At 44.8% G+C, this 142523-nt stretch overlaps 8 protein-coding genes and 1 non-coding gene across 13 annotated transcripts; 6 read left to right on the forward strand and 3 right to left on the reverse strand.

Annotated features, from left to right (window-relative positions):
* Nucleotides 1–6030: 6030 nt before the first annotated feature.
* Nucleotides 6031–16026, forward strand: metrnla (meteorin like, glial cell differentiation regulator a). Its single transcript, XM_012839680.3, has 4 exons — nucleotides 6031–6388; nucleotides 9520–9890; nucleotides 13528–13587; nucleotides 13910–16026. The coding sequence occupies exons 1-4, from the start codon at nucleotides 6291–6293 to the stop codon at nucleotides 14221–14223; spliced, it is 843 nt and encodes a 280-aa protein (XP_012695134.2). The 5' UTR covers nucleotides 6031–6290; the 3' UTR covers nucleotides 14224–16026.
* Nucleotides 16027–29983: 13957 nt separating this feature from the next.
* On the reverse strand, nucleotides 29984–32758 carry atp5pd (ATP synthase peripheral stalk subunit d). Its single transcript, XM_012839704.2, has 6 exons — nucleotides 32656–32758; nucleotides 31767–31898; nucleotides 31482–31578; nucleotides 31284–31355; nucleotides 30888–30950; nucleotides 29984–30230 (listed from the first exon to the last, which is right to left on the reverse strand). Exons 2-6 carry the CDS (start codon nucleotides 31886–31888, stop codon nucleotides 30099–30101), a joined length of 486 nt encoding a protein of 161 aa, XP_012695158.1. The 5' UTR covers nucleotides 31889–31898; nucleotides 32656–32758; the 3' UTR covers nucleotides 29984–30098.
* A 4105-nt stretch (nucleotides 32759–36863) lies between these two features.
* LOC105910955 (BTB/POZ domain-containing protein KCTD2-like) lies at nucleotides 36864–40664 on the forward strand. Its single transcript, XM_012839719.3, has 6 exons — nucleotides 36864–37177; nucleotides 37369–37477; nucleotides 37777–37868; nucleotides 38437–38532; nucleotides 38699–38824; nucleotides 39078–40664. The coding sequence occupies exons 1-6, from the start codon at nucleotides 36947–36949 to the stop codon at nucleotides 39105–39107; spliced, it is 684 nt and encodes a 227-aa protein (XP_012695173.2). The 5' UTR covers nucleotides 36864–36946; the 3' UTR covers nucleotides 39108–40664.
* Nucleotides 40665–45219: 4555 nt separating this feature from the next.
* On the forward strand, nucleotides 45220–51136 carry slc16a5b (solute carrier family 16 member 5b). Its single transcript, XM_012839734.3, has 5 exons — nucleotides 45220–45556; nucleotides 45998–46463; nucleotides 47813–47956; nucleotides 48067–48939; nucleotides 50021–51136. The coding sequence occupies exons 2-5, from the start codon at nucleotides 46007–46009 to the stop codon at nucleotides 50287–50289; spliced, it is 1743 nt and encodes a 580-aa protein (XP_012695188.2). The 5' UTR covers nucleotides 45220–45556; nucleotides 45998–46006; the 3' UTR covers nucleotides 50290–51136.
* A 76-nt stretch (nucleotides 51137–51212) lies between these two features.
* LOC105910918 (medium-chain acyl-CoA ligase ACSF2, mitochondrial) lies at nucleotides 51213–58293 on the forward strand. The gene is made up of 16 exons (XM_031576413.2): nucleotides 51213–51880; nucleotides 52518–52713; nucleotides 53305–53433; nucleotides 53819–53872; nucleotides 53986–54104; nucleotides 54535–54697; nucleotides 54815–54910; nucleotides 55343–55494; nucleotides 55730–55821; nucleotides 55921–55997; nucleotides 56117–56224; nucleotides 56528–56679; nucleotides 57014–57155; nucleotides 57351–57461; nucleotides 57569–57637; nucleotides 57767–58293. Exons 1-16 carry the CDS (start codon nucleotides 51777–51779, stop codon nucleotides 57815–57817), a joined length of 1815 nt encoding a protein of 604 aa, XP_031432273.1. The 5' UTR covers nucleotides 51213–51776; the 3' UTR covers nucleotides 57818–58293.
* Nucleotides 58294–60231: 1938 nt separating this feature from the next.
* Nucleotides 60232–71284, reverse strand: ndel1b (nudE neurodevelopment protein 1-like 1b). Its single transcript, XM_012839735.3, has 9 exons — nucleotides 71124–71284; nucleotides 66674–66770; nucleotides 63720–63873; nucleotides 62506–62654; nucleotides 61927–62063; nucleotides 61434–61607; nucleotides 60913–61007; nucleotides 60637–60779; nucleotides 60232–60429 (listed from the first exon to the last, which is right to left on the reverse strand). Exons 2-9 carry the CDS (start codon nucleotides 66757–66759, stop codon nucleotides 60339–60341), a joined length of 1029 nt encoding a protein of 342 aa, XP_012695189.1. The 5' UTR covers nucleotides 66760–66770; nucleotides 71124–71284; the 3' UTR covers nucleotides 60232–60338.
* Nucleotides 71285–72525: 1241 nt separating this feature from the next.
* Nucleotides 72526–76090, forward strand: LOC105910968 (ER lumen protein-retaining receptor 2-like). The gene is made up of 5 exons (XM_012839736.3): nucleotides 72526–72795; nucleotides 73745–73845; nucleotides 74029–74187; nucleotides 74293–74545; nucleotides 74800–76090. Exons 1-5 carry the CDS (start codon nucleotides 72705–72707, stop codon nucleotides 74832–74834), a joined length of 639 nt encoding a protein of 212 aa, XP_012695190.1. The 5' UTR covers nucleotides 72526–72704; the 3' UTR covers nucleotides 74835–76090.
* A 2784-nt stretch (nucleotides 76091–78874) lies between these two features.
* LOC105910957 lies at nucleotides 78875–80009 on the reverse strand. The gene is made up of 3 exons (XR_004164647.2): nucleotides 79876–80009; nucleotides 79307–79399; nucleotides 78875–79017 (listed from the first exon to the last, which is right to left on the reverse strand). It is a non-coding gene; the product is annotated as an uncharacterized LOC105910957 (transcript).
* A 485-nt stretch (nucleotides 80010–80494) lies between these two features.
* On the forward strand, nucleotides 80495–113173 carry spag9a (sperm associated antigen 9a). 5 transcript variants are annotated; one of them, XM_031576431.2, is made up of 31 exons: nucleotides 80495–81032; nucleotides 84109–84229; nucleotides 86562–86632; nucleotides 86906–86994; nucleotides 88171–88321; nucleotides 90100–90183; nucleotides 92077–92197; nucleotides 92892–92985; nucleotides 93378–93499; nucleotides 94083–94094; nucleotides 94782–94839; nucleotides 95199–95351; nucleotides 95474–95525; nucleotides 96152–96297; nucleotides 97034–97090; nucleotides 99015–99191; nucleotides 100145–100274; nucleotides 100604–100690; nucleotides 101177–101326; nucleotides 102338–102500; nucleotides 102965–103186; nucleotides 103589–103784; nucleotides 104712–104834; nucleotides 105341–105421; nucleotides 105770–105837; nucleotides 106068–106216; nucleotides 106575–106746; nucleotides 107678–107791; nucleotides 111548–111724; nucleotides 112067–112210; nucleotides 112399–113173. In XM_031576431.2, exons 1-31 carry the CDS (start codon nucleotides 80733–80735, stop codon nucleotides 112515–112517), a joined length of 3903 nt encoding a protein of 1300 aa, XP_031432291.1. In that variant the 5' UTR covers nucleotides 80495–80732; the 3' UTR covers nucleotides 112518–113173. The 5 variants fall into 5 exon arrangements, with proteins under 5 accessions (XP_031432291.1, XP_031432296.1, XP_031432304.1 ...); XM_031576436.2 differs by having other exon boundaries at nucleotides 90103–90183; XM_031576444.2 differs by lacking the exon at nucleotides 94083–94094 and having other exon boundaries at nucleotides 80496–81032.
* The last annotated feature ends 29350 nt before the right edge of the window (nucleotides 113174–142523 follow it).

Genomic DNA, 142523 nt, shown 5'->3' on the forward strand with positions numbered 1-142523 from the left:
TGTGTGTGTGTGTATTGACAAAATGCCTGTGGCTATGGGAGTGTGTGGAGTATGACTTGCATGTGTCTGCGTGTGGCTTCAGGTGGCGTGCTTGTGTGTGCGTGTGTGTGTGTGTGTGTGTGTGTGTGTGTGTGTGTGTGTGTGTGTGTGTGTGTGTGCGTGTGTGTGCATGCGTGTGTGTGGCGTAAGGGAGCCGCCTCTGAGGAACTGGTCAGGCAGCTTTGGTGCACCGCGGAGCACGAGACGCTAAGCTCAGCTAAGCTAAGCTTGGGCTGGGTCAGAGCGAGTACAAAGGACAGTACATGGCGCATAAACCTCCAAACTGCTCCCCCCCCCCCCCCCCCGTCTGCGTGGTCCATCCACAGTCTCCTCAGGTTCCACACTGCAGTCAGCAGACCCCGCTCCTCCTGTCAGAGAGCAGAGTGTTTATGAGCCTCCAGCTCAAATATCTCAGCGCTATCAGCTCCTCCTGCACGGGCCATGACCCCTCAGGCTGGGGTGGAGTGTGAGTTACCGGCTGTGTGCGCGTACTGTTTCCCCTCTGAACCCACAACACATGTAGACAGTGGTTTTGGGGTCCTCCCATCTACTGCCCTGTTGTTAAAGGGTCGATTTTCTCCAGAGGCGCTGTGTTTCAGGCTTGTGTTATCTAGTCTTGTCAGTGGAATGAAAATAGCGATAGTTCTTTGGTACAGGCTCTGAGAACTCATCAAGTCATTAACACCCATTTGTCAAAGGAAATGGGAAAAAGACCAACCAACTTGGGGTAAGATAAAAAAAGGAAAAAGAAAGAAAGAAAGAAAGGAAGAGAGAAAGAAAGAAAGGAAGGATGAAAGAAAGAAAGGAAGCAGAAGGAGTCAGCAACACTGACAAAGACAACACTGAGGTTGTAGTCAACTGGGTCTGTCGCTGTATCTCTCCTCACTCACAAGCCAATAATATGACAGCTGTCCCAGAGTTGTTTTGTTCTCTCTCCGTGACACCTGGAAAACTCAAAATGGCCACCTTTTCACCCGAAGAGGTTCTGGCTGTCTGTCACGGCCTGAGGATGATTCTGGTGAGGCAGAGAAACTGAACAGGTTTCTTGTTTGTCACTCCTTGTCTCTCTGACAGCATGCTTGGTTGCAGGTCTCGGCACGTCCGTGTTGTTTTCTTCTGGGGGACAACTGACAGAATTAAGTATTTTGCAAGACCTTGGCAAAGAACACTAGCAATCTCTGTGGACTGTTTTTTTTCTCTCCCCAGTTTTCATCAGGAGAAAAAAGACACCCTATCAAAATGCCAAGAAATAACATGACACTAAAAAGTGGCCCGTTTTTTTTATCTAGCTCTCGCCAGCACGCTCCTTTATAAAAATGTAGAAAAGCCAGTAAAGCTCTCAGGAATGTCTCTCTTAATGGCTGCGGAGTGGCCCGTTCAAAAACTCCCTTTTCTGAGCAGCTATTTTAGTAAATGGCATTTCCTTCAGACGTGTGTGCCTGTCTTTCCAAACGATGGCGAGAGTTTGTTGAAATATCTATAGGAGTTTGTTGGATTGAAAGAACACAATATGCCCTTCCGGATTTTCCTAACGACACATGATCTCCAAAGGTCAAGCAAATACAAAACAGTTACATCTGATTCTGCTGTTGAAACCTCTCCACAACTGCACCACTGGGAGACAACAGAGGAAGTTGGGTCAGGAATGAAAACAAGCACACATCAATCACACAGTGACAGGTGCTGACTGATTGGTAGCACACATTGCTTTCCATCGCTATGGTTGCATAAGAAAATTCCGGCACACGACTAACAATCATGCCAGACAGACTACCTCATTGGGTTCAACAGGCATATTTGAAATGGCCATGGACAAGCCTTGCTATGAACATACTTTGACCAGAGTTTGCCAGTGAAAGGGCCTTAAAATATTTTCAATTAGACCATACAGAGGAACTTCTAGATTTTTGACCAAAAGAGTCAGAACAAAAGAAGCACCTTCTTTCTGTTCAAGTTGATAAACTACCGTGTTTTTGGTAGAAAAAAACCTGCAAATCACCTCAGCTACAGCTGTCTTCCTGTCATCACTCTTTTGTAACAGAGGAGTGAATAAAACAGGTGCTCTACCACCTGTAGGACCTCTGCCGCCCTCAGAAATGTCCAGTTCTGGTTTTTCGTGACAGGAACAGAACACAACAACTTTTGAAGGGAGATTAGTTGTTTGAACCGTAAACATGTTAAGGCATCGGCTTAACAGAAATATATTAGGCTTTGACCTCTGTGCAGGGTCTGAATCCCAGATACCCACTGACTTTAAAAAAAATAGTATGTGGTCATGTTTTGACATTTTGAAGGTTTCCAAAATCAAAATAGCCTTTTAATAAAATCTTGTATAATTTCACATACATATCAGGGGTTCTGGAACATTCCTCTATGTTTATCCATTGGTAACGGTGGCCACCTCTCCTGCCAACACCAGACCCTGGAGTTTCTGGTAAAGGAATCTCATTTCAAGGAGATGGAGGTCTGTTCAATAACAATCTCTGCCATGGATGTTTGCCCGACACCTCCAGCGTTATGTGACCTCCATTCTGAGAGGAGTTTGTGATGAAAAATAAGAGCAGGGGGCTTTGGATCACGTAGGCTCTATGTTTTGTTTTTGTTTTTTTCTTTATTGTGATCTAAGTAGCTTGTTGACTGTTTCTCGGAGCGAGCCATGTGGAAATGTAAACTCACAAGATCCGGGGGAGGGGGACAATGAACCAACTGTTCTTAGGCCCCCACTGCCTCTTTCTCTCTCTCTCTCTCTCTCTCTCTCTCTCTCTCTTTCTCTCCCCCTCTTTGCTTATGGGTAAAAAGTGCTCTTGGAGTCTCTTAAAACAAAACTGGTTTAGCCTGTGGGGTTGAGTGTGTGCTTGTTTGTGTTGGTGGGTGCAGGAGTGAGTTCACTGGGCAGTTTGTTTGTTTGTTTGTGTGCAAAATGTTTACTTTTACTTATCCAGCACTGAAATCATAGTTCTGAAATCAGCTTTTTTCCCCCTCATATTTGGATATTGGGTCACATTTGGATTTCTGGTGGCAATGGAAAATAAAACTGGTACCTGATCCAGTTGAGAAATCTGTAATACAGGCCAGCTGTGTAGAAAGGGGCCAATCCCTGAGGGCCATGGAGTTAAACCAGAAATCATATCAGATGAGGGTGATGCGCCATTGAGACTGACAGATGACTTAAAGTGGGGAGCTGAATGGGAGACCAAAAAAATTGTGGAACACAATTGTACTGCTGGAGCAGGGAAATCAACAACCCCCACACTGATGTTTGTCCTTCACGGACACACACACCCACACACACACTCAAACACACACACACACAAACACAAACACACACACACACACAAACACACACACACACCTACACACACACACAAACACAAACACACACACACACACACACACACACACACACACACACACACACACACACAAAGCACATATATAATTCTCACAATGAGGAAACTAAACTTCATGTCTCCTTTTCCAAGAACTATGATTCACCAAATTTACCGAACAGAGCAGCATGGCCTACATGGCACGAGGGTGTTGTTTGGTTGCTGCAATCTCCTCATGGTCACTGATTTGCAGAGTAAGTGGAAACACAGAACGTCCTCTGGGGTGCCATCCTGGGCCAGGAGACCTGGATCTCTGACTCTCGCCCACATGCTGGGCCCTTCATGCCTGCCAGGTATCATCACGGCACCCTGTGACTGATCTCCTTTAAGGCCACTCTCGCACCCTGCAACAGTGTGACTGAAGTAAAGTTTGCTCACCGTCAAAAGCAAACTGTGAAATCTCATCCACCAAGACGGTGGGACACAAGATAGAGGGAAAGGAGCACTGGCAGTTCACAAGACACTCATCAAAATATAATCTGAAGAAGAAAATTATTTTACACATTATGTATGCTGCGTGTCTCTGTGAACTGTTGGTTTTGTTAATTGCTTGTACACTCGAGTTTTCAAGCTTTGAGTTTTCTATGATAGCAAGTGATATAACAAATCTTTGACCAATAGGTATACCACTAATTGATAGAGAAATTAATCAATTATATAACAATTTGTAATGGAATTTGTAGGTCTTTGCCTTTACTATGAGTGTTCAGTGCAAGGCACTCTGAAAAGACACTGGACATTCCTCAGTAGTCATTTCATTTGTGCTCATATGCTTTGTGGTTGCTGTTCTGAAAACTCTGTTCTGCTGAAATCAATTTCACTGTCCCCCCTTTTATGACATGTTGAGTCCACCACTTGCTGGGGTGAGTGCCCCCTCAGAAAAGAAATTTAAATAAAAGAATGCTCTGACCTAAATTCCTCCTCGGAGATTTGGAGATCTAGATCACCAGGATTTATTGAGGTTGAGGGGAATCCGGCACGGACACACTGGTGCTGTGGAGAGAGGCGGACAGCTTGAAGGCATTAAGGGCTAATACACCATGGCCATATGAATGACACTCTGCTGAAGCCTTTTGCACTAAAACACACACACACACACACACGCATGCATACGCTCACTTTCTCTCTGACTCTGTCTCTCTCTCTCTCTCTCGCACACACACACAATGCAAGTAGATACAGATTTCATAATGGCCTCAGGACGGTTTGGGCTGCCATGAGTTCTGGGGTAGAGGTGGTGTGGTTGCCAAATTCTTTGTTCATGACCTACATTGGAAACTGACAACCATTTATAAAAGAAAACACACCAGGTAAGAAATTAAAAGAAAAAAAGAGAAGAGTGGTCATTTTGAATGGAGGAAGTCACATAACCAAAAAAAAAAATCCTTTCCCAGGCTTGATACTGAAGTCCTAACTGATCAGTAATTTTGTGTTTTTACTTGGTTGTATTACATAAATCCAACCACAGACTGTTTTTTTCTATATTCTTGGCCACAGAGTTTTGCCACATCTGCCCTTTTCTGTTGCAAAACACAGTGCATACAGTGCAACTGAATCCCAAGGAAAACAGGAAGTGTTACATCTTGTCATAACTCACAAAGGCGAGTTGATATATTGTGGTATGACACATGCCCATCCAGCCATTGCATTAAGGTTACGTTACGAAAATCTTGAGGCTGGTTGTGGGCTGTATGACTAATTTTCAGTGGAAACTGGCCCGAAAACATGGTCAACTATAAATATATGTACTTCTTGGCACTATCTATCATGTGGATGGCCCAAATAATAAAAAATATTAATATGGCAGCATTGATCATATACATTTGTATATTACTAACAAGCATCCACTTTTACATGACCAGCAAACATCTCTTGCCTATTTTTTGGTTTGCCATGACTGCTTACACTGGTGATTACATCAACAGCAAGCACATAAAAAAAAGAAGAAAGAGAGTCTTCAAAGTTTTGAGACACAAACACACACATATGCATGCACTCACGCACACACTCATACACATACACACATGCTCTCAGACCTCCAACAGGTGTAAGTGTGCAGGTGTCAGTGATTTACAGAGATCTTGTTCTAACATGCATCTAGAGTTGTGGAATTACAAGAGAAACAGGCCAGCTATATGCCAACCCGGATCAAAACAAGATGTCTCTCTCTCTCCCTCACTCTATCAATCTATCTACCTGGCAAAACTGTCATCGGTAACTGCCTCAAACAGAACAGATCTTTATCAAACAGATTTATTTCCACCTAGAAATAGCAGATTATATAAAAAGAAAACTAGGCTAGTATCACATAAAAATAAGGCCTACTATTACAAAACGTTTTTTTTTTCAGTAACTGCAGCTTCAGTAAGTGTAGCTTAAGCCACTTGATCAGGTCCTCATATAGGCATACATTTCAAAGTTGTGTCTGTTCAGCTGTCTTGCATCTATACTGGGAAAGTGAAAGCTAGAGTGGTCGAACAGTAGGAGTGACCAATGCAGTGCCCTCTTGCTTAACCTCCAAGCCACTCTCACACTTCGAAATGTGGTTGTGCGCAAGCGTGATCTGTCCGTCAGCTGGGGCTGTGACGTTGGGTGGAATCTGAGCAGTAGAAAAGATAGGCTACTCACTGCGCTCTTGAGGAACGCTAACTCAGAAGTGCCATCGTAGGTGAACGGACACAATGTGAAGTAACCCTAGCACTTATTTTTTTTAAGTTTAGCGGAAAGTTAATACAGTTTAGGTCTTCGTTACTTACTGTTTGTATACAGAAACACAATGTAGGTGAAGTTGCGGAAACGGATTATTTTTTACCTGAGTTCCAAGCGACCAACTATCGACTAAGGAAAGACGGTGGGACAAACATGCTCTCACCGTTCTTGGCGTTCTTACTGTCTGTTCTGATTCTATGTCGGATAGCAGTCTCTCAATATTCCAGTGACCAGTGTAGTTGGAGAGGAAGGTGAGTTTAAGTCTTCATTTATTGAGACGGCTGTTCTTTACTCTACAAACTGTCAGATTTGTGTGCTTAACTTTATCGCAACAGAAGGGAACCCATTCACGGTGTGTTGGGCTAGTCTACAATTTTTTCACAGTTGCCTATTTTTAGTGATGTACGCATAGAAGGCAAGACCAATGTCCACAGTAGTCTGTAATTAAACATGGTAGTGATCGCTCAATATCTTTTCTGCCTTTGGCAGAGAAAGTAATATTGCTCCATGATTTATTGAAACTCCACTGACATCGCTGTGTCCGGTTGGGCGCAAAGTGACAAAATGCATTCTTTCTGTCAAGAGTGGCGTCTTCGAACGATTCAGTTGAACAAACATGCCAGTTATGTAGCCTTCCGTTAAGAATGAAAAGCTGTAGTTGTGAATGTTTTGATTGGAAAATTACGTCGATTAAAACAAAAAAGTTCAATTGCATTATTATTCTTTTGATTTGATGGCTAGAAATGTGTAACATTCGTAGGTTACGTGGACGTGATTAATGAGTATTAGCCTGGTTCTTTTTAAGCTAGATTCATTTAATTCCGTCCGGCTCGCTTGACGACAAAATGCAATTCAATTCTCCACTCAACTTAAAATATATGTGTTCCTCTGACATTTTGGAATATAATGTCTTGTTTGTGGTACGTTAAATTCTTCCTCGTCAATGCAACTGAAAGGTAACCGCATGTCCATTAGCAATGAAACGCAAGGTAAAGGAATTGACCTTGGCCAGTTAAACGTTCTGTGCAATTTGGGTCTGTTGTGAAACTATCGGAAGTAGCTAGGTTTCTGCCTAACTGTAGAAGCGGTTCCCCGCAGAGTATCGAATTTATCCAAGCTCTATCATAAATCCGGACTGGCACTGATTAGAGTAGCGAACCAAGTAAACTTTGGCAAGAGATAAACTGTCATAGTCTCTTTTGTTTTCAGACGTCCTTGCATTCATGCTCACGACCGTAAATATTCTTGGTTTCTAAATCCAGACTACATTTCATATAGTTATTTCCTCAGTTTAAGTCACGTAGAAACATTGTTTGGCCTTTTCACCCGATTTTCATGTTTACCATCCTTTCTTTTCCTCTTACTGTAAACTCATGACAGCCAAACCCATATGAAATCAATATTAAAGAAAATATGATGCTAAAATATGTATAACCAGCATAGTGGACTTTGTTATCCCAATAGGAAAGGACCGAGTCACTCAAATGCCTAAATTAAAAACGTCTGAATTCCCCCTCACATACACCTGTTGTACTTCTGAAGTAGACCATATCTTACAAAAAAAGTTCTTAAAATGGCATTACATTTCAATAGAGGTATCAAAGATGGCCTGCTACCGTGAAAAACTGTGATGAGCTTTCACCCCATGCTGGGCCATGGAGAGCATGACATGCTGAAAGGCTGAATGAATGATCTGTTGTTAATTAGCAGCCAGACCCCCCTATTACTGCATGTAGAAAACTATGCATTAAAAAAGAAACGTAATTAGAGACGCGCTGGCGAGAGGCCTGCCGTGCGGCTCGGCTGCACATGTTCCGCCTCAGAAGGCCAGCGCAAGATTTAAGACTCCACCGTCTTCCCGCCGTCTGGAGCCGTTTCAGTTTGAAGTCAGGGCGTCCCTTTCTGTGGAGCAACTCTAACCACCAGGGTTGTGGGTGGCAATGGGAGGCAGATGGCTGATTTTGTGCCTCACCCCCCTGCCTAAAAACAAACAAACAAAAAAAAGCCTCAGACGATGGTCTGGAGTTGGGTAGAGGACGAGCTGAGGGTCTATTGTGCGGGCCATGGCCAGAGACAGAAGTGCTGCCCGGCCTGAGCCTATCCACTCCAACTACTTTTCTTTCTTTCGTTCTGAGGGGCTGAAAAGACCTGCTTGGGAGGTGCACTGCGTGACCTGCATTTGCACTTGCGTGCCGTCAGCTCCCAGCTACTGTTTCTGCCCGCGTGTGAGCTGAGCTGAACTGAACTGAGCTGAGCCCAGCCGAACCCAGGCCCGCTCTGTACCGTCCCCGGGCTCGCCGACTTCTGTTTCAAATATCTTCTCGGAGGGTTGTGCGCCAAGCTTGAAGCTGTGTTTTGCCAATGTGACGAAAGGAGAACACTACACCACAAAGAGAGAGAAAAAGAGATGGAGATGGAGCGAGGGAGGGAGTGAGGCAGGGGCAGGGATAGACGAAGAGAGAAATAGAGAGTTGAGATTCGTTGAGCTGGGCCTGCACGTGACCGGTCATGCAGGCGGTCCTGCGCGTGGGCCTCAACACCTTGTGTGAAACGATATTAACTGCATTCTTTCTTCTCCATTCTGCCCTCAGAGAAAGCCTTTTCCTTGGCATGAGGTTCAGCTTGGAGTCAGTTCAGGCGCAAACTGCTCTTAACAATTACTTTAAAGCTCAAAGCCTCCTTTGAAGCTGGGTCTTTTCTCTCTAGGCCAAGTAAAGTGAAACTGACATTTTTTTCCAGCCGCTGTATTTGGGAGTATTTTGGCATTTTGGATGATCAAGGCCCTTACAGATCTGCTGTGCACTTTCTTGAAAGAAAGTAGTCCGTGACATTGGGTAGTGATATGTGGCAACCTGTTCTAAAATTTGGAACTTAGGAAGAAGCAACTCCCATTTGCCTGAAGACTGTGGTTTATGACTTGAAAGCCACTCTTTGATAGCCCATATTAATTCTGCTGGTAGTGCAGCCAAGTTTCATCAAGAAGGGAATAGGTATCACACAACATGACATGTCTCCTCTTGCATTTTACATTCTTAATAATTAGGATAGTCGCTATAAAAGGCAAGGACAGTAAACCTGGTCTTGTTTGTTTTTAAGTTTAAAACTCAGGACCTTGTTTCATTTGAATGTAATCTTTTAAATATTAACTTGAATTCTTAGTCTGGATTTAGATGTGCCTGTAAGATTAGCCTAACTTTTGCCTGACTCTTTGTAAGCAGGGGATGGGGGTCGGTTGAAGAGTACGTGCACCCACTATTATTAATTCGGCCCGTCATTGTCAAGTGAATAGAGCAATGAAGGCCTCCTTTGTGCTTGAGGATTGATTGACAGGTCCTAACCACCCCCCCCCCCCCCTTCCCCTAATGTGTCCTCCCCCCCCCAGTGGTCTCACCCATGAGGGTCACACCGAGGACGTGGAGCAGGTGTACCTGCGCTGCTCACAGGGCTCCCTGGAGTGGCTCTACCCGACGGGGGCCATCATCGTCAACCTGCGGCCCAACACCGTGTCCCCGGCCGCCGCCCGCCTCTCCATCTGCATCAAGCCCTCGCCGGAGTCCGGCGGCACCAACATCTACCTGGACAAGGTGGGCAAGCTTCGGCTGCTGCTGCGCGAGGAGGACCAGGCGCTGGCTAAAGTGCAGTGCTTCGGCATCCAGGAGGGCGCCGTGTTCATTGAGGCCGTGCTGCACCAGGACATCAGTCGCAGGATCACCGCCTTCCAGTACGAACTCATCGCCGACCTGCCTCTCTCTGGTACGTGTGTGTGTGTGTGTGTGTGTGTGTGTGTGTGTGTGTGTGTGTGTGTGTGTGTGTGTGTGTGTGTGTGTGTGTGTGTGTGTGTGTGTGTGTGTGTGTGTGTGTGTGTGTGTGTGTGTGTGTGGTGCCTGTTAAGAATAATGAGGTTGTGTGTTGCACTTGGCTGTTCTGATTGGTTGTTCCAACAATGCCCCTGTAGACTGTTATTCAAAGGGTAAGGCCACTAATTAGACCGATTCTTTTTAGTTTTTTTAATTTTGTTTAGATAATGACATGCTGTGCAAATCTGTGCTTTGTATTTGTATGAGGCACTGAAGGTTCTCCTACTTTGTTCAAACTGGGGCCCCTAGTTCTCACCAAGGTTCAGTGTCCTTATTTTCACTCCAAACTTCTCTGCTGTTTCTCTGAATGTGGTTTGTTTTGAGATGGAATCAAAAAGGTCAGTCAGTCCCCCCCCTTCCCTGGTGCCATGTGAGCTCGGCTCACGCTGCAGCGCCCCAGGAGAGCCTGGATACCGAGCACCTCTTTCCCAGTGGCCAGCTCTGCGTGGCGGGCCCAGTCAAACACGTTGCCTCACTTGCAAAACATCATTTGTCTGTTTTCATGCTGTGCACCTGCCAAAATCTCATGGCCGCAAGCAGTGCAGATATGGGCGAGTTTTCTTTCTTTCTTTCTTTCTTTATTTCTGCCTTCCTTGCTTTTTTAATTTCCCAAGAAAATGAAGTAACCCATGACTGCTTTTTTGTTTTGTTTTGTGAGGGCCCACGTATCCCTATCTGGCCTGTGTAAGCTGGCTCACAGTGCAAGCTTTGGGCTTCTCAACAGGAGAAGGGCTGTGTGGTGGAGGAGGAGGAGGAGGAGGAGGGGGTGGTGGGAGGGCACAGGGAGTTTGGGAGATCACGTCAGCTGTTTGTGATTCCTGTGGATGTGGGGCTCTGTGGTTTGTAGACCTGTAGTTCAATCTTGTGGGTCACCTCACGCCAGTCGCTGGAGAGCCTCCTCACTCAGGTCTGTGTCTCATTTACTGGCAGGCTTACACAGACATAGAGGTGAGGGCTGGGATCAGTGCGATGACCTGTGTCCTCCCCACCCACCCTCTCTCTCTCTCTCTCTCTCTCTCTCGCTGAGATTGAGTTGCCCTCCCATCTCCAAGGAATGTGTCAGAGGCCAGATGTGGGAAGGATATACTATCTTCCTCTTTTTCTATACCCCCCCCCTCCCTTTTCTTCTCTGTTCTCTCTGCTACTCCCTTCTGCCCCCACCCACTCTCTCAACTATCTCTCATCTCTGCCTCTTTCTTCCTCTTGCTCTCATCTTCCCTCTTTCCTCTCTCATTTTTCTTTTCATTTCTTTCTCCCTTTCCTTCCCTTTCTCTCTCTCTCTCTCTCTCTCTCCCTCCCTCCCTCTCTGATTCCATGCCATAGCCATTATGTTAAGTTTGGACTCCATTAGGGGGGAATGCACTGGGTCCAGATGTTTGGGATGGGACAGCTCCCCACTCCTCCGCTCCGCGCCCCGCTCCACCTCTCTCCCCGCGCATCTCTGAAGTGGTCGGGGCCGCGGCCTGCGCCGCATTAATGTGGGCCAGCGAGGGCTGCTGAATCAGATGGCAGCCCATTCCTGTGGTCCCCCCCCTTTCATGTCCCACTGACATGTGAGCTGAGCTCAGCTATGAAACGAAAGAACGAAAGAGAAAAAAAAAACCATCTTTGGAGTCTTTCATACCCTAGGTTTGATGTTCTTCCCCTGGAGGGGATATGTGCCAAGGCCTTCAGAAAGAGCCTGGGGCACATCTTTGAGACGTTTGGAGACGGACGGTCGGCGTGGAAACGGCGTGTCGGTCCAGCTGTTGTTGAGCCCCGTGTCTTTGTGACCCTTGACCCTGGTGGGGTTGCGCTGGTTGCGTATGTGGCAACAGCAGCTGACCTAAGCCCTGCTCTCCTCACCCCCCCCCCCCCCCCCACACACACACACACACACACACACACCCCGACACAGCTCTTGGGAAATTAAACAACCAAGGCCCCAGCCAAGTTTGTGTTAGGGGTTGCGGTGTGTTTGTTTTTCGATTATTATTTTTACTCTTTTGCAATCTTGCCGGTTTTCTCATGAAACTCCTTTTGAGGATGAATATGACCAGGCCTAGCAGAGTGGCACCGGAGAACAAATGTTGCGACCACTCCAAAAACTCTCATAATCTTGCAGAAAGCCTTCCACCGACTACTTTTAATAAAAAAAAAGGCCTGTCATCGTCGGTTGGTCGGTCAGTCGGGGGGGATTTTTGTTTCCCTAGCCGGGTCGAGGACGCTGACCACCTGAACCAACACAGCAGAGGGTGAAGGCAAGGATCACGGAGGGCGGGGGTGAGGTTGGATCAGCCCATTTGTCGGGGATTACTGCCCTCTCCTCTCCCCTCTCAGTCTTCTGCTGATTCTGCAACACCCAGCCCAACCAACCCTAACCCCACCCCACCCCTCCCCTCCACACCTGCCCCGCAGGGCATTTCTGCGACTGAAGAAAACTGCACCATTGCTAATAAACCCCTTCCTGTGAGCCACCTGAGTCAACCCATCACTGGGCAGATGAAGGGTCTCATTTAGAGTCCACCCCCTCCCCTCACTAACACTAGAAGATCAAGGGGGGGGGGGGGGGGGGCGCACCATCCCCCCAGCACACACACATACACACACTTTTTTAACATGGGGGTCGAGGGCAGAGGTTCGTTTTGGGTTGAAAAAGCTTTGCTGATGAGATCTTAGCAAGCTTCTGCTGCCCACAGATGTGATGCCATGGTGTGAATTTGATATAATCTCATCTATACGTATTTCCTTATAGTTCCTCTTTCTCTCTCTCCTGTTGCTCAGATAGCACTCGCTCAGCTTAGGCATGCAGGATCAGAGAGTGGCTTGTGCTACCGGTCCCATTGGGCCTCTCTGTGCAGTGTGGTAGTCAGAGCACGGGTGTCTTGTGTTTCTCTCCCCTCTCAGCTGGTTCTCATTTGTTTTGGAGGACTGTGTGTGTGTGTGTGTGTGTGTGTGTGTGTGTGTGTGTGTGTGTGTGTGTGTGTGTGTGTGTGTGTGTGTGTGTGTGTGTGTGTGTGTGTGTGTGTGTGTGTGTGTGTGTGTGTGTGTGAGGGGTTCCTGCTCTGAAAGGTGTCCCCCGGGGCTGGCCAGCGGCCCTCAGCGTGTGTGTTTAATGATCGGCCGTGTGCTGCAGGCCTCCACCGCTGTGTTTAACTGGGAGCCAGCGGGCCGTGACGGCGGGGCCTGCCTCTGCCGCGTAAATAAATAACCACATGCCAGAGAAATTAATTACCACCGCTCTGGTTGCTGTGTGTGTGTGTGTGCACGAGTGTGATTTATGGTGTGTGTATGAGTGGTTTTGTATGTGTGTGTGTGTGTGTGTGTGTGTGTTTGAAGCACACGTGGCTGCCCTCTGTGTGTGTTTTAAGAGTGAATTTTTTTCAAAGGGGTCACAAGCTCACATTGACTTTCATTGTTTGTCTTCTAACGAGAGGAGTCAGTTGCCTCAGACGGTTGGGAGGGCAGCCTGCTGCTGCTGATGACTTTAGCAGTGTGTTTTCCAGCAGTGAAATCACCCATCTAATTGTCCCCTGTGCTCTCTCTCTCCACAGCCCCCTGCCAGCCGTGCAGCGACGCAGAGATGCTCCTGGCCGTCTGCACCAGTGACTTTGGTAAGGCCAACACCCCCTAGATGCAGTCATTACACACACCCACACACACACACACACCTGATGGTTCATTGATAGGTCTGGGTGATGGGAGAAATTCAGCTGTTGATCAACTTGGCTCTTCTCTTCACTTTCTTCTTCTTCTTCTTCTTCTTCTTCTTCTTCTTCTTCTTCTTTTTTTCCTCTCTTCTCATCTGTTGAGTTCTCTCTTGTCCCTTCAAATTTAAAGTTGCCTCATTCGCATGACTGTATTCATACAGTGTTGCCACAGCTACAGTACAAACGAACCACAATTAACCCCCCCCCCCCCCCTCTCTCTCCTTAGTGGCCCAGGGTAGCATCGTGAGCGTGGAGCAGCAGGAGGAGCAGTCTTCGGTCACCGTGTCTTTGAGCCACCTGCACCGGCAGAAGACACGGGTGTTTGTGTCGGGGGGCGGGCGGGCCAAGCGCTGGACGGGCCGGGTGAAGATGCCCCTGCAGTGCGGCGTGAAGCCTGGCAAGGGCGACTTCCTCTTCACGGGCACCGTGCGCTTCGGCGAGGCGTGGCTTGGGTGTGCACCTCGCTACAAGGACTTTTTGAAGGCGTACAGGGAGGCGCAGAGACTGGGGACCAACCCGTGCCACGTGGACACGAACTGAGATGCAGCACAACCCCCCCCCCCCCCCACACACATACACACACACACACACACACACACACACACACAGACACACACACACACACACAGACACACTCACACGTTTCAGAGCTCAACGCTGGGGGGCCCTCATGGAAACGGAGGGCTGTTGCGAGAGCCCCAGACGGCCCAGAAGGCCACTTCAGTGCACTGTGGACAGAGCAGAGCGTTTACGAGAGACACTCACGTGCCCCAGTAGCCTCTCAGCTGCTAGCTCATGGCTTAGCACGGCAGAGGCCACAGCCTTTAAATATGAGAGACGTCGGACTTCTTACAAAGCCATCCGGCGTGGAAATGTCTTTTAAAAAGCAGAAACAGTAATTCTCTCATTGACGGCACCGCCACTGCTACATGTGAGATGCGAATGCAGCAGACTCTGTAAAAAGTGTAAAAAAAACTAAAATGTGAAAGAGCATTGTGAAATGGAAACTTCCAAATGCTTTGTAAAAAGCTTCTTTGTACAGTTTTGTTGCTGTTTGTTTCTTATGACAGAAATGTATGGAGTTGATGCCTCATGCTTTTTTTTTTTTTGGTTTTTATTTTTTTAAAGAAAGGAAAAAGTTGTAAAGTGCAATTTCAGTCTGTATTATGTCCTCAGGCTGTTAAATTGTAACGATTAACTTCTGAGATTTAAAAAAAAAAAAAAAAAGGAAGAAAAAAAACTTTCCGTTGAACTTTGTGTGCCTGGTATGTTACTATCACTTCAGCAATTACCACAAACATGAGTCAGCATGACTTGTGAAAATACTTTAATTTTTTGCAATATCCTTTCAAAGCCACACATTTCCTGTAGATTTTTTGTCATACTCCGTGCCTTGTCTCTAGGTCATGGGGTAGGGACAAGTGCCTGAAAAGTGATGGCTCTTCTGCACTTTTGAGATGACATGCTCCTGAAGGGTAAAGATTAATTGACAGCTAATTGTGGGGGGAAGCTTGCATAGTGCTTATGAACCTGCAAAATAAGTCACAGCCTCAGTGATTGGCAGGCGAAGGTTAGCAAAGACCCGGCAGCTGGTTTCAATGTTCTCATGTTGAAGTTTGCCTTCCGCTGAATGTTCACTCGGACATTTGTTTCTCTAGGCTGTCACTGCAAATTAGATGAAATTGCTCTCAAAACAGCAGCATTTCCATCCTTTCTGAGTGAGCCATGCTGGAGTCATTTAGCTTCTAATAATAACAGCATCACTTTGAAATATCATTATCCAACCACCATGGCAGACAAATCTTGATTAGATTGTAGGACAAGATAAACTGACAGTAGGTCTGTTTTTTTTTTATTTAGAACAACAAAAAGGCTTTAATCCATGTAACATTAATTGAAATAAAAAAAATAGGTTATCACTGTTTTTGGCAAATATAAATGAGCATCCCTAAGTTTACCCATGGCCTTGGGAAAAAGACCACGGTCATGGGCAGTCCGCTTTGTTCATGATGCCACTTGATCATGAAATATATGATTCCCTCTATTCGGGGGATTATCTCTTGTTGGAAGCCGAGCTGAGCGGATTCCTCTGCGCCGGTTCCTATGGTGCGCGGGGAAGCGATCTGTCAAGGTCACGCTCAAAGGGCTCTTTGTTTCAGCGCGTGCCTGGTAGGAGTGCGGGGCAGCGTGCTGAGGGAGAACGAACGAGAGAGATAGAAGAGACCCAGGAGCACACTCAATGGGGCTCTGTGATGCAGCTCAAAATGGACGACCGTGCACTTCACCTCTGTGTGATTTTATGACTAGGGAACTTCTTGTCTAAATAAACACGTTACAACAAAACACAAAAAGCCCTGATTAAGTTTAGCTCTATGGGCGTTTGTGCCCAGTGCAGCCCTGTCGTCTTCAGGCCTTCGGGTTTAGAAAACTCCCTAGTATTTCCCCTTCTCGCACACTTTTCACTGAGACGGAAACGTCCCCATAAAAGTCTTCCAAAAAGTCGGCGCAAAGACGGACAATTACTTTTCCAGACCGACCTGCGAGCTCAATTTGAGAGTTTGAATTCCATTTGAAAGCCAGTAGCCCCGGAATCGCTCACTGGGAAATGCAAACAGAGTTCCTATGGCAACACTGCGGTGCAGCATAACCCTCTCTCTCTCTCTCGGGGCTGCTCGGCGGAGGAAAAAAACGGAGAGGGGGGAGAACGGGAACGTGGGGACGGAGCCCAGCGCTCCATCTCCAGCAACCCGGGCCCCAAAACCACTGTCTGAATAAGCCCTCCAGAACAGCCAAGGTCCTCTTGTCTGGAGGAGGTGAAGAAAGAAACAGCTGCTGGGACGCATCCGAAGGTCTCCCAGCTGGTGGAGAAAAGCGCGTTCTAGTGCATTTTTATGTCCTGCTGTTTCACCACTTGAATTAATTTGAGAAGCTCTCTAATCCATTTTTATTTTCTTCTCTGGGTTAAATGTATTCCAAATAAAGACAGCATGACTGAAACTTTTTAAGTGGAGATCACAACATATTTTTGGAAAGAGTTCTGCCATTGGCACAGTAGGAAACGGGCGTGGGCTGACATTCCCAGTTTCATCATGACCCGCATAATGAGGTGTAGTGTTCTTGAACACACACGACCGACATGGTATCAGATGGAAACCCAAACATCATTTGCTAATTCATCAGTCCGCCCCGGCCCAAAAGAGTGGACTGGGGAAGAAAACAGGCCTGAGGCAGCAAACTGCTCAGCCACAGAGCAAAGAGAGAAGAGGTGGAGAGAGGACAGGGGAAGAATAGATAAGAAGAAAGGATAGAAGAGGAGAGCGGCGAGTATTGGAGGGGAAGAGGACAGTAAAGGAAAAGAGAGGAGAGAAAAGACAGAAGAATTATAGAGGAAAAGAGAGGTGAGGAGAGGGGAAGGGGGGAGGCGAGAGAGAGGCCGACGTGTCTGAGAGGACGAATTGGGTAGGGGTGGACGTGCGGCTTCTCCCTCTCCCTGTGCCTGTGACATTCTCTCCTGTGGGGAAGTGCAGGAATGAGAGGAATGTGTTGACTTCACACCCTTCCCCACCCCCTGCAGTCCCCTGGCCTTGATTGGGCTGAATCAATGGACTCTCTGTGGTCTCCACACGTGGCCTTCCCCTCCGCACAAACACACCGCCCCCAGCCACCGAGCGAACACACACACACACACACACACACACACACACACACACACACACACACACACACACACACATACACCCCTCTCATGCCCCTGCCGCCACCAGACACAGCCCCAGCACAATCAGCACCCCCCCCCTCTCCATCTTTCTTTCTTCCATCCATCTCTTTGTTGGCTTTTTTTCTCTGTCCTCCCTCTCATTGCCTCTTTCTCTGTCTTTTGCTTTCTCAGTCAAGATCATTTCTGCCTCTCTCTCTCTCTCTCTCTCTCTCTCTATCTCTCTCACTCTCGGATTGTCTCACACCACGATGAGTCTACTGTTGTACTCAAAACTAATTTGGACAACTTATATTGCATTTCCTGTTTTGTTTATGTTCATCATTATTTCCAAATTTTATACCTTGAGGACGAAGACAACCACTATGATGCTAAAGTCATATGTTACTTTTTTGTTATATGAAAAGTTATATAGTTACATAACTAAAGTTACATGGCAAGGGCAAATGTAGAAAAGCAGAAATCAGAAATTAACGGATACAAATTCAAATGACCTAAAAGACAAGAAAAAGGAAAAAGATCTGTTCCGAAAAAAAGCATGAAAATTAATTATTTTAAGCATTCCGGAAAACAAATCATGGAAATAATGGGAAAATAATACATCAGAGAACTTCCCGTTATGTGCTCCTGAAGAGCCAAAGATCTGGATAATTGTGTCATAGCAAATGCTGACCTTTCCAAACCAATGGAAATGGAGGGTGCAGAAGCCAATTCGTTTACATTTTTTTAGGTTGGCCTAAGGCTGAGTCCACAAAAGGCCGCTTCTCTTTAGAAAAAAGACTTGGAATGATTGAATAAAGTTGCTGGTTCCAGATCTGTTGTGTTGGTGTTCATGAAGGAATTTAATGTAATTTATTCTTGTGGCCTCCTGTTTCGAGCAGGACGAACCATGCCTCTTTCTCAGTGAGTACCTGCAGAATACTGCCCTAAAATGCTGTTGGCACAAGTGGCACAATGAAATGTCTTAAATCTAGGGGACTTTGAATTAGATAATAGACTAAAGGTAAGAAGTTTGTTGAATGCGTTTGTATTATTTAAAGAGAAAGATGTTGTGAATTGTTCTGTGAACTATTCATGTTTTACTCATACCAGACAACCCAATGGCAGCTCTTCTCATGGCTTTTAGAGAAAAATCACTACATCATTTAAAAACCCTATACATGTGCCCACAGGAATCAATGGGAAATGTGAACTTCATAACAATATTTGAATGTAAGTGTATTTGTCTTGACTATCTTACCCTTGCCCTTTTATCTGATATGCACTTCTAGAAAAAATGATAATTGATTAAGTTCATTTAGATTTCAAATGCTGAATCCACATAATTTAATTAAATCTGACATTGTTACATGGTAACCCACTTGTGATTTAACTGTTTATGAAATATGGTGGATCGTTGTGTCACATAGAGTTAAATGAATGTCAGTTTGGTCACAAAAAGTTATATGACATTTTCTAATAAGTTAGGTTTGTGTTTTTTTGTATTCTTGGGGGAGAAAAACTTTTCTGTCCATTCCTCACATTTGTATAGATTGGCATTTCATATCTACAGGTTTTAAACATGTATGGTCTTTTCAAATCTTACATTCAAAAATAAAAGAAACATGGTTCAGAGCAATAATAGAATATGTAATTACAATACATTTGAATTATATTACAGTTGAAAGCACTGAATGTCAGTAGTCACTCAGTGCAGATGTTAACCAGAGCGTTCTCTGTGTCTGCATGTCCCATGGGTCCTCTAGTTCACTCACCCTCCACCAGAGACTGGCTGAGGACACCATGGGTCCTCTAGTTCACTCACCCTCCACCAGAGACTGGCTGAGGACACCATGGGTCTTCTGGTTCACTCACCCTCCACCAGAGACTGGCTGAGGACACCATGGGTCCTCTAGTTCACTCACCCTCCACCAGAGACTGGCTGAGGACACCATGGGTCTTCTGGTTCACTCACCCTCCACCAGAGACTGGCTGAGGACACCATGGGTCCTCTAGTTCACTCACCCTCCACCAGAGACTGGCTGAGGACACCATGGGTCTAGTTCACTCACCCTCCACCAGAGACTGGCTGAGGACACCAGGGGCATTTTCACTGTTGATGGAGAAGACAGGTGGAGTCAAATCTGTCAATTCAGGGGAAACTTCTACAGACTCTTTCTCAGTGGAAAAAAGGAGCATTTGACTTGATCTCAGTTTATTGGAGAGATGGAAGCTGAATAATGTCAATTCCATACTGGGTTAGTCCTCGAATAAGAGTCTGTTACAAATCAAAGGGCCATTAGCTTCAGCTGGCTATTTAAAACTGAGTTAAGCGCTTTTTCTCTCTGCCAAGAGTGTGCTTTTTGGCCAAAAGTTTCACCACAAAATCCTTGTGTCAATCAGTTTGTGCCGATCGGTACTGTATTCACTCCAAACCTGCACCACATTCAGGAGAGGTTCTCTTTCCGTCTTTTCGGTCTTCCATGTTTGTTATTGCTGCCCATTTGATGTATCTCTCTGTGTGAATTTGTGTAGACTACTGATAGTTCTGAATTCACCAAGCACAAATCAATCAGTGTTCATTTGTGATGCTTTCTTTATAAAAAAAAGCAGTGAAATTTACTAAATTACCTAATTCACCACCAGTTTGTATTCAAATGTTCTGGTTCTACTGATCTAACTTTATGGTGTCCATAATATAATGTTCCTACATAATACATTTTATTAATACATTCCAACAACCTTTTATTTTTTTCCATCTTTTTAGCAGGCCAGTTCTTTTCCCTTGTAATTCAGTACGATCCACAAATGCTTGGGTTCTCTAGGCAGCCAGCGTTAAGCAGAAACTCATCGTCCTCATGGTGCCTGCCACCTTATGCCCCCCCCAAAGCCCCCAAACCCCCAACCCAGTTCTGACAAGAGGAGGATGTCAAACAAAACACACTGCCAATAGCACTTTTATTTACTCACCACCCCTCCCCCAGGCTTTCATTCACAAGAATTGGCAATGCCATTTCAGCCGTGCCATAGAAACAGTGGACTGTGTCACCAGGGCGACTACTTTCTCATGATGTCATGCATTCATTAGTTCGGGACAATGAAATGTGCTCTGTGTTGCCCTGGCTTCGTATAGCCCTCTCTAAGATAATGTCCATCACGCGCATACACACACACACACACTCACACACACACACACACAGACACAGGTCTCAACCTGACAGTACAGAGACAGCCCGTCTGGCTCTGTATGTTGAGAAAGACTCTCTGTCTCTCCTTGACTTTTACTTATGCCCTCTGTCTCCTTTAAACAACTCTGGGGCTTTATGTGTGAGCGCAACAAATACTAAAACCCCACAGTCTCAACACTGGTGTGCCAAATGACCTTGTCTCTCTCGCAGAGGCCTCACCCACATGTACATACCGCAAACCCTGATACCCACAGAACTCTCAACAGCAAGCTGTGGACACACTGTTGATCATTGATTCTCATTGTATGGACACTGAGTTTTATCTTGTTTGTTGGAGAGTGAAAAAAACACCATGTGGGAGGTGTGGGTTTGTTTTGAGTGAAACTTTAATCCTCGTCCAAGTGTGGAAAACACACAGATTGGCTGGATACACATTCTGCGATCAATACATGGCAGCCTGGCTCCCTGAAATCAAAACAGTTTGACTTCCTGTTTCCTGACAGATAGGGGAAATGCAAATATGTGCAAACGTGAGTGGAGCCATAACCTCCCTCATCACCCTTCATCATGGGAGACCCTCACTATGCTCTGGGCCTTTCCGCACCCTTTTGTGCCAACGCCAGGGTCAGGGCACGTCCTCTCCAGAATCTGCTGATGCCCATGGTCCCCCCCAGCGGACCCTCTCTGACCGGAGGGCATCCCCTTGACAACCAAGCCGTTCTCCCCCAACCTTTCACCCCCCCCCTTCTCCGCCTGGCCTTCTGGATCGCGTATAAATGTATCCACTAGCATCGGGGCAGACAGGGTCAGCCCATCACCATTTGAAGGAAACGCACATCGGGGGCCATTGTGAGGGCCCGACAATGCCCATCAGCCATGGCAGGAAGCAAAGGGCTGACAGATTGTGTGATTCACAGCGTGATTGATGACTTACTTAGGGGCCACAATGGATGGCTGATGGATAGGTAGGAAGCGAGGAGAGCAGGGCACTTTCGCCTTTTCACACTGGAGCGGATGTGGTTTGTTTGTTTGTGAGAGACGCAGTGAGAGTGACGGATCGATTAAGGGGTGGGGTGAGACAAGGACGAGACGCTGAAGACGTGGAATACAGACAAGACGAGAAACACCCCCCGAGATCGGAGTCCTGTCTCCTTTTAAAAGCTTGAAATAAATGCACTTGTGTTGTGTCTGCAAATATTTCTGTGAAATTGATCCTTTGGTGAATGTTGGTCGAAAGGAAAAGCAATGAGTGTATGGGCAAGCATGAAACGTCTGTGCCTGTTGGCATAAACAAAACAAAGCGCAGACAAGCAACCAGGACAACAATGACTTTTGGCCACTGCATGTTGCACAAGCAGTTCAAAGCATTTTTTACATTGCAGCTTTGGTGAATATTGGTACAAAAGAAAAGCAATGTGTGAACGCATATGCCAGAAATGGTTTACTTTTAAATGTGTGTGTTGGCATGAATACACCATGCCACTGTGCATGGAAAGCAAACAAAAAAATGCTGAACAAGCCACCCTGAACAAGCCACGCAGATCATTTGAAATTTAAAACAGAATCACGCTCTGCACAAATGCCAGTTGAGCTATCTACACAGTGGCTCTTAATACCAAATACTGAGACGCATTCATTCAAACCCTGAGCTGAATCAGCATGTGTCATGTCTTCAGTGAAGACCCTGTTCTGTTCTGTCATACTGCAGCCCCACCATAATGAACAGCATTGTGGGATGGCCGTGGAGTAAACAGCATTGTAAACACCATTACCTAAATGACCTTTCCTGAGGGCTGTGAATGTGAAAACAATGCCACCCTCTTTCTCAGGAAGCAGATCTCTCGCTGAGTCACCTCTCTCCGTCCAAGAGCACAAATCATGTTGTTGGCAGCCATGCACACTTGGCCAATTACACACGCATTACTGCTGGCTTCATCACCTGATCAGTAGATCAGCTGACCCAGGCTCCATTTTAGGAGTAAAAAGCTCAAAAACAAAAGACTTTGTGTGCCTGGCGCTTGCCATGAGAAGAGAGAGAAGAAAGGTGAAGCTATGCTACGGCCAGCCTGGGAGAGCAGCAGAGGAGGAGGTCACCTCAGTCTCTTTCTGCAAGAACTCCACCAGCTACGCATGGAGGATAATTACAGCATGACTCAATGGTAAATTTAGCAAAAAGGAAAGAGGCATTTTATCCTGCATGAAATTTGCAATATCACCGAAAACGTTACCTTGCCTGTTTGTCTTGGCACGCCTGTGCCTCGTAATAATTTCAATGTACGACTCCTCTCACCAGCAATCAAACTCCCTGAGCAAGCATGGCTGACAAAACATCAAAGAGCCTGAGGTTGACTCTCATTTTTGATGTTTTAAATATCCAGCATAACTTCAGATGACATTGGCTACTCACTTAGAGAGCTTTTAATCCCCGTCCTAAAAAAACCCTAAAAAAAACAACAAAGTAAGCATCTCCAGAACAAAGCAGAGGCCATGCTCCAGCGGTACCCCAAACCAAAATAACAGTGGTCACACACAGTATTAATGTAGGGGGGGGGGGGGGGGGACTGATACACAGAGGGTTAGACATGCCTCTTTAACATCTACAGTAAAAACATCAGCAAGAAACTCAACCCAGTTTCCTGAAGGTCTAATTCAGGATGGTAGGGGAATTTCAGGCTCCTCACACTGGGCCTCCTATTTAGCCCACACCTCTCTTTGAGATATGCAGACTACGACATCCAGTTTGAATTCGGCTTAAATCTATGCAACTAGAGGATCTTATTTCAGCTACTTAACTAATAGGCAGTTGATTAAAACTATGGGGGAGCTCCAGGGCAGAGTAAATGTGGTCAAATCATTATGGTCCTAGGGGCTAGGGAACACACTTCGGGAACACAAGTGTGTGTGACAGCTGAATCGTCAGCTGGGGGGGGGGGGTAGAATGGCTGAGCACAGGGAAAGTGAGGACAACACACACGCACACACTCTTTCCATCTCTCTCTCACACACACACACACACACACACACACATTCACTGTCTCCAGGGCATGTCCACACTCGTGCCGAAGCGGAGAACAGTTGTACAGTGGTCTGTTAACAGTGACCTATGACCCCTGAGTTCCTCCTGGTCTGCACAGCCCCTGGCTACACCCATCAGGTCACCGGTGGGTCAGTGCACCAGAGCAGGGAGGGAGGGAGGGGTTCTAATTAAGCTGGAAAAGCAAACACTGGGCCTAACTAACTTCTCCAAGTGAGACATACTACATCTGGCTTTCAGTGTATTCACAGCAGTCCGCTCATCGATCTTTATGAGATGTACTGGGGGGGAAAACAACCGAATGGAATCTTCCATTTGGTCTCAAAGGAAATAAGTTGACTGTTTTGAGTCTTGTGAAATCTGGTGTTCATGCCCATGCTCGTGCCAGCCGTGAGGGGGCAAACAACATGCTTAATTACATTAAAATAATTGCGATACTCTTTTGCATGACATTTTACAGGATGTATTAAATTTGAATTCGAATGCGTGTGAGGCCAACATGGTTTCGGTAAAAGTGAATCAGACCAAGTGAGACATGGGGACAGCACTCCTCAAGAGAGTTTGTAAAAGGAAGCCCTTTGTATTTTTCTTGACAAATCATCGTATGATTTTTATTTATCAAATAATTTTTTATGGAATTAAAAAAAATGATCTTGTTTAGAAGTCAACTGCTGAGCAGCTGCTTTCCCCTCAGCATTAGTTGACCTGAACATAACAGTAGCACTGAAAAAGACTGTGCGTGACAGAGATCGTATCTACCCACTTGATTTTGTTTGGGGAGATAGATAGCAGTAGACGTGGCTCTTGTGAATGGTTCTCACCGCTGAGGACATGCCCTTCAAGAAGCAAGCCGTGATCAGTTTTGATAACAGTTGAGCTCTGTGGCAACTCTGCCTATGTGGAAACTCTGTGGCTCTGTAACTCTGCCTATGTTCCACTGACAGACCAAATTCAAAGCAGCTTTGTGCAGCACATGTGGTTTCTTCTGTCCACTTCTGTTACTTAGAGCCAGTCCTATGACAAAACCTCTACAGTTTCTTTCTTTTTTTTTTAAACAAACTAGAGGGCTACATATCCGGCAAACACATGCTAAACAACTCCAAATATTCCACAGGTCCATAGAGTGAGGAAGGAGATTTTAATTTATGGCACACAATGGTGTGCATGTCAGATTGCTATTTATGGCAGCCAATGTTATTCGTGGCACCGTCCACCTTTATGGGAAGTAAATCTATCCCTAAACATCAAGCCCACCAACACAGAAAAACACACACAGCATCTTGAACTCTGTACTCCATTTGCTGATTTCCGTGTTGTAAATATTTATGGCCTGTGAGATATTGTGCAGAGTAGTAATGCTGAACAACGTAAGAACGTCATAAAAAATATTTTCTTCAGGTTTACAATCACAGAAAATTGTTCAGGGGGTTTAGTCCAGGTTAGCACGCGCGTGATATGGGAGGCTGAGAGCGTGAAAGAGGATCACAGAGAAAACAGTTAGAGGACATAACCATTTGGGCATTTGGACTCTTGTGCAACTGGGCATAGGCATGGCACCTAAAATAACCACACACATGTGCCTTCTGGTTGGCGTGTGTGTGTGTGTGTGTGTGCGTGTGTGTGTGTGTGCGTGTGTGTGTGTGTGTGTGTATGTGAGGGGTGGGGTGTTACTCAGATGTCAAATGTGCTGACAATGAGATTCCCTCTCACACAGCTATGTTAGTAATGTGAAGCTGTTGAACAACCCAAGGCCTCACTCCCCTGTTTCCTAAACCCTGCAGAAGGAGCAGTTTGACTTTGAGTGGTGGTGTTGGTGGGGTGGTGGTACAGCAGTGTTGGGGTACTGTCATTTAAGCGAGGATCCACCCACTTAAAGATGATTGAAAAGGCTCAGAATTATTTTTTTTATAATAATTCTTATTATTATTTGAGGTGAGTTTAGTCTCAGAATAAAGCAACCATTACTGAAAAATATGTAATGACCACCCCAAGAAATCTGAATTTAAGGAACTGTAAATGAGGTTTGATCCGGCACATATTTAACTAATTTCAAGTTGGCCTAAGTGTTTAGGAAAATTATAATCAGTCATCAATGATTTCCTGTTTCACTGGGGTAAATAAAATGAGGTGACACAGGGCCCAAATCCCTTAGTCATTCATCACCATGGGGAAGATAAAAGAGCATTCTATTGCAATAAGGCAAAAGTAGGCTGACTAGCACAAATCAGGAAATGTATACAAGAAAATAGCTGTTTGACTTAATATGTCCATATCAACAGTTATGGCAATCATTAAGAAGTTTAGCAAATTGAAAACTATCGTTAACCAGCGTGGAAAGAGGATGCAAGACTATTTTGTCAGCAGCCTCAGTGAGAAGTAAAAGAAATCTTCGAACACCACAGTTTCAAAACTAACTAACTGTTTGGAAGCTATGCCTATCTTTTCATCATAAGCAATAGCACTTGGAGTTAGCCGCATGCCACTGGTACTTTAACTAGGACAGGGTGCTGTGAATGTGAGTAATGAAGATGGCTACAGAGAGCACATAATACCAAGTATTAAATATGGTCGAGGATCTGTGATGCTGGGGGGATGTTTCCTTGGCAGTTTTGGGGGGCTGTTTCTCCTCCAAAGGCCTAGGCAGTTTTGTATTCTAGGAAGTACCAGGTGATTTCAAAATCTGGCTCTCTGCCAAGAAGCTAAAACTTGGACAACGATTGTGGATTGACCTCAAGAAGAGATGGCACAAGAGAAAATCCAGGACTTTGCAAGATCTGGATAGATTTTGCATTGAGGAATTGTCGAAAATCCCTTCTTCTTTTTTCTCAAGTCTTATAAAACAGTACAAAAGAAGACTCAGTGCTGTTCCACTGGCAAAAGTGGGTTGCACCAAAATACTAAATAGGGGGGTGCCAATAATTAGACCCATTTTTCGGAATAACTTTTATTTTGTTATCACCTGTGACTTTATCCTTGTGGTAAAGAGCTCTTGTGGAATTTAGATATTTTATTTATTCGCTGAGTAAAGACAACATTTGATACAAATTAAGGGGAATATTTATCAGGTGGAATTTTCACTCATGTTATATAAGGGTGCCAATAGTTCTGGAGGGAACTGTACAGGTTTGTTTAAGGTAAACTATACCAGCTTAATCATACAACGGTACAGTGTAGAATCGATACATGCAGGTTAAAGTGGAATAATAGTAAGATGTTCCAGTAGGCCATAGGCCTACTTCTGCTCCGGATTGAAGCTTCTTTTTAAGGTGCATTTTGCCCCCTAGTGGAGATAGGGACTTAAGACATCACTGAGGACTGAGAAGCCAGAAGACTTTGGAAGAGTTCCACAGCGGACTGCTAATCAAACAAACACGGTACAGTACATACATCACAAATAAGTGATTGTAATGAAAAAAAAAAAAAAATGAAAAATTAGACCCAATGAAAACATCTTCTTGCTGTCATGAATTGACTAATTATTGGCAATTTGTTTTTATAGCGGGTCATAAAGTTGGCTCCACATACATGGGATATTTTTCAGTGTTAACGTTCCCCTTTCTATCAGTGGGTTAAACCAGAGGTCTTCAACCGGGGGTCCGCGACCCCCAGGGGGTCCGCGCAGGTACTGCAGGGGGTCCGCCAAATGATTTCATCTGAAGCATTTTTTCCCTCTTCCAAAAATGTACAACGTCCTAAAGACTACATAAACATAAACAGAACGTAAAAATTGCTTTCTATTACTTAAAAATAATACACAGGCTACCCATGAGTCTTCAGGCGATCATTTGATCATAATGGCAACATGTGCACTTTTAGCTACATTTAGCTATCTGGTGCCAAAAGACGCTACCAGCCATATATAATTGATCGTTTGTAATTTCTCGGAACAAAAGCTCCTCGTCAGACACCACTGATGGTGGTTAAGATGATCTACCTTCAGAGGATGCCAACATGAACAGCCAAAAGCGCAAACGGGAGTAGACAGGTAAATATTCAGAGAATTATCTGAAGTTTGCCTACACCTACAAAGATACCGATGGTGAAGAATTAGCAGTGTGCGTGGTTTGCTCTCAAACGAAACTATGAAACCATCAAAGCTGCAACGACACTCAAAGACAACCCATGCTCACTTGAAAGAAAAAAACATTTAATATTTCCCGTTTAAAATCTTTTGAGGGCCAGCAGACCTTGATGAGACAATCAGCCAAAGTGTGCGAGCTAGCTTTAAAAGCTTCTTATCAAGTTGCATTACGTGTCGCTCAGACCAAACAGCCATACATAATTGCGGAACGTTTAATATTGCCAACAGCTAGTGATATGTGCAAAACAATTTTGGGAAGGATGAGTACGTAAAAAAACTGAAAAGCATCCCAATGCCCGCCCTATTGAATTGAATTGGCAACTGATGTGAGGGCACTATAAATCGCAAAACTCCCGAAGGCAGATTATTTTGCAATACAATTTAATCCACCGATGTGTCAAACGAAGCTCAGCTTTTAGCTTTTTTGTGATTTGTCGACCAAAATGAGATGCAGGAGGAATTTCGATTCTTTAAGCAGCTGCCTGGAGGTAAAAAAAAGTTCAGAGATTTTCAAAGTGATCGACAATTTTTTCCATGAACATGATATACCCTGGCCAAAATGTGTCGCGATGTGCACAGACGGTGCAAGAGCCATGTATGACGCACTGCATGCTTCATAGGGAGAATGTCGTTGCCAAAGACATGAATGATGAATTCTCAAACGTCAGATCTCTCACTAGGTATGAGATATTTCATCCATACTTAAGCTTCTCAAGCTACTCAATTCTTTGTCCCTCCCTAATTGAATATAGAGTGACGACTAACTGTAAGGGAGAACAAATGTCAAAAATAAACAGAATAAATTGAAACTAGTTGTGTGTCACAGATGATTTGTAATTCTGTTCAAACATGTGTAGGGGAGTGTTTGTGTGTGACTGACAGTTCCAAATAAATTATATGAATATCAGGCCCAAATTTGGGGCGGCGGGGGTGGGGGTCCCTGCTCAGCGTCTCTCTCAGCCAAGGGGTCCTTGGGCTGAAAAAGGTTGAAGACCCCTGGGTTAAACTATATGCAGCATGCTGAGCGTGGGAAATTTCAAAAATCAGACGGATGGCTTGTTACAACACGGCTGGGTGAATCATCATCATCTCAGCTCTTCTGATGCTGATGCTTTTGATAACGATGATTATCAGGTGTCGGTCAACAATTCGGAAATTACAGAATTGTCCCTGCATGCATATCTGATGGTGTCGAAAGGCTCTTGCACCAGGCAGTAGACATGGGAACGTGCTTTAATAACCTTAACAGCAGAGACACATACCTTTCCATTAAGTAAAAAAAAAAAACATTCGGTTTTGTGTCTTGGTTCAGTATTTACATTTTCCATGCGATTTCGCAAAATTACCTTACGAGTGGGCTTTCACCAACAGCAAAACAACTTGACAAATGTTTAGCATACTGTTACAATACATCTAACTTTCACTTCAAAACCTGAAGAGTTTCCATTACTGCACAGATCAACTTTGTATTTATGAGGCAAGATAAACTAAAAGCATGAAACCACATAGATATGGGAGGCAGAGTAAGAACTATCTTTGAAGAGATTTGAGCCCCCATCATTGATGTTTCTAAATCATCAGTGAGAGAGACAGAACTAAGTGTTTCTGGGCGTCATGACAACTGGATGTTTGTAAATATGTGTAAATTATTGCCTGGGTAGATAGACACATCCTAAAAGGCTTTCTTTGAGATGTATGTCAAGGGAGAATCTTGCAAGAGTTCTGATGAAAATATGAGGCAAATAGCAGAGAACAGGATGGATCAGTATTACGCCTAGAACCTTCTGGTAAACATAATGGGGCAATTGCTCTGCTTTGTAGTTTAAGTAGTACGGGTTTAATTGATTAACTGCATTTTAGAGTAGATCAAGGTTTTAAACTCGCATGTTGCGAAAGAAGTCAAGTTGCATCTTAAGACCCACGGTATCATAACCACCTGTGGTTTACCTAAAGCTCAGGTTCATATTGATTTCTGTTCTCATCACGAAGTCTCAGAACTGCCACTAGAGGTTTCTGTGCGTCTTGTTTCACCATATGAATATGCATTAAATTGTGAATATGGATTTTCTGGTCGTTTGATTTCATGCAACATTCAAAACACAAGGCACACTCGCTTAGGCTGCTACAATGGAGGTAAATGGCGACAGTGCACGTTAAATACATTTTATTTGTTTAGGAAAAAAAAAAATGTATTGTATTAATGGCCGATAAAGGCCTTTTAACAATAGCATGTTGATATCTGCGCGGATCCAATTTTGTTTATTAATAATTCTGGGGGGAAAAAACAAGACCAAATGCATGTGTGATTTCCAAATGTTTTACTCATTGTGACACGTCACAAATTCCTGAAACAGAACAGGTGTATACACAGACAGGACTATACAATCTCATCAGAGGGGTGTGGATAGTTCTAACAAGTTACAGTTCAGCAATTGGCTTGTGTGGCCAGTATGGATACTTCTCCTTGTCCAACTTAGTCTCGGGGAAGGTATGGTTGAGGTCATCTATGGTCATCTGGTCAAATGGAATCATGTTGTTGAATTTCTCCAGCTGCGGTGGAAGAAGAGAGTGTGACTGGGGCCCATGTTGGTAATACAGAAGTCATGTCATGGCAGAGTACCAGAGCACAATATCCCCTATAAGACCTACTCATATGAATTAGATTAGATACAGTTCTGACTCCAGCACGAGGGGAAGATTGTGTCTTCATTTTACTTATCATTCAAATGTAACTGACCTTTGCAGGAGGCCGAAGCGAAAACACTGCTAACCCCTCACCTAATACTATTCATAATCTATCTGTTTAAAAGCTCAGCATCCTTGCAGCAGCTCTGCTTTAAATGAGGGGGAAGACACTTCCAAACCATGTCAGAATGCATGTTATTTCTTTCCAAATCCCCACTCTGGCCATCTTAACCTTGACCTGAACTTGAGACAGTTCAAAGATTCTCCTCTTCTGCCTCACTATAATATGCCAACCACGCTTGACCATTGAAGAATAACTCTTTCAGTGGAAATACTCCTGTAACTCAAACAGTTGTAAAACTCTTAATAGCCCTAATGATTGTACAGGTCTTTAAGAGCAGCATGTTCCTGACAGAGGGCACTAGTGGGTGTCAAATGTCACCTATTCAACGCACACTCACACACACACACACACCACAAAGCTTAAGACCATTGTCCAATAATCTAAAAGAAAATACTTACCTCGGTTTGATAATGAGCTATACGAGCTTTAGATGCCTGGACATATTCGAGTGCTTGTTTGTTCTGCAGAGGGGGAAGAGAGAAACATGAAAAACACAAAAATCTGGCTTGCTGACCTTCAAGCAAAACTACCAACAAATTACAAGATTTTTTTTCTGCTACAGTAACCAATTTTCATGGATCCACCATAAGGGCTATTACATAATCAACATATGACACACTGTTGTAAAGGAATTTGAATACATTTATAGCTGAATGCAACCATGCTCCCTATTTGCAACATTTGATTCATGTCTTGCTGAAACCCATAAAACAGCAACAAATGCTTCAGTCACCGTACACAAATGGAACATTATGCTGCACATGGATGGAACCATTAGCAAGCGCAATACTTACAGACTCTTGCTCCTGTGCATCAATCTTCGCTGTCACGGTGTCAGCTGCCTCAGGGATAGTCAGAGCAGAAAACTGAAGGAGTGGAAAGAAGAGAGGGAGAAACAATGTTAACCAAATGCTGCATACACTATGGAAGGACAAATTCAGTAACAAGAATCTGACCATTTGTTCTACGAGTGTTTTCCATAAAAGGCTCACCTTCTTCTCAAAGTCATCCACCATGCCAGCTTTAGCCACTGCAGACTTGTAGTAGGCCCAGTCAATAACAACAGGCTTCTCTGGCAGGGAGGTCAGTCTTCATAATAAAAAAATATTGTGTGAAGAAAGCGCATCAACAAACCATTGACACTCAATTGATGACCTTTGTCAATCCCAAGGACCATATGTATGTAGACAAAACTGAAATTTCCAGTCATCAAAACATAATTTTAAATTACCAATAGATAATATTTATCAGTTCCTAGTAATGTCTCATAGACTTACTTTGCACCGATGGCGTCACTGCGTGTTTTGAGTGCGTTGAACATGGCCCTCTGGTTGGGTGGCACCCTTTCGGCAAAGGCCAGCCAGTCAATGGCCTTCAATGCAGCGCGTCGACCTGCCATATTCTTTAACCTTACAAGATCAAATTAAAAGGTATTAAAACACACCTCTACACTTCGTTAGCATTATACTACAATAGTTGTCTTTCTATGACAACACTTGTCTGGGTTATAAAACTTTCTGTACACAGTATGGCTAACTCATTCAGACGCGCAGTGTTTCAAATGACAAACTGGATAACTTACGTGCAGCTACATATAGCCGAAAGTATTACGTTATTACGTCGTGAAATAGTAAATATGCACCATTTTCCATATCTCAGTAACAAGGTCACCTGCACTGGCAACGTATGCTCTATACTGAAGCTTCATTACGTCAATAGTCGTCCAGCCAGCTAACATTGCTTGACTGTTGTTAGGACGAGCACAAAATAGCTCGCTGGCTAGATAGCAAGCTCTGTGAGTTTTGGATTAATTTAAAAGGAAGGATTCATTGTTTTTTAGGAGAACACATCGATTTATCTTTAAACGACATTGTATCAATGTCTTTGTGAATACTATGTACAGACAAGCCAAAATAGTGACCTAAAAGATCGTCTTGACACCTGGTAACGTTACTAATCTGAGGCTAACTATCCTAGTAGTTAGCAAATGATAGCGTTAGCTAACGTTATTCAAAGCAAGGTCAGAAGCTGGCACTGGCCAAAATCAAACCTCTCATAAAGCCACTAGCAATAAAGAATCAACAAACTTTGATGCAAGAGTGCATCACAACTCCTGGTGAATATCATTGAATAACTATAACATTAAAAGCAGCGTTTAGGACTTACTTTTGCACAGATCCAGCCGCAGCAATGACAGAAGCGTGATGGCTGACAGGAAACGGAAGTGATATCAGGACCGAACTCGGGTCCTGATTGGCCGCCTTGCCTTGGAGTTTGATTTGATAGCTTCATCTAGCGCAACATTCAATCTGAAAACGGTGAGCACCGTTTACTATGGTACTATGAGACGGTGTGCAATGGGATTTGAGGTACTTTTTCTCTCGTTTAGTGGGTGTGTCAGAGGTGTTACCCAATCAGCAGCTACATGTATAAAACCCACCGTATCAAAAAGGCATCACATAATGTTAACCAACGAGTGAATAGAAATATTTACTGGTTGATTTAAAGGTATTTTTTTTTGCCAGACAGGTAACAAGTGATATGACTTCGGATATCATATTATGTCAAAGTGAAATGCATTTTCATTGGTCCAAAGCGTTCATCTCCTTTGAGCCCCTGCTTGGAAATAGTAACATAATGTCAACCAGTGTGTATATAATCAATGTTCCCTGGTTGATTTAAAGGTGTTTCATTGTTATGGGCCTTGGGTTTTTACTTGGACATGGTCAAGTAATTTAAACCCATGCATATAAACAAGGCAACACATACATGGTTACAAAAAAATGGACACAAATCCTTTTTTTTCTTCCAGATTTCATATTCTATTATGCTTTCATATTACTTTCATATGGAATATTCTTCCATGTTCACTTGTGCATTGGGAGAATGAATTCAATATTTTGTTCATCTACAGAATAATAAGCTATAGGAAAGTGAGCATGGATAAACTATATCTCACAAAATGTACAGAAAAAGTTTTCGTTAGTGCGAAACAAAAACCAAAGTGCTGAAGCAAAAGTTAAGCCTTGGTAATCGAAGAACTTTTACGCCTAGGCTACACCAAGCGCGGACATTATGCCCTGCGGACGTAGTGTGGACACTAGCAGAGTTCTAAAACCATTCACTTTACAGTAATGATGAAGTTACAGTTTTTCTCGATTGCTTAAACACAATTTTGACTGCTTTGTTTTGTTTTTCAATACACCTCACACAATTAGCACAACCACACACCCAATGAGCCAAACACCTCAGATCCATTGCAAAATGAAACACTCTTGTAAAAACTATACACTAATTTAACAAAACCATATTTTGTTACCATATGAAACACACACGTTGCATATGACTGAATTCTGTTTGTATCACTTACACACTGCTGTTATAAACCTAAAACACTTTTAGCAATTCTACTTATCAGTGATTAGAGTAGTGTAAGTGAAGTACACAGAGAAAGTGCAAATATACAATAAATTCAACAAACACCACACAAGACCAATGCTGCAGACTGATGAAAATATTATTGAATCCTCTCCATATACCCAAATCAGTCAACATGTCAACATGGAGAATCACAACAAAACATGTCCCAGTTTTCATGCTTCAGTAGTGTGCATAACACTGTAAGCTCAGCAAATATCAGACAAACGTAAAATGATGTTTCCAGTACAAGTTACAATTCCATTAAAAAAAATCTGAAAAAAACTGAAAATACAGTACAAATAAAATTGTTTCATTTTACCCTGATGTCTTTTTAGGATGTGTGCCAGTGTTGACTGAGAGACCTGATGGACATTACTGTATTGAAAAACGGCATGGTCACCGATAATGTTGGCTTGAATTTCTCTGAGCCTGATAGCATTATTTGCCAAAACCATGTTTATGATCTCTCGATCTTGTTCTTGCGTGAATACGGGCCCCCATCCTCCTTTCAAGTTTATTTGATAAATTTGGTCTTCTTCTTCTTTGAGCACGTTATCCTCCTGCTTCAGGTCTTCCTCTTCCTCTACATCCACCTCGACCTCAGCCTCTGGCATGGCCTCCGCCTCTTCCCTTTCCTCCTTCTCTTCCTCTGTGGATTCCCCCTCTCACCCTCACTCTTCTTCTTCTGACTCCTTCCATTTTGGTTGAAGACAGATGAACTCATCTGCTGCATTTCTATAGTGCTTAAACCTGTTTGGTGTGTCTACAATTAAGCAATCATGTGTTTGCGCACTTGATGGCTGTGTTTATTTGACAGGCTCATAAGTGTGGTAATTTGACACAGTGTTTTGGAATTGCAAGGAAGTGACCTCTTGATATACTTCTGTGTCTAAAGCATTCAAGTGTGTTTAGTGTTTTGCAAATCACTTGTGTGTATTGTTTTGCAAAAAGTGTGATGTTGACATGTGTTTATAGTGGTGCAAATCTGAGCCGTTGTTTTGCTCCTTGAGTAAAGGTTTTAATAATTGTGTAATACTTATATATTTTAGTGTTTATCCAATCGTAAAAAACTGTAATTGTTAGATATGAAAGAAGTCCCATAATGCAAGCTCATTCTACTTCTGGACCCTTAAACTTCACTTTTGGTTTTCTGTGTTTACAGCAAGGTGTAGTATGTTATTGTGGACACCAGTGTAATCAGTGCATTAAGTCAATATGCTTGAATAAACAAATGTAATGTTTTATGTCGCTTGGTGTAGCACAAGGGTTACAGGCGCAACAGCGTCATTGCAGAAGACTGCGCTGCATTTAAGGTGGAACGTAAAATTCGAAAAGAAGCTGCGAATAAGGAGCTAACTTTAGCCTCGTCCGCTGGTGCTGGTTAGGGTGCTCATTTATACCGATAGGCCTACCACTCGGCTCAAAGATGTGGATATCTGCCATTTTAATGGAAAACAAACGACATCCTATTCGCTCAAGCTCTCCTTGACGCTAGCTTAGATCTTAAATACAAATGTTCAACGCAGGTGAAGGCATTAAACATCACATCACTGAGATACACCGATCTTCAAATCTGGTGTAAAGTGTCTGAAAGGTTCAGAAAAATGTAAACTTCAGTAGACTTCTGTAGTCCTCCCAAGATGATACGCTACTATGCCGACGGTGTGTTCATTTCAAAATAAAAGCAAGCACTGTCTTGAAATGTCACCACTTGCCTATGATGAAAAATAGATTTTAACCATTAATTAGTCCCATCTGTAATTGACAAAGTAAGTAAGGTGCACCACATCACAAAATGAATTGCTCTAAAAACTGCACAGGCTATGCCAATTATTCAGCATTGAACGGCGTGGGCTTTACAACTGAACGCATTATGAGACATGAAGCCATCCTAATACAGTGGGGAAAATAAGTATTTGAACCCCTGCCGATCTCGCAAGTTTGGCCACTTGCAAAGAAATGTGTGATCTATAATTGTAATAGTAGGTGTATTTTAACAGTGAGAAACAGAATATCAACAAAAAAATCCAGAAAACTGCATTTTATAACATTTATGACTTAATTTGCATTTGATGCAGAAAATAAGTATTATATGTTGACAGCAGATAGGCTAGCCTGTTAAATAGGCTACTCGAGTCTTTGCAAGGCAGCAGAGAGCAGGTTAACTAAGGAGCAGGGATTTCAAAGCATTGTCTGTTGAGGGTTAAGAAAAAACGTCAGAATCTCGTCCATTTGAGAGAGAGACAGCATTCACATAACTTTTATTAGGCCTATATTGTTGTTATAATTGTTTTATTGTATTATTAGTCCTGTTATTGTTGCTGATTTTTTGTGTGTTATTTATAAATTAAACGTAATCATACACGGACACCAAGTTATATGGTGTTCCCAACTGTCTGTGGTTTCGGCTATCCTGAGTAACTCTTGGATAGCCTATCGACGGGGGCCTACTGCAGCCTAATATCACTTGTTATCAGCCTGGCACAATTTTGTGTTAGCACCTTTAAACCGACTACAGAAAATTGGTCAAGAACACATTGGTTGACATTACCTGTTAAATTCTGGGCTGGAGTCCAAGGGGTTGGACAAAACAATGAACATTTGTTCAACCTTAGACATCGAGGCATATTCGGGATAGTTGTAACAGTGAGTATAATGTATGTAACAGCCGTGTTACAGGCTGCATACAATGTATTTTGAATGTAAGCATGGAGAGGTAAATTCAAAATCTTTAAAGTATTTGGTGGCACCTGTAAACTGTCATCAAGGTAGCCACCTGCCCTAGAGGGTAGCCCTATATGAGCTAGTCCAAAACTGGCCTGTTACTAGGTTACTGCGAATTGAAAGCCAAACAAAGTTCTTAGGTGGTCAGCTAAAAGCATACACAGTGAAATGAGTCCGTAAAAGAATACCCCTACAGGTGAAATGGCGTCATTGCAGTCGGCTGCACTAAATTAAAGGTGGAACGGAAAATGCGAATAAGGAGCTAACTTCAGCGTCGTCACCAGCGGTGGTTCCAGTAGCCTTCCTCACTGTGATGATCGCCGCACACGGAGGCGTAAAATGCCACGGAATGTCAGTACGTTCAATAGCAGGATATCCCCGCAAAAACAACCCGACTTTGCCGTCAGAACAACCTGGCACACGTTGGGTACGACTTAACGTCGGGGGCACCTTATTCAGCACCACCCGACAGACACTCTGCAGGGACCCGAAATCGTTTCTATTCAGACTGTGCCAAGATTATCCAGATCTGGAATCGGACAAGGTAGGTTGTCTTGATTTTGAGCGCAAAGATGTGCGTGTCCTGGAGACAGTGTCTGGAATTAAACTGATATAACCTGAATTTACATAGAATTTGAACTGAAAACTTCGTGGGGATATGAGATGGAGAAGACCTGAGGATAAAATGGCATTCCAGGCTACCATATTCCTGATACTGTTTGGTTTTTGTTGAAGGATGAGACAGGGGCCTATCTGATTGACAGGGACCCCACCTATTTTGGCCCTGTCTTGAATTACTTGCGACATGGCAAGCTGATCATTAATAAAGACTTGTCAGAAGAGGGTAAGGAAATACCCACTACAGCACATACAATCCACCTCTCTCCTTCCCTCTCTTTCTCTCTCTGTCCCTCCCTCCCTCCCTCTCCCCCTCATGCATGCATAGAGGCTACACACATGCAAATACCTGATGTTACAAACATCAATCACTAAGATAAAAACACATCTTTCTGGTGTAGCCTATACTGACTTGGCTGTTGTAATGTGTAGTGATTATGTGAAAAGCCTGACAGTTGAACTGAAATGATTGTCCTTCGGTAGCTTATTAAGTCATATGAGTAAGAAAAGACCATCGCTGTGCAGGTGTCTTAGAGGAGGCGGAGTTCTATAACATCGCTGCTCTGGTCCGAATGGTGAAGGAGCGGATCCGAGACAATGAGAACAGAACATCACAAGTGAGTGGATGTGTGTGTGTGTGTGTGTGTGTGTGTGTGTGTGTGTGTGTGTGTGTGTGTGTGTGTGTGTGTGAGTGTGTGTGTGTGTGTGTGTGTGTGTGTGTGTGTGTGTGTGTGTGTGTGTGTGTGTGTGTGTGTGTGTAAGTGTGTGTGTGTGTGTGTGTGTGTGTGTGTGTGTGTGTGTGTGTGTGTGTGTGTGTGTGTGTGTGTACGCGCATGCCCACCACTAGATGGAGGTGCTTTTTTCATGCCTTTTAGTTGAGGTAAAATTTAAGTTGTTTTATCTGGCAAATGTGTTTGTTTGTCAATAGGACTGTTATCGCTAGATAATTAATTGCCCAGTTTGCTGGGCTTACTTTGAACACATTACATGATAGCAGAGCTTAGGGGAAGTACTCATGTACTGTATAGCTTATTTACATAATGGCATGTGCTGTGTAGATGCTTAATAGTCAAATGACCCATATTTAAGATAGTTCAAACCACTAAAATATCTATCTTATCCATGATCCATGTTCTTAGTTTCAAAGCTATGCCCTATGGAATGGCGTGAATGTTGTTTTCGAAGGGTCCGGTGAAGCATGTGTACAGAGTCCTTCAGTGTCAGGAGGAGGAACTCACCCAGATGGTCTCCACCATGTCCGACGGATGGAAGTTTGAGCAGGTATGAAGCATCACAGATCCCCTGGGACTAGATTTCTTCCCTCTTGAATTGTATTTCATATTTTAAGACATTATACACAGCATTAAACAACAATCTTCACAAAATGTTCTGAAGAAGATTGTGATTGTTTATTGTTGTTTGTGTTTCCTTCAAATCATATTCACAGCTCATCAGTATCGGGTCGTCTTATAACTATGGTAATGAGGACCAGGCAGAGTTTCTGTGTGTGGTATCTCGGGAGCTCAACAACTCCATCAATGGCGTTGTTGTTGAACCCACAGAGAAAGCCAAGGTGAGTATGCCAGCAGAAAAGTGCTATCTGCCATATTATCTGTTTTGCCTGATTGTTAATAGCAGTAGAATGTCCAGCGGGAGGTTTACAATTCAGCAAATGACGGTTTTAAACTCTGTCAAACTTCTTATTTTTCATGTTTGGATGATGCTGGTTTTACTTTGATTTAATTGATACAGTTTTAGGATGAATTGATATAATTGATGAGGTTGATTTACGCGTTCATAACACACGGTGCTTTCTGCTCTTGCAGATTCTCCAGGAGCGAGGGTCACGGATGTGAGTTCAGTGACATCCACACCTACCCATTTTACCCAGAAGACCTTGCTTCTCTCCCCAGTCTGTCCCTCGACCTTCTCCAGACACAACCAGAGGGACCTGCTGTTTAAGATCTCCAGGGCACAGTTCTCTCTTGTCATATCAACTGCTCCTGGAATGGAAATCCTTGCTGTTGTATTGAAGTTACTTTGTCATCCACAGGAAATCAACACCCCCCTCCCCCCCTCCAAAATACAGCAAAAAATCCACTGTTTGAAAAGAGAGAACAAAACAAAAAAAATGCTCAGCGATAGGTATACTGTATTTGGTTACACTATATATCAACTCACTCACACAGACACTTAAATCATTCAGTATGAATTTAGTACATACTGTAAGAAATCCTTACACAGAGATTTAACAAATCACAATGACAGTGGCTGCCTGATTGCATATGTCCCACTAGTGACCCCTGTGATGGACACGTTCACACGAGAAGATTCTGATGAAGTGTGGAGTTCCACATCACACGACTCCCACTGAGAAAGAATTTGTGTTTGTTACCCAACCCCCCCCCACCCCACCACCCATTTACACAACATGCACAAGAACTTTACTCCAGATCATGTGTCCTTTACGTCTAACTGTATCTTCATGTGGAAGTGGCACACCACAAGGAAGAACAGTCTGCACAATACTATCACAAGTGTGTCATACACAAACCACTTCTTCCCCTGTGTCATCATGGATTCTGTTTCCCAGGAGCAGCAGTATGGTATTCTTTGTAACTTCATCTTGTGTCATATTTAAAAAAAATCTTTTTGGAGTACTAACCAGGAATTGACTCCCTTGCTGTTAACATGAACTTGGCCGCAGTAGTTATAAAGTCAGACAAAGATGCAGAAGAGGTTGGAAATGATTAGTTGAGTCATGGAACCACAGTCTAGTCCTCCTGGCCTACTCTGTGACTGATATCCAGAAGTAAGGGGAATTTAGTGTTTCATACAAAGCAAGGGAAATGCCACTTACTGCTGACTGACTGCACTGAGTACAGCAGATACACCAGACCACTGCACACACACAAAGATCATTGTACAAACAGTACAATTATAGGAAAGCCCGTCAAATGGGCTCCTGTTCTACCCTATTCTCTGAAGACAGACCATTTATTTGTCTTGGCTTGATTTGGGGGCAGAATCTGTGATTTCACCACCCAGAACTCCTGCATTATTTGTAGTTGATCATAAACCTCTATTTTGTATTATTGGGTGGAGCCATTTGTCAAACGTGTTGTGCTCCAGACAAATACTTAATTTGCTGAATGCAAAAAACAAAGTGTGTTAAAAAAAGTGTGTGTAGTTATTTAATTAGCTTTAGTTCATGTGTGGCAGACTTTTCTCGCTGCTCATTGCTTTGCTCGTTGCCAGTTGCCAATGTTGTCAATGAAATGAAGGCGCAATATCTCATATCTTTGTGAAAGTTAAGATCTTCATTTAACTCAAGAACATAAACAATTTACTTCTACTAATTTGAACTACTGCACTATGATGAAATAAAAGTCTGTGAGAGGTGTGGTACTGAATGGGCTCTGTGCGTTAATCCAGACTGAAGAAATGATGACTCATGGACAAATCAGTCCAGTGAGTTCTCCGTCGACTGGGATTGCCACGACAATCTCTTTCCTGACGAACAATAAATGTCAGCCTGGTGTTTGCCAAAGGTGAAGAAAAGTATTTTAACCAGATTATTTACTGGAAGAGACAGGAAGTAGGCTGTAGCTTGCATCACAATGCCATGTCAAAACTTAGGAAGGGGCACTGACAACTTTGTACCATCACATGGAAAACAATTACAGACCGTATACTTAATGATGTTGAGTTGTTATCTGATGTAGCTTTGAAAATCTTAAAAAATGTTCACTTTTATGCTTGAAACATTTAGAGGCAATTACTTGTCAGGTGGAATATTCCACAACACTTTGAATTCATAGGCTATTGTTAAAGGTATTTTAAAGGTAATTTAAAGGTAGGGTAGGCAATGTAGGAGAAACCAGCAAGAGGGAACTAGATTTTTGAAAGTATACAACCAAAAGATTCCCATCCCCTTCCCTCAGGCTAACCTCCAAAGCCTCCTCAAAAATACATGAACGTGCACTACCTGACTACTGCTGGAGGAGTCCATGAGAGAGAGAGTTCAGTGGGGAGAGGCGCGCAGGTCATCGCTAACCCTATCCAACTACCTCATGTCTCCTTCTCATTCTACACTACAACTACACTACACTACAAAACCACTCAAATAAGCTACATCTCCACATTTGTAAAACATCCTGTTCAGAGCCAATTTATAGACTATAGATAAATACCACAAGACAAACATCCTTTTTCCACAATACATAAGGTTGACATTGACTACACAGTTCAGGAAGATAACTCCCTCATAGATTCCCCCAAAAACCAAACAAACCAGATAATTACCTCTCCGACTGAAATACAGCGACCATGGCATCACTTTTCAGGCCCTTCAACTCCCTCTGTTGTCGTCGCCATTACCTCCTGACCTATGTGCTTCTACGTTTGTGTGACAAAGTTTGTGTGACACAGTTTGTGTCAGAGTTTGTGTCACAGAGTTTGTGTTTGTTAACCATGGAGACCTTTTGGTACACAGCCCTTGAACTATTGTGGCAAGGATTCCCCACCGGAGACCCTAACCAATTTTCATCAAGGCTCTGGTCGCACCCTCGTCATCTAGCAAGCTACAGAAAATGATATCCCTGCAATAAGGTATAGACACTGACCTTTCATATCTACTGTACACGGTGCTTGTCCATGGCGACTGCTGACAGCACAGCAGTCTGCTCTCAGCTTCCCAATAAGTTATCTCTCTATTCTATATGCATTCTGCATACTTTCTTTGGGCTCAGAAAGGTGCTATAGAGATACAATTGATTGTTATTGTTGAAAAGCTGGACCGAATGAAATGATAGGATGAGGTTTTTACAGCCCGGTGACTGCCACAGATTTCCTTTTTATAGTCAGTGCATTTAATGTATTCATTACTGTCGAAGACATAAAGAGAGTATCAGGAAATATAACAAAAATGCTTCTGAAATACATTGCCTACACTAGCTTTAAGCTAAACTTAAAAAAAAATAATGCATTCAACAAAATATGCTTTTAGGACAGGAGGGATGACTAGATGTGGCAAGTCAGCAGTGTTTCTTATTGTTCTAAATGTTCCAAAGGGTTTAACTCGTAATATTGTAATGTACTGGGGCTGGGCAAGTGGAACTTCCGGCAGAGAGACTTGTGTAGATAGAGTTGTATAGCCTCCCAGTATGCATCGGGTGCTGTGTTGTGTTGTGTTGTTGTTTAGCCTATTGTGTCCAGTGAGAGTGTATGTGTCTGATGTGAGCATGTGCAACTGTAATCATTTTGTCTATGTTTATGCTGTTTAATGCCCTGTGCTAGTTTAATGTTATCTGTCCACCGTCAGTGTAAAGTATCATTATCACGTAAGACTTGCTCTCCTGTAGTGCCGTTGTGTCATGAGTTCTTTGCTGTGAGTGAAGAAACAGTCAGTGCGAGTCAAGAAACAGGTTTCACATGGTTTCACCCGCACCCCTGATTAGACAATGGAACAGTCTAAGTCTAAGTATCCTAAACAGAAGAAGGGGTGTCAGCCAATAGCCCCGACCCTACATGAATATGTATCAGGCAGCTACTCTCATATGGGAACTGAGACAATTCTGGTTCACAGGCGATGTTGTCGATTAGTCGATCTAGCTGTGAACAAATGTTAAGATGATCAAAGCTGTCTCGATTTCTTGGTACGTGTTTCACACGAGGGGTGGGAGTATAAAGAATATTATGACGCTCTGACATGACCTGAGATTAAAAGGTTGTGAAAACACTCATTCCATCACACCTCCTGCTATCCCTGGGACACAGTATTCCAGACGGCAGGACACTTAACTAGAGACCCTTACATTCCAACCTGTCTAATTAAAAGATATATAGATACAAATGAATATGGGATTAATTGGATTACTGATTACTATTCATTCTGATCTTTAATCCTGATTAACTGATTAACTCCTTCAATGAGCAGCAGGGGCTTTTAAAGCAACGCAAGGGCAGTGGATGAACAGACATGGTGTTGAGATGATGAAGACTCACGATGTCCTCCCATCTCCACAGAACCTCAGTCAGTGTGTGTGTGAACACGGAGGCTGCGTTTGCTGTGTTTGGGTGTTTGCTCATTAAAACATATTTATGTGTGGGTATGAAACCAGCCTGACCTATGGGGACATAATCGGGGTTTTAAAATAATTTGCGTGTTTATTGTTTGAGAATAAGCGACTTGAGGTTAACTTTTTGCCAGTTAATGATAGGGGCAGTGGAATGTTTTTAGTACGAGAGGGGACACCAGGCACATACAAACAGGACATTTTTTACATTTAGTTATTTAGCAGACGCTTTTATCCAAAGCGACTTACAAGGATGTATACACATTTTACATTTTGAATATGCAATTGAGGACGCATTAAAGGAAGAAGCAGGACTGCTAGTGGAAGTATGCGTAACTGGTAGTGGAAGCGAGGGAATGAGTTTGGCAAGCACACACAAGATCAGAGGAAATAGGTGTTAGAGGCTTTGTAGCTGAATCAATCACAACACTTTTGCTGGATTTTGGTTTTCAGAGGATGCTCACTCAAAGGAGCTTTAAAGAAGTTGTCTGAGGCTGCTGAAAAAGTGAGCTAGTGGTATTGGCTGAAGCGCTCGCAGACTACTCGGGGAATCGTGAGTACTCGTGAATTAACCTTAAAATAAAAAATGTGTGAAATCTTGTTGAGGTGTTGTGGGCCTAACACAGAGAAGGAAGATGCCTCCTCGAAAACCCCCAGTGAAATGCTCATGAAGGCAGCTTTGTTGTTATTGTTGTATCCTGCTGCTCAGGTTGTATGGTGGGCTATAGACAGTCATGGACGGATTAAGAAACCACGGGCCCCTGGGCCTGGGCATGTTAAAGGCACAAGTACACTCAATTAAAGCCATTAGCAAATGAATAAAATACACCTTTTTCAACCACAAATAAGAGATACATAACAGCGACTTCACGCAGAGGCTCTGGCTTAGGGGCCCCTTGAGCTCATGGGCCCCCTGAGCTCATGGGCCCCTGGGCCCAGTAGGCCCGTTCGTTAATCCATCCCTGTGTAGACAGTGGATGTTGTACTGTGAAGGAGGGCCTTTACGGATCCCTAGTGCAATATGTTATTGTATCCTGCTGCTCAGGATCAACCGTTGGGCAATTGCTATATTGGTAAGGTTAGGTTGTTAGGTATGAGCACTTTGCATGTGACAGTGAGAGGATTGGCCACTGTGGGAAGTCCCCAACCAATAGCACAAGGAATGTAACATCTTTTCCTGTATAAAAAAAAAGCATTCAGCTGGAGGTTTATTTACAAATGTGTAAGCATACCAAGAATTAATATCTGTATATCTGAACTTCTATCAATGTTTATCTATATACATATTTATAAAAAATAACCTATATGTAAAGGTGCCCTCAAATTGAGATTAAAACTGTAATATTACTTGACCCTTTCAGTGTGTGATGGAGGAAAACGACGCAGAACGTCAAGCTAGAGTCAAAGCTTCTCCATGTCACTTGCAGATGTCAACTTGAGATAGGATATAGGAGAAAAGCGGTGATTTACGCAACCTTCGAAGAAGTTTGGCTGTTGCCTGACAGGGTATGTACCCCTACATTTACCAGTACCATATACTTTATATAAATGTAAATGCTATTTGAGATATGATACACGTACGTACATTTTCCTGCCAGTTTAATCTTGCCACTTCACAAAGACAGGTGTGAGCGCGACAGTGTAGGATACCGAATCCAGATGGATGTCAGATCTATGAACTGAGAAAAAGCGATCAAAACGGAGAACTGGTCAGCTTGCTGTACAAATATCAAAACTGAAGAAACATAACATCAAATTAATCTTAGGATATGTGTTTTAATTATAAAAAAACACTCAGCAAAAGAGCACGCCAGCCTTCTGGATTAGCCAATAATAATGACAATAATAAGGAGATTATCGCGGCTCTCCTGCACCAGGTTGCATATCTGAGTCAGTGCTCGCTTGGATTTATGAGGGCAGACTCCAGTCTGATGCTAGTGAAAGTTGAGAACAAGCGAACTAATGCCGCCCATAAATTACGCAGCCAATTTGATAGGACAGCGGTTTTTAGAAAGTAGCGGCTGACGCAACGTAGTCCGAGTTGGTTTGGCTGTCTCGCCGTTGTAGCCGATAGGTCGAGACAATGAGTAACGGTAGATCATGACACTTTCTGAAGAGGCGATCATCACTTATTTGTCGAAAGAAAGGAAAACACACTGTTTCTTGAGTACGCAGGGATTGTCTGGTGAAGATGAAATAGTAAGGGTTTATCAGACTGAAAGTGACCGGTGAGTAACTTTGAATTACTTATATCACCTGAACCAGCTGCTTTTATTTAACATTAATTGAGTAACTCGTTGTTCTAATCAAATGACAGGGCAGGTAGATAGAAAATACTGTGTCACGAGTACAATTTTGTAAAAAAAAAAAAGTAGAAAAAAGGAAGTTCAAGTTCATGGGGCTGCCCCAGAGTACGATTTGAGCTTAGGGGGAATCTGAGCATTCATGAACTGCACAGTTTGTACTTGCTGAAGGTGTTTCAGTTTCCACAGTCTCTATATCAATGATAAGAGTTTTTTCCTTTTCTGTCAATGTCTTGTTCCATTAATGCTCATCAATCTTTTGTCGGACTATAATTTGTCATACATAAAGCGATACTAAAATGTTGATGTAGTGTATACATAGCTTAATTGAGTTATACTGTAATGGTGCTGTGTCCCCCTCTGTAGCCAAACACAATGACAGAGGGACTAGAGGTGCATCAGAGGGAGTCTCCGAGATCTCTGCCCGCGGACTGCCACACCACCCTGGTGCGACGGAGCAGTCCTGATGCTTGCCAGAACCACTCGACCGGGAGCAGGGCGTCCTCTCTGCGGTCAGAGAGGGACACTGATTCACAGGAAAGGGAAGGGCAGGATGGAGAGCCATCAGGGAAACCCGTCACTCCCTGTGATGGCGAAGAGCCGGAGCAGGAGCAGGAGCAGGAGAAGGAGGAGACGCAGAGCGGGCTAGAGGCGCCAGATGGAGGGTGGGGCTGGGTGGTGGTGGCCTCCACCATCCTGGTGCTGGCGTTGACCCTGGCCTTCCCCTCCTGCATGGGAATCTTTTATACAGACCTGCAGACTGAGTTCAAAACCAGCAACATTGAGACCGCCGGGGTTCCAGCGATCATGACTGCTGTGCTACATGGAGGAGGTAGTGACCCCCCCCCCCCCCCCCCCTCCCCTCAAAAATAAAAAGTCATAATATATTGACAAAAGTCTCAATATCTTCCATTTCCACGGGAAATGAGGTAAGCAATGTCTCCCTCTATGGAGTTGACAGTTGTTCTGAGTAGCTGCAGGGAATCAAAGATAAGATAAAGGCCAGGTGCTCTTGTGTGTGAGGACTTCACATCAATCTTTTATCTGCTGCTTGGTGTTTCAAGTTCCAAACCAAAACAAATCTAAATGCTGCACAGTTTGAGTGTATTCTCTCAATGATGACAAGTTCAGCAACAGAGAAGTTCTCTTGCTGAGTCACCATGCATGCGCTTAACAGGGATAACAAACACTGAAAGATCCAGGGGGCATAACCTTGGACTGGGCCCTGGCACGTTTAGTTGATATTGGTAGGTTGATAATAGGTTGTTATTTTTTTTCCAGGGGGTCTGTAATTTCTACCAATGCCCCTGTTACTATGTCACATATAGGACACCCACCTCAACTGACATTAATACAGTTCAAAAGTGTGGTATATTTGTTTATATTTCTGCACTCTGCAAAACCTGTGGATCCAAAGAATATACACACAGACAGGAGAGGTCACCATAGATGGAACTGCCACATGACGGTCATGTGCAGGGCCTAATCGCCCCAGGCAGAGGGAATAACAGGATTATTATTGTTGCATCAAAGACTTATAAAATCGCTTCTAAAATATGTGTCATTTAAAAGCATTAGCTTGACTCATTTCAACTTTCATTTTGTCCTGGCCCCGGAGCAGTGGATAGTTGTCACAGGAAATTCGGTTAATTCTGTCGTTATTGCCTGTCCAGTGTTCAGGATAACATTATGCACTGCCTGGATAGAGTGAATAACTGGATTATTAATGTTACATCAAAGACTTGTAAAATCGCTTCTAAAATATGTGTAATTTAAAAGCATTAGCTTGACTCACTTCAACTTGCATTTTGTCCTGGCCATGAGCAGTGGAAATTTTTCACAGGAATTTCAATTAATTCTCCATTATTGCCTGTCCAGTGTTCAGGAAAACATTATTCACTGGCTGGCCATCACTTGTGTTTTGGGGGAAATTGTCACTTTGTGTTTGAGGATACAGCTTTGTATTTCAGTCATGGCCATTGTACATTTCCCTACGTGTTCCCTAAGGACAATGGCATTATGATTTGCATTTCTTTGAAATCCGTTCTTCTGTGATTCAAAACAATGTCTCTGTGTGCCTTGTCTGATTGCTGTGGTCTGTGTTGGCCCGTATATCTGCTTGTATGTATTTGCATGTTTATGACTGTGTTCCGTGTTCCGTGTTCCATCCTGCTTTTGTAGGCCCGTTGTGCAGTGTTCTGGTGGAGCTGTATGGTTGCCGGCCAGTGGTCATCCTGGGGGGGATCCTCAGCGGCTTGGGAATGACAGCCAGTTCTTTTGCCCAGTCCATCACAGCACTATACATAACAGCTGGCATTATCACAGGTGGGCTTATGCACAATAACACATCTTTATTTTCTGCTGAGGAAAAAAAGGTTTTCCTCAAAAGTAAATTGGAAATAATTCTTAAAGATGATGTGATTTTTCATCTGTAGGTTTGGGATTCTGTTTTTCCTTCCAGCCGGCCATAACAATGATAGGGTACTACTTTGTACGCCGCCGTGCGTTTGCCAACGCCTTGTCGTCCACGGGCACCGCTCTGGGCCTCAGCGTCCTGCCCCTCCTGGCCAACTTCCTGCGGGGCTGGTATGGCTGGCGCGGCAGCTTCATGATCTTCGGCGCGATCCTGCTGAATTGCTGCGTGTGCGGGGCTGTGCTAAGGCCCTTGCAGCCCAGCGCCAGGAGGGGCAGCCGATGGCAGCGGAGGCAGTCGGACCACGCTGAGCCGGACCGCCCCGATGGCCACCCCCCCCAGAGAGAGCCGGAGGGGCTTAAGAGACGCCTGCGGGACACGTTATCTGGCCTCATGGCCTTCCTGCACAGGCACATGGGCTTTGACCTCTTGCGGAGCAACCCGCGCTACCGGGCGTTCACGCTGAGCGTGGCCTGGATGATGCTGGGCTTTACCGTGCCGCTGGTCTACCTGGTGCCCTACGCCACCTCCCACGGCATGGACCAGGACCGCGCCGCCCTGCTCATGTCAATCCTGGGCCTGGTCAACATCTTGGTGCGGCCTGTGGTGGCGCTGGTCTTCGGGCTGCCGCGCTTCCGCGGAAGCCGCTGCTTCGTGTACATGTTCGCGGCGGCCATCTTGGTAAATGGCCTGAGCAACTGCGTGTGCGCGGCGGCGGCCAGCTTCCCCGTGCTGCTGGCGTTCGTGGTGTTGTTCGGCCTCTCCATGAGCTTTATCGGCTCACTGCTGGTGACCGTGCTCATGGACACCGTGGACATCCGGCGCTTCCACTCAGCGCTGGGTCTCATCTGCTGCATGGAGAGCTTCACCGTGCTGATGGGCCCACCACTCGCAGGTCTGTTAGCAATACTACCATTACTACTGATAATGATAATTACCATTCGGAACAAAAAGGGAACAATGAAAGTCTGGAATATAGTAAATATGTACAAATATAACTCACAGTATAGTAGTACATCTAAGAGTAAGGATGATGTAGTTGGCATGGACGGTGGTATATCTGTGGTGAGAGGAAAACATGCTTGTATACGTTTAGGTGGTTTAATTACGTTACATGGGAGTTGATTACAAGATGAAAGGAATGTCCTCAATAGTGTTCTGAATCGGCATGTGCATACTGCATCATGCTTGAATCAGATCATAGAGACACAAAGTAGAATGAACCGACTGTGACTGTGGGTAGAGCGAGAATATTTACTCTTCATTCTTTATTCTGTGAGGCAGACATTTTGCACCTCTGTGAGAAATTCAGCTTTTGAAGATGGTGGATCAGCCCACCTTGTATGTGACCATAACTCCTAAGCGGCCTCGCTCTGTTTGTATTATGTGAGTGTGTGACGGAGTCACAAGGAAATGGAATGTGCTGGCCATGGTGTGCCCTCGTCATCAGTTCAGGAGGCATGTTTTTGTGTGTGTATGTGTGTGTGTGTGTGTGTGGGGGGGTTATCAGTGTGTGGGGGGGTGGGTGGGTGCTAGTCAAGCAGTCCAGTTATTACGGGATTGGTGGAGGGGGGTTGGGAGGAGCATTCACAGGAAGCGGTTGGATCCAGTTCTTATACCTACGAGCTGACTCCCACCCCGCTGGGTCACGGAGCAACCTCAGCAGCCCCTCTCTGGTTACCAGCACCATGGAAACCCAAATGTCAAACCAGGCAGGAGCCCTTTGCAGTGTCACAGGCAACCCTGCCGCCTGACCTGTGGCTGGCCTGAGCGATTCATTGTGCACATGCCCTTATTAGTAAACAGCTGCTTCAGTATTAGATCGCTGTCATAAATTCATGACATAACTTTCTTTAGGATTATCTAAGGAGTCAATGTCAGCGTTGGTGTGTTAACCCGGCATTATTCAGGATTAGCGACGTTGACTGTGTCTTACAGTAATAAACTTCGCTTTGACCTTTGACCTTTGGCTGCAGGTCTGCTGATGGACAGGACCGGCCAGTACAAGTACGTCTTCTACGCCTGCAGCGTGAACGTGGCATCAGCTGGCCTCTTTCTCATGGGCTCCTTCTACTACCTGGACCGCCAGCGGAAGAAGGAGGACCAGAGCTGCAGCCTGCCTGCTCGTGAACACCCGCTGAGACCCGCCATCGTCCTCTCGGCCTCCGACACGGAGTACAGCCAAGTGCCCTTACGGACAGGACAGGCAGAGGAGCCGGAGTCTGTTAAAGTCTCAGACGTGTGAACAGTGCAGCTGTCCTCAACACTGGCATATATCTTATCTATTAAACAGCCCATTTCCCTCTGCTTTTTTTTTTTTAAATCTAGGACTCAAATGAGTGCAAATAACCAGTCCATGTTCCACTTTGTTTTCCTCTGTTGTCTGTCATCATCCCTTCCTCTATTTTTGAACAGAAAGTGACTCACTTCCTTTCTTAGTTTCACGGACCATTTAGATGTTGTATGCTGCACAAAGTAAATACAGTTTCAACTAGACGGACCTAAAGTGCTGAAACTTTACTAAGCTGTAATAGAATCAATCAAGGAACGGCTCTGTGTTTTTGGTGTTTGTGTTTTTCGCTTTTGGTGAACAACAAATGTAGAATTCATTTAGGCCTATGTTTTAATGAGCTCCTGTTATTGAACTAATAACACCACTTTACTATTTTATTTTCACATACAATCTGTTAAACATGATATTTACAGCGAAAATTTCATATTAATCAAAGAATTTATACTGAAAACAAAAACACTGTCCAGTTACAGTTTTTATGAGGAGAGTACACAGAGAACACAATGGTCTAACATGTTTACACTGATGTTTCTGGGCACAAAGCTTTGTTATTAGGAGAAATTCAATACCTATTCTTTGAAGTTGTCTTTATAGAGGACTTTAAGAACTGGAATGTTACAAGTACTGAGAATTGGGACAGCAAGTATTTTCTAGCTGCTAAAGAAGTGTTAATTCAATAATTGTATCAGATGTTGTACATATTTTATGAAATATATCTGATTTCTTTTCTATGACATTTGAAATAGAAACTAATTGATTATAGACGTTTTGTTATTAATAAAATAAAAATAGAAATGTGTTTAGGTGTAGTCTGTTTGTAGTCTACGGGTGTATATAGGAGATAGATTCAATGATGACACGGCAAAAAGGGTTTTCTTTACACCTGTGGTGTGTTTTCTTGGTTGCCTTGCCTCAGAAACCCTGGCAACACCTTAACGCGTTACATATCTACAGATTTGGTAAATTAATTCAAAGGAATTCAAAAGAACTTATTCTCAGATGGGAATTGCTTAATAAAAAAAAATGCACTCCTTAAACTTTAACTTATTTATTGTTAGATAGGCCTACATGCAGAACCAGTGCCGGCTTATGTAGTGTAATGTCAGAACTGGAGGCAGGGATTCCCTAATGGACAGAGGGAACATAGCTGGTGAAAAAAAGTTTAACATTTAGAATTCGTCTCGCGACCCTTTCAGGAACTCCCGCGACCCAAATTTGGTTCGCGACCAAAGGGTTGAGAACCACGGCCCTAAAGCTTATGTAGTCCCGAGAAGCACATGTGCAAGTCTGTGCAAGTCCAAAGATCTGTAAGTTGTAGGTAAGAGGCTAGGTAATCAGTGACGTTCCTCACGAACTGGTTTTTTCACGTCTGTGTCAAAACTTTTGAAACCGACTATTTGAAACCAATGATTAGATGCATTTAGCACAGCGTGTCAATTATGATTATTACAAAATTACTACAGTCTTCTGTTCCATATTCTAGCCACGTAAACTCTTGCACGGTGCGAAGGATCTTGAAAAACTTTAGCGCATACGGTTGCAGGTAAGAACATCTGGAGACGACGTTCATTGAGTAGCAGATGATGCATAGGTTTTTTTGTTTTTACACCATAGGCTAGTTCTCTTTCTTTTCAAACAAACTGTAGTGTTTTGAAAACTGAGCGCACTTCATTTAACTTAGAATAAAATAAATGTCAAGTTCCAATACTAGAGTTGCACCGATGTTGACTAAATTACCAATATAAATTCCACTAATGCAAACGGTCCTTACGAAGTAGGCGACTCTCTTGTTTCTTGTTTTAATTGTTTAATTGCAGCATGACAACATTGTTGACATTGTGTCAGTTTAATGAATGTGTTTCTCTGTAGGATATTAGATCCATTTTGGCTTGCTTTGATAGGATCAAATGGAACCACTGGCTGATTTCGTGTAGTCTTTTCCATGTAGTGATGATATTAGATAGCTTGGCTTTCTGTTGTAAAAGCATTCATATTTTCTATGGCAGCAAGGAAAAAGTTGTAGTGCAGGATTTATTATCAGATTCTGATTATTCCCCTGGATCACACAAGACTTATATTCCCACCAAGAGTTTAGACGAGCAAAAACATGTCTAAAATTACTTTTCATAATATTACCTCAACATAACCCATCTATCTCTCCCTCTCTTTCCCTCCCTAAGGTCACTCCATGTGGACAGTTCACCTGGTATTCCCTCAGTCACAAGCAGCTATGTCCACGGCACGTCCTCCCTGCCCCTGCTACCCCTCACGGTGGGACAGAGTCTGCAGACCGCTGTGGAGAAATGGCCGGACCGCGAGGCTTTAGTTTTCCTGAAGACCGGCATTCGGAAAACCTTCAGTCAGTTTCAGGAAGATGTGAGTTTAAACTTCTCTTGTCTGTCTCCCGAGGTTCAGCAGCCAATCAATACTCCTCACATACTTAGAATGAGGCTTAATGATTCCCCCCTGAAATTAGACAAAAGAGCACAATCCGACCAGCATGCCTCAGACTTTGCCCCCACAGACTCACCTCTGGTTAATTATTTATCCGAACCCAGTTTCTCCCAAGAGCACAGATGGTGGAAGGGGTGGAAAAAGCCCACAGAAAGTGGGGGGCATCTACCTAGACTTTCCAGTAACTAATATATATTGTGAGCCCTTCACTCAGTAATATCTCAGAACACTCTCTGACCTGTTTTCTCACTATATTAGCACATGTCTTCTGAAGCACCCCCCATTCTATGCATATCTCCTATCTATTCCTGCTATAAGCACACCTTATTAAAGCCTGGGTCATTATCATGTTCTCAATTCACTGCATTTTCTGTAAAACCAAAAAGCTCCACTGTTTGGGTCTGTCAGGTATGAACAGCACAAACAGAATGCCAGGTACACCCCAGGAGCTGCATCTGTAACCCCAGTAGAAGTGCATTATGTGCTGATGCCTGTGTTGTTCCTGTTCTGCAGGTCGATCAGGCAGCTGCAGGACTCCTTTCTCTGGGCCTAAAGAGGGGTGACCGGTTGGGTATTTGGGGGCCCAACACCTATGAGTGGATCCTGTTCCAGTTCGCCACAGCCAAAGCTGGGATCATCATGGTGAGCACCACAGTACAAGGCCGCTAGGACAGAGGATAATATAAGACCTTTATATAAACATCCTATCTTCTTTAAAGCTTTGTGTGTTTGTGTGTGTGTGTCAATTTGTATTACATTTTTGTCAACTACATGTCTTGATTAATGGATACTCATGTATGTACAAAATACTATTAATATGTCTACTCCTGAAGTCAGTAAATATTATTACATGTTGCTACTAACCCCAACCCTAACCCCAATCATATCTTGTAACATGTAGTAAAACAACAACTACATCCATCCACGGACAATTAGGACAGGTGTTGCATAGCAGGTCAAGGAAAAGAAAATGTTTTGATCTGGCTGTCAGTTCAAGGACAAAAGTCTAACTACTTTGCCACTGCAGGTGTCAGTGAACCCGGCTTATCAGGTGAAGGAACTGGAATTTACACTGGGGAAGGTAAGCATGTAGTATGGCATATAAATATATCACCAGGGTATACTTTCTACATTTAAATCTCAAATAGTTTTCTTAACACCAGTAGCACAGTGTAATTGTTGCTTCCTGTGCAGGTGCGGTGCAATGCAGTCCTCTGTCCAACCCAGTTCAAAAACCAGATGTTCTGTGACATGCTGCGTCAGATCTGCCCAGAATTGGACACAGCAAGCCCAGGATTCCTCAAGAGCTCCAGGTGATTCACAGCCACCCATACAGCCACAGTATAGAAATGATGTATAGGCTTCAGCACTGCCATAGAATGAATATGTTAGGGATAGGCCAGGGATAATGAATATGTTAGGAATAGGCCAGGGATAATGAATATGTTAGGAATAGGCCAGGGATAATGAATATGTTAGGAATAGGCCAGGGATAATGAATATGTTAGGAATAGGCCAGGGATAATGAATATGTTTGGGATAGGCCATGGATAATGAATATGTTTGGGATAGGCCAGGGATAATACAATACAGTAAAAAGACATAATTATACAGTCATACAAGCTGTGCATTATGTGCCTCATACTGATCTAGAGTCAGGTTTGATCTGGTCCCAGTCTGTCTGGCTGTAATCTCTAACTTTCTGGAAGAAAAAAAAGACACATCCCCTCCCTGGCCCTCCAGGTTGCCGGATCTGCGTATGGTGATCGTGATGGACAGCCGCCAGCCAGGCATGCTTCACGTGGAGGACGTGATGCAGGCGGGGAGCAGCCAACACCACCAGCAGCTCCAGAGTCTCCAAAGCCAGCTGTCCTTCGACGACCCCATCAACATTCAGTTCACATCTGTACATGCCTCTCCGTGGCTTTAATAGCAGCTACGCCTTAGTTTTACGGAGTCTTTCACTCCCAAGAATCAAACGTGCCAAACCGTGATTTACTTGTGTGCATTGGCTGTGTTACAGGGAACGACAGGCCTCCCAAAAGGAGCCACTCTGAGTCACCATAACATTGTGAACAATGCCTACTTCATAGGACTTCGCATGGGCTATGCCTGGAGGGTATGTTGTGCCCTCACACCCATCAATCCTCAGATAGTCTGACATGTAGCCAAAGCTAGCTTAGGGTAAACAAAACAAACAAAAACTAATGAGTAACGTCTGTCTCAAAGCTCTAGACCTCCATTATAATCTATTAATCAATTGATTTTCTCCAATTTAACACATTTCTCCCCACAGTCCTCTCAGCTGTGTGGGCTCAAAAAAAATGGTATTTGTACACAGTCCTGGCTCTGTAAATGGGAAACAACCAAAGTGACTTGGACCAAGCAATACACTATTCCAGCCAATCAACATGGGGGTTCTTTGATTGGCTGCTAAGTTCATATACCAACAATCTTTTGTCAGGAACAAGGACTTCACCTTTAATGTTGACGACTGGGCTTACTGGCACATCTAACCTGATTTTTTTGGTACCACCCCCACCCCCACCAGCCTCAAGTGCGTGTCTGTGTCCCGGTCCCCATGTACCACTGCTTCGGCTCAGTGTTGGGGGGCATGGTCATGGCACTGCATGGTGCCACCCTGGTCTTCCCCTCGCCAGGGTATGACGGACGGGCAAACCTGGAGGCCATTCAGAACGAAAGGTATATATATTCCTCTACCTCAGATGTTTGTAGTAGTATTAGTTTAGCAGACGCTTGAATGTGAATTTCACAGTTAGGATGATTTTCCCTATCAATCCACCAGGGGGCTCTTTTTGTCACATTCTGCTCTATGTAAGAGTATGAGTCATGAGTATTGATATAGGGAGACAGCAATCTGCAGACACCTTGATGAGTATTGGTAAAATCACTGAACGTGTTGCATTCTTCCATCCAGATGTAATGTTGTCTATGGCACTCCCACCATGTTCATCGACATGCTTGGACAGCCAGACCTTCACAAATACGACCTGTCTTCAGCAGAGGCTGGTGAGAAAATCACTAAAAACCAACACATGTCTTTGGGAAGGTGTTTGATGAGGTTGTTCACGCAATGCTGTCTTAACTCTCACTGCTCTCTAATCAAAGGAATAGTGGCTGGATCTTCATGCCCTCCTGAGATCGCGAGGAAACTAGTAACCGACATGGACGTGAAGGAGATGATGGTAAACTGACACTCTCATCCCCGAAGCACATGTGACCGAACTGTCATGTCTTGGGGTCAGAGGTTAAGAATAACCATGGTAACCAACCTTGGTCACACACCTTCTTTCATTCTTCATAGATTGGCTATGGGACTACAGAGAACAGCCCTGTGACATTTTTAGGCTTTCCACATGACAACGAGGAACGCAAGATGGAGACAGTGGGCTGCATTATGAACCATACTGAGGTATGCTTTAGTCGTGAGCTGTGCTTCAGTTAGAGCTGTCTGAAGCATTCTACACCACAAGTGGAAGATCAGTTCAGTGCCTTTGGTGTATGTGCTTCATATGAAAACTACGAAATGATGCATGAACAAGCTGCCTCACACCCACAACTATGTTAGGATTTACATTACATTTACATTCATTCAAGGAACTTTTAGTCTGCAGTACACCCTAGTATTCTAGACATAAACTCTACGACTAAAAGTGTAGACTTCCTTTCAAATGAAGTTGGCAGCGGTCTGCTTAGTTCCCCCTGCATCCATCAGGCAAAGATAGTGGACCCTGCCACAGGGGAGCTGGCTCCTCTGGGGAGCTCGGGGGAGCTGCTGATTCGGGGATACTGTGTGATGCTGGAGTACTGGGAAGACCCGGACAAAACCCAGGAGAGCATCACCAAGGAAGGCTGGTACAAAACCGGGTAAGAGACAGAGAGAGAGTCTGGAGCTTGGTTTTAGAGACACTCCCCGTACTAATGTCTAAGCTAATGGGTAACAGCCATAGTACGCAGAGAGGTATATTATGAATGGTGCAAGAGTGGTTGTAATGCATAAGGTTTTCAAAAAAAAAAAATTAAATAATTCCAAAATGACCTTATTTTTAGCTCACCTTGTGTGCAGCATTGGAATTGTATCTTTACAAAGTAACAATTAGTAGTTGTAGTTGTGTTATAAAACTATCAGTCACGGAAGATGCCTGTTGTACTTTGCACAGAGCTTGTCATGAATCTGGTGATGTTTGTTGTTCTTTCATAGAGACATTGCCAGCCTGGACAGGTTTGGTTATTGCCGCATCGAAGGCCGCATCAAAGACATGATCATCCGTGGAGGAGAGAACCTCTACCCCGCAGAGATAGAGCAGTTTCTTCACACCCATCCTAAAGTCCTGGAAGCCCAGGTGAGGGTGTAGTACATCAACAGCACCACAAGAGGGCAGCTTTGAATGGGCTGTTGATAAAGGGGGAGTTCTGCTAAACTGACCCACTACTAGAGAGTCCTTAAGTATAATCCAATGCATGAATTCAGTGAAGTTCTCCTCACATTCCTCTAGCTGTACCCGTTGGTTCATTTTGAGGCGTGTGTGGAATTTCAGGTGGTGGGGCTGAAGGATGAGCGTCTCGGGGAGCAGGTGTGCGCCTGTATTCGTCTGAGGGAGGGGCAACAATGCACTGCAGAGGAGATCAAAGCCTACTGCAAAGGCCAGGTACTAGCTCTGACCTATCCAGCTCCACCTCAGGCGTGGTCAGGTAGCCTAATGCTGCCGTTTCATTTCAGCTTCTGCTTGTTTTTTCCCCACCCTTGAATTTGCAGATTGCCCACTTCAAGGTTCCATACTATGTAGAGTTTGTCACAAGCTATCCACTTACAGCATCTGGAAAGGTGAGTAACTTTTATTTGGTGTTAGTATGTTTAATAATATTATACATTTTCTAAGATATAGATAAGAATCTTGGAGTGACAAAGATATTGTGGATTAACATCTAATTCTGATGTCTTGAAATCCCTTAGATCCAGAAGAACAAACTAAGAGAGGCAATGGAGAAGCAGCTGGGATTGTGATTACTCTCTCCCTCTCTCCCTCTCTCTCACACTCTCTCCCTCTCTCACACACACACACACACACACACTCAACACACACATGGGACAGAAAGTCTGTTCCTGCAAGTGGGTCTTGGGGGAGCTAAAGCGTGTTTTTTAGGGCAATGTTCAAAATCCATTATTTAACACATTCTAAACGGGGTTATTCTTGGGCTCTTTCTTACTGGGTAGCATTTAAAGTAACACTATGTAACAATTCTACCTTAAAATAACAGCGTGAAAAAAATTGTGCCGCTACAATTACTTTTAATATGGAGAATGGCCTCTCCGCCATTGCCATCGGGGGTCTGTAGGGAAATTAGTGCGGTCTGTATGATTTCCGCCCGGTCCTTTGTGTCTGCTCATGCGCGACTAGGATCGGTTAGCGATTTCGATTCAGAGCTAGCCATCTTTTTGCTGGATTAGTAAGTAGTTTATTTGCTGTCCTGCTTTGTCTGGTCTTGCACTTGTTTGATGTTTGACTGTGTTAGCAAAGTTGTTGACTCCCTAGTTTGTCATAAACAAGGAAAGCAAATTTCAACAGGTGTCGCCGCTAGGGGGAGCTCCAAGCCAAAAACTCCTTAGTGCTGCTTTAAAATGTGAATTGAAAAAACAAGACTAACTAACTAACCAACCATGATCTGAACATGATAACTGAATAAAACACCTTGAGACAGATGATGTTTTAAATATCTTCACTTTTATTCGAACATATTTGACAACTGATTCTACTTCATGATAGATATGATTTTTTTTAAACTGAGGTACAATGCGTAAAAGATTCACTCATCTTAATAACATGCCATAGAGAATCTGAAATAAATTAACGCAGATGCAGAGTCCAGGGCTGGTATGTACAAACCTGACAACGCTTACAAACCTATATACACAGGCCATAGCCACAGGCCAAGATAGTGCTCAATAACTTAACGGTGAATTTACAAGGAGAGGTCAAGGGAGCAAAAAAAACAATAAATAAAACCCCACCCTGACGTAAGTGCTCCTTAACTCCAAAGGCTGGTGGAGGTGAGACAAAACGTGGATACCTGGAGATGCAGCACCATGATGTATACTCAAAAGAAAGGAAACATAAAAATGAAATACATGAAAAGGGAACAGTGTGGAGGTGAGAGAACCGCTCAGTGAAATGAACATGTTCACTTGGAGGCACATGGAACAAGGAAAGATGAGGTTACTACATGTCAGAGACACGTTTGCTCACTAACTCGCTCATTCAATCACTCGCTCATTCAATCACTCACTCACTCACTCATTCAATCACTCACTCATTCATTCAATCACTCACTCATTCATTCAATCACTCACTCATTCATTGTAACAGCCAAACTTGTTAACTAATAATTGTATTCAGTACCTGACCTCATGTCACAAGATGACTGCAAACCTCATCCCATGCAATGACCTGTACCCCTTCACGAATGACACTCACTCCTGTTCAGATGCGAAGACAGTGATGAAGGTGATGAAGATGATGATGAGGATGAAGATGAACTGATAATGCGGACATTGGTGGGTTGTCTAACCCAGGACTAGTAGCAATGGGTTCTGTTTTCGCTGCAGGTGGTTATTCCAGGCTGTTAAACGTCAGGAGGTCTTTCGGCCATATTTCAGCCAGACCATCTGCTGCCATCTCTTGCGCTCTCTCTGGACAACCTGGCTGAGCCAACAGCTGTCCTGTGTCATTTCAGTCACTTGTGTGGCAGGGAGGAGGGTCCACCCCAATACCACGTGCACTCACTCACACACACACACACACACACACACACACACACACACACACACACACACACACACACACACACACACAGCATACAGTATAATGAACTGAGAAAAAAAAAAAAAAAATCCCTTTTCAATTTTTAAATACATTTGCTAAATACATTTCTTTTAACTGTGCAAAACATTCAAATGCCAAAAAAAAGAATCAAATGAAGCTCTTGCGGTCAGACAAGAAGACCTTTGTCACGTGGAGCTGGTTTGTGCGAGAAGAGCCGGTAGCTGCTGAATGTCCACACGAGCTGTGGTGAAGCGGAGCACACACCTGACATGAACCTGCCAGACAAACACCAACAACACTGCCTCCTTCCAACACACACACACACACACACACACACACACACACACACACACACACACACACACACACACACACACACACACACACACACACACACACACACACACACACACACACACACACACACACACACACACACACACACACACACACACACACACACACTAGTGCAGTATAGGCCAACTTGCATTGTCCTTGCACAGTCTTTTCTCCATTTTCTCTCTTCACTACACACACACTTACTGGCCTTTTTCCAATTTCACATTTTCGCACACTCAAGCGCTCTCGTTCATCTTTCTCTCTATTGTCTTGGCCATCACACTTTTGCACTCTCTTTTAAGTGTCCTCTCCATGCCCTGTTCATCTGCTGGGGGGTGGGCAGGCAGGCAGGCAACAGTGGGTCTCTCACACGCTAAGGGGCAGCATGCCGGGGGGCGACACCGTCCGTGGGGGGGCCATGGCTGTCAGGGAACTGTGGTCCAAACCGTTCATGGTCCTGAACAGCAGTCGCCATGGAGAAAAACAAAAACACACACATTAAAACAACACCACATCGAATCCCCCCCCCCCCCAGAGTGCTAACAAATACTGGATTCATTTATGGCAGGAAAGAATACGACAGGCGAGCAGAGAGGGCCACTGGTCTCTGTAAGGACCACACAGGTGTACACTGCTATCACAGTATGACAGGGGAGGCCCTTACGGTTTGTCGAAGTAGGTGGTGTGCAGTGAATGTGAGAACTTGGTGGCATTGCTGTTGATCAGGTTTCCGTTCCCCGTGTAGTTTTTCCTCGCCGTCTGGTCCTTGGCAAAGTTCCTACAGGCGGCGAGTTTGGACTCCAACGCCTGCAGACAGGAACATTCAGTTTCACTGCATGTTGGGACTAGACAGGGCTTCACAGCAATGGTGAAAATTTAGCAAAAAAAAAGATTTTATATATATATCCCTATATATATATTTTTATCTGCCCAAACTTACCCCAACTTTTCGTAAGAGGTCTCCAACGATGTTAAGAGCGGAGATTCTGGCAGAGGGGGTCAGAGCAGAGTTTCCACAGTTCCCATTCGTCAACACTAATGAGAGAGGGAGACAGGGCCAGGGCAGTGAGACAGGGCCAGGGCAGTGAGACAGGGCCAGGGCAGTGAGACAGGCTCATTCAGGACTTTGGAAGTTAAGAAAGCAAGAGAGAGAGAGTGCGACTGTATGTGTGTGTGTGTGTGTGTGTGTGTGTGTGTGTGTGTGTGTGTGTGTGTGTGTGTGAGAGAGAGAGATGGAGAGAGATAGGTTGGCAGATAGATACAAAGTTAGATAAATAGACACACACAGAGACTGAGACAGAGAGAGAGATTTATTGTGCTTTGGCAATGCTGTAGTGTTTTGGTCAGACTAATAAAACCCATTTGTAATTTGAGTGAGCGAGAGAAAGAAAGAAAGAAAGAAAGAAAGAAAGAAAGAAAGAAAGAGAGAGAGAGAGAGAGAGAAAGAGTTGTTTCTGTTACCTTTCTGAGTGATGAAGGGGTGCTCTATGTTCTTGCCGACTGGAGTGGCCGGCAGGGAGAGCGACGCCTGCACTGCTGTATCCATCTTATCGATGTCCAGCGTCGGCGAGCTGGGCGCAGACATCCGCGTGGGGTCAACCGTCCTCTCCCGAACGGCCAGCTCCTGCCTCAGGTCTGCAGGGAGAGGAGCAGGCAGGGGAGACCCGCAACATTAACATGATGAGCAGGAATATGATGAGCAATGGTTCTTGTCTTTCAACTGATGTCCGTGTAGATCAGCTGGTAGAGCAAGGTAACTGCAGCTAAGATTATGGGGTTGATGCCCAAAGGATTTCCTGATGAAAATGTCTATCTCTACTGTACCCCAAGTGACTTTAGATGAATGAATGTGAATGTGAATGTACATGAGCACAGGGGAGCCCCCTCACCAGACCACAGTCCACATGAAGGACAAAGCAGGAGAGTAAGGGAGACCGAGTTTCCCCGTCAGTACCTCTGGCTTCGTCCTTGAGCCTCTGCACAGACACCAGCAGCGACTCCTTCTCGTCCAGCTCGCTCTCCAGGAAGGCGTTCCTCTCGATGGCCTGGTTCAGACGCTGCTCAAAGTCCTCCAGGGACACGATGGTGGCCCTGAGGCAGAAAACACACGTCAAGACACCCACACACACACACACACACACACACAAAAAGCCCTGAGTACACACAGTCTATGGGTGGGGCTCCGTGCACAGGCAGATCTGTTGGTCCTGAATGCGTCACCACTCAAGGGCGGATCCTAGGGGGGAGCTGGGTACAGGAAGTCTCTACTTGGGAGTTCTTTCTGAGAACCTAAAACAGGGTTTTTTACGTTCCAGATCTGTGGGGCGTTTCCAGGACATGCAGCAGGTTGCAGTACGCTCTTAGTGGAATACTCCCCTAGAGTCTTTCCATACAGATGCACATACTACACCGAATTAAAAGAGGGCTTCCAGCTTTTCCTCAGCACTTGTATGCACCGGATATCCTGCTTTGTGGCATAATCCCTAGAGCCGAGGCCTATGGGCGTGCAGATGCGTGTGGAATGTGTGACTACCTCTTGGCCCTCTCCAGGTCGTCGTTGGCCTGCTCCAGCTCCCTGACGTATTTGTGCAGCTGTTCCTTGATGCCGCGGGTCTGCACCAGGTCGTCCTCCAGCATGGAGGTCTGCTTGTAGCTCTGGGCATATTGCTGCTCCAGTTTGTCCTGGAGAGAGATAGATGAGAGAGAGAGAGAGAGAGAGAGAGAGAGAGAGAGAGAGAGAGAGAGATGAGAGTGTGTGAGAGAGAGAGACCCCTTTATCCTGGTGCATACCCCTCTACTGGGGCAGGAGCTGACAGGGGCATGGAAGGACGAGGAGGAGGAGGAGAAAGATGGCAGCCCATCCCTGCTTCCCCCAGACAAGTTAACCTACTTTCCTTTCACTCGTTTCCTCCCCAGTGCAGAGCACTCCTCTCCTTCCCAACCACTCCTTTATGCTCTGGGGACAACAGACGACAGCGGCCTGTGGCCTACATCCTCCCGTCATAAGAACAAGGTCAAACACAGGTGTATTCCTGAGCCTTTGCACTCACTACACTACACCCATTATTTGGTTTTGGATTAAAAGATCCTGCTCTACCTGCCTGATGCAGTGAGGAAGGACCAGTGTGTCCTCTTCAGATAGTTACAGTATTTGGGAGACAGGAAGCGTGCTCACCCATGACATGTGCTGGCGAGAGTGGGCTCACTAGTTTAGGCTCATTTTATCTGTGTTGATCCTGCCATCCAATTACACACACACACATACACAACACACCACACAAACACACATACACCACACACACACACAACACACAAATGGATATCTGCCCATCATCTACACTTTGCGATTGGATTGGGTCAGGTCACAATTACCAATTATTTAATTTGCTCAACCACAGTGCAACCTCAGGCAATTCATATAATTCATTCATAGAATCTAACAACAGAAGGTGAGGACAACAAAAGCCCCGGCACGGAAGACATGGGGAAGGACACAGAGGCAAGACACGCCTTGTTTTGGGCAACCCTAGTATAGATGACCCTATAAATCAACCCACAATGCAAAGTCTAGTTTGGTACATGTTTTTTTTTTTTTTTTTTCATTGACACTGAGGACAGTATGCTCACTAGTCCTATGGATGTTGTATAACCCTATAACCCTATAATACAACCCTCCCAAACTATCCCAGGCAAAGAGTGTGCGTGTGTCCGTCGCTTCCGACAGACTTCCAGGAGAATTCCTCCTACCTTCAGGGAGTCGACTTCGTTCTTGAGCCTCTGGTTCTCGGCCTGCAGGTCCCGGATGCGGTGCTCGGCCTGACACAGCTGCGCCTCCAGCTCGGCCTCCAGCTCCCGACTACCCTCCTGGAACTCCTGCAGCTCTTCCTGGGCGTCAAGGCAACTGTAGTGGTGGAGGGGAGAGGGGGGGGTTGGGGCGAAGGGGGTGTTAGGGTCAATCATTCACTTCATAGTCCAATGCCTGCATTGCTTTAGCCTTCTGCCAACATAACCCCCCCTCTCCTCTTCTTGAATTTCTATTCACGTGTTATTCAATTCTGTCTGACGAGACAAGACAGACAAGACTGAAGCAGGCATCTGCTCCCGCCGGAGACAATGACTTACGGCCACAGGGCCCAGTTTAGTGATGCAATAAACAGCAGGGCCAGCAGGCACAGCGGCAGGACAGGAATACAACTCAGGTCATTAAAATCACAGGCAGGAATAGAGAGGAGAGGAGATGAGGAGACCCTCTCCCTCGTGTGCCACAACACACGCACACGCACACAGAAAGGAGACCATCTCCCTCACGTGCTCTATACCCAAGCTCACATCATAAAACCACACAGTGACTAAGCTACAGTGAGAGAACAAAAAAAGAGACCGTCTCCCCCAGGCAGTCTATATCCACCCTGGCACCTGCCAACACTTATGTCACATTTTGAGTTGATGCAGAGTGCTAGTCAGCATGTCAGGCCACAAGGGAGCGTCTGGGCTGCGTCTAAAAAGAGCCGAGGTCGAGCTGAGGTGCCCGGGCCCATGTGTGGGTGCAGATGGGTCTGAGGGTCCTGTTCCGTGTGACCTGTCCGAGGTCGGGGGTCAGGGGTTAGTGGGGGAGTGGATGGGGGGGGGGGGGGGGGGGGGGGGGGGGGGGGAAGAGCTCATTTTCAGGGGCTGTGTTTGCCAGTGGTTGGCCTGGCAGGCTGACTGTGCTCCCTTGAGCTGGCAGTGTGCACTAGCCTCAAATAAAACGGCACAGTCACACTTAACTCCGCACACTGCAGCGACACCCAGGCTGCCTCGTCAGCACACACTTAAATAACACCCCGCCAGGAAAACACTCAGCAAGTCACGCCAACTGGCACAAAGCTTCTAGACCTTCTTCTGTTCACATGTCAAGACTTAGAGGACTGTCCTTAATGCTTCTCCAGCAGATGTAGTCCTTGCTAGTGTGACCATTTCTGTGTGCTTCCGAAGAGAGAGGCACACTATGTCAATATCAAAATGCTTAGCCTGGCAATAAAAGGTAGCAAAAGCAAAAAAGGTAACTGCTCAGGGAGAAAATGTTCCCTTCTCACATTTGTGGCGTCTGAAAGAGGTTACAAAAGTTGCAGGCTTCGCGCTATTTTCCTTTCCTGCCTCAACAGGAAATTCTTGGGATTTTGAAACACTTCCTGTGGTCCACCGGAGCCTGTTCTGGCGGAGTCTCGGAGCACGCTGTCTGACTCCACTCAAGCATTCATTGTGGTCATGTCTGTGTGGACGTGTGTGTGTGTGTGTGTGTGTGTCAGAGAAAGAAAACAAGAGAGAGAGAGAGAGAGAGAGAGAGAGAGAGAGAGAGAGAGAAAGAGAAAGAGTGTGTGTGTGTGTGTGTGTGTGTAAATATAGTTTGATGGAACAACTGGGCCGTCAGACAGGCAGAGCCACTCTCGCATTAGCATTCCCCCTGCAGCAGCACCAGCAGCAGCAGCACCTGTGCGGAGGCCCTCCATTCCACTCCACAGCTGTTTCACACACACAGGAGAAGCCTCTACTCTGAAGCACACAGTTCGCTCTCCTCATATGGTCACAGGGAAGAGAAAAACATCTCCTTGCAGATGACAGGCCCCATATACTTCACAACAACCATGATCATGTGCGGTGTAATACACACACAGGAGTTTTTCTTTCGTTTACTAAAATAGATGCAGTAAAACAAAGACTACATCTCAGATGACACAAAGTCCAGTGCAATCAAAATCCATATTCCTCTGTTCAGAAAAAAAGAATGGAGTAGAAACTCTAACTACTTGGGTTGGACACTGGCATTGTGTCCACATTATTATGTAACCCCGATGGTCTGAGCCTGTTGGCAGTACACTTCAGAGGCCACAGCTCTGGGTTAAGCTCTTTACAGTAAGTCTGCGCACATATTCACTGTGTACAGTACTTCATTCACTCTCAAGCAGGTCTCTTTGTTCCCGAGGAGGTCTTAAAAACTTGAGCTTTCACAAGTCACATTCGCCTCCCGTAACCTCAGTCAGCTGTGACACCCGAGACCGCACAATAGTGAAACTTCCTGACTTAGCCGGGCTGCTGACTAAAGGTGACGGCCGGGTTTTGACAGGTGACGTGAAAGTGAGTGTGTGGCGACTCAGGATCCAGAAAAATGCAGGGGAAAAAAAATGACAGGCTGGCATCATGTGACATGCCCGTGACGCCATAGCCTCGTTTGTGTTTCATGTCAAGTTTTGTGAGCAGACAAAGGAGGTTGTCCTTTATGTAACCGGCAGTATGAGCATGCCTGGGTTCACGCTTGGATGGGCAGGTATGGAAACACAAGCTGTCTGTCTGTCTGTCTGTCTGTCTGTCTGTCTGTCTGTCTGTCTGTCTGTCTGTCTGTCTGTCTGTCTGTCTGTCTGTCTGTCTGTCTGTCTGTCTGTCTGTCTGTCTGTCTGTCTGTCTGTCTGTCTGTCTGTCTGTCTGTCTGATTAGAACCCTTGAAGAAAGTAGCATGGGAACCCCTGGTGAAAGTCTCCTCAGGGTTTTGCCACAGAAGAAAAAAAACAACTCGCTTGTAACAAATTATAACCTTAACAATCCTATTACCATTACTTAGACACTAATTAGTCCACAGTGAAGTGAAAGGACTTGAGTGAGTTCCAAGCTAAACACATGGTCTAGGCACTTTGAGTTGACTTTGCTGACTGAGAAAAGAGACCTACCTTTTCTTGTACTTTATGGACAGATTTTTCCAGTATTCAATTTCTTCATCTTTTGAGGAGAACTTGGGCATCATCTCTGTGTCCATGGTAGGAAGGCCTGTAGGGAAGACCAGACATGAGAAACACGCCTGTGAGGTTGAGTGCCGTCTCAGTCTCAGCACATCCGGCCACACACCCGTTCATGTCATCTACGCACAAACTCTCTGAAGGCTGATTGTGTGAGGCAACTTCCCTCTTCCACCCTGGTCAACAGTCACCCCCTGACACTCAGTGCTCACATGAAAGACAAGCCACACAGAGTCTAACTGCTACAGGACAAATAGCCCTTTGCTTTAAAGGCATACCACTGACTCTGTGATCTCCAAAGAGGGTCCAAGCAGTCGTACTGTGGTTTCATCTGAGGTATTTATAAAATCTGAGGAATTTACGACAGTAAACTTTCTGTGTGGGACTTTTTCTACAGCCTGTTGAAGATGGGAATGTTGCTGCGTTATGCAGCGGAGGTATGCACAGAGCCGAATCGACCTCTGTGTAAAAGCGAGAGCCAGAATGGCGGGACAGGACTGTGACACAGCCTAGCAGCGACCCACAATGAAGGAAGACTCTACTGTGTGGTCAGAACACGTCGCTAGCACAAATCTGACACGATAAGCATTAACATGTTGTACATAATGCGCACCAAATTTGCTTGAGTTGGAACATTGCTATAAACGTGCACGACTAGTAAGAGTCGGCTGACACTTTTTCTTCTCTCTGCTGGGTATCAATAATTATGCACAGCTTTCTTCTTGTTCAGTTTGACACACTATCTCTTCATGCATCTCCTCACACATTTAAAAAAAAAAAAAAAAGTGTTTAACCCTTAATATAGTCAATGTCTGTGTTAGGCACGTCCGTCGTCAGACTGATAATGATGTCAAATTGATCAAGTGATGCGCCTCACTGAAGTCGAGAATATTTCTTTCCTAGAGTTTCTGCGTCGGAGCTCCGACTTCAGGTGTAGGTCATGCTAGATGCCATGTTACAACCGCGCCTCTGCTACCGAAACGCCGGCATGCAGTCTAAAAAACACACACTGGGGCAGCATTATGCCGGCTTTGTTTGTCCAGTGTAAACAGGCAAAGCTGCCATAATGAGGGGTCTTCTTAACGCCAATACAGCAGGATCTCTGTTTAAAAGGGCCTTTTGTATTTTGCACAGGGAGACCTCAGAGTCTGATTTTGGTTCATTGCTGCCCTGTCCTTAAATGCCATGTTAAACTAAGAGGACCCAACGCTCAAATCTCAGTCATAAGCTTATTGCAGTCATGAACACTATCTCTCTGCACTCTTTGCACTACTTTCCTCGTGGACATCAACACTGTCACAATCAATGCACACTGTAATATAGGGCCAGATCTATTCTGTATCTGTATACACCCCACTCCCTGTGAACATGTTCTCCCTATGTGTATTGTTTTTTACTGTGATTTATTTATGTATGTATGTTTGTGAGCTAAGTGTATAAGCTACTGGATGCCCTAAATTTCCCTCGGGATTAACAAAGTATCCATCTATCATCTATCACTTTCTTTTCCCCTCCTAACCGCCTCTTGTTGAATACACCCAGCGGGCAGAAGCAATCAATCTCATTAAGATTCTTGATCACTAATTTCTGTGAATGTTTGCAGTGTGTGTATGTGTTTGCCAGTGCCTCATTTCTGCTCATACCTCATTTCTATTGGCATCCACTTTGTGTAAATGACGCAATCCTCCATGCCTCCAACCCAACAACCATGACCTGGGGAGCGGAGATGTCCTCGCCAGGAGTCCAAAAGCTAAAGTGTCTTGACTCGCTTACAGATCCCTTCAACCTGAGCATCACTTGGAAATAGACACTGTGCTGTTTCAGAGAGAAAGCTCGGGTCGCCTTCTCCTGTATAAATATCCGTCATTAACTGAGTGCCCTAATCCTCACTGGCACACAAACCTGAGCATGGCAAAGGTCCAACTCTGCCACCAACCTCTACATGTGGCTGGCATCAAGGATGGGGTGCATTTTTTTTCAGTCAACAAACCGCTCAACTAAATCAGCGGTGGTAATGATGGGGCATTTATCAATCACACCCAACAGGTGAGATAAGCCATACAGGCTTTAGGTGCTCACCGCAAACACCCACCCAGTCATTGTAGCCCTTAATATTGGCTAATATCCACAGTGTGTTTAACTTAAGGCAGCCTAAGGCTATGAAAGGGGAAAATCACAGGCTCAAATTAGCAGCATTAGCTCAAAGGCAACACCGATCCCATTTTTCGCACTAATGATGTTTGGCAAAGCAGTAGTGCACTCTTCAAACAGATCGCCTACACGCCGAGATAAAGGTTCACTCTCCATGGAGTGAAAACAACTTGAAAGAGAAAAAAAAAACAGAGTGGTTGGTAGAATCTAACAAAAGTATGGAGTTGCAGACTAGCTGCTGTTGCTAAGACAACACTGTTGATAAACAAACCCATTACGGGCATGTCATTTCCTTTGAATCTTGCCAAATGACGCAATTATGGCAGTGCAATGGAACCTCAGCTCTATAAATAAAAGCCACACAGTTATTTAACCTAAGTGAACACTATAACATCTGGCAAAATGAATAAACCTCTTTCATACATGTCCCTGCTTCCTGTTGAGTGTAAAGGCAGATACCACGCACAGAGACACACACACACGCACACACACACACACGCACACACACACGCACACGCACTTCCTAGGCTGTATTATTTGGTTCTGCGTATGTTATTGACAATAAACCTGCTAGTGATCTTTACACTGCTCTTAAACAGTCATTCGCTAATGAGACATTGATGGAGACCATCACCAACCGCTCTGCTTTCCACTATTGCAGTGACTGGTCCCAGATATCCTTCAGGTCCTACAGCCGAGCCATGTGGATGCCTGAGCGATGGCATGCAAGCTCTGGGCTCACATGGAGCAAAGTAGGGCGCTTCCTGTCACTGGCCTGCTAGTTCTGCCAGCATGTTTTCTGCCAAGGACTACAGGCTTGCTCACACACACACACACACACACACACACACACACTCGCCCATGGCAAGGCTTAATAATCTTCCCAGAAAAACCAACAACAATCCATCCCTAGATGAAACACAAATGAGTAGAGCAGAGCTATGCAGCAACAACGGACAGTGAGAGGATGGGTGTCTCACGAGCCTCTTGTGTCTCCCAACCTAATATGAAAACTTCTAGGAAAGTTTGCACCACCTTGCAAGAATTGAAACGCCTTATTTAGGTCAGACAAAATGTCTAACATGTTTAAATGCTGGGTGATATTATTAATTTTCTCCTGACCGTCTGATATAAATGTAGTTATTCTAAGGTGAATGTATTATAGGGGTATTTGAAATATGTTGATGAGTCGGTCAAGATATTCACATTCTGCACAATACAGAATCCCAAAAAGTATGCTAAAAACGTAAGTGTCTGTGTCAGCTGTTTGCGCATTTCAACTGCATGAAACTACACTGGATTATATATTTCTGGCCCTAAAAAATATAAAGACATCTACAAACATAAAAGAGTATCCCTTTGCTGTAGAATAACATTGTTAACTCCAATATATTGCACACATTAGGTAAATAATCGAACGTGTAGAGTGTAAAAGTAGACTGGTACTTGTGACATGAGTGTGTAAGTCACATACATTAAAATATAGGTACTTACTAGAGTTAAGGGTACAACATATAGCCCACAGCACCACAGTCAACAGCCTTGCATATGAACCCTTAAATATAGTAACACTGTATGGGGAGAGCATAGCTTTCATAAACACTGCTAACAATATCACCTTACTGTGGCAGTTCCACCCATAGTCTGTGATGCACTAGCATCACAAACAATAACACTGAACTTTTTTCCCAAGAGTGTAAATTAATCTTTATTTGGCAAGCTTGATTGGCTTGATTAGCAGGGCCAAGGCGGCCAAACCGGTGGGTTGTTCTCGTCATGGTTAAGGTTCCTGGGGTTTCTCCAAATCAAGAGGGCTACTAGCATCTCTTTACATGAACAAACATAAATGTACTCGATACTCATTTAGACTGCAGTGTATCGTTAGCTTTACTATAGCAAGTTAGCGTTGTGGCGTTCATTAGCAAATAAGGTTAACGTTAGCTGACTGTCCTGTCAGTACGTTACCTGCTAGCTAGTTATTGCTATAGCAAAGTTAACTCTTATGACCTAAATATGTTTACCCTACCAGAACGACAGTTTCACAAAATGCTGGGTAACTGGCACAACATAGCAAATTGCCGTGAGACGGATAACATAATCTGTATATACAGCCGGCTAGCTAGCTAACGTCATCATACAAAAATGAAAATATCTCAGTTTCATGTCGTAACACTGGCAAACAAGGTGTCATCTGACATCGACCACACAATGATATCTCTCAGCTTCAACATACCAATAGCCGACTGGTGATGGTGAGGACTTTCTTCTTATGTTTTTTTTCAGCTTACAGTTACAACTCCCGTTGCATCTTACTTCGATAACAGTGTGTGCGTGTGACCTGGCCGGCTGACTGCCTCGGGTGGATCTGAAAGCGAAGTGCCAACGCGTCTAATGTTGGAGATGTGAAAACGTAGTTTCCGGTAAGAGCGTCATGACATCACCAATGAAAACGTGCTAATTCCCGGGAAATATTGCATATTGCATATATTTTCAATACTAATTTCGATAGACGTAACAAATAAATAAATAAATAAACATATAGTCTATCGAAATTAGTATTGAAAATATATGCAAGCATTGGTAATTAGATACGTTACTGAAAATGGAGTAGACAAGTGAGGTGTTATATTGTCTGATTCCCCAACCCGGGATCGGATCGGTATTTGGATACATTGTAGTTTGGATTATATTGTAACCATGGGAGGTCGCTGATGACCCAGTGATGTGATGTGACCAAAAAAAAAATAGGAAGTCGGCTAGTGGTTGGAAATACGATGGCATTCATTTATTCAAGTCAATCAAAAGATCAAGTGATCAACAGGCTAGTTGGTACATATGAAACAGCGTTAATCTTATGTGTGTGGTGTGTCTTGATTGATCAGAAACACTGACCCACTGACGTCAATCTAGGATTCGAATGAAATATATTCAGAATTCCTCTCCATATTCAGGGACATTATTAAGCACACCTGGGCAATTACAGGAAAGCTAATGTAAATTAAGTACTTCTCTTACAAAGTAATATCACGTTTTAAAAAACCGAAAGACATCTATGTCCACAGTAATACAGGGAATTGGCTCCATATTGCATCTGGTTATTGAATTACAATCTGATGGACACCTGGTTTAGTGGTACACTTACACTTCCAAACATCCCCACAATATTGCTGGATGTGAAGTGAATGTAGGTAAGTAACTAAATAAGTAACAGTAACACTTTATTTATATAGCACTTTTCATACGAAGAATGCAGTTCAAATTGCCACAAAATGTAAAATAGTAATGAATAGACCCCACAGTAATAAATAAAGATAAATCGCACAATCCAAGGGGCATAAAACGGAATATCATATAAATTACCCACACCGCTACATATAGGCCCACTATGCCATCTCCTGGTTCAGGACCAAAGGGATATCCTCGAATTATTAGTAAACTAAAGCTAGTTGTCGAAGGCAAATCAGTGGGAAAAAAGCGGATATGTAATTTTTTATACAACTAATTCTATATGTTGCAATTACAATAAATAACAGCAGACGTGTTGTTTGTATATTTAAAAAGGGTGTCAACGTGACTCCACGTCACCTCAAAAAACCTAAGGTGGGCGGTTCGAGTAGCAAAATCTCACGGTCTATCTTTTCCCGGCTTGCATTGTATTTTAACTTTTGGCCACGTCCCCCAGGCCACGTCGCTCCTGCTTCGCCATATTCCTTTGAATAAGGCAAACACTGAGAAGTTTACAGGACCGGGCTATCTCTAGTGCTAAACAAAACAGGCTTCGCTGATTCCAGCAGGACTGACTTACGAGTCAACAATGAACGTCTTTAGACTTACAGGGGATCTCTCTCACCTTGCAGCCATCATTATTCTGCTTCTCAAGATATGGAAAACCAGATCTTGCGCCGGTAACGTTAAGTCTATACTTAACCTGTTACTTAGCTCTTACAGTAGCGTTAGTTCATTTGGCTCCTCTTTTTAAGATAGAAGCAGTAAATCAATGTCCAAGCAGACACATGTATTGTAACAGTTTGCTGTAAACTGACTTGCTACACTGCTCTAGGTATTCTTGCTAATAGAGGCCTTGTTAGCAAACGAGCCCGCTAGGTAGCTGGCTAGGAAGGCACAGTGACATTTTGGGGGAAATTATGGAAGTGCCCAGTCCCGTCAGAGAAATAACAATCACACTGTATTGCGGTGTTTTCGAGGGAAGAAATGGGTGCAATTTCACTGTTGTCCTGTAATATTAGAGGTTACCTACCTAGCTAGCAAGCTAATCTTATCTCTTCTGAATTCAGGACGGCTAGGATAGCGAAGTTATCAAGTGTAACTTCGAACATTGGGAGCTAGCTCTGTTGATTTCTACAACAAGCTTAAATAAACCTTCACATACTTAAAGCCTACCAGTAAGACTAATTAACAGCAAGCGAAATATTGCGTTCGATTAACTAGGCCTGGTTGGCTTCTGACGTGCATATAGCTAGCCGTGAAGTGGCTACCCCTAGTCCTCCCCGGACTTGCTTGCATCAGGACCACTAATCTTAGCAAGCCTTTTGCTGCTGCAACTACCATTCCCCCATAGCCTCTACATTTCGACCACGTTGTTTTTCCACAAACTCACAGTGCTAATGATCGCAGCTTGTGTGTATTTGTGCTTGCTGGTGTATTGATGCTTCCACAGCAGACCAAGTTTAGATCGTTCCATATGTCCCTGCATTCGTTTAATTTCATTTAACAGTTTTAGCCACTTAATTAGTTGCCCAGCTCCTTTGGTTTTGATTGTGTTATATAATAGACACTTCCTTTTTCTCCAGTTTGAATTGATTTACTATAGACTAATAAAGTGTGCATTTACAGGTATCTCTGGAAAGAGCCAGATTCTTTTTGCAGTGGTCTTCACATCACGTTACCTGGATCTCCTAACCTCGTTCATATCCCTCTACAACACGTCCATGAAGGTGAGGCATTTAACATGGTTGTGACCTTACAACAGATGTTTACTAAGCTAAGTGCCAAAGGCTGAAAAGGGATGTTTCAGAATTAATTTCAGCATGACAGTATTGATAGGCAAGTAATTGCTGAATCTGAGTTAAAAATAACTCTCCCTCTCTTTGCTCTATGTCTCTGTTGCTCTGCTACAGGTAATCTATATTGGCTGTGCATATGCCACTCTTTACTTCGTATACATGAAGTTCAAAGCCACCTATGATGGAAACCACGACACTTTTAGAGTGGAGTTCCTTTTGGTTCCTGTCGGTGGCCTGTCGTTCTTAGTTAATCATGATTTCTCTCCTCTGGAGGTAAGACTGAGTAGTCTTCTTGCTTTCTTTCTTTCTTTATTTTGCTGTGTCAATCACACTGACTATTTGTCCTTGTGGCTACATGCAAATGTTGTTGAACTATAGATCCTTTGGACTTTCTCCATCTACCTGGAGTCTGTGGCCATCCTGCCTCAGCTCTTTATGATCAGCAAGACTGGTGAGGCCGAGACCATCACCACCCATTATCTGTTCTTCCTGGGCTTGTACCGAGCCCTCTATCTCTTCAACTGGATCTGGCGTTTCTACTTCGAGGGCTTCTTTGACATGATTGCCATTGTGGCTGGCCTCGTCCAGACCATCCTGTACTGCGACTTCTTCTATCTGTACATTACCAAAGGTGAGTTCTGACAGACCAGCTGTGCTAGGAAAGGTTTTCAACCAGATGAAAGGATGAAAGAAAATGTCTTGATTGGCAACTAGATACTAATATTATATACATTTATCATGTGTATGCCTCAGACTATAAATCTGCATGAAGTAAGACTCTGTGGTGGGTGACAAATATATTGACAGGATTGACTGATTGGCTGTCTCCCTGGCTAATCCAATGAAAACTTACATTAACTTCTATGGTGTTTTCTCTGTTTATAGTGCTGAAAGGAAAGAAATTGAGCCTCCCAGCGTAAGTGCCAAAGACCTGAGACTCGTACTCCTGCTAAACTGATTGGAGCTAGTGTGAGATGCACAGAGACAGAGCACACAAAGGAAATGCCACAAGCTTTATTGTGAGTATCTGCGAGTTCTGCCAAAATGTTCCGGAACACAAGCAAGGATTCTCTCTGGTCTGTGAAGCATCTGGATGTCTGTTTTTGGCATCTTGCCTAAACTTCAAAGGACAAAAAAAGCTTTTGTATGTGTGAGGTGTCTTCTTCATGCTTTAGCATCACAAAGGGGCTGACATGATATGATCTGTATTTAAACTGTATACTTAAATACAATGCACAAATCGATAGGCATAAAAGCACATTAAGCAAAATGTGGTGTTTTGTTTCAAAATATTCTACAGGACATATTTACAATCCTCACCCCCTAATCCTTGTAGAAGCAATACTTTATATAAATTCATATAACAGCCAAATTCATACCTTGATGAGCTACACTGTACCTTTCTGTTTATCTAGAGCCTATGCGAGCCTATGTTTTTTTTTTTTTAAATTGGTTTTGAAGTGTTCCATAGTTAAATACTGAGTAATTGAACAATAACAGATTTAGTACAACAACCCTCCTTATGAGCATTAGAGACTTAGTTCCCAGGCAGGATCCATTGCAGACGTAATATAGGAGCAGCCTTTGCTGAGCCTCTAGAGCAGTGGCTGATTATAATGGGCATGGATCAAAAGCCTTGCAAAGCATTGTCATTAATTTGATGTTCCTTGGCACATCTTTTATACCTATCAGATCACCCTGCCACAGCCTTCTTTCGCACTGAACCTTGGTGGATTATACAAATTGTATATGGGCTCCATATTGTGATATATATTTTCCCCAATTGAGGATGTTGTGGATGTAATTCATACATACTAATGGTATATAATATTGTACGGCTATGAATAACACTATCATTGAACAGATGTTCAGCCAGATATTTCTCTTTGTAATAATAATAATATAGATGCAGTAATTTATCTTTGAAGACGCTGTGTAATTGTATACAGTGTGTGCATTGCAGAGTTCCTTGAGTTGTGAAGCTTTAAAAAGGAGAGTGTGTGTGTGTGGCATGGGTGAATATGGCGATTGTCAAGGTGTGTGTCTGTCTCTCTGGCCTTTTCCCAGTAGAACATTCTTCCTTGTTCTCCCCATTTTGGTCATTCCTTGACATTTATTTTCTTTTCTTTTTTGTATTGCTACATGGTATCAGCTCCAATAAAAATCTGTTTTTGAACACTGCCTGTTTTTTTTTCTTTTTCTAAGATACATTTATTAAAAGGATTTTTCAGATTCTGGAGTGTAACAATATATAGTATACAGATATAGACTGATATACAGTATAGTATACAGATCAATGATCACAATAGGCAATATTACAGGACATTTAAACACAGTAAACCGTTTCAGACAAGGCCTTACAAAGTACAAACCATGTCCTTGAGGCAACATACAGTACAATTTTTATGTATAAGGAAAGCTCATTCAGGATGTGTTTTATTTACATCCCTTAGCTGCATCATTGAAGTTATTTACTAAATTCAGATCCTTTGCGAGTAGTGCAAGACCATTTTAAGGTGCAGCATATAGTTTTTCACTGGGAAAAATGTCAGTCATTCGATAATGCCATCCTAAAGTTAGTGGTCAACAGTGCAAACCAACATTTGAAACATGAAGTTGAGATGTAACATTTCTGCTTAGACATACAGCATATTACTGATTAGAGTCTGATAAACATACCTCCACGTAGCAGAGCGAAAAGCTAAGCATAAAGAAGAATAAAGATTTCTTTGGGGAGAAAACGGTAAACTGGCTCGTAAACTAATCTTTTCAAGCAGTGGTCATTGTTAGAACCTTGAATGACGGAACACTGCCATAATGCTCTCTACACAAAGTTCCAGTTATTGGCACATGACCTCTGTAGAATTCCAAGAAATTGTCCAATCCAGGTAACAGTAGTTCATTTGAGCGTTGCACATTAAAAAAAAAATGATTTTTAGGCAAAAACAAAAACAAGAAGTTCTAAAAGTCTATTTTCAGAAGAGAAACACATTGAGCTCTGGCTATGTCATTTCTAACCATTCTGATTGTACTGCTCTGACAGCATGTCCGTACCTTCACAGATGGTGAAGAATATTCACATCCTGAACATTAAAAAGGCACAGTGAATGCTAATGGTATAAGCAAACTGGTGAAGAATGCTCTTGCATAAGGTCTAGTTAGGGGGCTTTGGAGATCAGCATAGTGTTACTTACCACCATTTACTACCATTTCATTTTACATTCTTCAAATAATGACAGATGAAAAAACAGTTGACACAATAAACTAGAAAATATAGGAAATATAGATCAGGTGCAAATAAAAGAAAACGTCTAAACAGTATTTTAAAATACCATCAAATAACCAGTTGAAGAAAAACAATCATTTACAAAGTTTCTTTCATTCACTTATTTTGATTGCTGATTCTAGTTAACAACCTGAGGAGTGGCTGAAGTACCGGTGGTTCTGTAGCTCAGCTGGTCGGGGAAGATGTCAGCAAAGTCATGGTACTTGTACCATAAGTCTGTTTGGATCAACATGTCTGCCAAACGTAAATTAAATCATTAAAGTTGCCTCTTTGTGGAGCCGTAGATAAACATCTTATTTGGAGGTTCTCTTTCTCAGTCTATTTTTGGCATTGAGAATCTGTTCCTCTTTTCAGATGGGCTTTGGAAACTAAAGGAAAAAAACACAAAGAACATTTTGTGTAATTAAAACAACTATTACACAAATACATAGGAAATTAACTCTATTAACTAATTATTAAAACAAATGACTAAAATTACACCATATACATTTATTCAAACTCCAATGAATGTGTTAAAAGCATGAAGTACAATGGTATAGCTGTTGTGCTTTTTAAGTCCAGGGCCATACAAATATTAGCGATATGTTTTGTGATACTGTATCAATTCCCAAAAACATTATAGTTTACATGCAAAGATTCCTGGCAAACAGTGGTTTTGTGTTGTGTTTGAACTCTGACTGCTGGATAGCAGTCTTGTTCTGATTGCCTCCAAAATGTGCACTTTTTCTACTCAGATTTTATGCATATGGTGGTGTGTTCTTTACACTATGACAGTTTTCCTAAAATCTATAAATTAGACATCTATAAATCTATAAATGAATTCCAGTATATCGCATTGCTTACAGTATCGCAATATATTGAATCATAAATCGTAAGGATGTATATCGAATCACCAGTTTCTTGCCAACACACAGCCCTAACATACATATCATGATTAAACTTAAACCAAAAATCACGAAAATCCAAGTACCGTTTGCCGTAGCACAACTGGTATATGCAGGAGGTAGTGATGTAGCCGGCAGCGAGGAAGGATGAGACAAACACTGCAACAATGGCCAGGCATCCCAGAGTACAAAGTAAAGTGGCACCTCCCACAGCCAGTAGGAAAACTGTGACAAAACAACATTGGGGCAATGTTTTTATGTCTGGAAAAACTCACGTGTCCTATCATTTCAGGAAACAGGATTGTGGCAAGACACAAGACATAGACATATGTAACTTGTGTATCGTTATAAAAACACAGAAGTAATAAACTGTGAGTATGTAAACTGGAAGCAAATGTTTTGCTTTGTCATCATAGTGTAAGACTTTGTTCAGACCAATGACTGTATAAAGAGTCGACTAGGACCAATTAGGCAGCTTCCCACCCGACCCGTAGTGAGAACAGGTAAAACATTTTCCACAAGAAATGACACTTTAAAATAACTGACAACCTCGTAATGTGCCTAAATGACCGACATTGTCCTTGTGTCTCAAAAATGAGGGTCTGGTAAAACTGGGGTCTTACCCATTATTTCCTACAAGATTATACAGTACAAACAGTATCTCTTTAGTTATGATGCTTGCTGCACTAAACGTTTGTCAGATGCACCCCATGTTATCCCCACTTGTGTTATTGCACTGTACTGTCATCCTTATTGAAACTTACCCTCCACGAAGACAAGAGTCATTGCAGTGGCAGCAAATGTTACAAGACCAAAGCCAAGAAAAAGTCCAACAGGAACTGTGGCCATTATTGCAAAGACCACTAAGGTCAGTGCAATTAATGGGTGATCATTCAGGTATCGTCCCACTGGAGAGTTAATAAACTCTTCAATCTAGTAGAATAAAAAGAATGTGTCATCTCTATGCTCTCTTCAGGAAACACACACACACACACACACATGGATTCATTTAACACACTTCAGGATACTTTTGTTGTGAGTGGAATAGAGATGGAAGAAATTGGACTGGCTCTACTAGGGAGAGGTGATGCTTCCTCTTTTAAATTCCCATCATTAACAACTGAAAATAATCTGTCCTGTTTATGTGTCATTCACAATGTGCAATCGGGCGCTGTTTTCACTCAGAGGGATTTTTTGGGATGCATAGCGATGCACTTCATACCCTGGTATCGATGAGTCTTTGTTCCATCAAGGAGCTCAACCTGTTCGACATTCCATCTCGAGGAGGAGAAGGTTCATTATAATACAGCATACTCTGGGGTAAGGAAAAAAAAATAATTGAATTTTTTAAGACAGGTTACTTTAAAATGTATTGTACCTACTCCTGCCTAATATTTATAATCGTCTACTAATTGTCACGCGCTGACTTACACCTCAACCGGTGATGCGCCCAACAGGCTGAAGAACTACTGTTAGTGTTATTAATTACACGAGTTGTGCATATTAGAAGTCTACTACATAAAGTTTACCAGTGACCAAGGTGATATGACGATCCAGTCTATCCCAGGCTACTTACAAGAACATGTCAACTGCTGCCAGATGGGCATAGCTTTCTGAGACTATGCCTTTAAATTAGCTCAATCAAAAACCATAGCCTGGAGTTTAGCAAACACCAGTGGCTAACCAGGGCATAGTGACCAGTACCTTGCTTGCAGAGCAACAATAATGTTTTTTTTTTGTATCCACATATAAACTATCGTTGCGCAATGTTTCAATGATTGGTCTACTAACCATGTATGTGCTTTTTCCGTGATGATTAAGTTGTTTACAGATGTGGACTTCCCACACATCCACAGCGAACAAGGAAGCGTAGGGAGGGTTGACCTATAAACGAAGTACCGCGAGTTTATGGAGATCATGTGACGTGACATCCGACGAGGAGCCTTGAAATAATAAAAAAAGGCTTTAACCTAATTATAATGGGGTTTCTTTTGATTTAGTAATGAAGCAAATAGGCTAACGTAAATATGGGTCTGTATTATTGTGGAGGAAACAAATGTGGAGGAAACAGATGTTTAGACAATTTAAGACAACTCAATTTTGTTGTCAGTTAAACACAAACTTCCATTTCTCAAATTCACTCCGACTATAGAGACATTTTACACTTTTACCTTAGACTTTAATATTTTCAGTGGTGTCCCAAATAAGATAATAATGGCCAGCACACTTAGGCCTAATAAATAGTTATTAGTAAGTCAAGTGCACAGTGTATGCTAGGCCTATGTTTGACCGGTGAATAGTTACATTCTATTCAGTTCTATAAATACACTGTTATCACATTAATACTTGCATTAAAAAAAGACATTCACAAAAGAAAATCACATTCTCCACTTTAAGAATATGACGTCATCACGTGATTGTCTGAACATCAACTCAGCTGTTGTGGGTCTATGGGAGAGACTACGAGAAAATATTCCACGTAATAGGCTCCATCAGCCACTTCCCGGGAGGGACTGTATGTAGCAGGGGCATTGCTGGTGAAATTTGGAGAGAAAGAAGGGAATTGTCGCACCCACCTTACAGTAACAAGCCGTATTGGTGGAGGAACCGATAAAATACGGGACATATTTGCGAGAGGAAGGGAAAAAATGGAGTTGGAGGACGGAGTTGTGTACCAGGACGACCCGGGGACAACGGCTATGATGTCGGAAAGGGTCTCGGGCCTGGCCAGCTCTATTTACCGTGAATTTGAAAGGCTCATAGGGAAATACGACGAAGACGTTGTAAAAGAACTTATGCCGCTTGTTGTCGCGGTGCTGGAGAATCTGGATTCTGTTTTCGCAGAGAATCAGGAGCATGAAGTCGAGCTCGAACTGCTCAAGGAGGACAACGAGCAGCTCATCACCCAGTACGAGCGGGAGAAAGCACTAAGGAAGCATGCAGAGGAGGTGAGTCAAAAGGGCTCTGGTGAGAGGATAGGGAGAATGGAGCGATTGATGGGAGAGAGCGTTTTTGATGCAAGGCCAGTGATGCTCTCCATCACTGAAACCTAGGCATCATTGTTTGCACCTGACTCGCTCTTACACGTGTGCCGACTTGTCCCACAAAAGAAGCACCAGCTTGAGGAGACCAATGAAGCTAGTAGCGTTATTCAATAATTGTTTACATATAGCATATGCTTTTCACGTTTCAGTTCTTTGGTCGTAGCCTTCATTTCACGAGGGCATGCGATTGCGTTGGTAGCTGGAGAGGGAATTGTTTTGATCCAACATTACCTGGATCTTCAATGTGGACAGCGAATAAGCGACCTATCATATCAAATGTATATACATTCTATTCAGAATCCTACTCAATTCTGTGCCAGACCGGTGGTATAAACAGGCCGATGTTTGTCTAATTATCATACTGTGTCAAGACTATTTCTAAAGAACCACATTGCATGTTCGTAAGGAGTGGCAGGACCCACTGGCACAGTCTAACTGTCAGCCACATCATCAGCCAGGTCTCAGTGAAAGTGATGCCACTGGACTATCCTTGCGCTTTGGGGAAATGGATTTAACGAGCTGAAATGTGTACACTTGCTCCCTGACTAAGCCAATAAAATGGTCAAGCTGAATCATTAATCCAGAAGAGCATAATGTGCCCAACTCAGCCCAGGGTGCAATGGATGTCATTTGAAGTTAAATTTCATTGAAGTAGTAATGTAGTAGTAACGTAGTAGTACGATGTTCTTTTTGTTGCTAGCGTCTCCATAACGCTTGTGCTTCACTTGAAGCAGTAACCATATGTTTGCCAATTGTGTCTTATGAAAAAAAACAATCATGTTGTCCCCTTGCAATAATAATTGTTTTTCAATAATTAGTTGCTCTCACATTTACCATACAACCACACTTTATTTCTGTTGTCCATCCTAAGTAGATACTCTTGCCATTGTGAAAAATGTCCACTTGTCAGTACTGAAGACAGAAGCAGTAGACTTTTAGATGTATCATCCCTGAACCAATTCTCATGTTAAAAATGGTCCGCGCCTCAAAGACAACACTTAAAGTTGAAGCTGGTGTTGAGAACATGACAGCATTCCAGACTGGGTCCTGGGCAGGTGAATGACTCGGCACTTTTGCTTCAGTCAGGAGAATGAGCTGTCTGGAATATGATGGACTTTATACTGTAGAAAACCTCTCTCTTGTGTCCTCTCCTGGTACTGTTGGAAGCGTGGAGCTTGTTGCCACCACCTTTTTTAGCCACACGCATCTCCCTTCAAGTATGAAGCGGCACGTTAATCCACGAAAGAATGAGAGGCAGAGTTTTTTAATTTCCTGTTGTGATTCTCATGACAAGTCAAGGAAGTGTCCTGCCCTTAAGACATGCCTTCAGGCCTCTTATTGGAAGTCTAGATGCCTCTAAAGGCTCTTCAGAAGGGAGACCACACAGCTTGATTTTCAGTGTTTGCATTGGTCTGCCCCGTCTGAACTATTTGTGGGTACTAACATTATCAAATAATTTGTAACACAAATACAAACACGCAGTGACACACAGCTTCTGTTGTCATTTTCTCCATGCTCCGGGCACTGAAGTAGCTGTGGCGCTTGGCAGCCAGTGTCACTTCCCTGGTCGGAGCCGTGATTAGAGTGAGGGTGACACTGAGAACCACAACACCCAACTCTACCCCACATCCAGCATCTTCAGGAGTCCCCAAGAGCAGCCCTGATTCCCTGGAATCCCATGCCGGCTTCTCCTGCCTAGAGGGGAACTATGCATATATGCCAAGCTGGGCTGCTGTTACTTCCAGGTCATATGATCCTTTGTTGTGACGGCAGTTGTGAGAGCAGGGCTTCCTTCCATGTGTCTTGGTTTTGTTCGTTCAGTCTTGGGGATTTTCCAAAAAAAAACTGTCCCCCTGCTTTGAGAAAGGGTGGCATTTGGAGCACCCTCTCTCCCGTTACGCTGTATTGATTTTATTGTCAGTGATACCCCTTGTGTTCATTTAGCCTACTGATCTGCCTGCTGATTTTATTGTCAGTGATACCTCTTGTGTTCATTTAGCCTACTGATCTGCCTGCTGATTTTATTGTCAGTGATACCTCTTGTGTTCATTTAGCCTACTGATCTGCCTGCTGATTTTATTGTCAATGATACCCCTTGTGTTCATTTAGCCTACTGATCTGCCTGCTGATTTTATTGTCAATGATACCCCTTGTGTTCATTTAGTCTACTGATCTGCCTGCTGATTGGTGAATGTAAATGTGAGCTGCCTCGTGAGCAACTCAAGCTTGATTGTGTGGATTGACAGTCCATTCAATTTCAACAGTTAATTTAGCACTTCAGCGTTTGCACTTTTTCAGAGGACAACATTATGCTGCACCACTTTCTGTTGACTCTATTAGGAGTGGTATTGGTTCATTCAGATGTATGCTGCAGTATTCATCTAAGATAGGAAAAGAACACACATTGTCTTTCCCTGATAAGGCTGACATTAGAGGTTGTTATTATTTTTGGGAAACCTGACATTTTGTGACATTACAATTACATTCCTGGAGGGTGAAGATGGCGGGAAGAAGTGCATTGTGGGCTAGTTGTTGGGACAGGATGTTGCATCTGGACGCACAGTCGTAGTGGGCGGCATTCCGGAATTTAGCCGGCAGACAAAAGACTTCCAGAGTTTCTATCTGTTGGATCACAAGCATTTTCCAGACATCCTTGTGTGACACTTTTGTTTCCGCCAAATGTTTCCTGTCTAGAGTGGTGTGACAGGAACATCTTGATATTTTAATATATTAATCACTTGCTGTATGGTATTTTCCAGATAGCTTATGCGTACTTATGTTGTAATAGTGCAGTGTAGTGAAGAATTATGCAGTTTAAACCTCTTAATTATCATGCTACATACAAGTATCAAACTACTGTAGCTCTATTTCAGTGTAACATGCATGTAATCACGTTTCTAACATGTCTCACCAAAGGCTGACCAGGTTTTTCTCCTCTCTGACCCTCTGTCGTGTTTTTCTGTTGTTGTGGTCTGAGCAGAAGTTCATTGAGTTTGAAGACAGCCAGGAGCAGGAGAAGAAGGACCTTCAGAAGAATGTGGAGAGGATGGGATCTCAATCTCGCCAGCTTGAGCTCAAGATCAAGAACTACGTCGACCAAAGTTAGAGCATCCCTCAGTCTCTTCACTCTGTTTTTTTTTCTTTATTCCTTCTTCTTCATTATTTTCTCTAATTTCAGATCACATTGTCCTACTTTTAGAATGTATTCCTCCCATGTGGTTTTAGCCGAGTGTAGGCTGCTCATCTTTGCCATTGATTTACTGTGTATTTTTTTGACACGCTGAGGGTGATCTTAATTGGATTACTGGATTAGCTGTGCATTCATCCTCTCACAGTGGCTAAGATGCAGTATCTCCCATTTGTGGATTTAATCGTGGTGTTGGGAATCGCGGTGCACATTGAAGTCGTCACGGCACAGTTGTCATACCTTTACTGTAAAGCTCTCCCATTTACTCTCCATGCACATAGACCCAGTCTCCACGGAGACCGAGTAATATGTCAGTACATCCACCACACACACAAACACACACACACACACACACACAAACACACACACACACACACACACACACACACACACACACACCCTCTGGAGAATGATTGATGAGTGTTCCAGCACAGCTCAGGGCCAAGTGTACGGGGATCAGAGTCCGTCATTGCATCACAAATCACCCACTCCCAGTTTCCCTGTGTTAACACGCCCGTTAGAAAGGGCCCGGACTATTGCCAGGGTTGGGCCTCCAGACAGGCATGCATGGGAGAGGACTAAAGCTGTGTGTGGGCTTGTGGCCAGAGATGCGTGTTGTGTTGTGGTTGGGGAAAGAGTTCAGCCCTGCTCTCCCTCATGCAACAGAACTGGACTCCCTGATCACCTCAGAAATCAACACTTAGGCGTCATGTGTATTTGCCCAAATCCTACCTCCCTTTACTTTGGTTATTGTCTGTTTGGCAGGTATTGGTTTTGCCAGTTCTGAAAGTGCACATATGACAGGAGAGTCACATATGAAAGGGTGAAGCAAGGATCGTTTGGAGAAATGGACTCCCATATTGAAATGCCTGCTTGGCTCCAAAGAGGCCTGTGTGGTTTTACACATGTATATATTCATTTAAACTCCTCCAGAGATCATCTTAACCATTGTGTCTACACATAGCCCTGTTGCGTAAGTCCATGTCCCTCTCCATTCTTCTCTCTCTCTTTAGTGGTGAAGGTATAAAGAGAACATTAGCATGAAAATAGTTTTTTTCATGAAAAAATTACATTAGTGTACGAGGAGATGCTGCTTGAATGAAGATAAAGGAGACGGCTTAGCTAGTTGGCCACATGAAGACTCAAGAGGCAGAACTCATAGATCATCCTATTATGGTTGCATATGATATTGTAATAAGCATTTAGTTATGCAGACACCAAGACCACACGACCTTTGGTGTTGCAGCTCAGGTGTTTGTCCACATAAATCTTCGTCTCGCAAGTCTGGAGTGAATGTGCCCCCTCTGTGACAGGATTACACATTTTGGGGACGGCTGGTTTGAGCTCTGGCTCCACAAGGCAATTTGATTGGTCAGGAAATGACAATATGATTTAAACTCCAGAAAAATAGTTGTCACCATACTTTCTAGCCCTAGGATAATGTTTCCTGCTGGCCTCATTTGACAGGTGTGAGTAAGCTCTGCGCTGCCACACACATTTGCACTGATATTGTTTATTTTTTTATTATCTGCATATTGTCTGTATGTTGTCTGCAGTGCCTGTATACTGTCTCACTTGAGAGTCACCAACAGCCGTAAACAAATTCTGCAATCGTCATATTTTGTATAATAAATAAAAACTGATTCAGATTCAGAACGTTACAGTAATGAAAAGCTAAGTTGGGCCGCTGCACAGGGAAATTGACAGCGTACAGCATTCACTACGCAGGGCTTAGTTTAAACCCGGCAGCTCATGGCGGGATTATGTCTTTTTGTCACCCCGCGACTCGAGCCCATTTGAAATCATTTAGGAGATTACCAGGCAGCCCACATCAAAAGGAGAACGGGACCTAAAGCTTTGCTCCCGTTTAACAGAGGGCCCCCCCCCATACTCAAACACACACACACACTGAAACAGTCTCTGTCACTCTCATACCAATTGCTGGTAATGTCAATGTCTGTGATGTGTTTATCTGTATCTGGACTTTGTGGTAGCACCATGTTATACCAGTAGAGCTTTAAGTGTTCCTGTAGCCCTACTGTTGTTATGGTGTAGGCCATGGGTTTGCTACCCAGGGAGCGCATGTAAAAGCTGGAGATATCTGTGCTGTAAGTCGCTCTGGGTAAAAGGGTCTGTTAAATGAAGAAGTGTAATGTGAATGTGCACCGAACAGTGTTGTGTGAGTGAGTCTCTCTCTCTTTCTCTCTTGTTCTGTCTCTCTTTCTTCCTCTCTCTGTCGTGGGCAGTCAGCCGGCTGGAGGAGCGCGAGGCTGAGTTGAAGAAGGAGTTTAATTCACTCCATCAGCGCCACACAGAGGTATGCTACTGGTAGAGCTATGTATGTGTGTTTGTGTTTGTTTGTGTGTACACATGCGTGTGGGTGTGTATTTGAATGAGTTTGTGTGTGTGTGTGCCCACGCACATGCCTGTGGGTGTGTGTATTTTAGTGTTTTTGCACGTGTTTGTGCTTGTGTGTGTGTGAGAGAATGTTGTGTGTTTGTGTGTGTGTATGTGTGTACCTATAAACACACGTGATATTCTTAGCATTTATTTGTTTATTTGCTATGTGTTTCTCATGTGTTCTCCACAGATGATCCATAACTACATGGAGCACGTGGAGCGTATTAAACTCCAACAGAGCGGAGAAGCGTCAGACACAGGAACTCTGGGAAGAATTCGGTAGGACTGCTGAACCTCTACAATACCAAACGTTTATTACATACATACGCAGCATCAGTTAGGGTTAAATCATACCAAACATTGGGCTATGAGCAGTTTGGTTTGAGGTTGAGGTTGAAGTTATTTGCTTCATCCCAAGTGACAAGAAGTCGCTCCCTGTTACAGTGATATATAGTGCTACCCAAATGGTGTTGATCTAATCATGGAAAATGAACATGGTGCGACTGTGTTGCGGCGTGGTTTCAGTGCACAGTTCACATCTTCTTTAGGAGGCTTACTGAGGACACAGGCAGTGGGTGGTGTAGAAGGGGCAGATTGAGACTAGTTGGCAGGCTGTACAGTGATTTCACCCTGCCCTGCTGCAGAAGAAGTCACTTACAGGGTGGGGGGGGGGGGGGGGGCAGGGGTGGTAGAAAGCGAGAGCGTGCGTGTCTGATTCATGCTGTTGTTGGCTATAGTGAGCCCTCTGTACTCGATGTCTGGGTTTGTCTGTGAATATGTGTCAGTTAGTGAGAGCTCTGACCCTTCCTCTAGTGTGGGTATGTAAATGTGTGTCTGTCTATGCCCATATGTGTGCATTTGTGTAGAAGTGTGTGTCTGTTTCAGTGGGAGGATGATGATATTAAACTCACCTACTTTGAGCTAGCCTTTCTTCCGCCTCCCCTGGTTCCCTGCTACCCAGCGCCCAGAAGCTCTGGCCAGGCTTAACAGCCTCTGCAGGGGGCCTCTGTGGCTCTCTCCATAAGTCTTCATCCACCATTCCGCCACAGTATCCTCAGGAGTGTCACTCTCGCCTTCACGCAGTCTCTGTTTTAGGCCTTCGTCTCTGAAGTATTCCAGAACACTCCGTGATTTAGGTCAGCTCTGTGCACTGAGCTTTAAGGCTCAGCTAAATGTATTTTTGAAACAGTCATCGATCAAGGAGTTGTTTCAGAGGGTATGGTTTATGTGTGACCACCTTGGCCAAATGAATGGGCTGTTACACGGCGGCTTTCGTGGTTTGTGGAATAAGGTGTGCAAATAGAGGAACATAGCTTGCCAAAACCTTGACTTTAATGCCTCTAAGGAGGTTTGCCAAAGTGATGCTGGCATATCAGGTTTCTTTTTAATTTTCCCTCTGTCCTCATTTCTTATCTCAATTACACATGTTTGAATCCTTTCTTTTCTTCTCACCAGGAAAGAGCGCCCCCTGTCTTTGGGGATCTTCCCCACGCCAGGCGGGAACGCTGCCCTCACCCCCGAGGTGCTCGGAAGGGGCGAGACGCCGGGTACGGAGGGCTGGAGATTCAACGACCTCACCCACCCACGCTCCAATGCCAGCCTCAAGGTTGGCACAGCTCACCATGCAATTTCTCCCCCAACACCACCCAACCCATAGATGGCAGCCATCAGGATCAGTAATACCAGTTCCCAGCTGTAGAAACACGTGGAAAATAGACCACCAGTTTACCTAGGGTCATGAAAAAGATGATGATAAATTATGTGGTACTTTCAATGGCAAAGGGTTTGCGTAACCTACAAAATATGGTGGCAGTGACCATGCAGATTGGAGAAAATGTTTTGGTTTTAAACTAAGCTGAATTTTTTAAGTTTTTAAAACTTAAAAAATGTGTTACATTTTCTGTGAGGGTGTTCTTTGCCAAGACTACAAAATGCATTCTGCATACTTATCTAGGAAGCTCTGAGGTTGAAATGAGAGAGGGAGAGAGAGTGTGTGTATGTGTGTGTTTGAGGGTCTTGGCTAAAAAAAAGAAATAGAGACCGTATGTGTATGAGAGAGAGAGAGGAGAGAGAGAGACTTAGAGACAGACAGACAGCGACTAATTACACAGACATACACACACAAACATATACACACTTACTCACTCACTCTGTCTCTCTCTCACTCCTCTCTCTCTCACACACACTCTCTCTATTTCTTTTTTTACGAGGACTTTCAAACACACACGCTCATTCAGACAGACTGACCGAGCTAAAGTCAGTGGAAGGAAGCTCAAACAGCCTGAGTGTAACTGATTCTTGAGTGAAATGCTAATCAGGTCTCTTTGGAAATGCTAATGGGCGGTGAAGTCCGTCAGCTGCAGCTCGGTTGGAGTCAGTTAGGACAGAAAGGCCATCATCTCCATTACTATTGGCCCTGTTTCACCTTTGTGTAAAGTACTGAATAACTGTCAGATCGTTGCATTAGGACAGGGAATATCATCTGGGCTACACTGAAATGCTGCCATAGTAACAGAAAGCAGGAGAAAACCAGGGATGTTCTGTAGAGTATAAAGATAGCTTAGGTCTCTTATTTAAAGACTGGTGAATCTTCCAAAATGGCTGCCTCTGAGCTATCTTTAGTGTAAATCACTGTAACATGTTTTTTAAAGAAGACAACATGTAAGAAGACAAAATGTAAGTAGTTGTTTTAATACGCTGTCAGTGTTCTGGTGCAATACAAAGGAGTGTCTTGGTCAAAGTCCCATCACATGAGGCACATGAGTTTACAAGTGAGGGTTGAAGGTTCACAAAAGCACATCTGCAGCATACAGCATTGTTCAAGCATACATCTTATGGTCACATCCACTGCTTATAATCCTGGGACTCCCAACTGTGGTGATTAACACTTGTGTGAAACCATTCAGAAGAACCAACTTGTTGTTTTATATTTCCGTTTTAATCATTTGATATTTATCCATTAATGGCAATTAAAATGATTGGCTTGCAAGTTTGATTCCTCTGAATGGTTCAGTGCTCAGTGTTCAGGCTTCAGCACTTTTATCCCTGGAAAAGGATTCAGATGCTTCTGAAAGTTATAAACTCGTCTCCTTTTTCGTCTCAAAGCCCTGGGTTTGAGCTCCGGACGCACACACTAAGGGGTGTAACCTGCCCAGGTCTGTGTTGCGGTGCTATGCTTTCACTGCTGCATCTTCAGAGAAATATCTTCCTTCTCCAAATCGCAGTCACAACAAGCCACCAAAGCTGCACACAAACACAAACACACAAGGTGGTGTAACCCGCCCAGCACAGGTGTGTGTTTTTTTGTGTGATGTTTACCACCGCTGCTTCTGAGAAGAAAAAGAAAGAAAGAAAAAAAAAACATGTGCTGTTCTCTCCCCTCAGCAGCTGGAGGAGGAGGACTCCCAAAAGCGGGAGGGTAAGAGGGCGCAGGAGTCTTGGGGAAATTCGCTGGCAGACGACTGCAAGGTAGCTGCATAGTGGTGGTGCACTCCACTACCGCCGGCGCCAGGGCGCCCTAACCATAGTAGCAGCCGCAAGCTCCAAGTGTCACTGTTCAGTGTCCCAGTGCCGTGCCGTCCTCCTTGGTTCTCATCGTCTGTTCTATTAGCCAGAGACTCCTGCTAGTGCTTAGACTGGGGCTGTATGCAACCATGGGGGTGTTACTGAAGCATTCTAATTGGGTCCCGTAGGAAAACCCGATTCGGCTCCAAAATAACAAGATCATCAAAGTCAGAAATGATCAAGTCAAGCAAAGAAAAAAGAAAATCACATGAAATTGTATATTTGGTGGTTGCATATAGCTCGCTGATTTAGTGTCACAATTTTTGCACATTGAGTTCATTGCATGATGCTTCATTCTTATGCCATTTTAGTTCTTATCACTCATGCTCTTCTTCTTTATTTTGCGCACTAATCACATCAGTACCAGCTACCTGTGGTTGAGTAGACAGAGTGCTGGCTACTGACTGGGTATTGATTTATTCAACAGCTGTGTTTGTATTGCACTGTAACAAGTCCTCTGGGCTTACGTGAGAGAAATGTGTCGTGGTTTGATTTTTCTCATTGGTGTGCTGCTGATTGTGTGTCTCTGCTAGAACGTGTCTTGGTGTGTAGTTTGTCTTTGTCTTTGTGTGAATAGTCAGCACACTGTCGAAATAGATTTGTGAAAGTGTCCTGTCTGTTCTTAGTGTTTCAAGTCTTTCTGTGTTGCTTAACATTGTTTAGTGTCTAAATGGTCTCCATTTTACCAAACCAAAAGCCAAAGCCAACCAAAGCCCAATACTTAATGAGCATCTGTGAAAATACATGATGTTAGTACTAGCAATTAGAAGTGGGAATTGCCACAGAGCCGACAATATGATACTATTGCGATATTTGGGCCATGATACGATATTATTGCGATTCAACGATACAGCATGTATTGTGATTCAATTCTGCGATACAATGCGATTTATCTCTCCCATATCATCTCACTTGAATCTTCCCATTGAATTATGTCAAACTAAATTATCAGATTTTTCTGAATAGAATAAAATAACTCGGTCCTGCATCGAGCATTCTGAACACACAACATGTTGAGGATTACTTTAAGATACTTTGTATGTGGAATAGAATATCCCAACTCAATTCTTCAATAAACACATACACTAGTGGAAGACTAAACTAATATAACTTTGTGTGATTTGACCATCCTATAAAAAATAAATATACATTCCCTTAAGCAACTTCAAATAATTTAAATAACTTCAAATAAAGTTATAAATGTAATGTAATGCGCTGTAAATTTGTGTTCAAGAGAAGAAGAAGGTGTTGCGCCATCTTGTGGACTTCAGAAGTAATGTTATCAGAGTAGTATTTAACAAAATAAAATAAAAGTCATGATATCAAGTAAATAAATATTGATATTTGGCGCTGCTGTATCGATATAATAGTGTGCCGAAAAATATCGCAATACTACACTGTATCAATTTTTGGTCCCACCTCTCCTAGCAATTGACCGACTTTCTACATGGCAGTCAGGCTGGCTCTCTTGCTAATCACATATCCCATGTAGAAAATGAAAGGTTTGTTATCAATGCCTGCATTTTAAAAAAGAGCCTCAACACCAGTGACTACTATGGGCATTGGCTGTCTGTCTCTCTCAGTGTCGCACTGTGGCTTGTGTGTGTTCTTTTTCGCTGCACTGTCTGTGTGGAATGTTCTTGGATCTTGGTGTTAAAGCTGGATTGAATCCTGGGCTGCCTTTGTTAGTTTGGTCCATGTAATGTGAGTGTGTGTGTTTGGCTGTGACGTTTTTCTTCTGTCCCCTACACCTGTGTGCTTGACTCTGCCCCTTGACTTTGTGGCTCGTTGTCACAGGACGAGCTATCCGATTTGACCCCGATGTCCACCACAGCCTCGGAGCTTGGGGATGGTCCGGACAGGAACAGCAAAAACATGGAGGTGCCAGCCGCCCCCGGAACCAAGTCAGTTTCCATCGGTGAGTCCCAGACACTTCCTACCATTCACCAAGAGGAACCCTTACCAGACATTTACTAGATGGCAGACAACTCTGGAATGGTTCCATTGCTCATCAGTCAACAGACTGGCCCAGAACTGTTCAAAGTCAGCTGCTGTCTAGTTGAGTTCTAGCTGAAGGTTCCGGTTCATGACACGGTAACTGAATTCAGATGGTTCCGGTTCATGTCGGGGTAATTCAAATCTGATGTTTCCTATTCATAACATGGTAACTCAAATCTATTGAATCCCATTAAAAACAGGGTAATTCAAATCTGATGTTTCCTATTCATAACATGGTAACTCAAATCTATTGAATCCCATTAAAAACAGGGTAATTCAAGTCTGATGTTTCCTATTCATAACATGGTAACTCAAATCTATTGAATCCCATTAAAAACAGGGTAATTCAAGTCTGGTAGTTCCTACTCACAATAGGGTAATTCAAATCTGATGTTTCCTAACCATAATGGGGTAAACCAAACTAATGGTTCCTGTGCTATTCATAATAGGGTAATTCAAATCTCAATAATTGCTGCAATCCAGCTCCACTTCTCTCACCATGCAAATCTAGTTAAGGCAGTTAATGAAACATAATTGCTGTGGATTGGCCAGAATCAGAGGATAGATTTTTTCGCAGGAGTGTTTAGTAATGTTGTCTGTATGCCTGTGTGCAGGTTTGGCTGATAATGAGGACAAATCCGATGTGCAGGCCATCATCGAGTCCACGCCAGAGCTGGACATGGACCTCAGTGGCTACAAGGGAGCCAGGTACCACACACACACACACACACACACACACACACACACACACACACACACACACACATGCTCTGCATTTCCCTCTGGGTGCCAGGTACCACACACACACACACACACACACACACACACACACATGCTCCGCCTTCCCCTCTGTACACAGTGGTTATACTGATTATGCAACAAATTGGGGAGGTTGCCAAACTGTGGCTAGCGTTAGCCTGATAAGGTTTTGCATATCTTTATTGCTTTTAAACTATGTCTGTGTGTGTGGTTGTGAGGTCTTTACATATAAAGAAAAAATCAAAGCACTTCAGGTTCAGGATGTTAAGAGTAAAATATTATATTATATATTATTATATATATCCTAATTTTTTTTTTTAATGTATGTTTTTTTCCTGCAGCACACCGACTAAAGGCATTGAGAACATAGCGTTTGATCGTAACACAGAGTCCCTGTTTGAGGAGCTGTCCTCCGCTGGCAGTGGCCTGATCGGAGATGTGGACGAGGGGGCCGACCTGTTAGGTAAACATGTCTCCTCAAACCCCTCTGAGACTCAGCCACAACATGCCTCAGTGTCTCTCAGGGGGGACAAATGCCAGGTCTTTGAAGTGCTGAAATTTGTGGGATTCATTTTCATTTGATTTAATGTGGAGAATTGAATGTAGTGTTTTATATTCAGTTGTTAGAGTTAGACAGTAAAACATTTAGGAATATGAAATCTGTCAAGCGTCAGCCCCCACTATAACAAATTGTTTTTTAAACTTTTTTCCCCTGTGCAGTCCTACGAATATAATATCCCTCTCGGGACAGTTTGTCTAACCCCTCCACCACAACCTAATCTGTCACTTTGACATCATTCAAAGACACGAGATAGGCAGTCTTCAGATACACAGACAGCAGAAGTAGATCCATCTGGATCAGTGAAAGCTCAGATAACTGAATCAGTCCAACCTGTGTGATCCAGCTGTGAACCATTAGCAAACACAGGTGGCCCCCTCAGGCTGAGATGAGAGTGTGTGTGTGTGTGTGTGTGTGCGATGCTAACGCGGGTGTCTCTCTTCCTGCTTTGTCCTATCCTCTGGCTCTTGTTTCCTCCCCCTCCCAGTGGAGTACTCTGGTGTGTATGAGTTCTGCCTCTTCCTATCTTTCTTTCCTCTGTGTGTTTGCCCACCCCAAGCATGCCTATCCCCATTCATCATTAATATCTTTGACTTTACTTGAGTCATTTGGTGGCGTGCCATTTGATGTCATTATGTATGAGTAACGCTATACCTTGTCAGCTGAAAGGTAGAATGGTTCTTAGCTGAGCCAGATAGCCAGAGATGTTTGGGTTGTTGTGTTCTGTTGTTGTTGTTTGTTTGCATGTGTATTTGAAAGCAGTGTGTTTCTGCATGCCCTCACAATTTACCCACAACTTCAGGTTGCTCTGAAACCATCTCCTTGTGAGTTTAGAGAGTGTATTGTCATGCATGACTTTCCGGTCACGTACCTCACAATTTTGATTTTTCTCATTCATGTCTTAACCTCCATGCTTCTGTCGTCTAACTCGGATTGCATGGGGCTTTTCAGTCCACAATATACTGGGTAAGACTTCCTGTCCTCTCTCTCACCCATCCTGTGGATAGTGTTCTCTTGGACAGAGTACGTGTAGGAATCAGTGTTTGTTTGTTTGTGTCTTGGACTTGGCCTCTCCAGATGTAAAGGTTTGCACCGCATCAGTTCATAAGATTGAAATCCTGAAAGGCAGACCCCTGACGGTAATTCAACCAGTAGAGAATGACTCAGTATATGTTGCTGTCTGCAGGTATGGGTCGGGAAGTAGAGAACCTAATTCTAGAAAACACACAGCTGCTGGAAACAAAGTAAGACCTGTAATATTTCCCTTTGCATTTGTATAGTATGTGATGATATGTCTTGATATGTCATATGATAGTAGACATTTCATATGCCATAAATCCATGCACTATATAATATTACGTAATATTATCCTCTTATAAAACAAAATAGAATGTCTTATGGAGTTGTGTATAATTTTATGGGGGGGAAGTGCCTTGCTAAGATTTTTTTAGTTTTTGTATGGTCTTCATTGACTAGTGTAACTCCTTGTTGATTAGTGTCTAATGTTGATGAATCGTGTAAAAAGGAAAGAGGACTGCAGAGCTCTCTGGGTGTCTGTCGCGTGTTTTGGGAGCTGACAGTGTGTCTGTCTCTGCCCCTGCAGAAATGCCCTGAACGTGGTGAAGAACGACCTAATTGTGCGCTTGGATGAGCTGATCTGTGAGAAGGAGGGGCTCCAGGACGATCTGGACGCTGTGCTGGAGGCCAAGAGCAAGCTGGAGGAGAAGAACAAGGAGCTGGATGATGAGATGAAGAAGTGAGTCCCTCCCTGTTAAGGCTTCATAGCGCCCTCTGGTGCCCAGGAGCCCCATAGTCAGCAGTTGCTCGAAATCTTTTCCCTGTGATGTTGTCAGATACTAGATCTTTGTTTCTGTCCAGGATGCGGGTGGAGACTGAGGAGGCCAAGAAGAAGACCACAGATGAGGATGAGGTGAGTTTGTGCCACAGGCAGCCGTGTGTTTATCAGATCTCAGATCAGTATTTATCAGAGTAAAGCAAAGACCAACTTCAGAACTTGCCATCCCTATCAGCACTCCAGTACTACGTTTTAGGATGGACCCCAGTGTGTGAAACTCAGGGAACGCCAGGTACGAATATACTTTTTGAGTTTTATTTACACTTTCGTAAATCTTAAAAAGTATATTCGTACCTGGCGTGTTCCAGAGCCCTTCTCCAGTGCTGGGTCCCTTGACTTTTCTAATGATCTTACTATGCTTCAGTGTGTTCTCACTGTACATACAACTAATCAGAATCAGAAATGGGTTTATTATTTTTTTTTTTTAAAGATTGTTTGCCTTAGATCGGACAGTACAGTGAAGAGAGACAGGAAATTAGCTGGAGAGAGATTTGGAAATTACCGCGAGTCAGATTCGAACCCGGGTCCCCGTGGGCGTTCAGACCCATTGGTGGTCGGGGATGCTGCTACTTGAGCCAGCTCCCCCCAGAAATGGGTTTATTATGAGTCACCCTGGCATCCGTCCCAGTGTGTTGTATTCACTGTATGTGCATTGTGACGGAATGGTCCGGACCCTCATGTGGTGTGTGTGTGTCTTCCAGGAATGGGATGTGCAGAGTGACGTGACGACGGCCCAGAGGAAGCGCTTCACGCGGGTGGAGATGGCCCGTGTGCTGATGGAGAGGAACCAGTACAAGGAGAGGCTCATGGAGCTGCAGGAGGCCGTCAGGTGGACCGAGATGATCCGGTAGGGCTCGCCAGGAACTCCATTATATACGCGGGCGCGCGCGCACACACACACACTCACACACACACACACACACACACACACACACACACACACACTTACATACACACACGTGCACGCACACACACACACACACTCACACACACACACACACACACACACACACAGACACACACACACACGTGCACGCACACTATCTTTCACACAGACAGACATGAACACACACACTTGCACATTCTCTCTGTCACACACACTCACACACGCACGTTCACACACATACACATACACACACACACACAGACACACACACACACACACTCACACACACACACACACACACACACACACACACACATTCACACACACACACACACACACACACACACTCACACACACACACACACACACTCACACTGTACTGTTTTTACCATGTCACCTCTCAAGCAAAGTGCTGTGAGAAAAGATATATCTGAGTGACGGGAGCATTCAAATATTGCTTTATCCCCAGTCTCCTCATGCTGTGTGCCCTTCATAGTACTGTTCCTGTTTGGGCTCCAGAGAATAATCCCATGTCTGAGATGGGACCTGACCTGAGCCTTTATCCAACTACACAGATGGCTTTGTTTGTGATTAAACTGCACTGTGTTTTTCTACTTCCCTTTGGTTCCTGCTTTAGTACTACTTACTAAGAGTCTATATCAATTTGTTTTTGTTTTTGTTTTTTGTTTTTCTGCAGGGCTTCACGGGGTAACCCTGACACCAGTGAGAAGAAGAAATCCAGCATCTGGCAATTGTAAGTTCTTCGCTTCGCAACACCACCTATGCTTATAATGGACTGCATACCCCTGTGATGGCTTACACGTGTCAAACATCAGGCAAATTTATTTTTTGAATATATATATTTTTTTAATCACTGTTTTCTGCAGCATGTAGGTGAACCCTTTGACCCCCATCCACTTTTAACAGTAGGCACGAAGCACCAACTTGAGAGGCTGTATTTGGGAAATGAATGAGGTCATTCATTCATTAAAAGCTCTGCATCAAATATGTAAAATGCAGTGAGAGGCATGTTCATGTTTAGGATCAGGTTGTGAACTAAATTCCTCACGGTGAGCTCTCAGCCTGGTGCTTTATGGAGATCTTTTGCTTCTGCTGACGACCCCCTTCAGCTCTCCCTGTCCCCCTGTGTTACTCCTCCTCACCCCGCTGGAGAAGGATGTCTCACTCAGATAGGCTACGTTTGCTCATGCATTCGATCCTCAGGCTCTAGATTGGCCTATAAAGTTGTGCAGTTTTAAGTAAGCACATACTGGCCATTTTCATTTCCATTCCATTCGACCATTTCATTCGAGTGGTCGTCGTTTTATAAATGGAAATTAGCCAGATCTACCAACTGAATAGGGTGAGCGCATGGACGGATTAAGAAACCACGGGCCCCTGGGCCTGGACATGTTGAAGGCCCCCCCCTCCGCGAAAAAAATTATTGTGCGCCCGCAAAACACGCACGCACGCACACGCACACACAAACACAACCAATGTGTTGGATTTTACGGTCGAATTAGATACTTTGGCTATTGTATTGGGAAAGTAAACAGGTCAAAGTTTACTCTGTAACATCCAACTTCGGTGAGGTGTGCACTGCCCTGCTATTGTTTCTGACATTACATGTGACAGGGCAACAGCCGAGTGATTCTTTTCCAAATTGAAACTGATTAAGACCTACCTGAGGGGCAGCATGGGGCAGGAGAGGCTGAATGGGCTGCCAATCCTGTCCATTGAAAAATCAATTCATGCATCACCACTTTTATGTTTGAAAGGTGTCGTCCGGCAGGTGTAGCCTACTGTGCCTGCTTGTAGGTCTTGACTTTCAGATTCTGCGCCTAAACTAGCTATATCGTATCGTCTCATCACATGATCAAATAGAGACTTGACATTGGACAACAAGATACATATTACCCAGCAATCATCATTGCATATCTGTATATGACAAAAATAACAAAGAAAATAAGAAATGATTAATTTAATTTAATCGTTTTTTTAATAGTTTCTATAGTGTATGTACGATAAGCATACAGTATAATTTTGTTATAGATTGCTACTGATGATTCCCCCTAAAAATGATGAAAACCATGACAGAGACAGGTTTGCCATTTTGAGGGAATATATAGCATAAGGTATCCTCAGCACTCCCAAAAACACAGCACAGGTACACTCAATTAAAGCCATTAGCAAATGAATAAAATACACCTTTTTCAACCACAAATAAGAGATACATAACAGCGACTTCACGCAGAGGCTCTGGCCTAGGGGCCCCCCGAGCTCATGGGCCCCTGGGCCTGGGCCCGGTAGGCCCGTTCGTTAATCCATCCCTGGGTGAGCGCATGGATCAGTTTAACCGTTGTCTTGGAGGCTTTATAAAAAAAAAAAGAATCTGTAGGCTGATTGTGTGACGTGTTTTTGGCTGGAGTACTTCCATAAAGCCAGCAGAGGGAGCTGTGTTTGCTTGCACTGTGACACCCCCTGTGACGTGTTTCCTTTCCCAGGATGCTTTGTGTGTGAAGTCTGCTGGTGACCCCCGACCTGCAGTTTTTATCCCGCCTGTCGATCTGTTTGTTTTTCCCCTTTCTTTCTCTGTCTCCCTCTTTCCGCCTCTCTTTCCCATTCTCTATCCTTCTCTCCATCCCTCTCTCTTTCTCTTCTGCCTCTCTGCCTCTCAGCTTCAGCCGGCTCTTCAGCTCGTCGGGCTCCACGACGACCAGCCCGGCCCTGAGGAAGACTCCGGAGCTGGGCTCCAACGTGAAGTACAACGCCCCTGGCTCCATGATGAGGAAGAGCAGCACCTTCTCGCAATTCCCCACCGAGAAGTCCAAAGCCTTCGACTTCCTCAGCGAAGGGTGAGTGAAGGAGGCCGAAGAGCCAGACGCCGATGAGCCATGCACACACATTTCATTTGTTCTCATGATTCATCCAGCAATTATTCACAGTTTTCCATCCGGTGATCATGGGAGGAGCAGTAACAAAGTGGAGATGTGAAAATGTCTCTCTTCCTGAGGGATCATGCTCCCAGCAATGTCTACCTAATCATGTGTGTGTGTGTGTGTGTGTGTGTGTGTGTGTCTGTGTGTGTGTGTCTGTGTGTGTGTGTGTGTGTGTGTGCTCCCAGCAATGTCTACCTAATCATTAGGTAGACATTGCTGGGAGCATGATCCCTCAGGAAGAGAGACATTTTCACACCTCCACTTTAGTTCCTAATCCAACTTTGTAATTTCACCAAGTTTATGTATTGCATGTGTGCAGTTGTCCTTTTCCATATATATGTATACTTGTGTGTGTGTGTGTGTGTGTGTGTGTGTGTGTGTGTGTGTGTGTGTGTGTGTGTGAATGTGTGTGTGTGTGTGTGTGTGTGTGTGTGTGTGTGTGTCTGTGTGTGTGTGTCTGTGTGTGTGTGTGTGTGTGTGTGCTCCCAGCAATGTCTACCTAATCATTAGGTAGACATTGCTGGGAGCATGATCCCTCAGGAAGAGAGACATTTTCACACCTCCACTTTAGTTCCTAATCCAACTTTGTAATTTCACCAAGTTTATGTATTGCATGTGTGCAGTTGTCCTTTTCCATATATATGTATACTTGTGTGTGTGTGTGTGTGTGTGTGTGTGTGTGTGTGTGTGTGTGTGAATGTGTGTGTGTGTGTGTGTGTGTGTGTGTGTGTGTGTCTGTGTGTGTGTGTGTGAATGTGTGTGTGTGTGTGTGTGTGTGTGTGTGTGTGTGTGTGTGTGTGTGTGTGTGTGAGAGAGAGGGAGTGTGTGTTATGCATACCTGTGTTGACGGCTGTGCCACCTCCTGTCAGGCTGGACCCGTGCAGCTCCCCGTCCCGGCGGGAGATGAAGCGCTCTCAGTACCGCGAGGTGAAGGCCCACGTGCAGAAGGAGGACGGGCGCCAGCAGGCCCACGGCTGGAGCCTCCCCAGCAAGTCCAAGGTCAGAGACACACACACACACACAAACACACGCACACGCACACGCACACGCACACACACACACACACACACACACACACACACACACACTCACACACACTCACACACACACACACACACACACACACACACACACACACACACACACACACACACACACACACACACACACACACACACACACACACACACACACATACACACACACACAGACACACACACAGACAGACACATTCACACACACACACACACACACACACACACGCTTTTTCTTCTTTTTTTACCGTTATGTTTGTGAACTTCACCCTTCTCTCTCTGTCCTCTTCTCAGGCCACGAATGGAGGACAGGTTGAGAATAAGAACTTGCCTGTTCCTGTGTACCTGAAGCCCCTGGAGCTCAAAGATACTGCCATGAAGGTGAGGAGGTGTGGAGGTGTGGAGTCAGGGACGGCTCCCCCCCCCCCCCCCCCCCCCCTATGCCACAGATGATAATAATAATAGTACATCACATTTATATCGCGCTTTTCACAGTTGATCCAGATGATCCCTTAGGCTGAGGAGTCGGGGACGGTTCTCCCTCCCCTATGCCACAGATAATAATATTAATAATCACATTTATATAGGGCTGTTCACAGTTCTCAAAGACGCTTAAATGATCCAGATGATCCCTTAGGCTGAGAGCAAGGGTTCAGAATGGCCAAAGAATGGTATCTCTTCCTTGATTGGTTGGATTATGTTCAAGAGTGAAACACTGAAACACCCATTTTGGTAAAGGTGTTTTTGTTAAGCACTCTATGCTGACTGGCAAGGGTTAGACTGAAGGCACATGTGCCCGTGCATATGTTCTGATGGTGGCTGAACGTGAACGGGTGACCACTCTGTCCCTTCCCTCCCTCCCTCCAGGTGTGGTGTGCGGCCGGAGTCAACCTCTCAGGAGGTAGGCTCCGAGACGGGAGCCCCCTGCTGGCGGAGAGCGGCGTAGCAGAGACTGATTGTCTCAAACAGAGGAAAGGTTCCCAGAGCAGCCTGGACCAGCTGGAGCAGCAGCCACAGGTGAGTCATGCCCACTCCATGCCTACTCCATGCCCAATCCATACCCACTCCATACCCACTCCATACTCACTACACACTCACTACACACACACTCCATACCTACTCCCCCCTCTGAGCCATGCCCACTGCCCCCTCTGTGCTCAGCAGGCTCAGGTGAGTCATGCCCACTGCCCCCTCTGTGCTCAGCAGGCTCAGGTGAGTCATGCCCACTCCCCCCTCACGCCCACTGCCCCCTCTGAGTCATGCCCACTCCCCCCTCTGAGTCATGCCCACTCCCCCCTCATGCCCACTCCATGCCCACTCCATGCCCACTCCCCCCTCTGTGCTCAGCAGGCTCAGGTGAGTCATGCCCACTCCCCCCTCACGCCCACTGCCCCCTCTGAGTCATGCCCACTCCCCCCTCTGAGTCATGCCCACTCCCCCCTCATGCCCACTCCATGCCCACTCCATGCCCACTCCCCCCTCTGTGCTCAGCAGGCTCAGGTGAGTCATGCCCACTCCCCCCTCTGTGCTCAGCAGGCTCAGGTGAGTCATGCCCACTCTGAGTCATGCCCACTGCCCCCTCTGAGCTCAGCAGCCTCAGGCCAGGGCTTCAGCATAGTGTGAGAGGAAAAATGGGACAATATTGTAGTTTTCTAGCTCCTTGTGTTTCTTGCTCCTGCTCCGTATGTATGTATTTATAAGGTTAATGAGTGTTAAAATCTGTGTGTGTGTGTGTGTGTGTGTGTGTCTGTGTTTGAAAGTGTGTGTGTGTGTGTGTGTGTGAGAATGTGCATATGTGCTCATATGTGCATATGTGTGTGTTTGTGTGGCTGTGTGTGTGTGTGTGAGAATGTGCATATGTGCTCATATGTGCATATGTGTGTGTTTGTGTGGCTGTTTGTGTGTGTGTGTGTGTGTGTGTGTGTGTGTGTGTGTGTGTGTGTGTTGATGTGAATGTGCATATGTGCTCATCAGAGCAGAGAGGAGTGTGATCGCGTAACAGTGTGATGGTGGTCTCTGTGTGTCCAGCCGGAGCAGGACCCCCAGGCGGAGATGTCCAGCCGCGTGTGGCTCTGCGCCAGCACCAACTCGGCCACCAAGGTCCTGATCATGGACGCCAGCCAGCCCGGCACGCCGATGGAGAGCTTCTACGTCTGCAACTCCCACGTGCTCTGCATCGCCAGCGTGCCAGGTCAGAGTTCACACCGTCCGTAACCCAGCCCTGCGTGGCGCGTGCCGCTCAGGGCCGTCAGCAGGTCCAGCGGGACGAGTTTAGTGATGTTTCGGGGATAGCTCTGGTTTCTCCGACACTTCCAGGAAAAAACTATTCTAACTTAAAATGTATTTTCTGAAGCTATGTTTGTGTGCGTGTGTGTGTTTGTGTGTGCGTGTGCGTGTGCGTGTGTGTGTGTTTGTGATATATGCATGTGTTGTTCCTTATCTGTATGGGTTTTTCAGCATATGCTTGCTTCTGTGTGTGTGTGCATTTGACTGTTTATTAAAATGTGTGGGTGTGTGTTTGTCTGTTGTCTATTTGTCCCCAATGTGTGTGTGTGTTTGTCTGTTGTCTATTTGTCCCTAATGTGTGTGTGTGTTTGTCTGTTGTCTATTTGTCCCTAATGTGTGTGTGTGTGTGTTCTGCGTGATGCTCCTCAGGTGTACTGGAGTCGGACTACCCCGCTGGAGAGGAGGTGCCTCAGGACCTGGAGGCGGGGCAGGGGCAGGGGCAGGGGGAGGGCTCTCTGTCGGGCTCGGTGGGCTCTGGGGGCAGCGACGGGGCGCTGAGCGGCGTGTCAGCCGTGGGCTGCACCTCTGAGGGGCCACCAGGGGGCGCCACGTCTCAACCCGGGGGATCCCCAGCAGGGCACAGCCCCAGAGGTGAGCGCACAAACCCACGGGGAAGGGTCAGCAGCACGCAGGAGAGAGAGAGAGAGCTGGAAGTTCTGCATCTGTAGATTCACCCAAGACAATCATATTACTAGCAGAAGGGTTGAAAACATTTCCATAGTTTTTTCCCAGCCATTTTCGAATCAGATCTTTACACAGGGCAGTACTGTCTGGATTGGAAACGTAAATAAAAAAGGATTACTAAACGGCACTGTTGGAATGGAGTAGTATCAGATCAGGAGTAGTTGGTGCTCTTGAAAATAGTCCACACACCAGACCACAGTATTCAAGGGCACCCAAGAAAGTAATTAAGCAGAAAGAGGAAAGAGAGTTCATTCGAAATCTGGTCTACAGCCCCTCTCTACAATGTCTGACTGTCCCGCTGTCCTGCAGTGAATCTCTCCAGGGAGGCCAGTCCGGACGAGGACGGCGTGGCCACGGCCGAGGAGGCGACAGAGGCCACGGAGGATGAGGAGGAGGGCCATGGCGCGGAGCCCAGCCAACCTGGCATCTACACGGAGCACGTGTTCACCGACCCGTTAGGTGCCCAGCCTACGGAACCCAACTCAACCACAGACACACAAGCCAGGTCAGAACCGCTGCAGTTAAACAAAGCTGGGCAACCAAATGGGCCAGATGGATGAGCGCATAGCATAGCATAGCATGCGCTAACTATGCGAACACACACACATGATTCATACAGATCCATATGGTCTATTTGTACACCCAATCTCTGGAAGCCTTACCAGTATTATTATATTCAACGCTTCTTCACTGTTTTTTTTTATTGTGAATGTCTATGGTTGCGTTCATTGGAAGCTTTGCAGACATGCAGTTGTTGCTTTTGCGTAAATGTGAAGCTGAGGTTCAGAGGCAGTCTAGGTCCTCACTGCCTCTTCTCTCCATCCCTCCCTGATCTCTCCTCTATCCCTCTCCTCCATCCCTCTCTCCTCCATCCCTCTCTCCTCTCTCCTCCATCCCTCTCTCCTCTCTCCTCTCCTCTCTCCTCTCTCCTCCATCCCTCTCTCCTCTCCCCTCTCCTCTCCTCTCCTCTCCCCTCTCCTCTCCTCCATCCCTCTCTCCTCTCTCCTCTATCCCTCTCTCCTCTATCCCTCTCCTCCATCCCTCTCTCCTCCATCCCTCTCTCCTCTCCCCTCTCCTCTCTCCTCCATCCCTCTCTCCTCTCTCCTCTATCCCTCTCTCCTCTATCCCTCTCTTCTCTTTCCTCCATCCCTCTCTCCTCTATCCCTCTCTCCTCTCTCCTCCATCCCGCTCTCCTCTCTCCTCCATCCCTCTCTCCTCTCTCCTCCATCCCTCTCTCCTCTCCCCTCTCCTCTATCCCTCTCCTCCATCCCTCTCTCCTCTCCTCTCTCCTCTCTCCTCCATCCCTCTCTCCTCTCTCCTCCATCCCTCTCTCCTCTCTCCTCTATCCCTCTCTCCTCTATCCCTCTCTTCTCTTTCCTCCATCCCTCTCTCCTCTACCCTTCTCTCCTCTCCCCATTCCTCTCCTGCTCAGGGAGGTGCTGGGGGAGGCTGACGGTGGCTCCCCAGACTCCATCCTGCAAGACTCTGCACTAGACGAGAGCCAGAGGATGAGCAGCACCCTGGCCACCATGTGGATGGGCGCCCAGAATGGATGGTAAGAGAGGAGGGCAACCAGCGAGACCCAAAGGGCTCCGCAGCTGAGGACCGTCTGAACCCTTTCATCAAAAATGATTTTGAGTTGAAAGTTCAGGACTTCTCAGCGTGTAGATGTTCGGTGCCATTTCATCCTTAAGCAGCTACACTAACAGGGTCAGTGTAGTAGGGAAGTGAAGTATGGGCCATGCCTTGAAATTGGAAAGTCCTGCAGAGAGTGAATGGAAAGATATGGGACCAACAGAGGCAGGGATGGATATTCAAGTACTTAGAGGACAACCGTGACCGATATGGTTCGTGAAGTTTAAGTCAATGTGAAGTGTACAATGTTCATACTTCTGACAGGTGGTGAAGCTCAGCCTATGGGTAGAGCCTTGACGTAAGATTCCCTATCTCCAGGTCAAGAATGATAGAACCATTACCTAGATCTGGTCTTGTCTCCTGGTTGAGATTCACCTAAAGGAGTCTGATTGATGTGATTGCGTGTGTGTGTTTTTTACCTCCCAGTTTGTACGTTCACTCGGCGGTGGCGCGCTGGAAGAAGTGCCTTCATGCTGTCAAGCTCAAAGATTCCATCTTAAACATTGTGTAAGTATAAATGGCTCTTCTGACCAAACCCCAGCATCCAGTCAAACTGGGCTCCTGAATCAAGGCTCTGACTTATTGATTTGAGATTGACATCAGAACTACATTACAGATGGTGAGACTAGGTATCTGTATCAGATATATGTGATGTGAATACATAGCTCTGTGCGGGCTCTTCGCATGTATTTTTGTAGCAGATGCTTATAAAAATAGTCTCAGTGAGGCAGAGTATACATTTCATCTCAACACAGTCTAGCATGAGTTGAACTACTTCATTTTTGGGCGTCTTATTTACATTTACATTTACATTTAGTCATTTAGCAGAGCCTGTAATGCTTCTCCCCTTTGCAGGCACGTGAAAGGCCGTGTCCTGGTAGCCCTGTCTGATGGGACTCTGGCCATCTTCCACAGAGGGCAAGGTAAGGAACAGATGTGATTCCACTGTCTTTTCCAGCAGACACGTGTCCTTGTCAGTATACTCTTAGATTGGGCTGTTGTGTTTGCTTTTGTCTGGAGGCAGCAATTCTTTCTCAGCCTGGCGTAGCTGACACCTATGTGTGTGTGTGTGTGTGTGTGTGTGTGTGTGTGTGTGTGTGTGTGTGTGTGTGTGTGTGTGTGTGTGTGTGTGTTGATGTGCCTCACCCTGCAGACTGCCAGTGGGACCTGACCAACTACCACCTGCTGGACCTGGGCCGGCCGCACCACTCCATCCGCTGCATGACGGTCGTCCACGATAAGGTGTGGTGTGGCTATCGCAACAAGATCTACATCGTCCAGCCCAAGGCCATGAGGATAGAGGTACACATCAACACATCACGCCTGTCTGTTCCCAGCTGCAGGTCAGATAGTGGGGAGCTTCAGGAAAAGGGTTTGGATTGGTTAGAGTTAGGTGTAGGGAGTGTTGGTGGAGGGATTTGGGGTTTGACTGAAGCTAAAAGTAATCACACACAGTTCTCATGCTCGTCGTATCTCAATGTGGGATGTTACTCTTTCAGATGTCCCTGAGAAGGTGAAAAATAGTTTTGTAATTGAGCCTCGCTGTGCTGAAAATCCGGCGTCTGAAAAAGATGCTGTTTCTACTGCTGGGCACCTGTGGAGTACTGTGTTGCTGTAGAGTATCATATCAATGCAGAGAGCCCCTCCTGCTGTTTGGCAGAAATCCTTCGATGCCCACCCTCGCAAAGAGAGCCAGGTCCGACAGCTGGCGTGGGTGGGGGACGGCATCTGGGTGTCCATCCGACTGGACTCCACCCTCCGCCTCTTCCATGCCCACACCTTCCAGCACCTCCAGGATGTGGACATCGAGCCGTACGTCAGCAAGATGCTGGGTAAGGACGCACTACATTTACAGGATAGTTTCCTTCAAATATGATGTACCGGTATCTATTTAATGAATCTATTTTTTATAAAATACTTCAAATTACCATGAAGAACATGCGGTTTAACCACATGGGATTGCTTCAAACATGATATACTGTATGTTTGATAGATAGACAGGTATAGAGAAAGAGAGAGATTACTTTATTGATCCCCAAAGGGAAATTGCAGTGTTGCAGCAGCAATTCACGTAAATCACAACAGAACACAAACACTGAGAACAGCCCCCCCTCCCCACATAACTAACAAATGTATGTACAAACTACTATACTACTAGATCAACAAATAAAAAGATATAGCTTCAACTGTGCAAATTATATCTCAAAATGATTTGTAAATGCACGTACCATTATCCAGAAATATGCACAATTTACAAATGTGTTTTTCGATTCACAAATACAAAACTCCTTAATTATGATTTAGAAGTTATTATTTGATTACACATACTATGATTTATACAAATTAATGTCTATTTGTAAATATATACTATATAATTTGTAAAAACACATCATACTTTGCGTGTGTATTTGTTCTGAAATGTCATTTGTAAATCTGTAATTCTGTGTATGAAGTGTTAAATCTGCATTTGTGGATCATCCTACACATGCATTCATCCCGTTTTATTGGGATTAGACGTCATTTTCTTGATGCTTTTTTGCGATACACACACAAATAGGTCTTGATCCACAGAAATGTTTTTTTCAGAAGTGTAATGTGTGATGCTGAAAAAAAAAAAGTTTACTGTGTGGGTAGCTGTTGATTGAGCTGTGTGTGTGTGTGTGTGTGTGTGTGTGTGTGTGTGTGTGTGTGTGTGTGTGTGTGTGTGTGTGTGTGTGTGTGTGTGTGTGTGTGTGTGTGTGTGTGTGTGTCTATCCTCCTCAGGCACGGGCAAGCTGGGCTTCTCCTTCGTGAGGATCACCGCACTCATGGTGTCCTCCAGCAAGCTGTGGGTGGGAACAGGGAACGGCGTCATCATCTCCATCCCCCTCTCAGACGGTAAGAGCTACAATCCAAGAACACCCGGGTTTCCGACAGCCACAATTCCAGGACATCCCATATAGATGTTGTGCTGGTAGTGGAATGAAGTGCCATTAAACGGAGCCATTCAGACATAATAATGTCCATCTGCTCATACACTGGCTTTTACACGCTACAGCACAGGACAGTCATTAAGTTAAACATCTCTACAGCTGTAGATGCCTGATCAGATATGGATATCACTGCGACTGTGGATTAATTAAGTCAATGTTTCAGCTGATGTTTTGCATGTGTTCACTCAAAATAAGGTTAGCTAAAGTTACATCGAGCAGTTCTGCCCCTAATACTCATATCTTTATATGTATTCACGTGTGTTGCAGTGTGCGGTGTGTTGCTTGTGCGATTAAAGTCTGACAATTATTTATTAACGTTGCTCACAGAGATGGCACATTTTACCCATATTTAGAGCAGTCGATGGCAGCACAAGCAAGCAAGCTAGGATTTAATTTCTCTTGCTGTCGTTTTGGTTTGTAATGTTGGAAATTCTCTTTATTTGGAATAACCCCTTGAGATGTACCAAAAAAACACACAACAAACGATCAGCAGAATTGCAGCAAGACATCAGATACATACCAAATCACATGACTGCGCTCCAAGCGGAGCACAACAACAGATCATCAGCTCAGGAGCATAATAATGTTAATGTTAATGTTAACCTAAACTTTACACAATGACTCAGACACCTCTGTCTCCTCCATTGTGGTGCCATTTAATTATGTGATCGCACAAGCAACAGTCAAGAGATTCAGTCATATACAGTATATTTGGGGAAAAGGGTTGAATACTCTTGTGTAAGTTACCTATCTCTTGAGTGTTAATGAGTTTTAGCCACACACAGCGTTAGGCATTGTACCATATGTTTTGACGTTAAACTGAGCTTCGTAGTATCTGGTAGATCTGTAGAACATCACATCAGCCTCATATTGTGGCTGATTCTCCGTAGCAGGTCAGTCATTACTTTTGTAAACATGAGCAATGCTAGAGTACTAAATAAGCATGAAAGAAAAAAAATCAACATCAACTTAAGCATTATGCACAATACGGCGAAATGCTTATAACAATATTGTATATTAGATCATAGTAAAAATGAACAATAACTATAAATAATAATAACTATAATAAAATTAAAAAAATATAGGGCTTGTAACAAGTACATTAGAATGACTAAAGAGGTAAGTCTTTAAACACTTTCTGATAGTCTTTAAATGTACCATGGCTGTCACTTGATTGGATAGAACTAGGTAGGTCATTCCACCACGAGGTACCACTAATGAAAGAGTCTTGATTGTCATTTCTTGCTGTGGAGAGAAGGCAAACACATGTTTATTCATAAGAACAAAGTAGTCGGGATCTTCCTATATTTCTGTTAGCATCCATGTAATTGCATAGGTTGCGGTATGCAATGGCCGACTGCTGCTACAGCGCCTGGTTTTACTGGTCCTCATGGTAACTGCTTATTTGGTCAAACCAAAGCTAATGCTAGCACAGCTGTGGTGGATCTGAGCTCTAAGCTTGTAACTCAGGCTCCAAAGAGATATATTTCTCTTCCATTTAGGGTCCATTTATTCCTCTTCGTCTAATTAATGTTGTCTGTCTCTCTGGATTCAACTAGTCCCATTGCAGCTGCCAGGGCCGGCTCTAGCCCTTTGGTTGCCCTAGGCGAGATTGAGTTTTGCGCCCCCCCCCCCCCCCCCCACACACAATACTTAACATCACTGAAGAGACATATATTAACTTAACTGCTTTACTTTGCATAGCAGTTTTTTCACCCACTTATAATTCTACTATTCTACATTGCAGTTCAACAATAAATGTTGCATGGACAACAAACACCAGAATAGTTTCAGAACATTTTCTTTTTTATTATTTCAAATAATGTATTACACACTCAATGTTAGGATTAAATTAACTCCATAAACTGTGCAAAACCGTAAACTGTGCAAAACACTCTTAAGCACCTGTAAGGAAATTTAAGCAAATTATGACCCTCTACACCCTAACTATACCCTCTACAAACAAACGTGCTTTTATGCCCTGAGTGCTTGATGTGGTCCTGGATGTCCCTTCACCTTCACCTGTATTCAAGCATATTGTATAGCCAAACAAGCGGTGTTTAATATAATAAGTGAAATGATCATGAATGTGGTTGAACTTCTTTAAGAAAACAAGCTATTGTATTTAATACATGCTAACATGTTTCTATTGTACTTTAGTACTACTGGATGTCCCTTCTCCTGCAGCTGTATTTAAACACAGAGTTAATCCATGCTGTTCGTTACACAATTGCATTTGGTCATTTCTATCATCCTACCACATAGCTGCATTGTACAAATACATTTTATCTGACCATGTAACTTGTAGTAGATAAATTACAATTACTGCCACCACTGCTACAAGGCTAAATAATATTAGGCTACTGATTACAATTAGTAGTATTAATGTGATGTGATTATGAAAGTAATAATTGCTAATAATAATAACAATACCAAAAACAGCAACAATAGTACTAGTTGTGTAGGCTAGTTACAAAGTTCAGAGGGAGGCGAATCAGGCGTCCTTTCTCCAGCAGGTGCCGGCCTCTGCAAAAAGTGCCTGAGTGCATCTGGCCAATTTAAAACAAAAATAAAAACAAAAAACACATATACATTTTAGTATATTCCTGGGGAGGAACTGTACAGAAGGGTGAACACCACCACTATCCCCAAAATGGTTACTGTGTGTGTATGCACCTGCTAGTTGTGAATTCACTAAACAGAACTTATGCCATTTATAATGAATGTAGACAGCAACTGTACTTTTCATAACTAGCATACGTTATCCAGATACTGGTCTTTTGACATTTACATCCATGTAGGTTATCAGTGAAGTTACGTTTGCTTGTAATAGCCTACGTAGCAAATTAGCAAAGTAACAGTCGCTAGCTAGCTATAGCTAGCCTAAGTGACAGCAATGAAACGTCCAATATTAGGTGATGCAAAATACTAAATTTATTTCGTTTGACACCTTAATGGCTGAGATGAGAAGACTTACCTCTATACTTGGCTTTCTTTTCCTCTTCTTCCTTTCTTCGTTTTCATCCCTGTGCTCCAGATGGTTTAGACCGCTTCTTTTTTGCGAATGTCACATAGCTGACACGCTCACCCCACCTTGGCAGAGTGCAGGAGCCCTCACGTAACTAACGTAACGTAACGTAACGTAACGTAACTTAACTTAACTTAACTTAACTTAACTTAACTTAACTTAACTTAACTTAACTTAACTTAACTTAACTTAACTTAACGCAACCGCAACCGCCCCCCCCCCCCCCCCCCCCCCCCCCCCCCTTGGAAATGATCGACAATAACCATCAATTCAATCTAAAAATTAGGTTGACAAGTAAACGTGTAGCTGAAGGGGCGCCCTAGGATGATCATGATTAATAAACATGTTTTAATTTGCTTGTTATTCTAAGTATGACTAATGGGAAGTAGGTCCAAGGGCGACACTAGAGAGCGCCCCCAACCCATTTGTCGCCCTAGGCAGTCGCCTAGTTCGCCTATAGCAATCGCCGGCCCTGGCAGCTGCAAAGCCAACCTTAGTTAGCGAAACCTTAGTTAGCGAAACCTTAGTTAGCGAAACCAAAGCTAACACTACCGAGGTTAGCTGAATTCTTGACTTTGTCACACACATTCAGCAGATGGTGCCTAACTGTATGTGTCTTCCACCCTGTACCAGGAAACAAATCAGCCCACGGCACCCCGAGCCGCCCAGGCCGTGCTGTCCGTTTCTATGGAGAAGAGAGTGTGGACAATGCCACGCCAGGCTCCTTCGTACCCTATTGCTCCATGGCCCACGCTCAGCTCTGTTTCCATGGCCACCGAGATGCAGTCAAGTTCTTTGTAGCAGTGCCAGGTTAGTGGTAACATGGGGGCTCTGCCATTTAAGTCTCACAAGTCATGTGCTCTCTCATGGCATTTACTGCAGAACACTTAATGAGGGACTACAAGTTACTTTAGAGGTCAGTGTCAATGTGAAGACGTCTCACTCTGAACAAGACGCACTGAAACAGCTCCCAGTTCAAAAGTGTCCTTTTTAAAAAGGTTTGATCGGTTAGATGATAATTTAGGTACTTAAACCTGTTGGTTCTGATCTTGCCTTGATACTGAACTGGACACACCTCGAGGATCCCAGGCCAGCTGACTTACTCGCTGTGTGTGTGTGTGTGTGTGTGTGTGTGTGCGTACTCCTCTCCAGGTCAGGTGTCTGTCCCTGGCTTAGCAAGTGTGGAGGTAGGCCCAGCAGACCCTGAGGCCCCGTCGACAGATGCCCAAACACAGCAGCTACCCCAGAGCATGCTGGTGATGAGCGGTGGTGAGGGGTACATCGACTTTAGACAGGGTGAGCAGTTTCAAAGACCCAAACACAAACACACACACAGATGTGCTTGCACACGCATACATACACAAACACACACACACTCACTCACATGTAACACGGTTTTTAACTCTCACCCCTCATCTCTCTCTCTCTCTCTCTCTCTCTCTCCCCCTCACACCCTCTCTGCCCCCCTTCTCTCTCTCTGTCAGGTGATGAGGGTGGGGAGACGGACGAGCCTCTGGACTCCACCATGATGCGACCAGCGGGCGCCACCAAGACCGAGCGTAGCCACATCATCGTCTGGCAGGTTGCCACTGGTGACGAGTGAGAGCCCCAACAGCCCTCCGACTCCCCTACCCTCCCGGCCTCAGCCTCGGCCTTGGGTTCGACAGAGCACTCCACCCCCTGACAGCCTGCACGGCCCGCATACACACATACACACACACACACACCTACACACCTGTTCAACAGTCCCCTCATCATTATCATTGTCTTTTGCATTCTTATTACTATTACTGATAGTATTATAATTATGATCATTATTATTACTATTATTATTATTGATGTTACTCTTCCTTGGCGCCGCTGGGGTCTGCCATGGCGTTTTACTAGGTAGGGGACCGTGCAGAAGTCTGGGGGGTGTTCCGTCCACAGATATGTCCTCCCACCGTTGGCTCTGGTTTCCCAGAAGCCCTTATGGCTGCAAGGGCAGGGGCAGGGGTTATAGGAGTTACTGTACAGTCAAGCCTAGTGCCACACACTCAAAAGGAACCGACGCGATGATGTACGCTCCGAACAAAAACAAAAGGGAACAGTGAAGTTGTCTGGTAATGTTTTTTTTATTAGACTTTATTCGTTTTTCTCCCCTCCTACGTTTTTCTCGAAAAAATATTTTTGTACATATGTGTGTATCATTGTCGATGTGTGTGTGTATGTTTATGTATGTGTGTGTGGGCGTGTGTGTATGTTTATGTTTGTATGTGTGTATGTCTAATTGGGTGTGTGTGCGTGTATGTGTTTATGTACTGTATGTATGTATGTATGTATGTATGTATGTATGTATGTATGTCTAATTGGGTGTGTGTGTGTGTTTATGCTTGTGCCTCACTGATAGGACCTTCCTCTCCACCATGCCAGAGTTGATTTCCTTGGTTATTGTGACGCTGCCGTCACGTTTGTGTGTGTGTTGTGGTAGAGCTGTAGGAACACACACGTGGAGACTCTGTTGGGTTGTAACAGTCTTATAGCCGGCACTTTAGAAACTCTGTGAAGAAGAAGCAAGCGTGGCAAAAACCCTTAGGCCGTCAGGAAACGTTAGCATGCACATACCTTTACTCCTTACCCTCCTTTCACTGTTAGGAACTACGTGCAGAAAGGCAGCTGCCCAAAGTTACCAAAGGACATGATGTTACTCAGCAGCCTAGCTAGTTCCTAGTTCCCCTTTCCCAGTCTTCTCTGTGCAATGACATGGACTCATACGGGATGTCTGTTTTTTAGGGGCCACGCTTTTTGGGACTCGCGTTTGCTTCCGACAGGGAATATTAACGTGACCCCCGTTTTTTTTTTCTTTTGTATATTGCACCTTAAGGTAGTACTCCACAGCACTAAGGGAGCGTCTGCAAACGTGTTGTCCTGTCGTTGCTCTTGAGAAACCCTCCTTTAGTGTGGTAACCTGTGCATTTCGGAGACTCTGAAGCCAGTGTGAGCGGTTACATTTCGAATGATCCCTGTCGGAGTGTCATGGGTTATGTGTCTGTAGCGTTGTCTTCTGTTAGACACTTTAATCTGTGTGTGTAGGTGGCATCCCTTACGAGAATGCGGGATTGACTGATGCTTGATTCCTTTTTTGTAAATGAACAGTCAGGTTGGGGAAACACCCTAACTGAGAAATTATTTAGTTTTTCTTTGTAACTGATATGAAGAAGAAAAAAAAGAGGAACAAATGTTTCATATCGTGTTGTTGCCATTCCAGTATTTATTTTTCTTAATGAACTTTGCTGGTTCAGAATGTAACTTTATACACTCGAAACAACAGTATATTCTAGAACAATATTACTTGTATGAATTCATACACACCCAGACTGTTGTCATTGTGTGGTGTGGTTCACATCAGTTGACATAAAAAAAAAAACCTTTAAAAATCAAACATGAACCTTTAAGAATCATGAACCTATTGAAAGTATTGGGCATATTTAACCAGTGTGGGTAGAATCAACACATCATTTCATTGTACTAAAGCTATGCATGTCTGTTTTTTAAGGGAACACTGCAGTGTAATGTTACTGCTTTAAACTCCTGTTGGTCGCCACCTGTTTTTTTTTGTTTGGTGGGTGGACATGTCTGTGTACATGTGTGAAAACGTGGCATGTTCATAAGAGTGAGAGGAGAGCGTGAGTGTGTGTGTGTGTGTGTGAGAGAGAGAGAGAGAGAGAGAAAGAGAGTGTGTTTTTGTGTGTTCATTTTATTACTCGATCCGTTGACTCTTACAGGGTGACTAAGAGCAGATGAGTGACTTGTGCTCTCTGCTGTGGCTCCTGTCATTTCCATGTTTGCTAAATCAGCATCATAGCCTTATTTTTAACAGTCTATTAAAAATTTCATGGAAACTCACATGGTGTGTGTGTCTTGTTGCAGCCTTTACTCCAGAATCCATCAGCATTCCAGGTCTGCGGAAGCCACTTCCTCCTTGTCTCAAGCCAGCAAAACAATGTTCCTTGTCTCGCCATCACACACCAGTAACCCTTCAAGGTTGAGTACGGAGCGTTTGCTGTAGAAAAAAAAAATATATATTCTATTCTAGACTATTTGTTTACATCAGAGCAGAGGAATTGTACACAAACTACAGCAGAAGAATTGTACACAAATGCAGGAAAAACACAAGAAATAAGGAAATAAGACACAGACAATGTACATCTCTGTCTACTGAATGTATCGCCAAATTTTCATTCCTACCTCAAAAATGCGTGTGATTGTTCTCCAGGCATTTTTATTTTTGACAGCCTGAACTAAGCTCACTCTCTTTGTGTAACCACTCATTGAGGACTTAAAGCAGCCCTGCAAACTGTGAGGTGTCACAATCATAGAGTGAATATGTCTATTATTGGCTGTGTTGGTATTTGTTATCCTCCAAATGTGCCAAACTGAGCAAAAGGTCTACAGTACATGGGCTAATGGCTAATGGCTAATGGCTAACAACATAGTTTGCCCCGCCCACAATGCTTTCCTGTTACTTTTGGCTGAAATCTTTGACCACCAGGTGGCAGCGCTACACCATAGTAAGGGGTAGGGAGAGGAGGGAGGGATGCCTTCCATGAAATTACGTCACAATGCCCCCAGCCCCACCCCCCCATCCCCTCCGGCAGGCAACACAGAGCACAGCCCTAACAAATGAGAGGCAGCACAGACCGTCTGACGAGCTGCTGACGTCAGAGCACTAACACACACACACACACACACGCACACACAGACAGAGGGGAGGGGGTGGATCAGACACATTAATGCTTTCCTGACACTTGTCACGCCTCGCCAGCTCCCCCAGTGGCCTGATCTCTGAGAGCATGTCTCTAGTGGGCTTCTGTTATTTTGCTATCATTCTCTACCTCCCTCATTTACTCTCTCTGTCTCTCTCTCTCTCTCTGTTTACTGTTTGCATCCTCTGCTGTTTCCCTCGCTATGTGTGCTGATGGTGATCAGCTCCTGGCTCATAACCACTAGCCACCTCCACTAGGCAAGTCCTCCTTTATGAGAGCTGACCTGTGAAGCCTGAACAGGTGCACCTATACACACACGTGTACATACACCACTCACAACACGCTGTGAGTGTGGAAGGGTAAAAAGAAAGATGTTGCGGAGAAAGCAGAGAGGAAAAGGGAGCCGGAGAAAGATAAAGGGATTGGGAGAAGGATAAAGATAGAAGTTTGGAGGGGGGGGGGGGGGCTTGGGTGGAAATCAAACAGAGTCTCCCACGCAGAGCGGTGCACCAGCCTGCAGTGCGCTCCACTCAGGGAGGCAGCAGTTATGTAAGCAGGCCAGCTGCTCTCTGTCAGCACAGCACAGCACAGCACTGCACACATACACACAGACACACACGCTGCACACATACACACAGACACACACGCTGCACACATACACACAGACACACACGCTGCTCTCTGTCAGCACAGCACAGCACAGCACTGCACACATACACACAGACACACACGCTGCACACATACACACAGACACACACGCTGCACACATACACACAGACACACACGCTGCACACATACACACAGACACACACGCTGCACACATACACACAGACACACACGCTGCACACAGACATACACAGAGACACACGCTGCTCTCTGTCAGCACAGCACAGCACAGCACTGCACACATACACACACATACACACAGACACACACATACACACATACACACAGACAACACACGCTGCACACAGACATACACAGACACACACGCTGCACACATACACACAGACAAAACACGCTGCACACAGACAACACACGCTGCACACAGACATACACAGAGACACGCGCACTGCACACAGACATACACACGGAGACACGCGCTGCTGGGGATGGTGGCTCTGCGTGTCTGCGTGTCTGTGACGTCCGTTTGTGGTCACGCCTGCTTCTTCTGCTAATTTTAGATAGGGGGCACTGCAGCTTCTGTTCAATTATGAGATATGAGGATTCCCGTTACCTTTTTCTGTCAAACACACTCTCTCTCTCCCTCCCTCACTCTTTCTGTCACTCTCTCTCTCTCTCTCTCTCTCTCTCTCTCTCTTTCATCCTCCATCCTTGTTTTTCCCCTCTCCATGTTCTTGTACACACAGCTCCTCTTTATGCCATGATATCAGGCTGTGAGCTTCACATGTTATTTATGGTTGACACTGAGGCAAGGAGAGAATGTTGTTGTTCATGTTTATGAGTGGGAATAAAGAATATCTTCTGTTGAATGTGAGGTATTTGTGATGGCCGGAGAAAGACAGAGAGAGTGTGTGGGGGAGAGAGAGAGAGAGAGTGTGTGTGAGAGAGAGAGTCTGTGTGTGTGTGAGAGAGAGAGAGAGAAAGAGAGAGAGAGAGAGAGAGAGAGACAGAAAGCTGCAGTGAGTAGGAGGCAGAATGACAAAAGGGTAGGTTTGGAACAGAGTGAGAGTAAAGCTGCCCTCTGTCATGGCTAAGCAAAGCTATCTGGTCTCTAGAGGACAGAAAGAGTATGTGTGTGTGTGTGTGTGTGTGTGTGTGTGTGTGTGTGTGTGTGTGTGTGTGTGTGTGTGTGTGTGTGTGTGTGTGTGTGTGTGTGTGTGTGTGTGTGTGTGTGTGTGTGTGTGTGTGTGTGTGTGTGTGTGTGTGTGTGTGTGGAGAGAAAGCATCGCTCACGTGTCTGCACACACTCCTGTATCTGACGACAACAGTTGCAAACACAATGCACAGACACTGCTGTCTCTCTTATACACACACACACACCCACAAACACACACACACACACATACATTCTCTCTCTCATACACACACACACAGCACTGCACTGACTCAAGACTCTATTTTAGCTCGAGTGCTAAAGCAAACGTGTCTGCACTTCCCTGTTCCAGCCTTCATGCCCCAGTCGCTATTCACAGCACTGTGTTGCTAGGGTTTGCTTTCCAGCCCAGATGCTGATCTGTGCTGCAGTTTCAATAGTGTTCTCTGCAAATGCATCCCCCCCCCGCCCACCCCTCCTTCTTTTTCTCTCTTTGTCTATCTCTGTCTCGCTCTTTTCATTTCTTCTTTCCTTCGATTATTTTCTCTTCTCAGCTCTCTCCTCTCCATCTCTCATCTCTCCTGCTCTGACACACACTTCTCACCTCTCGGATCCTGTCCTGTCCTGCCTCAACTCTTCTCCCTCTGTTACTCTGTCCTATCTGTTCACCCTTCTTCTTCTCTCCTATCTCCTCTCCTCCATCTCTGCCTCCCCCCCCCCCCCCCGTCCTGCCTTCCCTCCTATCCCCTCTTCTCCTCTGCTTCTCCCAGCACTTCATATCAGCTCGTGACTCTCCCCTCGTCCTTGTGTTGTCCTCCCTATAGCAGCAGCAGCAGCAGCAGCAGCAGCAGCAGCAGCATGACTACACTAAGCACTCCAAACTGAGACAGATGTGAAGGCACAGAGAGCCACTTCACCACCCCAGCTGCTGCTTGTCCTACACTCTGGGGTGGGCACAGGTAGTGTGGAGGGGGGGGGGCAAGGGGTTCAGGTGAATTACACCACAGGACATTCCCCAGCAGGTGGGCCTTAGGGGAAGAGGGGGGGGAGAGAGAGCGTAAACAAAGCAAAGGTTGCAGTCATGGCCACAACAACCCCAGGTGAGGTGTATTTTTAGGAATGTGCTGAGCAGGGGGAAAAAAAGTTGTGAAGTAGAAGGCCATGGTGTGTATCCTGTGAGTTTGTGTGTGTGTGGTTGTGTGTCTTTGCTAGAATGTGAAGTGTGCGTGTGAGTGGTTGGTGATGTGTGGGGGGTGGCCATCTGTGTACATACAGTGCAGCCTTGGAATACTTCCTCTCTATACTTACACGGTGTTGGGAGTGAAAGGGGTGTGGTCTATCAGAAGATAGAGGCAGTCTGTTCCTGCCAGCAGCGCTGCTGCTCTGTGGCCCACTTTTTACAGCAGGCCTCAGCTTTTACAGCAGGCCTCAGCTTTTTACAGCAGGCCTCAGCTTTTACAGCAGGCCTCAGCTTTTTACAGCAGGCCTCAGCTTTACCTGAATGTCAACACCACCTCTCTCCCTCCCCCCCACCCCTTTAATTTGCCTTCTATCCTCTCTGTCTGTTTCTTCATTGGCTCTCACTTCTTTTATATGTGTAACTGTTCTCCCAATGTACTTCCTTTTAAATCATCTTCCACAGCGTTATCATTCCTCTTTATTACATGCATTCCCCTTTCTCTGTCTGCCCCTCCACCTGAGACCATCAGCAGGAGGTGGAGCAGGAGGCGTCCAGGTGGTGCCCCCCTGCTTTGCTCCGCTAATTGACCATGTGTTGAGCACGGCTGCTTGAGTCCCGTGTCAAACTGATCAAACTGCTCCGCACCCGTCTGGAGGGCCGGCCAGCTACCTGAGGGAGCATTGGTGCTTATTAAGGGAGGTCACGTTTTTATTCAGGAAAGGTGTTAAGAGGGAGATAATGATACTAATGTGACATGCGGACGCATCGGTTATTCTCTGACTTGGTTCCCATGCTACCCCTCAGCCCACCCCCCCAACAGATGTGCTCCTGGCCAAACAGTAGCTCTCTCTCTCTCTCTTTTTATCCAGCAGCTATGTAAAGTGTTGCAAAGCTCAATTAAGAGCCCCCTTCCCACCCATCCTCTGCCAGTCCTTAGCCTTCCCCAGCTAAGCCCAGCTCCAGCTCCAGCTCCTGCTCCTGCTCCAGCTCCAGCTCCTGCTCCTGCTCCAGCTCCAGCTCCAGCTCCAGCTCCTGCTCCAGCTCCCCACTCAGGGAACACAGATCTGGACCCAGGGGCAATAGGGCCCAGAAAAGGGAAAGGAGCGTCACCAGAAAATCAATAGCCCTGTGACATCACTGGCTTATAAAGATCAGTAACCCTGCAGTCAACATGTTTCATCCATGCTCACTATTCTGTCCCTCATAGTCCCACAATCTGCCTAAACTCTCCTGAGCCAGTTGTTTAAAGCAGCAGTGTGGGGTTTTGGCCTAAAACTGACTAGCTAACTACCAGAAAGGCATGCAAAGCCACACGAACACCAACAACCACACTGTTGGCACTGATAAAAGCATGCTAGCATGCTAACTGTTGTCTTGAAATTGAAGATACCAAAAATTGCCTATAAAAACATTTTATAGTTGCCTATAAAAACATACCTCAAAAAAGTGGTACATTTCTGCATACGGTTGTTTTAACATGTCAGTGTTTCTAAAAACAGGGTTGCAATGGGTGTGCAATCCAAAAATAACCGAGACCTCAGTTACCAGTTCTCTGCTGGTGTCCTGAGTGGCTAACATGTTCTGGCGTCATACATGCCTACACCCGAGTGTAATTGTTTTGGCTCTATTGATTCCCTCTCTGTGGCAACCTGAACTGATAGACTCATTTTGCTATGTCAACAGTCCCACACAGTTAGTACACTCATACTCTTCCTGAATGGCACTTTCTCTTCTGATTAACTAGGCCATGGTGCGTGTGTGTTAGTGAGTGATAGCGAGGAACAGAGCAATCCCATTCTATGTTCTACAGAGAACCCTCTGGCTCAGGCAGAGCCTTCCTACCAGCCCACCGCTGTTACGTGTCTGCCATCAAGCGTGGTGACTCACACATGCCCGTCACCGCATGAGCAACCACTGTTATGAAACAGCCCGAACTTTCCCTCAGGAACACACATACACCGACACACACACACACACACACACACACACACACACACACACACACACAAACACAGACACACACACACACACACACACACACACACACACACACACACACATACACCGACACATAGACACACACACACACAAACACAGACACAGACACAGTCACAGATGGACACATGCACGGACACAAACCCACACACACACACACTGAGGGATACACAGATTCAGTCAGTTACACAGTTACTCAAAAATGAGGAGATAGAAAAAGTCAATAGGATGTTTTTCAGTGGATGAGCCAGTTACAGATCAGGTAGGTGTGTGTGTGTGTGTGTGTGTGTGTGTGTGTGTGTGTGTGTGTGTGTGTGTGTGTGTGTGTGTGTGTGTGTGTGTGTGTGTGCACTTGCTCCTGTCTGTGACGTCAGCAGGCCAGTGGAGCATGACAGCTCTAAGGTCCATGCCTCTACACTGCCCTACCTGCAAGGGATCGTGGGTGTTATTGCTAACACCCCCACTCCCATTTTTCTCCCCGGAGGACACGGCTCTCATTTCATGGATGACAGTGATGCTCGCTCTCTCTCTCTTGCTCTCTCTCTCTCTCTCTCTCTCTCTCTCTCTCTCTCTCTCTCTCTCTCACTCTCTCTCTTGCTACGTCCTTTGCTCTCTTTGTCTATCTCTCTCTCCATCCTTCTCTCTCTTTGACTCTTTCCCCCTCTTTCTCTCTCCTACCCTGCATACATTTCCCTCGGGATTAATAAAGTATCCATCTATCTATCTATCTATCTATCTATCTATCTATCTACATATCTATTTTTTATCCTCAGAGGCATTTTCTCTTACAATGCTAATGTAGCATATTTTGTCCAAAACATCCTTATTTTCAAGAAACCCAGTGTTCTTCACTAGAACTGCCCCTACAACACTCACTCAAAGAGGAAGGAGACTATGGCACACACACACGCTCACTCTATATGTGTGGATATGTGAGTGTGTGTATGGGGAGGGGGGCAAAAGGGAGAGAAGAAGGCGAGAGTGCATTCTGTACATCCACAAACTATACATCCATAAGTCTATGTTGAATTCTCTCTGTGCCTTTCTAAGGTCCCTATTGTGTGCCTTTCTTTCGGCTTGTCTTTCTCTCTGTCTTTTCCTCACTTTATGTCTTTGGTCTTCCTTTCACTCCACACACACACACACACACACACACACACACACACACACACACACTAACACACACACACACTCCTCCTCCATTCTCTCTGTTGGTGTGCCCAACTGGTAGGGAGGCTCCCTGTGGCAGTGAGGAGTACCAACACTTGCTCAGGTGCGTGCTGGTGCCAGAGCTGAAGCTGAAGTGGGCACTGAGCTAAGCTGGTGGAGATGGTGAGGAGTGTGTGTGTGTGTGTGTGTGTGTGTGTGTGTGTGTGTGTGTGTGTGTGTGTGTGTGTGTGTGTGTGTGTGTGTGTGTGTGTGTGTGTGTGTGTGTGTGTGTGTGTGTGTGTGTGTTTGAGTGTGTGTGTGTGTGTGTGTGTGTGTGTGTGTGTGTATACTGTATGTGTGTGTGTGTGTGTGTGTGTGTGTGTCTGAGTGTCTGCATGTTTGTGTATGTGTATACTGCATGTGTGTGTGTATGTGTATACTGTATGTGTGTGTGTGTGTGTGTGTGTGTGTGTGTGTGTGTGTGTGTGTGTGTGTGTTTGAATGTGTTTGTACACAATGCAGTACACAATGCAGTATGTACTTCATTTCATGAGAATAAGGACCTGATCTGTGTTGTGTTGACAGCTAAGTTCTCTCTCAAAATGAAAATGTTGCTGACTATGGAACATTGGCGGCCCTTTTGTCATGTGTAGTTTCTGAAAGCAGGCACAGACACGTAGACACACACACACACACACACCAGCTAGCACAAGAACACAGCAGAAAATTACAGAAAATGACAGCAATAGTCGACTTATTCAAGTAATATGCAAACACACACATACGCACACATGCACACACCCCCACAGACACACACACACACACACATGCTGTGTTACATCTCCGCCCATCAGCGCGGAACAGGCTGGGCCCCTTGTGGTGGTGTAGGCCTCTGACACCGGTGCAGTCTCACCCCCTGGGCAGAAACAGGCTTCATGGCCACCTCCCCACCAGGCCCCCGCGGAGGAGAGCATTTGATGCTGGTGCTGATTGAGCACACACACACACTCACACACACACACACACACACACACACACACACACACACACTCGCACGCACACACACACACACACACTCACACACACACACACACACACACTCGCACGCACGCACACACACACACACACACACACTCACACACACACACACACACACACACGCACGCACGCACACACACACACACACCACACACACACACACACTCACACACACACACACACACACCACACACACACACACACACGCACGCACACACACACACACACACACACACACACGCACGCACACACACACACACACTCACACACGCACACACACGCACGCACACACACACACCACACACACGCACGCACACACACACACACACACACTCACTCACACACACGCACACACACACACCACACACTCACACACACACACACCTCAGCGAGGACAGAGGGTGGAGCTGTGAGCTGAGACAGGGGGCGGGCTCTCTCTCACTCTTTTCGCTCTCTCTCTCTCTCTCATCTATCTCCTCTCTGTCTGCCATTTTTCTCCTTTCTCTTTTTTGTCCTCTGTTGCACTCTCTCTCTCTCTCTCTCTCTCTCTCTCTCTAATCAGGTCGGTGTGGGGGCCTCTGTGATGTGTGCTGGGGTGTTTTCAGTTATCTCAGCTGGGGGGCCATCCCTGCCTTTCTGCCTATCAGCTCCCTCCACCTCCACATTCTTATGGAGCTTAACCCTGACAAGATTTGTGGTGTGTGTGTGTGTGTGTGTGTGTGTGTGTGTGTGTGTGTGTGTGTGTGTGTGTGTGTGTGTGTGTGTGTGTGTGTGTGTGTGTGTGTGTGTGTGTGTGTGTGTTCGGTGTGTTTGTGTGTGTTTGTGTGTGTGTGTGTGTGTGTGTGTGTGTGAGTGTCTTTTGCATCTATTTCTAAGGCAGGAGACTGGACTTTTTCTTTCCTTAATGTATTTTACACTCTCCCTCATTCGCTTTCTCCCTCTCTTTCTCTCTCTCAGTTCCATCTTCTCATCTCCTCCTCTGCAATCTCACACCCGGGTCAGTGTTTTTCACATCCTCGTGAGGTGTCTGTGTTCTATCCTAGTTTTTCGACGTGTGAGCTAGTGTGTGTAAGTGCGTGTGAGAGAGTATATCTGTATGTGTGGGTGTTGTCATACATACAATGTGTGTGTGTGTCCACGGCTGTGAAGTATAGCCTTGCAGACACCGCAAACTGTCAACAACTATTATTATTGCATTAGAATTACATAAGGTGCACGTCATGACATGATATTTTCAGAGCCAAATTAAAACAAATAGTTAAAAAAATCTTTTGGTCCACAAAAATCATCTTGTCCACAGTTGTCTTTGATATGTACGTCCGAGAGGTTTGGTCCAACTGACACAAAAGGCGCACTCATGTACTCAATACAGTTAACTCCATAATGTGTCCAGTGTTATAAAGTGATCTGTTCAATTTCGTTGCGTTTGAAAGGATAAGTATCCTCGCCTGCTCTGTGACGCAGGAAAGGGCCCCAATCAGGGCAGCGGGGGGGGGGGGGGTCATGTGTTTGCATTATGATGCTATGTATGTCAGACTTCATGTTTATGTTTGTTTGTATGTTATTATTTGTGTGTGTGTGTGTGTGTGTGTGTGTGTGCTGGTGACTGTCGATGCTGCTTAGTATGGTTGTGTGTGTGTGTGTGTGTGTGTGTGTGTGTGTGTGTGTGTGTGTGTGTGTGTGTGTGTGTGTGTGCTGGTGACTGTCGATGTTGCTGAGTGTGTGTATGTGCGTGTGTGTGTGTGTGTTTTGAGGCGCAGCAGCCTCTGGCTCTGTTCTCCCCTCTGGTTAATGAGGTGCTGACATGAAAGCTGCCTGCTCTTCCTGTCCAGCTCTCAGCTGCCTCTCAGACCTGTGTGACGCACAACACAGGAGAATGAGGAGAGGGGGGATGGGGATGGAGAGTGTAGAGAGAGAGGGATGGAAAGAGAGGGGATAGAGGGATGGAGGAGAGAGGAGAGAGGAGAGGGGAGAGGGGAGAGAGGAATGGAGGAGAGGGTAGAGAGTAGAAGAGAGAAGAAAAGAGAGGGACCTTAGGAAGAGTAAAAAAAAAGGTTGAGCGGAAAAAACAAAACAACAACAGGAAGTGAAATACAAGGACACAGAGACCAATTTTCAAGTTGCTCGATCCAGTGAAAGTTTACACACCTCCTCTCAAGGTGTTTGTGCTTTCAGACTGAAGCTCCTTGTCTGTAGCTAAGTAGCTGTATGTGTTTGTTTGTGTGTTAGTGTGTGTGTGAGTATGTGTGTGAGTGGGTGTTAGTGTGTGTGTGAGTCTGTGTGTTTGTATGTCGCTCTTTGACCTGTGACACGACCCATGCAGAGGACGAATGCAAAAGAGATGACCGGGGGAGAGGTGTGTGTGTGTGTGTGTGTGTGTCTGAGATGACGAGGGGAGAGGTGTGTGTGTGTGTGTGTGTCTGAGATGACGAGGGGAGAGGTGTGTGTGTCTGAGATGACGGGGGGAGTGGTGTGTGTGTGTGTGTGTCTGAGATGACGGGGGGAGTGGTGTGTGTGTGTGTGTTTTGGGTTTGGGGGAATGGAGGTATAAAACTCACAACTGGAAGTAGCACCTCTGCACAGGAAGAGCTTGATAAGACACCCTCTCTCTCTTCCTCCCTCTCGCACACACACACACACACACACACACACACAGACATACCCCCCCCATAGACATATATACATAGACCCCTCCTTGACTGCTTCAGCCCGTTGCCGTGACGTCAGCCTTGCTATCAATATTCAAAGTAACATGGAGACAAAACTTTTTGGGAGAACTTCACGTCGATCATAAACCCTTGAATATAAAAACGACTCAGTGAAATCGGTTGAGAAATGTAAACGCTAGAGTGCTTTTTATCCAGAAAAAACGCTGATCCACTGTTCTTGCGTTTGTTTCCAGGCCAGCTGCCCCCTATACAACATGGCGGCGACGTAACTCGCGAGGCAACAGAAGAGGAGGGGTCTATGTATATATGTCTATGCCCCCTCCACACACACACACACACTCCCCCACATACACATACACACACACATCTCTCTCTCTTGCTATCCCTCTACCCCACTCAACCCTTCACAACACGACATAAACTCCCACATACAAACACACACGTACGCTCTCACACAGCGCACACACAGCCTTTGACGGTGCACAGCGTACCCCAATGAGTGCCATTCGCCCCTTAGCCTCCAGCAATCCCACTAAACCTGCACACCTCAGCATGTCCGTGATGCCGTGCATAACGGCACTGAGTGGGACAGATGACCTTCCCCTTTCAAAGCATCTAGGGTGATGAATTGAGCCACTCCTGAGCAGGCGAGCGCTGCCTGTGGGGTTGGCTATTCATAAAGGTTAGGCTGTGTGCACTCGAGTCGAGGAGTATATCCATCTCAGAGGCTCTGTGGGGGAGTGTGTGTGTTTGGTGTGTGTGGGTGTGCGTGTATAGTGTGTGTGTGTGTGTGTGTGTGTGTGTGTGTTGTGGTTTCCTCCACAGTACTGAGAGGCACAGTGGTGGTGTGGGTTTAGGCGAATTAAATAAGGTGACTGGTAAGGAGCTGTTTTGTTCATGAAAAGGAAATAAATTCTTTGCGGAATGGAAATATCTCGAGCGGATTTGCTAAATGGTTGGCCATTTGGCTCCATGACCACTTTCTCCATTTGTATCTTTGAATTTTTTTTTTTTACAAATGTAATTTGTTGAAATGTTGAAAACTCTGTATCTGAAAGCTAGCCATTACAGTAACACTGTCTGGTGTCTGGTGTCTGGTGTCTGGTGTCTGGTTTGCTACGCTTACAGCCCGCACATGTGCACACACAAACACAGACAGACAGATACACACAAACAGAGACAGACAGATACACACAGAGAGACGCGCACACATATCCACACAAAAAGAGACAGTTACACACACACACACACACACACACACACACACACACACGCACACACGCACACACACATTCTTGACACAACATATCCACACAAATAGAGACAGTTACACACACACACACATACTTGACAGTGCCCCTGGCATGTTGGCACACCCCTGGCTGGTGTTTGCTCTGCCAACGGACTGCTCCGTGTGCCACGGTGACAAAGGTCCGGGCATCGGGCAGGAGTGTAGCGACGTCATAGCGGGGTGCCAAGTGGTGCATGCAAACAGACAGAGTGACGGATATAAGGTTATCTTCAGTCACACTACAGGTGCGGTTTTCCTGGCTGTCTAAAAAAGGCCAGGACAAACTCGTTACACTGACGACATGACATGACCTGAACTGTGCCTCTGGCTGTGTGTGTGTGTGTGTGTTTGTGAGAGAGAGAGAGAGAGAGAGAGAGAGAGAGAGTGTGTGTGCATATGTGTAGTTGTTTGTGTTATGTGAATAAATGTGTTTGTGTGTGTGTGTATGTGTGGGTGTGGGTGTATATGTATTGTATGTATGCATATGTGTGTGTCTATGTATGCATATGTGTTTGTTTGCATCCATGTGTGTTTGCGTAAATGTGTGTCGGTTTCCCTTACTCCTCCCCCTTGTGCCTGTGAGCATTTGGCATTCTCACACGCATATTACGGGCTGCTTTTTGACCGGAGGCCACAGTCGTGGAGACATGTCATAGTTTCGTGGTAACATCTGCCGGTGCAAGCGAAACCTGGGACACTTATGAAAAAGCTGATTATATCTCTCCTCGTGCTCGATAAACGCCCCTGAGCCTCCCCAGCATTCTCATCAGTCCCTGGCTGTACTTGTACTTGATGTTCATCTTATGCTCCCAGGAATGTGGAACATTGCTGACAACATCTATTTTTAAAACCTCGGCTTGGGTTTATATCTAAATGCAATTCAATATATGCGGGCATGCTAATGTTTCAGGAAGAGCTGAGGTAACACTTTGAACCCTCTAAATATGGGCAATGATTTAAGGGGGCTGTGCGGTTGCTAAATCTATTATACAAGTTAGCTATCCAGTGCTTGTGCACAATACACAGACTGTATGTACACACACACACACACACACACACACACTCCCACACGCGCACACAGACACCCACACACGCACACACACACACACACAGCTATGCAAACACATAGCCAGGTGAAAGCACAGCAAACTATTGTTGTTGTGTGGAAACATGCTCTCTCAATGTGTACACATTTGGACTAAGCTGTCTTTCTGCTTGCTATTTTTTTGAGGGTTCTTCTAAATCCCTCCCCGAGTCCTAAAGGCTTTTGCGCTAAGTGCTTTAACAGTCTCCTCCTGTCCAGTGGGAGATATGGCCAGGGCTGTTTTTGGGTGTGACTCACCCCTGTTTATTTATAGATGTGGACAAACATACAGTGAACAATCAGAGGCCTGTGGAGCACCATAGGTTGGTTTTTGAAACAAGGACTACACCCAGTCCTGGTGTACACTTGTCCTTTTAAAGACACTGTTAGTGCACTACTGCTTAATCCCTATGGGTCCAATTGTTTATACAGGAGATTGGGGGGTAAGTTATATCATCAAGTTTATGGCTTATATGCTATTATACTATACTTATGCTCGGGGTCCATGGCTTTTACTCTACTTAAGGTTTTAATTTAATATAGTTTTTTAGTCAAGTTATTCATTGTACATTCACCACCACCACCACCACCAAAGGAATAATAGAATTGAATGACAGATGTTGATTTTTGTCATGCATGTGTTATTATTTATATATCACACTATCATTTCTCTGGCTTTTATCAGCATATCAACATTTGTAGCTGTATGTCTGTAGCTGTCCATTTTGGTTTCATCCTGAACCACAAAATAGCACACCAGGTGCCAAACACACCACACAAAGCACTCAGAGAGATGTTACTCACAAACAAGAGAGTGCACGTCGGCCGTGACCATGCCTCACTCTGCTGTTTCAAAGAGCCGCTCTTGCTGAGTGCGTGCGTCTGTGGAGAGCGGGGAGCATCTGGGCCGGACCGGAGGTGAGGAGATGGGGACTGTCTTTATCAGCCATCTGGTTTGTGATCCTCTAGATCTCCAGCATCGTCCTCTCCTCTCCCCTCCTCTCCTTTACTCACCCCTCCCCTCCTCTCCGCTCCACTCCTCTCCTCACCCATCCTTGGAGCTGATGCTTCTGGAAAGCCGAGAGCTTCTTGAACAGTGGCATGAAACCCCCGAGCCGAAGCCAAGAGGAAATAAAAGCGGCTTGTCCTCCCAAATGTCAGACTTGCCTGAGGAACGCCGTCTTATCCGTGCAGATGGGGCAGAAATGTTGCCCGTGCTATACGCATTTTCATTTGTTCGTGTGTGCTTCTCTTTGTGCTGGTACCACCGGGCGTCTGCTCTATATGTGTGTCTGTGAAACGAATATCATTTTCCTCTTTGCAAGAATGAACATATACTGTCAGCCTGGAAATCCTATGGGAGCACGACGGTGTGTTCACGACGGTGTGTTCACAGGTAAATGAGAGGAAAGGTAAACGTCATTCCAATGCAGCACACAAGGGATCTTCAAAAACCAGAATGTTTCAAATCAATGTCTCTCAGCTGTTCACACAAAGTGCTTCTGAGGTTGATATATGCCTTTGTGTGTGTGTTTGTGCGTGCGTGTGTGAGTGTATGCGTGTGCGTGTGCGTGTGCTTATACGTGCGTGTGTGTGTGCGTTTGTGTGCGTGTGTGCGTGTGTGCGTGTGTGCATGTGAGTGTATGTGCGCAGTGCCTGTGTGTGTCCACTGTGTGCATGTAAACTTCGACTGTGTGCTCAAAACCCATCAGTCAAGGGAACGCTGGAACCGACGCAGTTTGAGGCCTGGGTTTCAAAAAATAAAACACAGAGAGAGACATGTTCCCATGACAACCCACAGAAAGTACTTGAAGAATGCAAACTCTTGTCGGCAGAGGCAGGGAGACAGGAGACAGTTCACTGAGAGCCAAGGGGGGAGAGAGACAGGAGACGGGGAGACAGGAGACAAGGTGGGAGAGAGAGAGAGAGAGAAAGAGAGGGAGAATAATTTACAACTAGCGACATCCTTCATTTTGCCACTGATGTGTTATTACACACCTCGCCCCCCTCACTTTCTCACACAGGCAGGTCTGGGGAAGCCATGTTGTTTCAGCCAGTGGCCAAGCAAGAACCTGTAAGAGGATCCTCACAGCATCCTAACACTGCCAGATTCGACATCAGCAGGGCCACTCAATGCTTCCTCAGGTGATTGCCTTTGACTGCCATTACTTGTTTCTCTTGACATATATGTATACGAAGCATGTGTACATAGGTTAGATACAAACTGACACTAGTTGACAGCACAATGAGTGTTCTGTTATTTCAGTGTGTGTGTGTGTGTGTGTGTGTGTGTGTGTGTGTGTGTGTGTGTGTGTGTGTGTGTGTGTGTGTGCAAAGAGAGATTGGATCATTTGACCTTTGTCGTACTTGTGCAATGGTTGAGCAAGGTTAGCTTAGTGGACTTGGTAGGGCTGGTCCACTTCCTTGAGATCAGATCCAAGATCCCCCGGCTTTCATTAAGGGTTCAGTGAATCAGAGTGCACCATACAACACTTCTGGAACTGTCTCCGGGAGACTTTAAGCAGAAGTAGTTTGGCTCAAGACCAGTGACTCCCTCTGAAGCACAACAGAGTCGAGGTCCTTGTGTGGTCACCTTCTCCTCACGGGACTAGAAGTTGTGTGTGTTGCCGTTGTGTTAGAGATAATGTCACATGAGCACATCTGCGCCATGTCATGTGACAGTCCCCCCCCCACATACACACCAGGGGATTCCAGCCAATATCATTGTTGGACTATAGGGGTAATCTGAAGGGGCCCCCTTGTAAATCAGCTTTGGTGTATGTGTGTGTGTATAGTAGGGAGAGAAGGATAGGGTGGCCAACTTCCTGAAATGGAAATAAGGAATAGGGGGGGGGGGGGGATGACTGAGGAGCTCCTATTCACCACCAATAAGAAGAGCATTCTCTGTTTGGGTAGTGGAACATAACACGACAGACAGGCTAAGGGAAAACAGCAGGGTTTCATTCTACCTCATACAGATCAGACCCTGTCTTAATACTGTCTAACCTTTCATATTTCTCTCTGTCTTTCAGATTGGCACTGAATTGATTCTCAAAAATATGGTGCAAAGCATGTCCCGTATCAGTTCAATATGGAACGCATCTTTTAGTTTCCAATTACAGGATGACTCAATATTTCATGGGACGGTTGGCAACCCTAGTCAAGGATCACTTGTAAGCTGCCACTTCCACAGAAAAGTCTTGAGTGCTTAAGTGGGGGGGAAAAAACTCTCAAGTTGCTCTCATGGGACGTTTTCTTTCTGTGAAAGAAACGAGAGAGAGCGAGAGAGAGAGAGAGAAAACATCAGATCATGTGCTTTTCACTGTCAGCTGAGGATGTGTTTTTTTTTCATTTTCATTCATTTTCAAAGCCTCTACAGTTGCTGCTGCAAGAACTTCTCTTGAAAGGACTTATGAAGGGGAAAAAAACCATTACAGGTGCATTCTAAATGCGCAGATGACCTTGCATGTGCCTCACAAAGTGAGCTGGCAACCAGGAGGCTTTGATCAGGCAGCTGAAATACGTCTGTGGTTAAAGAGTGAGACAAACTTGCTAGTTTCGAGTGTCAGACATCAGGACCCTGTCTCAACCTGTGTGAACATGTTCTGAAGAATGTGTGTGTGTTTTCTGAGTGAAACGTGTATATACACCAAGTTTTGTTCAAATCCTTCTTTTTTTTTCTTGTACAGAAATAATCTCACACCTCTGAATCTCACCCTATAAAGAAATGCCTCCGATATCTATCTCTTCCTCTGGTTCAACTGGTAGGGTAACAACACCATGGTTATCCAGTAAGCCCACAAACTGACGAAAATGGATATCTGTACTGTTTGTCACTTTGGACGAAAGCATGCATCTGCTAAAATGAATAAATGGAAATTTGACATGACGGTATGTCAGTTCCGTGTTAACTCTTCCCTGTGGCTTTAAGGGTCACATAGCATGTACTCTACTTGGCAGATGGTTTGTTTGCCTGACTTTCCACAAGTCACTTATCGTTTCTCAATGTGTTTGTTTAGGTCAGGTGACAGGATATTCACACAGACCTGTGTTTCCCATTGCCTGTCAATAGTAACCTGAACTAGAGCCATGAGAAGAAAAGCTGTTCAGCTCAGCCATCGGCTTGTCGGGTCTGGCCAAGGTCCACTCTTCATCACCCACTCGGGGAACGTTCAAATATTCAGCTCTCCTGTCTGTCGTCATGGTCACCGGCCCGGTTCTCCTGAGCAGATGATTCTTGGACCCCCCCCCCCCTCCCCCTTTGAGTGTGGCAGAGGGGGGCAGCTGTCCAGCACACACAGAGATGGAGGTTTGATTCTGTGAGTATATCAAATGGGGCCCTCCTTTCCGTTCGTTCCCGTGACTACAGGTGGCCTCTGAAATACAATCTCTCTGTACGTCTGAATTTATGAGGCTGCCCAGGGACACCAGCGTCTCGGCCCCCATAAATAGCAGGGCAAAATAAGCATCCTCTCTCAGTCGGGGCAGGGGTGCTCTGACACCTCTAAAATACAGTGCGAGATGACCCCCCCCCCCCCCCCAACACACACACACATACACACAACCATCTTTCTCCCTCAACAGCACACACACACACACACACCTCACTGCTCATGGCTAAGTGACATAGCTGCTTCAACACAAAAAACAACCTACAGTGTCAACTAGCTTTCGTCCCCGGATCTGTGACACAGTTGCCAGAGTGCTTTCTGCTGTTCGCTGAGCCTGGTGGCATGACCTTTACACAGGGGGGATTTTAAGGGTCAACAGAGAAGGCTTTACTGGGACATCCTCAGGATTAACATGGTTAACACAGTTAACGTTTTATCAGCACAAAGACCTGCTCTTGTTTGTGTCATACAAGGCCAAACAGTAGGAATAAGGAGTAAAGCAGTCTTGTCTATAATGGAATATACCTTCAGCCATGGACTAACCGCTCAGGCTACTCAAAGCTAACTTCAAGGCTACTTAAACCTCATGTTTATTCATTTGGCTAATGGCTAATCTAAAACAACAGCTCAAATGAAACCAAATGAAACATGTCATGTACTGATGAGTTAAAAATGTTGTTTTATTTAAAGAGTCAAATAAAACCATCATGAAGCAATAATGATGTCAGCTTCACAGTAAAATAACTGGAACGCAATTATACAGTCTAACGCACTTCATGGCTGCCCCGCCTGCCTGTGAACCCATAAAGCGTTTGGAGGCTGGCGAAGTGTCATTCAGGGGGCACTGGGAGCCATGCCAGTGCGGGTGGAAATCAATCCATGCACCGGGCCACACAACAAAGACCATCCTGTACCCTCCATTTTTCAGTTTTATTAGATCAGAGTGTGTGTTTATTTATTTCACATTATTACAGTTTTTCTCAATTGCTAACACACATTTTTTGAAAGCATGCCTCGTTTCCTCAAAACTCTAAACACAAATCCCAAAACCACTCACACAAAATGCAAAACCCTTTATACATCCTGCAAAAGGCAACTTTGCTTTCAAAACAGTGTTATGTCACCTCAAAAGGGTACTTTGTTTTCTAATGACAAACACAGCCCATTATATGAGTAGACATTCTAAGCATCGATTGAACACTGATGTGCTCAATGGAAAACACTACTATGAAATGGGAAAACACCAGTATGAAGGCCAGGAACATTATGTTACTATACGCTTACTCCTGTAGTAAAATATAACTGTATAATGTTTTTACGCAAATATAAAACAACACACAAATATACAGTAACAACTAAAATATTTCTTTATTTTTTCCAAAAGTGCTGTAGCCTATACATCACAGCAAACACAAATGAATGTGTAAATGATTTGCACAGAACAAACAATAGGATATAGGCCAGTACAGTCAACAAAAAAAAGAAAGAAAAATGTAAAATAAAAAGGACAAAAAACTACTGCATCCTGTTCTAGCTCAAGACAATATTGACAATGTGCTATCAGAATATACCTACACAGTGTTATGAATGTTGTTGCATTTTGTGTGAGTGGTTTAGGGATTTGTGTTTAGAGTTTTGAGAAAACGAGGCATGCTTCATGTGTGTAAGCAATCGAGAAAAACTGTAACATTGGATTGGATTGCAATACAGTACAGTAATGTGTCAGTGCTGATAGGACGCAATCAGTTGTGGAAATGTATATGACTTACTTGCACATAGTCATAGCATAACTGTTTGACTGTCGGAGTTTCTGACAAAAGGCACCCTGTACACCTGCTTTATTCTCAAGGTGTTCCGCCTTAGAACACAGTCCACTGTGGCTAGGCTCACTGTATTGATGTTTAGGAATTAGTCTTGGTCATCAATGGTTGCACTTTGTATTTGTTTACGTAATTTTACAGATACAGTACAATGGAAAATACAAGAATACTATGCTCCTGATAAGGCATTCAAACTAGTGTGTTCCTGTCATAGTAGTGTTTCTTACCTATTCCCTCTTCTGAATGTCCAGAGAATGGATGCAACTGAGAAGCGGCTTATATTTGGTTGAACCCTCTGGCCAGCCTCCTGCATGGTCAAACCATGGTTGACCACAGGGTTGACCACAGTGGCCCGAATCTCATCAGAGATAATGGCTCTCCTTCTTGCTCTTTCTCTTCATCCTCTTCCTCCTCCTCCTCCTCCTCTTACTCTCACTCCTCTGCCTTTCTGATCACCTCTCACTTCAATGTTGCCATCAATTGTTCTCCAAACCAGGAGCTAACCTGTGGCCATCATATTGCTAAAGCTTTGATTTCAAATTGCACAACAGCCTTGGAAATGGAAGTTTTGCCAATTGAATAGCAGTGTGTTCTGTCTGAACACAAGGAGGTTTTGGCATTGATGAAGTGTGCAAAGTAGAGAGGATGGTGTTTAGTGTTTTGAAGAAAGTGTGGTTAACAATTGAAATTTGTGTCTAAAGCAGATAATTGTGTGTTGTGAGTTGAAGAAAGTGCGGTTAACAATTGAAATCTGTGTCTAAAGCACATAATTGTGCTTATAGTTTAGCAGAATTGGTTTAGGGAGTTGGCACATGAGTTACAGGTTGTGGTCATTGTGCCATAAGTTCCAGTTTTTGAATGTAATCAATCGAGAAAAACTGTAAGCACATGTAGAGAATATTTGTATACTCTTGACACACACACACACACACACACATGCACAAACTACTCACACACAGAAGGACATTCACATTTAACATTTATGCAGATGAAATAGACCAAATGCTTAGGCCCAAACTGACAGTACAGGCAAAGTCCATTGTATGAGTGTGTGTGCTTCCTGGGAAACAAATCCATCACATTGCTGCTCTGCTACACAGGAACACATATCTTCATGCACTACTTATACGTGTAATTTCCTGTGTCAAAACAGCCGAAGCAACAGTGTCAGCCATTTGCCCACTGCTTCTATAAATCCAGAGGAGAGTATTCCCATAAGCGCCTGTGGCCTCTCCCTGGCACAGGGCAGAGCTGGTAGAGCGTGAAAATGCCACTGACGGTGCCCAGCAGACAGGGACAGGGAGCTCAGCCAAAGGGCGGCCAACATCAGGCCTTGGCCCGGCCTCCTCTCCCGGCTACAGTTGCCTGGTTACAGCTCACTTCTGGAACACTATCCCTCGTGTCCCACTCACCATGACGGCATCAGTGTTTCCTGATAGACGTTTCCCATCATGCCTCTTTCGAGGAGAGGGGAGAAACACAGAGGGAGCATTCTGTTTCTCTCCTTTCTTCTCTATGTGTGTGCGTGTGTTTGTGTGTGTCCATGCGTGTGTGTGTGTGTGTGTGTGTGTGGGTGTGCATGTGTGTGTGTGTGTGTGTGTGCACGTGTTTGTGTGTGTCCATGTGTGTGTGTGTGTGTGAGTGTGTTTGTGTGTGTGTTTGTGTGTGCGCTCGTGTTTGTGTGTGTCCATGTGTGTGTGTGTGTGTGTGTATGTGTGAGTGTGTTTGTGTGTGTCCATGTGCATGTGTGTGTGTGTGTGTGTGTGTGCGTGCGCGTGTTTGTGTGTGTCCGTGTGTGTGTGTGTGTGTGTGTGTGTGGGTGTGCATGTGTGTGTGTGGGTGTGCATGTGTGTGTGTGTGTGTGTGTGTGTGTGTGTGTGTGCGTGCGTGTGTTTGTGTGTGTCCATGTGTGTGTGTGTGCGTGCGCGTGTTTGTGTGTGTCCGCGTGTGTGTGTGTGTGTGTGTGTGAGTGTGTTTGTGTGTGTGTTTGTGTGTGCGCTCGTGTTTGTGTGTGTCCATGCATGTAAACCCTTACATTTACAGCACTCACACCTTGTTTGGTAATATGTTTCAAGTACTTTCGCAAACAAGGAAGAAAACTCTTATTCAGAATGTGAAAGGCATCTGGCATATGAGATATTCCAATCTGCATTTGGTTTCCTTTCGGGCAGCACCTGCTACCCTGACACTCCAGGGGCCAAACAGTATTTAAAGGGATTATACACAGAAATACACCTGAGCGCAGAGGCGTTGCCAGACATAGAGCGCAGGCCCCCCATTACTCAAATCACACTATTGTTTTTTTTGAATGCATGCTGCCTGTATAAAGCGTGCTATACAGTGTGCTATATGAACTTCCCTTGCTTAGCCTGCTATTACAGCCACTGCCATCCTGTTGCTGCTGAAACTGATACATCCACTAGTACAGGTAAAAATGTGCCGATATTACTCTTTATTAATATTAATTTATGAATTTATTTATGAATTTATGAACAGACATTATGAATATTCTCAACATGTTTCTTTATGCAGGCATACCCTTCATAGGCAAATAATAACAACAAAACCGACTCAATTCAAATCAATCAAATTCATAAAATCAATTAGGATTTTACATTGGCCAGACTTTAAAGTAGGTTAGCTAGCTAGCTTGTTTATCGCCACCTACAGCCAGGCCGTCGGCCGATGTCCGGCTGTCGGTGAGCGTCTGTGGCCCTGGTTTATGCAGTGAGTCCTGCACCATTGGCACTAGTCAGATCCCTGTCGGACGGCTTTTCGGTCGATTGAGCTTGTTGAAACGGCGGTAATGTGTGCACCACGGTGTAAGGGCCCAGACCGCAAGATGCGTGCTGCAGTTCGTATTTTGGTTAAATTGCTTTGCTTTGACACAGGAAACAATTAATTGCTTTCCCATTATTATCAATCTAAACGATCCACTACCAAATATGGGGGCTTGTTAAAATTTGGACGTGAGATTTTCCTGGGGCGCGTACCCTAGTAAAAGGGGCTCATATCCGAGCGAGTGTTCCGATCTGCTTTGGCTCTCTTTTTACGAGGAGAGGATACACTTGGATTTTTCCACAATCAAAGGAATATAACCCAGATTCCTGGCACATGTGTTGGTACTAAATGTAGACATAGACAAAAATGTTGCTGCTATGCACTTAATGTTGGATAAATACTTTCTATTTCCCTGAACTTATCCAAATCTTTTGTGGATCCAGGGTGATATCGTGATTTTCCATCTATTTTCATGTGGATGGAAAAAGACCTAGACACACAGGTAAGGTTTCTTCACCTACCAGTTTGTGTGCAGGACTGGAATTACTTTTACTTCCTCTTTACCTATCTTTGCACTCAGCAGTCCTTCCCTGGATTTTCTTGTATTTTTATAGATTTAGATAGATATAGATATAATTGGCTTGCAGAATAACATTCATCTGATATTTACATACATCTGTTACATCTTCAGTTTATATATAGTCGTAGACAGAGATTCATAAGAGTAGTTGGACTTTGGTAAAGTACTACAGAAAATAACTGAGGCAGACTGAGGGCTCTCTTGAGTTTCTCGCTGCGGTGCAGGAGAAGCAGGCCGCCCCACCTGAGCTTTGGAGCAGAGAGCTGATATCGGCTTTTGGGTTCCCTCTGGCCCGCGCGCTACCTCCAGCTCTTGTCATTGTGGATCATCTCATTAGACTGCCGGTGTTCTTCTACTCCCCGTTAATTACCTCCCCTGGTACAGGGAAACATTACAAAGCTTAGCGGCAGGTAGCTGAGCAGCCTGCTGGATCTGCTCAATTACCTGTGGTGAGAAGCCTGATTTGTCATCAAAATAACCAACGAATGCTCATCTTTTTTTTTTCATCTCTTGCTCTCTTTCTCTCTCTTTGTCTCTCTCACTCTCCCTTTCAGTCTGTGTGTGTATGAGGGGGTTCTACAAAACGTTAGGTTCGCGATTGCATATCCCCCCACACTCAAACCCTCACTCTCTCAGCTGCATGCAAACACACACATACACACACACACACACACAAGCAAATTAGTGCACGTCCTTGTCTAGCCAAGGGGCGGAGGTCATCTTGTGAACAGGATGAGGTGGATTTGCATCCAGTTGGGTTGCCCTAAGCACAGCTCTGCTAAGGGGCATGAATAGCTTGGATAATCGTTGGAGCCGGGCTCTAAGAATAGGTGAGTAGGTGCCCTGTGTGCGAGAGGAGACTGAGTCTTCTCTTCTCTACCCTGCTCTGCCCAGCGCAGCGCTGCTCTGACCCATGGGCACAGTGGCCAGAGGATTGGGGTCAGGTTAACTCCGTCACTAAAACGCAGCCAATGGAAGGCTGGTCTAAATAGCCACCATGAACGTTTCACGGAAGAACAATTCAATTAGCATCAACTACAATTAGCACCTGATGGTAAACATATCAACTTTAGTTTTGCAATAATAGCAAGATGTACCTGCAGTGGGGTTGGATGGAGGAGGACCTTTGACGCAGTGTGCAAGAGGGGTGGTTTTGTTCTACATTCTTAACTCTACAGTCCCCATTGCAGCTGCACTCCCATATCAACAGACGGCAGTGGCTGCTGCTGGGTGATAAGGACTGTTGTCGGTCACATTGTCAGGATGAGTCTTTAGTCCTCGTCAGATAGAAAGAGAGAAGGGCTTCACCTTCGGCAGATTACAGGGGCTTATATCACTTCTTCTGACTCTTTCCGAGACTGCCACAACTGACTGTTGTAACAAAACCGTGTCACCATTGAAGATGCTCATGCCACATCATGATGTAAACAAACATATAAACAACATGATGTAAACAACATAATGTAATATAAACAAATGAGATGCTGGAAGTGACACAGAAACGGCCATACTAAAGTCAGAATTTACTAATAGAATATATGTCTTCCGCATGCATCCCCTGAACCTCTTATGGGGGACATAAAGCACTCCGTCTTGATACAGTGTGAAGATTCATCCCTCCCACATTCATCATGACAGCATTCCTGTGTGGTAGAGGGCCATTCATTTTTTAGCTCGTATTGACTTTTACTGCCAATAACTCAGATATGAAGTCTGCTCGTAAAAATGCATGAAGCTTCTGGTCAAAGTCTTGTGGAAAGGAGGGATGACCATGCTGTAGAGAGGGTAAAATTGATGTATCTGGTCCTATAAATATGAGAAGGATGTGTTAGGGCCTTGGGATATGAGGTGTGTGTGGACCTCTGCTCTTTGCATGCGGAGCGTGAGCAGCAAAGTGAACAAGAATTCAACACTAGCTGTTTTTTTATTTGAACTGCCAACCTGGTTGACTGGCGTTGTCTTAACATTCTGTTTGTTCTCTGGCCTTTTCATTGTTGTTATCCTGCGTGCCTATTTTGGCTGTGTGTCTCCCTGAAAAATGGACCTGTCTAGGTAGCTGCAAGCATTCTAAAACCACAAGTTCTCCCACAAAGTCCTTTGCCCCAGTTTATGCCTTGAGTAAAATGAATATGTCCAACACAACATGGCCCTTCAGGACGGTCGTAAACCATCACCCAGCCTCCATGCATTATTAAGTGACTGTTGTGTTTTATTTACTTCTACGTTTAAAAAAAACCCTCCATAATCTGTGCCCCTGGGTGGGTGACCTGTGGAGCTGGTGAGCAGCCGTTCCCAGAAGGCATCAGCAAGGCTATTAACGACCAACTAAGCCACGGCCGTACTCTGATTAGCAGCTTGGGGTTTGCAGCATAATCACCTTGGGAGAAAGTGCTCTCTCTCTCTCTCTCTCTCTCTCTCTCTCTCTCTCTCTCTCTCTCTCTCTCTCTCCCTCACTCTCTCCCTCACTCTCTCTCCCTCACTCTCTCTCCCTTACCCTTTTTTCACCTAACCATGTCTGACTCACACCTCCATTCAGATTCAAATTTAAAGTGCTGCACTTAAAATCAGCAGCTCAACACCCAACATGGCTCTCATGTGGCAAACACGAGGCGACACCGCCGGGGGGCTACAACTCCACTGCAGGTAACAAGACAAAGCCCCCCCCCCACACACACACACACACACACTCCTCTCTGGTCCAGACAAAAAGCCTCTTGGGAGAGAAGGTAAACAGTGGAGGGAAACCCAGCAGTGTGATCAAAAAGACTCCAGTCTCTGGAGCTGCCCACACCGCTGTCCACTGGAGAGCTGTAATTAATTCTGACAGCCACGTCCTGACGCTTGCAGCCCAAAATGGGTTGTTTTTGTCCCCGCGGCAACCCTTTTTGACAACGGAGCCGATGACATGGTGCACTCGAAATACCATGACCAGGGCACGCCCCTAATTCCCACTCATTAGTGGTAATTAAGCCCTGACTTAAGGAACTCGGTTTGGATCCAAACATCTTTAAACCCCCTCTGCTGCTCGCAGAGCAGGGCCGTTTTTGAGGAAACAGGCCGATGCGAACAGGAATATACAAAGCACTTGGACAGGTGACACTTGGAGAAGCATAAGAGGGGAGCAAACTGAATGACATAATGCAAAAAGATGTCCCAAATTAAAGGAGGTATGTACTTGACTGGACTTTTGCCCTCTAAGTGGGTGTTTCATTACCCTCCATACCAAACAGAATCAAACAGGGAGGCATGCATTGCATTTAAATATATGTGAAAGAACAAGCCAATCCAGAGTACTCATTCACAGGGACCATTAACACTCAGCTCTCAGATAGCCCTGTCATTCCAAAACGAGTGCACATTAACCATGCCTAATTACCCATTACCTCATTTACTCATCCACCTCACAAAGAACAACAAACACACTGTAAAGCACATTTCACGATCTTCACGGATCACGTTTCTGCAGGTTTGACTGTGAAACATTGAAGGAACTCTCTCTTTCTCGCCCCCCCCTTCTCCCCCGCTCTCTGGGCTTGGCCAGGAAGGTCATTCCTGCAGCCCTGTGCCTGTTCGTTTTGATTTGATCCCCTTCAGTGGGCGGCAGTGGCTCCTCTTGATTTATGCAGCCTGTCCCATCACATTCTGCTCCCCGCTTTATGTTCGGCCGGCAGCATCACCTGACAAGGTTGACCACTCTTCACCGGAACACAGCCCCCGCACACACCACTGCTACTGTGACTGAGTGTGTGAGACACCTTTCCCTTTAAAGTGGCGACCACCCACAGCTACACCTCACCACCCAGCACCCCCCCCCCCCACACACACACAAACACACACACTCACTCTAAGACCCCCCCCCCCCCCCCCACACACACACACACACACGCACAGATGTCAGTCACCATACCACAGTACATAGCTGCGTCATCTACGTAGGCTGATGAGTGAGTGACATCATACCCCAGGACATCACGCTAGTGATGAGATCAGGGGTTCTTCCTATTGCTTGTACCTCCCCAAATTATTCCCATTTCAAGATCAAAATGGGCATGGCGTTGAACTAAGAGCTAGCGTGGCGTTGGGCTAAGAGCTAGAGTGGCGTTGAGCTAAGAGCTAGCGTGGCGTTGAGCTAAGAGCTAGTGTGGCGTTGAGCTAAGAGCTAGCGTGGCGTTGGGCTAAGAGCTAGCGTGGCGTTGAGCTTAGAGCTAGCGTGGCGTTGAGCTAAGAGCTAGCGTGGCGTTGGTCTAAGAGCTAACGTGGCGTTGAGCTAAGAGCTAGCGTGGCGTTGAGCTAAGAGCTAGCGTGGCGTTGAGCTAAGAGCTAGCGTGGTGTTGAGCTAAGAGCTAGCGTGGCATTGAGCTAAGAGCTAGCGTGGCGTTGGGCTAAGAGCTAGCATGTTGTTGATTGGGGTTCTGTCCTTACTCCTGTTTCATGTATTATTTTTAGGCCTGCACCACACGTGTAACAATATCACAAGGATTCCTCTATTGGCAGTCGCACCCCAAATGTATTATCATTACGTGTTGAAGCTGAGCTTGTCATCATCATGGCCAACAGAAGTAAAATGTGTGTAGTGGTGATATTCGAGTAAGGTGACCAGACGTCCCCGGTTTCAGGGGACAGTCCCTGTTTTTGGTGGCCTGTCCCCGGCTGGAGCTGTCCCCGGAAATGTCCCCGGTTTTCACTGTGACCAACAACAGACCCGGGATACAAATTAAAAAAAAGAAAGAAAGAAAACAATGACCAAACGTTTAGTTGCGTAGCCTACACGCCACAGGCTCAAGCAAGCCAGCCAGCAGCCAGGGGGACAAGCTCTAGCTCAGAGCTCAAAGATGTTCTAGAATGCCCGTCTTTGTAGTATTTGTGATTGGTGGAATATACAGCGCGGTAGAATCTTTGCCCTTAGCTTCTACTTTTTTTATTCAGAGAGAGATTGCGTCCATTCATTCATTCATTCAGCCAGCTAGCTCTGGCAAATTGAGTACAAGACAGGATAGCATTGGGACAGGCGATTAGCGAACGGTGTTTATTGTAAGTGTCATTGTTTATCATCTATGTCATATGATTTAACCTATAATATGTATGTAGCCTATTATCTACAATTTGCAA

The sequence above is a fragment of the Clupea harengus genome, chromosome 1 (assembly GCF_900700415.2).
Source record: "Clupea harengus chromosome 1, Ch_v2.0.2, whole genome shotgun sequence".
In the NCBI taxonomy this organism is placed as follows: domain Eukaryota; kingdom Metazoa; phylum Chordata; class Actinopteri; order Clupeiformes; family Clupeidae; genus Clupea; species Clupea harengus.

Bases quoted from the DNA above. Each gene is read 5' to 3' on its own strand.
- spag9a (XM_031576431.2), top strand. From the start codon at position 80,733: ATGGAGTTGGAGGACGGAGTTGTGTACCAGGACGACCCGGGGACAACG. The intron at 86,995-88,170 runs GTAGGACTGCTG...TCTTCTCACCAG, and splicing joins GGAACTCTGGGAAGAATTCG to GAAAGAGCGCCCCCTGTCTT. The intron at 92,986-93,377 runs GTACCACACACA...TTTTTCCTGCAG, and splicing joins AGTGGCTACAAGGGAGCCAG to CACACCGACTAAAGGCATTG.
- LOC105910968 (XM_012839736.3), top strand. From the start codon at position 72,705: ATGAACGTCTTTAGACTTACAGGGGATCTCTCTCACCTTGCAGCCATC. The intron at 73,846-74,028 runs GTGAGGCATTTA...GCTCTGCTACAG, and splicing joins TCTACAACACGTCCATGAAG to GTAATCTATATTGGCTGTGC. The intron at 74,188-74,292 runs GTAAGACTGAGT...GTTGAACTATAG, and splicing joins ATGATTTCTCTCCTCTGGAG to ATCCTTTGGACTTTCTCCAT.
- LOC105910918 (XM_031576413.2), top strand. From the start codon at position 51,777: ATGATTATTACAAAATTACTACAGTCTTCTGTTCCATATTCTAGCCAC. The intron at 54,105-54,534 runs GTGATTCACAGC...CTGGCCCTCCAG, and splicing joins GGATTCCTCAAGAGCTCCAG to GTTGCCGGATCTGCGTATGG. The intron at 55,822-55,920 runs GTGAGAAAATCA...CTCTAATCAAAG, and splicing joins CCTGTCTTCAGCAGAGGCTG to GAATAGTGGCTGGATCTTCA.
- metrnla (XM_012839680.3), top strand. From the start codon at position 6,291: ATGCTCTCACCGTTCTTGGCGTTCTTACTGTCTGTTCTGATTCTATGT. The intron at 6,389-9,519 runs GTGAGTTTAAGT...TCCCCCCCCCAG, and splicing joins CAGTGTAGTTGGAGAGGAAG to TGGTCTCACCCATGAGGGTC. The intron at 9,891-13,527 runs GTACGTGTGTGT...CTCTCTCCACAG, and splicing joins CGCCGACCTGCCTCTCTCTG to CCCCCTGCCAGCCGTGCAGC.
- slc16a5b (XM_012839734.3), top strand. From the start codon at position 46,007: ATGACAGAGGGACTAGAGGTGCATCAGAGGGAGTCTCCGAGATCTCTG. The intron at 47,957-48,066 runs GTGGGCTTATGC...TTTCATCTGTAG, and splicing joins AACAGCTGGCATTATCACAG to GTTTGGGATTCTGTTTTTCC. The intron at 48,940-50,020 runs GTCTGTTAGCAA...CTTTGGCTGCAG, and splicing joins GATGGGCCCACCACTCGCAG to GTCTGCTGATGGACAGGACC.
- LOC105910955 (XM_012839719.3), top strand. From the start codon at position 36,947: ATGATCGCCGCACACGGAGGCGTAAAATGCCACGGAATGTCAGTACGT. The intron at 37,869-38,436 runs GTGAGTGGATGT...TTGTTTTCGAAG, and splicing joins ATGAGAACAGAACATCACAA to GGTCCGGTGAAGCATGTGTA. The intron at 38,533-38,698 runs GTATGAAGCATC...TCATATTCACAG, and splicing joins ACGGATGGAAGTTTGAGCAG to CTCATCAGTATCGGGTCGTC.
- ndel1b (XM_012839735.3), bottom strand. From the start codon at position 66,759: ATGGACACAGAGATGATGCCCAAGTTCTCCTCAAAAGATGAAGAAATT. The intron at 61,608-61,926 runs GTACTGACGGGG...CTCTCCCTGCAG, and splicing joins GCTCAAGGACGAAGCCAGAG to ACCTGAGGCAGGAGCTGGCC. The intron at 60,780-60,912 runs GTAAGTTTGGGC...TCCTGTCTGCAG, and splicing joins ACCTCTTACGAAAAGTTGGG to GCGTTGGAGTCCAAACTCGC.
- atp5pd (XM_012839704.2), bottom strand. From the start codon at position 31,888: ATGGCAGGTCGACGCGCTGCATTGAAGGCCATTGACTGGCTGGCCTTT. The intron at 30,951-31,283 runs GTAAGTATTGCG...CCCCCTCTGCAG, and splicing joins ATGCACAGGAGCAAGAGTCT to AACAAACAAGCACTCGAATA. The intron at 30,231-30,887 runs GTAAGTATTTTC...CTTCCACCGCAG, and splicing joins TAGCTCATTATCAAACCGAG to CTGGAGAAATTCAACAACAT.